The following is a 144179-nucleotide window of genomic DNA, read 5'->3' on the forward strand; positions in this document are numbered from 1 at the left end:
CTCTTGCACAAGCAATTAGCAGTTGGGCCTAGAGCTACAGTTGTCTGCTTCTTAATAAGCCCAAAGCACTTGCAACTCCCAAGTTTTCTTTGAAGGCTGTTAATATCTGGAGAACAGGATCCATGTTGACTTTCCAAAAAAGAACTAAGCAGCCAGTTCAAAGCCTCCCGCTGTTCTTACAGAAACATTTAAACATGCTAAAGTTAGAGGACTGCACAGTCAATAGATCCAAGATGAGACTTCAGGAAGAAAAACCCATGATCAGCCTAAGAGCTGCACTGTATTTGTGAGCACATCCATGTTTATATTCCGAGGATCACTAATGCTAACAGCTGGGCAGTCAGACATGCTCAATACTCACATTCATTTACTTCTCACAAGACCGGCTCTTTCCAGATCCTGGAGGAGCAAACCAAAGTGTCCTTTGATGCTTGGTGTGGATGGTTGTGGGGCTACGTCACCATAAACTCAGCACCGCAGACAAGCACAAGACCCAAATGAAAGTATCATTTTCCTCCTCTAAATTATGAGCGTTTCTTCACATGCTGATTTCAACACATCATTTATAAGAGCACATTTTGTTTTCTAATGTCCTGTGAGTATCGGTCAGGAAAGGAAATACAGTACTCATTTTCTCTTTCTGACCCTTATCCCTAAACCAAAACTCAGACATGTGACTGACATTTGTTGACCTGTGAGGTACACAGGGTAGCTATTTAGAGTGGCTGGATTCAAGGGCATGCAGAATGTTTTATTACTATCCCTAAGGAGAGAAAAATGACTTCAAATCACTTGCTTTAATGAAGTAGACAACAACGTACAACTTCAGAAAAGGAGCCTGTCTTACTGAGGAGTAAAAGGGGGCCTCTGATGACGGCAGATGTAGATGACAGGCCAAGATGAGCTGCGTGGAGATGGCAGCAGCCACTGCTTCTCCAAACATTAAGAAATACTAAAGTGGCTGCAGTTCATTAAGTTATCGGCATTCATACCTCCCCCAGATTTTCTGTATATTTTCTTTGTGATTAAGTTGTAAACTCCATGACTCTTTGTAAGGAAAAGCACATACAGAATACTTTTGATACAACGCTGGTAGAAAAGCATCGTATGATACTGAAGCTCCCCCTGGTGGAGGGTAAGACGATGCACTTGTTTTTACTGTTCATTCTAAAACTAGACTGGAGGCATCAAGTCATTAAAGTTGCTTGTGGTCTAGTTGGGGAATGGAAAAAAAGAAACAAAAACCCTATAAATTGTAGCATCAAGCTTCCTTTAAATTAAATTGTTCTTCACAAAACTAAAGCTATTATGCTTGAAACAGCCATAAACACTACTCTGTAACTGTTCATGGATATGCATCATGAGATTCAAACTAATACCCTAGAGATCTCCATGTCTTGGCTATAAAAATACATCTTGCCTTCAGTGACCCTTCCCAAGATGAAGAAGTTCACATAAAGACACTATAAAAAGATAACCCTATCTCTTAACAGGATACTTTTCCATGTTGCTCAGCAAGGACAGATTTCCTTTAAATAACTGCATCCCTCTGGCTTGAATATCCCTGGATACCAAAAAGATGTTTTTCTTTAATCCAAGGGGAGGGTATAAGATGTGTCAAAGGAACCTGATAAAATCAGTCTGTGCTACTTGTGAGACTGGTTAATTTAACAAATACCTATATAATCCATTTGACATCGTATTTAGACATTTTAACTGGTTTGTGAGGGGTCTGTGTGTCCATGACTTTAAGTCCAAAGAAATGTGAGAAGTATTTCAAAGCATAATGATGTCAGAGGTCCTTGAAATACAATACACCTCTAATTGGTCACACAGTGGTATGGTCCTGTAGTCCTAGCTACTTGAGATGCTGAGGCAGGAGGATAATCTGATCCCAGAAGTTTGAAGCCAGCCTGGGTAGTATAGCAAAACCTCACTTAAAAGACATCACAAACAAACAGAGCCCAGCTTCTCTCCCTGGGACAAACGGACCCTATCCTTCCACTTGTGTTTTAGTTTAAGGTTTGGTCCCTCAGTCAAAGACATGCATAACTGGATAAAGAGAAGGGAAATGTTAAGTAGCTAAGTTTATTAGAATATCAAAAGAATACAATTTTCAATTTTTCAAACAGTACTTTTTGACACTTCTTCAGGTTGATTGAGTCTTACATTTGAAAGCTGACTTAGTAACTTCAGGGCTGTCCACACACCTAGCAAATCTGTGCAAGACATGAACACCTTCACACCTAGTTGCAATGAGACCATATCTAGATCCCTGAGCAAAAATTTACTTTCTAGGACTGGTCTCCTTGATTTTCAGGGACAAGGCACAGGGTTTCCTAAGCTTGCAATCTGCTTTCTTTGCCTGTATGCACCGGGCCAACTGGCCATTTGCTTTCTCTTTCTTCATGGAGAACATATGGCAGTATCACCCTGGGCCCACGTCCTACATAAGTCCCACCTTTGTAAAATGCAACTGGGAAGGAAAAGCACCTGTCTGTGTAGAGCCAGCGAACTGTGATGTAACTGTCTCCATACCATTCCTGCTACACTGTTCGTACAGTCACGTTACACATCACTTGTGTCCTGACTTGAAACCACTTCCCCCAAGTTCTTCCCATCTATTAGAGAGCAAATTTGAAAATTTTCATTTAACACTTCATTGGTGGACTCACATCAACAAATTAACAATGGCAAGGATTCCCTGGATGAAGTTACAAACTGTGCAGGATTTGCAATAGTCAGAGTCAAACCCTGATATAGTATTAAACTTATCTTTTTACATATAAAAATTATACAGAGTGGGGTACTTTACTCAGTAAGATACAATCGTTAAGGTCAAGAGAAAATATATAAAAACTATTCTATGTCTCATGGTGCATTTTACTGTATAGTAGGAACAAATCTATCTAGAGCAAGTGCGAGGTCTGTTCTTAGAAAAACCACCAGTCAGTGTAGTTTAAAGCCAAGTGTTCTGCTGAATCCAGGCAGAAAGGAAGAGCTACCGCAGCGCTTTAAAAAATGTGGTCATTAGAAAATAAAGGACTTAAGCCTATAAACAATAATAAAAAGACACAAACCAAATGAAAATGTACTAAAATTTAATCATTCATAAAAGCTGTAATTTAATCTGACAGTAAAACACAAGAAGCAATATTAGAGTTGGTTTAGTATATTATATATTTTAGCTTTGAAAGCCATAGAAATCAGTTATCCCAGTTTTTCCCTATAAAAGACCCATTTTTCCAAAGCATTATGCACAAACAATTTTAATTAGAATATAATGACAGATGATATTTTCATAATTTTTAAATATAAAATGAAGTCAATGACTCAAAAAAGTTATCTGTTGCAATGAGTTTGAGGGGAGATTTCATAATCTATATCATTACAGATATAAAGTGTGATGGTTCAGCTTTTTAGTGCTTGACAGGGAGGAGTCATGATAAAAACGTCAATATGAAATCATTTGATTATAGTAGTAACATCTAACATTTGAAATGCATCCATGCTCTTCTGAATAATTGTATTAGAGTCAAGTATTTTATTTCACATCTGTTATAACTGCTATTGCAAAGGAGAAATACTATGTCTTATTTCCAGGAGATATACACAGAGCAACTTCTTCTCCAGGGAACTTGTGCAAACCAATATAAGATCTAAATTCTTCACATAATATATAAAACAGGAGAAGCCTCTTCAGATTGAATTTTGAAGTCTGGAATGCTGGCACTTTCCAATTAGGCAACAGTTCTTCATTTCTGTAAATCTGGAACATTGAAGAGACACAGACACACACAGTTCTCTCAGTATCAAAAGGTGGCAGTCAATAAACAGACATCTAATAACAACTCGAGTGATTACAGCACTCAACATTCCTAAGCTACTTCAGTAGAAGAGCTATTTCACCTTCCCATCAAACACGCTCAGAAACAAGCTGGGTATGGTGGCATGAGGGCCAGCAGTTTAAGTCTGCCCTTGATCACAGCTTGAGGTACAAAGACTGTTTCAAAAGTTCAAAATCAAATATAAATGACTGACTTCACCAACAACAATTACTGATCAATTTTTGTCTGTCTCTGCTTTTATTACACTCCTATTTCATATCTTATCTAATGTCCTGTATAAAGAGGCAGACAGAAGTATTTTGCGTGTATCCTATTACCTTATTTTAAAAGTTCAACACTTGCCTACATGCACTCTCTGAGTAAGGGACTATCACTTCTAACAGAGGTGCAGGAGACGTGCAGAATGAACCACTCTGAAAGGCAGAACAATCAGCAGGTCCTACTACTCAGCAAAAGCCAATTATTTTAGAGGACAAACTCCTGATGATAAATTTCTCTGAGGTCCTTAAAATTAGGTTATTTAAGAGATGTACATGTTTTGACAACAATTCTACTTAAAGGCTATAGATATATAAGCTGCCTTCAACATTCAGATACTCTTAAGTAAAATATTGTAATTGTTATTTAAATCTAGCCCGTTATAGCACTAGTCATGTTGGCCAGGATATTCTCAAATTCCTGGGCTCAAGTAATCCTTCTGCCTCACCCTAACGCGCTGGGACTACAGGCATGTTCCACCACACTAAGCTTTTGCACTTCAATTACAAATCACACCAAATGTAACACAAAGTATTTTGGTTGCCAAGTCCTCTATTATTGGGAATTAATCATACACCTGTAAGAATCTCAGGAAACTACACTTTAAATTGAATTATGTATAAGTCTAAAGATTAATGTGACAAATATGAATGGCTTATTTTCAGACCTAGGTTAAAATTTCTTTTCTCTAAGGTAAACTTCATGCATGAATAAAATTTAAAATCACAATAAGCCAAGTGGTATGTTTTCCTTTCATATAAACTATGAGAACATTTTCTGAGAATGCAATGTTAAAATTCATGTTTGCCAAGGTAATGTTGTCAATAAGCCACTCAACTCTAAAAGAGTAAAACAATACATTACCAACTCAAGCCCTCATTTTTGTCTTTGTACCCTCCCTTAACACACACGCATACACACACACACACACACACACACACACACACACACACACACACACACACAAGAATCCTTAACAAGAATTATTTCCAGGAAGCTAACAACTTAAAATATTTTAATCAATCTGTTCAGTAAAAACAGTAACAGCAGCCATTTAGGCAGGAGTTGACCTTCCAAATTTGACCACCTAAGACAATCTATGCTTTTCCTCCTTTCTAGTTTTCCTATAAAAAGGTTTGTGGTTACTCAATTGTTTTCTCTAAGAGAAATAACTCCCTATCTCTAAGGAGTACAATTGCTCATCGGGAGCTCAGAAAGCAGCAATCTACTAAATAGGCCCCAGAGGTCGACAGTAGTTAGTGTCATCGACTCTTACGTTAGGATAGTTTGTGTTCTTTTAACTCCATCAAGTTTAGTTATATTCACATAATTAGCCTCAAACCACACCATACATCTGACCTAGGAAAGCATTTTGTTTAGGTTTAATAGCTGACAAAGAAGGAATCAAGGGATTTAATTATGTAATTAAAGGAAAACAAGTAACTGGCTCACAGGGCCTGGCTGGCAGTACAAATGCTGACATGAATTTCTTAATGAAAGTTGAAATGAATGCTACCTGAAGTCAAGTACTACTCGGTGCCGACTGGCAGAGTGTTTGCTGGAGAAGTCACTTACTCTTGAGAAGAACTGACATAAACTACAATGATATGCCATCACACATCAGACAGAATGGCTCAGGTTTAAAAACCCTGAAAATACCAATCTTGGGGAGGATGTGGAACTCATGAATTGCTGGTGCATGTACCCTGTACGAAACACATAAAGAACCCATGTGTAGTGCATATGAGCTGGCCATTGTTTCTAGACACATACATGTGCATAAATTATGTACATAGCTGCAAATTATCCATATATTTTTCTTGTTTTAAGTCAAGGTCTCATATAGCCCTGACTGGTCTGACTCTGCTATGTAAGGGAGGATGGTTTTGAACTTCTAATCTTCCCACTTCATTCTCTGTCTGGGCTAGCAGATGTGAGTTGCTAGGCTAGGTTCAGTATTACTCATGCTAATTTTTCAAAAGTATCTTTACAGCAAAATACCTTAGTCAGATAATTAGCTATTGTCATAAAATAAGCTGGGGCTGGAGAGATGGCTCAGCTGTTAAGAACATTGGCTGTTCTTCCAGAGGACCTGGGTTCAATCTCCAGCAACCACATGGCAGCTCACAGCTACCTGTAACTCCAGTTCCAGAGGACCTGATACCCTCACACAGACATACATGCTCATAAAATAAAAATAAATAAATTAAAAAATAAAACGACAGCACTGGGTGAAAGATGGCAGACATAGCACAGTATATGTCTTTGCTTATGCTGAGTTCACACAGGAGCAAACAGACACAGTAATACTGGTTAAATGTTCTTCCCAGCCTCTAGCACTTTCTCAAATACCAACTCTGGCAGGTGTTGGCAACATGGGGGTGAGCAAATCACACATGGTCCTCACTCTGAGCTTAGAGTCTCCTGGGGAGGAAACAAATTACCCAACAGTCCCAGGGATCTCTGCAAGTACACATGCATAAGCTACAGAAGCTCAGAAACACAGAGAATAAGTACAGGGTAGATGAGGAGGATGTCTGCTCTGCTTAAGCATCTTACCTGGCTCAGAGCTGCTGCTGACTTCAGGTCTAGAGCAGCAGACATGATTTCTTTTTAGGCTTCTTCTTTTCCACTGGTGTTTTTCTATTTATCTGTCTGACCAGGTCATAAAATATCTAGGTAAAAATAATAAAACATACTGATTTCTCCACAGACTGATTTGAAAGTACTAAGCATTATTCTGCCATTCCATCTACGCTTTAATGCTATCTTCTGAAGTTCTTAGCTCCCCACGCTAACTCAGAGTAAAGCAGGACTTACCTATTCATGACTAAGGACATGTATCTACTCTTAGACAGTCAGTAGTCAATTAAAAAGATCAAGTAGTGAGCACTTAAAATTATAATTAAGGTTATAGCACCAAAATCACAGCAATACTAGCAAAGCGCTCTCACCCCTCATTTTTCCTAGATCCAAATAATAGCACTTTGCTGCCTTTTCTTTTCCTCTCCCAACACAGTTCCGTTTGAACCATGTGATAGTGACAAGGATCCTTAAAGCACTAAATATGTATCTCCCAGAACAAGAATATACTCATGTGGTAACCTAAATACAATTCTGGTCATAGGGCTGGAGAAATGGCTCCGTGGTTAAGAGCACTGGCTGCTTGCTTTTCCAGAGGTTCTGAGTTCAGTTCCCAGCAACCACATGGTGGCTCACAACCATCTGTAATAGGATCTGATGTCCTCTTCTGGTGTGTCTGAAGACAGCTACAGTGTACTCATATACAGAATGAATAAATAAATAAAAAGGTGATCATAGTAAGATATTTAAGCACCAATACATTTTTTGTATTATCTTGTGCATAAATTCCAATGTTGTCAGTTATCATAATGAGACCCTAAAATGGAAGAACCTATCAGGATCCACACACTGTGTTCTATTTCTTGATACTATAGCATCTATTTATCTGTCTCTTATTTGCTTTTCTGTTTGAGTTGTAACCTCATTCCAAGCCCAGCCTGCTACAAACTTGCTATTAGATAAGGCTGGCCTTGAACTCCTGATTCTCTTCCCTCCATCTCCCAAGTGTTGGGATTATAGATTCAAACTACCTCATCAACTAATTTTAGCCTTGCAAACTGGAAACAGTTCTTTGGTTTTTGTCTTTCAGGGTTTTCATTTTTTGCCTTATTATTTCTGAAAATAAAGTTTAATAACTATATATAGAATTTTCCTTAATCTTTGACAATGATGTACATTCTAGGCTGAGACAGGTAAAAGTGTGTCTCTCCTCAGGTAACACAAGATCAAGTCCATAATGTCTACCCACTATGGATTTTGTTTGTTTGTTTTTTAAGGCAGGTTCTCACTATGCAGCCTTGGCTGGCCTGAAACTCACTTTGTAGACAAGGCTGATCTTGATCTTAAGAGGTCCACTTGCTCTACCTCTTTAGTGCATGGTCAAAGCAAACAATACAACAACAGACAGGAATAATCCACTAATCCTTGATCTGAAGTGACAAAGAGTACAGTAATAACCATGGAGATTCATCTCTGGCAAGACAGAAATATAATACTTCCTATTTTACGAAAGCGGATTACTTTAACTCTGTTGTGTTTATATGTAGTTTTACTGTGTTAAATATCCCTGTGTGTTAAAAACAAAAACAAAAACAAAAAACCTGGTTCTTTGCTAAGAATGCAGGTACTGGTTTACTACTGGCTTGGGATGAAAGCAGAGGTCCTCAGCATCCACATCTCAATACCTACCTGTTCTGCAGAACTGCTTTAGGGAGTACAACTGGGATGAACTGGCAACACTGTCAACACACGCCAAACAAATTGTGTGAAGGCAAATTTCCTTATTTTGCAGTATTGGGGACCAAACTCAGGCCTTGCCCATGTAGGTAAACACTCAAAAGCTGAGCTATATCTTTAGCTGAATGACTTTTCTATCTGTGTGGGTACCTATGGAGTCCACAGTGCTGGGTCAGCTGCAGCTGGACTTACAGAAGGTTGTGAGCCATGGTCTGGACCTGAACTCAGGGCCTTTCATAAGCCTTATGAGCTCCTAACCACAAAGCCATCTCTCTAGCCTAACCATGCCTTTGACCCAAGAATATACCTACTCACTAAACTATATTGGAGCAAAGAAATATGGCTTCCAAAGTACGTGGCAAAATGTTAACAAGTAGTAAATTTAAATAAAGAATAAGCAATATTTTCTTGTTCTTTTAAGTAAATTTCAAAAGCAAGACATTTTAACATCATTGATTTACATTCATTTCTTTTATTGTTGTTTGCAGTAGTGGGAAATTAAACCCACAGCCTGTGCATGCTTGGAGCATCCTCCACCACTGAACTATATTCTAATCTGAGTATTTTTTTTAAAGAGGAGAAACAAACTATACATTTCTTTAAGATAAAAATCATCTGTTACTTTTTTAAATGGCTTGGAGATTATAAGCCTAAATTGTTGAAAATGAAAAAAAGAACAGATTCCTTACAAAGTTATAAATATATAAATATATTTTTTGTTCCATCCAATTCCCATTTTCTAAAACCATTCCACTTTCTACAACTTTATTTCTAAATGTTAAAACTACAACATTTATAAACAAATTGGTAGCTCTTTTCATAACTCTGAAGCCTTTGACAACTTAAGTATATATGAGTCATGAAAAAGTTTTCATTGCTGCATAAAACTTAACATGCAAGTTATAATACAAAGCAACAAAAAGATAAACCAGAACAGTAAATTAATGAAACACACACTCAGTTCCTATTTCAGTTTCTTCCTACCAGCCAACTTCCATGTTCTGGCACACACAGAGACAGGTAACTGATTGTTTGCAGTATTACGTCTTTGGAAAACATTGCCTACCTCACAGCAGCAGGTGGTTCAGTGATGAGGGCAAGTTCGAGCTATAATATGTTAGAAATGCTGAAAGTTCCCAGCCTAGGTTCGTCCTCATCTCTCTGAACTATAGAAAAATCTAGAGGGAACACAGAATAGAGTTTCTCAACCCCTCTCCCATTCCTAATTGGGATGTCTTCATCCCAATCATTACTCCAGCCTCAGCAAAGAACAAGAAATCTGGGACTAAGACTGAGGTATTTCCGGTGCACTGATTGATACTTGTGGAATAGAGAGAATTAGAGGGCTCTGGCCAGGCTTGTGTCCTTGTCTATTTTCAAATTTAAAGTCAAGAGCTGAATCTTGTGAAATTATTATTCCCCTATCTTCATCTATTCAAAAACCATACAAGCATTTATACAGCAGCTTAAGCTTCCTGAAAAACCATGAACAATCCAAAGAATTCTGCAGCTGAATTAAAGAGTGAGATCTTAAAAAAAAAGAAAAGAAAAGAAAGAAACACCCTGCAATTATATTCTCATTTCTAGCATGTAGTCTATGTAGCTTCTCAAAGAAGTAGAGACCATTGTGATGACTATGGCATTTTATATTGTTTTGTTAACCCTGCAGGGTGAGGTCATGTGTGATGGACTCTGGTCCAATTCAGCCCTGCAAACTTGATGAACTTAGGTGGACAGCAGTGAGGGTGACAGACACCATGAGGAACCAGATTCCAAAGGCCAACCATCTTTCATAAGGTGACACTGCACTACAACTTCGAGACTCAAGGGCATTCATCAACTGTAATGTATTCTTCATTAAAATACTGTTAGTTCACTTTAGTTAGGATCTTGTTATATATAGCCCAGTCTGGCCTGGAACTCATTGTCCTGCCTTGGCCTCCAGACTGCTGGGACTACAAATGTGTGCCACGATGTCCAGGTCCTTTTCTTGCTCACTCATTTTTTTTTTTCAAAATTAAACATCAAAATTTTATTACAACCATATTAAAAACAAAAAACAAACAAACAAACAAAAAAAACCTCTAAGAACTTTTAAGTCTATAGCAAAGGAGGATGAGAGACAGCTGTCAGTTCCTTCTCAGTGAATAACAGTAACAAATGGCAGCGCTCAGTAGAACTGGTTCTCAACTGGGATGTAAATCTCTTAAGGGCTAACATAGTTCTTCTGTCTGGATGATGGCTACTTGGGTGTAGAATAAAGTGCTAGGCATACAACGGGTACTCAATGTGTTTGCCAGATAAGTGAAATTAAAAGATTTTTGTATTTGTTAAAGGTGGCTTCACCTAAAAAAACAAGCTTTAGTATTCTTGATTATATATAAAAACCAGAATGTGTAGTAAGCTGATTTTCTCCCTTACCAGTGTTTAAAATAATATTCTACAAGCACAGTCCTGAAAAGTGACTCACAAAACCAGAGGTCAGAGAGGTACAGAGGGCATAAGAGCCCTCTCTTATTCTCATCCGTGTCTGGGTACCTGGGATGCTACAACGGCAAGTGTGTCCGCCAGAGAAGGGGACAAGAGGCTTACTCTGCCCCATTTATTTCAAATGCTTTTGATAAAGTTCCAAAAGCAAAAGAACTCTCATGGGTTTACCTGATGGGTGGTAGCAATTTGGAAAATGAACTCATTTTTTAGGGGCCCAGTCAACTACTGTCTCTTTAAAATGAGGCAAATAGCCTATTTGCAAAGCCTTCTGGACCATAGTTAAGATCTTAAGATAGTGAAGTAATTACATTAGCTATGTGCATTCAGACTACCAGGCTGAAAGGATGGCGTGGTTTGATTTCCATTGATGTCCATTTTCACACAGACCCCACACTTAGGCTGCATCAAAAGTGAACAAGAACCAAAAATCAAATTCTATGATGGCATAACAAAGGCTCATTATAATGGCAACTTTTAATTTTTTTTACTTTTCTATTAGACTTTACTACCTGTTTATATTCATCTGGATAGGTAACTGTTATAATAAATGTGTCAAGTTTCACATGATAGCTCTGGAATATCACTTAAAAGTCTTAGAATTTTATTTACAGCCTGTGGCAATAAGGTAACATTAGGTGTTTGCATCGCAACTCTAAGAGAATGATGTCATGGAAGCCAAGAAACACAGTGTCTAGAAATTACTAATTTTTACAAGGTGATAAAATGAGATTGCTATCAGTTTTTTCCTGAAACATTCTGGCTATGAAAATAAAAAGGCTCTTTTTTGTATTGTCAAATAGTTGCAGGTTACCTCATTAACGTTGATCTTTGACTTTGCAGAAGATTCTAAAAAGGCACAGTTACACCACTGTCTTGCTAAATTCTGGCCTTGTTCTTTGCCAACTACCCGCTCATCTTCCAGGTCACATTTATTGCCAACCAAAATCATTGGAACCTGCAGGAAGAAAAAACATCAAGTGAAAGACATATTCATGACTTACCCTCTAGTGACAAATGAGCAGCTGCCTGCTCCTAACTGAAGCACAGCCGTTTTCAACTGTGTGCACCACTAAGTGACTACGAGGTGCTGTGGATGGTTGCTCAGGATTGAAGGAGAATAGTGAAGAACTCCTACTAGACTCACACACCAAATTATTCTAATTCTTAATGTAGTGTAAGAATGTTATGCACTACGTTCATGTGATGTGCCTGGGGAGGCCAAAGGAGCTACAGTGGGTTGTGAGCTATATGTGGGTGCTGAGGATTGAGCCCTGATCCTTTGGGAGAGCAGCAAGTGCTAACTACTGAGCCATCTCTCCATCCCCTAAGGATCCTAAAATTCTCATGTGATCACTACAAACCACTTAATTTCAAGTAGAAAACTAAAGGAAATAGGACTCCCTGCTGTATAGCAAACAGTATACTCATCTGCCTTACGTTGTTTAAACACTTCGTCTCACGGGTCTAACAAATGCCAAAAAATGGTGACAAGACAAAAAGGTTATTAGCAGCTTCTACTTCTATGTTTAGCATTAGACTTGAAGGCTAGTTAAGTGAGATACTAAGGAGAAGTAAGAATAAAAATAGGAGCTGTAGCGATGGCTCAGTGGTCAAGAAAAGCTGCTCTTTTAGAAGACCTGAGTTCAGTTCCAACACTCACATCAGATGGCTCACAATCACCTGTAACTCCAGCTCCAGGGAATCTAACATCCTCTTTAGCCTCCCTGGGCACTCCTCAACACATGAAATACACAGATACACACACGCTTGTTTAAAAAAATAATGCCGTCAAGCAGCTGTGTCTTTCCTTTTACTCCATACCACAGATGTTAGACCATCTTAAACACAACATCCCACTTCCAATAAAACATACAGCTAACAAACTCTGTTAGGTTCCTCAGCTAAAAGTTCAGAGGACATGACTCCAGCCCCATGTGTAGCAGAGGGTGGCTCAATAGGAGATCCTGTGAAGGCTCGATTCCCCAGGGAAAGGGACCAGGGTGTTGAGATGGGAGTGGGTGGGTGGGAGAGGGAGCATCCTCACAGAAGCAGGGAAGATGGAAGATGGGAGAGAGTGGAACCAGGAAAGGGGATAACATTTGAAATGCAAATACATAAAATATTAAAGAAGAGAAAAGTTCAGAGAACCAAGCCAGGAGGTTTTAAGGCAATGGCAATACACAAAAGAAAGAATGTTAGGGATGTGGTGAAACTTTTACTCAAAACAGGTTATATTAAACAGTCTAAGCATCTTCAACTCCATCTCTTTTACGGATGGAATAAAGGGGAATAACATTATCTGAACTCACTTATCTATGAAAACAGAACTCTTAGGATAAATCAATCATAGAAAGGAAGACAACTATTCACTAAAGACAGTTAGGAAGTTATCGGGCACAAATTCCTCTTACCAACAATGTCATCAAGGTTAAGGTCCTGAGCAGCTGAATATGCTCCCATTAGGAAAAAGACACACAAAACCAGGAAGGTATAACTAAAAAAACTCTATCTTAATTTATATAATAAAAAAGGAATTTTCCTTTAACCTCAAGTTGATATAAGCATGTAAAGCATATTTTATTTTACTTTTTACAAAAGATAAGAAAAAAAAAACTTATGCTACCAACAAAGGTAGCATATGCCTATAACTGCAATATTCAGATGGTGGGGAAAGAAAGGTTAAATACTAGGCTAGCCTAGGCTATATAGCAAGATACTGTATTAAAACAGCAAAGCAACCCAAAGAACATGTATGAAAAGAATTTTAGAAAGAGTGACACTCATCTTACGGCTCTTTGAATGCCTCACATTCACAGCATGAGTCCCACACCTTCCCTCTTCCATGAAGTACTGACTTCTTGTCTCTACTGTACCTTTTACCCACATATCGAAACAAGTGCCACGTTGCCATATACATGCTCATTTTCAAAACATCTCAGCATGTAATTAATAGTTAATCTTGAAAGCTGTTGTATTTTCAGGGGCTCTTTCTGTCGTATGCTAGATACCTTCCAAGCCTTCTACTGATGAAAAAGCACTTTTATTTGGCTATAGAGAGATAGCAATATGTATTATAAAGAGAAAAATACTTACATCTTCTGTGTCTTTAACCCGTAAAATCTGTTCTCTCAAGTCTTGTAAGTCATTAAATGTAGACTGAGCTGTAATTGAATAAACTAGTGCAAACCCTTGGCCATTCTTCATATACAAATCCCTCATTGCTGTAAATTGCTCCTATAATAAAAAAATACAACTATAAACATAAGTGCATTCTGAATGTATGCATCTTAAATAAGGATCTACATTTAAACTACATACTGTCTGAAGACTTCATGCTAGTTTCTAGAAACTGAGGTTAATGTCTATGTTTACTGACACAATTCCTTTAACATACAAACCTGAGTTTATTTTGTTTGGAAGACTTATATAGGATCACTACTCAAATAGAAACGATCCAAGATGCAAATCTAGTACTGAGTTATAGTTACCCTAGATTAGACTCTTTTGCAAAGAGCTTTTTCGTAATTTTTCCTGCTCCCTGAATTTCAAATTCTTATAAAGAATCTGAGAACAGCACAGTGACTGTTCTCTTCAGAGTCACTGACTGTTAACATCAGTCACAGTCGCACTAGATACAGTGACTGGATTTTTAGGGGTCACTAGCCATTAACTTGGTCACAATCGTACCAGATTAAATGTTTTCTGTTTGCTTGAAACTCACTTTCTCCTCTTTGGAGAAATCATTTTTGTATGTTATACCCATAGATAACAATACAGAAGGTCTAAAAAGTCCTTGAACCTGATATATAGTATTAAAAAAGCACACATAGCAGAATATTAAAAATGCATTCTTTTTGTGACCTCTTTGTTTCTTTGACTTGTTCCCACTGTCCAAACCTCCACCCTGTTTACTGTATCTTAAACAGTTCTAGATGAGCTAGCTTGGCTGCTGCACTCGATCTGTTACTGCAAATGTCAGCTGAGCTAGCATTCATCCACAGCCCAAACCTTCAAGTTTAGTCTTTCGTGCATTCTTCAATTACAAATGTAATTAAAAATTCTAGCACTAGTATGCCTTCCATGTTCTCAGGTTTGTACTACCTACTAATCAACAGTGTAAATAAACACTGTCCTACTAGAGTCAGTTATGGCTCCCACTGAGAACCTCAACCTCCTTCCTAAGGACACTCAGCAGGACGAATATGTTGGTCAACACAAGAGGCAAAAGTCTCTGAAGGGTGTACACAGAGATAAAAGTAAAGTACAACATTACAGAGAAAAAGAATTTTCCTTTTTCTGTTTTTTTGGGGTTGTGAGCTGGGGTATGGGATAGAAGTTTACATTTTAAAGGGGTAGGCACTTATAGGTAACAGGAGAGCAAGGAGGAGGAGAAGGTTACTGTGTGCTGTTATAAATGTGTCCCAGGCAGAAATCAACAAATACACAGGGCCCAAGGAGAATCACAGTGTTTGAGAGGCTGCAGCAATCAGTTAACTCGAGGGATAAGGGGAGAGGGACTAGGCAGGAGATACCTATCTTAACTAAAATTCTGAACTTAAATACCTTAAAAAAATTACATATAGCATATATCTTACTTCAATATAAGACTGTCATCCTCTCCACTCCCCAAACTCTTTAGATTCTTCAGGTGAATAAAACACACAATTTAATTATAGTATGTAGGCATCAAGCATATCACAAAACTATTTCATAAAGAAAATTTATAAAGGATTATACTTAGAGAATTTTAAAAAAATCAGAGTAATCACTTTACACAGAAAATTATTTAAATAAGAAATCATACTTGGGCTGGAGAGATGGTTCAGTGGTTAAGTGCACTGACTGCTCTTCCAGAGGATCTGAGTTCAGTTCCCAGCAGCCATATGGTGGCTCACAACCATCTGTAATGAGATCTGGTGCCCTCTTCTGGTGTGTCTACAGACAGTGACAGTGTACTCATATACATAAAGTAAATAAATAAATCTAAGAAAGAAAGAAAGAAAAAGAGAGAGAAAAAGGAAAGAGAGAGGGGGGGGGTCATCCTCACTGACTAAAATTTGTTAAAAGAACAGAAAGGAATTCTTACTGTTCCTGCAGTGTCCAGGATTTCCAGCATACACTGTTGGCAATCTACTTCAACTTGCTGTGAGAGAGCACAGAAGAAAAAAATGAAAAACCAGTACAAACATGTTTTTCCTTTACACCTTCAAAGCACTTATTGACCACTACTCAGTGTTTTTCTACTTGGTACTCAATAAAGAACAGGGGTCTTCAAGCACACTAGCAGTATTCCAAAGGCCAAGATGGTGAAACTTGGGTGGATATTCTCTGCTGTTATTGGAAGGCAAAAAACCAGGTTTTGTAATTTAAGAAAAAATGGTACAAACAGTTCTAACAAAAAAAAAAAACCTAACATAAAAACATGAAAATCATATTTTTGATGAACATAAGATCTCTCTCTCTCTCTCTCTCTCTCTCTCTCTCTCTCTCTCTCTCACACACACACACACACACACACACACACACACACGCTCTTCATGGAAAACAAAGAATTAAAGAGCCCAAGCTGCATGTAGGTTTACTTATAATCTCAGCACTGGGGCGGCTGAGGCAGGAAAAGTTCTTTATGGCCCTATTGACATTGAAAGATACTATTTCCAGGCTTCACTCTACCACCTTAAATGGGTCAAATTGTATGCAAAAAGATTTCAAGGAATAGAAATGTTTGCAATTTACTATATACAAGCTGTTAAATTTTTACTAAAATATTCATAAAATTTGCAACAAGAACTCAGAAATGTTAAACAGCAATGAGCTATTTATTCCTTAAGAATATACAAACACATTCCTTAAGACTTTAAGGGGCTCTTCAGGAAAAAAAAAACTGTGTAGAAGGTGAAATATAAATATACCAATTCTAGTTCCCCAGTCTTTAAAAGAAGACTGGCCTAAAGAAAGTATCAATTATCAACTCTGTGGAAATTTTTTTATAGAAGGGATTGAGAAAATTAGTCCTTCAGTATACTTAGGGACAGCTCTTGCTTTATAGTTAGTGACTTAACTAGCAATTTATTTGGAAGAAATTTTAGTAGAGCAACAGTCTCCTAAAAATAAATACATCACCCTGCAGCCTCTTTTGACCCTTGCCTCCCTGCTAGTGTTGAGAGGGAGTGCCTCCAGAGGGGCCACAAATTCATCACCCCACCCAGAGTGGGGCAAACAGTTAACAGGCCTATAGTTTTATAGGTATTTAGAGCTCAATTGTGTTAATTTGGAAAAGAATGAGATCATTCTGCCAGTACATTCTATAAAGCTTAATTCAGCGAAAATTACAGTGCTATCAAAGAAACGATTCTCAAAACAGATACTCAACAAAGCAATCCTTTCCTCTCTGTAGTGACAATTCTAGAATTGTGTTTCTTTTAAAAACACAGAAATATTATAAGAATGGGTGTTCAGTGTTAATCCCAGGTGCAGGAACACGGGGCTGCATTTGGACTGTCCACAGCAGCTGACCATGACTTGCCTCACACTCTAACAGAGACATGGCTTTGCCAGCTGCAGTTAGTGTCTGCAATTGTGTGATGTTTGGAATTCTGGGAACTTTTTAGAGGATCTATAAATGCTAGGGCCTCAATAAGTAGTGTTGGTGGTTGGTGGTTGTTTAGGGAGGCTGGTTGCAGTTTGTTAGTACCTGTGGTCAAAGAAGAAACAAAAGGAAAGAAATTAAAATCAGGGATATCTCCTCTCCTTCTCTTCTTTCTCATCTATCCTTGTTTCTCTCCTCTCCAGTGTTAAGGGGTAAAAGTGGGGTGATAAAATAAAGGTTGGGAGAAAGAAGAGCCCACAAAGTAGTAAAGACCAGGTATACCTCTCTGGTGACACATAGGTTTAATCTTTGGAAGGAGGGGTGACTGTGGCTCTTTGATGGTATTTTGTTATACTACCCTAACCCTGGACACTTAAGAAAATAAAATCATGAAAGCTTTTCATAGTTCTACCTAGTCTGACAATAGAACATATTTTTGTCAAAACCAACTATTTTGCTTCTTTAAAAATACATTTTAGTCTTTCCCTAAATCCATTCACTCTTTCTTTCCTTCCTTCCTTTCTTTCTCCCTTCCCACCCCCTAATAAAGACAGCGTCTCTGTACATTAGGTTGCCCCTGAACTTGTAGAGCTCTCTCTGCCTCTTTTCCCTAGATGTTTAGATTAAATGTTATGTACCACCATGCCTGATCCAACCTCACTTCTTTTTCGAGAATTTTGGGTTCACCACAAAATTAGAGAAAAATAGAGATTTCCCACCTTATCCACACCTATAATTTATACATCTTCCCTCTCTCCTATCAATACCCTGCAGCAGAGTGGAAATTTGTCACGGCACAGTTTGTATTACAGTTGCTTTTAATATTGTATGTTCCACAGATTCTGAGAAACATGGCAGGCACTTCCATACACCATTATACAGTTTTTGAATACTACTTTTGATAATCTAAAAGTAAATATCTTTACATTTTCTGTAAGCCAAGTAAAAAAGTTAATGAATAACTTCATTCATAATAGATTTTGTTAACAAGCAGTAGTTAAAAATATGCCTATTATTCACCTGTAATATTTTTCTACTTAAACTTCCCACTGGGTTTATATAAAGCAGAGTGAACTGTGCAGCAGCAGCAGCAGCTCACTGGAGTGCTCTCTCAGCTCACTGGAGTGCTCTCTCGAGCAGTATCCAGTGAGGTATGTTTCATCCAGGTGAAACTTCTAAACATAGCACAGGCATGTCTATTATTTCTCAAAACTATTTAAAAAGCAATTCCATGACCAAGTTTGAGAGTTGTAAGGATTACTCTCACATGCACACACTGTTTTGCATTTTACCTTTCTGTAGGAATCTTCTATCGTTGGGTCATATTTTTCAACAAAAATTCCCTGAACAAACTGAACTGTCTGAGAGGAGAAAACAAACAAACCAGAGTCAGAGACTTGAAAGAAAAACCAAATGCTCCTAAGTGTCATTTAACATTAAAAATTGTAAAGAATAAATGGAATTGTGTTGAAATTCTGGATAAACACAAATGTAAACCATCAGTGTCATATGCAGTAGGAATGCATACACAGACTAAAAACACACACTCATTACAGAAAGATACAGTCACGTTAAAACTTGTCAATAGTGTCACCGCACTGCTTACCTGATCATGTCACATCTTAACAGACAAAGATATGACAAGATTATACAGCTCATAAAAATATATGTAACTTCCTGCTCACAGGAAAGAAACAAAGGCTCTAAATGTTTCTTTTAAACTGTAAGAAAGAATTAAGGCAATTTAAAGTTGCTGAATATATTTGCTTCAATTTTAGATTATAATCATATATACGTTTCACTTAGACCCCAGAAACACTTCCAACGTGCCAGCTAAACTCTCATTACATCATCTTTCTGATTCTGCTTTAAAGATTTATTATTTTATGTATGTAAGTGCTTTACCTGCATGTGTACCTGCATGCCAGGAACTGAACTCACTATCTCTGGAACACAGCCAGTGCTCTTAACCGCGGAGCCATCTTTCCAGCCCCATCTTTCTGATTCTTAAGTCTTACTCTTTCCAGTGGAAAGTACTACCCAGTCACAGAAAACAAGGGCTATCTAATTAACACCAGGGGAAAAAATGAGTAGGTAGAGTATATATTTGAACATACACAAAATCTAGAATATGAATTCAGTACAACTCATGGTTTCAGGAATCAACTGCCCCTTGGGACATTCAGATTAGGGAGAATGATACACTTTTGTCTGCAGTCTACTGAATGAACAGATCTGAATGTATATTAGAAAGAACAATTATCATTCACTAAATGGCAAGTACAGAGAGTAATTCTGAGATTTATCCTAGGCAGTTTTAAAACAGTATCTGGTACATACCTGCCTTATAAAGGCGAATGTGCAGATTAAGGTAATTTACAACTTATTTAAAGAAACTTCAGTATATAATCACTGTAAAAATTTTATCCCCTCTTTCATTCTTCTGTTTTGAGGCTACAACCCAGGACCCCAGACATGTTAGGCAAACATTGTACCATGGTACTGTGTCTTAACTGTGTGTGTTCATGCATGTGTGCAGAGACTAGAGGACACTGGATGTCCTACTCTATCACTCCTAGCTTTATTTCTTCAACATACAGCTAACACGCACGCTCGCACGCGTACACACGTACATGCTCATCACTGGGGTTACAGATGAGTGTGTGCTCACACTCAGGTATGAGTGCTGGGGGATTCATTTAAACACAGGTCTTCATATGTACCCAGCAAGAGCTCTTCCTCACTAAGCCATCTCCTCAGGTGGAGTCTTTCAATCCTCATTTTTATCAATGGTTTAGTCACTTTATTATGACATAACTTAGATAGGAAAAAGTCTAATAAAGCTTTCAAACAAGTGTGGCCTAGAGAAGAGGTTCTTAAAATATGGTACAGAATATGAAGTTCTTATGGTGCATGAGGTTCCAATGCTAAGGTCCTGCTCTTGTATTTGTTTTCCACTGGGCTAGCACTGAGACCCTTTTCTCCCCTGCCCCACATGTATATGAACACTCATTTCCACAGAGGTGTTACTTTATATTTCTAAAAGGCTAACAGTAATGGAATTCTCATGAAATTAAATACGATCAATATTTTGTGGCAATTAATATCATATCACAAGCCCCCTTTTAACTCTTAAAGATTCATTTGTGTCTTTGATGTGTCAGACTTTGCATTCCTTCACTCTTACACCCGCTCCCCAGTCCAGCAGTGAGTTTCAGGTCTACTTCCTCCTGTTTAATCTTCAAGCATCCGCATGTCTCTTCTTCACTATCATGCCCCTAATCAAGCTCCTAAACAATCCAGTGTACTTAACTAGTTCCCATCTTTCTCCCACTCTTCTAAATGACAGTTTAAAGTCCACTTGTTAAGTAAAACATTTGGCTAACTCACCTGCTTAGCAGTTTAAGTCCCGTAAGCTCCCCCATCCCTGTCACCTCACTCTCTCCCACTTTCTCATGCCTAGCTATTCTGGCCTTTCCTGCAGCTGTCAAAGCTAAGGGCCACTTGCCAGTCTCTCCCTTAAAAGTCTAAATTTTTCTTTCAGAGCATCAAGTGGTTCTTTAATTGTGTATTATTTACATCTCCTTTTCTGCTATATTGTGAGTTCTCTCAGAGACTTTTATCTGCTGTTATGACCCCAGAGGCTGGCATGGTACCTCATATATGCAAAAAGTATATGCAAAGCTTGAAGGCTGGTAAATGAGAATCTACTCCGAGACAATCAATAACACTTTTCCCCAATGGAATATAAATTTTCCTGACAATAAAAATTATGTTACACTTTGAATCACAAATACTGGTGGCCAATAAGTAGCTGGCATACAAAAGTGATTTGCCAGTCAAAAGTTATATGTCTTGGCTACAAATAGCAGTTTATAAAGAACAATGCCTCTTTCTTCCTTACTGACTAGAAGCATGAAAACAAGCTAATGTCCATATCCTGTGCATTAGTTAGTACTGATTAGTTATAGCTGGGTGGCTAACTTACCAGAGCAGACTTCCCCACGCCTCCTGAACCAAGGACCACTAGCTTGTACTCACGCATGATGTGCTCTGTTTAAATATTGACAACCTGAAAAATAAAAAATAAAAATTCACAAACTTACAAAACAACTTAAGAATGTAGCATAAAATACAGGGTTTTGCTTTTTAATTTTTCCATTGTTATTATCTAGCCAAAACAGAGGCAACAGAGCAAAAATCATACAGTTTTCAATAATAGCTTTATAGGACCAGTCCCAGACTCTTGAATTTACTGAAGCTGATCACTGACTATATATCAGTTGTTAAGCCTGTATGTGTTACTCTGAAGAGTGATCAGAAAACTGGGCATTAAAATCAACTGTAACCATGATTCTAATTATTTGCAAAGCTATAATTTGGAAATGCACATGAGCTTTAATATAATCGAAATGCTACTTTACTTGCCTAAAACATATATTTCTGTAATATTTTATTCATTGTTATTTTATAGCTGAATGGGGTAAGATGTCAGCTTGAAAATTCTTAGGATATAAATAGTAGATGAAAAGACACTGTTAATATGTACCAGCAGGGATTAGTAAGCACCACCTAAGATCTAAAGAGCTACATAAAATAAACGGATTATAAGCTTACCACAAAGTAAAAGCCAGAAAATAATTTCCAATGGTCAATAGGAGCAACAAAGGTAAGACTTTCTACCCTATAGAAAACTGCTAGAACATTGGGGGGAATGAGATCATTATTTTAGACAGTAGAAAATAGTGAGGACAGAAATGTGTGGCTAGGAAAGACATATCATACTCACAGCTCCTTGGCTTTCTATCTGAAGATACTTTTCAGGCTGTGTGGCAGGGAGAAAGAACTGAGGCAGCTCTGGAAATATACTAAAGGAAGGGAGCTAGGCTCTGACAACCCCAGGAATCTTCAGAGGGATCACTTAGGTTTGGGACCAATAGTAAGCCAAGCTCAGTGAGGAGCCAGAGAGTGGATGGGCAACTGTCAGTATGCCCAGTGTTCAAGCCTAGGTGCATGCTGGTTTTTCTCAGCATGACTAAACTCCATGTACTATCAAGAGCAATTCACTTGAAAATATACTTCTTAGAAATGTATCAAAAGGACTACTAAGCATGGAGACGGAACTACATGAGATAAAGCAAAGAATGTAATATGAGAGAAAGGAAAGTATGTTGCTGCAGTCTCAGGGCTGCCTCTTGGTGAAAAGCAGGCATCCTCAACACATCTCAAAAACTTTACATGTTGGCAGAAAAATTTAACAACCAAAAACAAAAGCAAAACAAATCTTCCCTCAAAACCAAAAATTATACTATGGTTGGTGAGGTTGGTGAGGTAGTTCACACCTTTAATCCCAACACTCAAGTGACAAATCTCTGAGTTTTGAGGCCAGCCTGATCTACACAATGAACTTGATGTCAGCCAGGGTTACATAGTGAAATCCTGCCACACGCACACAAAAGAAGTTATGGAATGTGAAGCTGAGCATAGACTTGTGCTTGCAAAGGCATCTGTCCTATTATAATTTACATTTTACTTAGTTAACAGTTGTTTGTTTTAAACTCATGGGTGTTCTGCTAGCTTGCATGTTGATGCACCAAATGTGTGCCTGGTACCCATAGGACCAGAAGAAGAGCGGCAGATCCCCTGAAACTGGAGTTACAGATATTTGAATCAAATCTGGATCTTCTGCAAGAGCAGCCAGTGCTTTTAACTTCTGAGCATCTCTCCAGCCCTGACACAGTGACTTTTCTTCATGTTATGGTTACATATGTATCTGTATAGCATGGACTGACAAAAGGACAGCTCCACAGTAAAGGGGTTAGAAAGCCACATCAGTAATTCAGTGAGACCTGATGGAGACCTCTACAGTGGCGTTAGACTGAGAAGGGGACTGTGCTCTTCTGAAGGTTCAGGACTCTGACGAGAGATGATTGTTAAAGAGAAAGAAGAAAGGCAAACGTAACTTCTAGGTATCTAGTTTGAGCAAAAAAGTGGCTGATAGGGCACCTGCAAATGAAGCAGGTTTATTGCTTGAAGAACTTTGAATGTGGGAAAAGCACATAACAGAATTTGATGGCCATTTTTAAAACTCAAGTTTAAAAAGGCCTAGAAAATGGTAGCAATTAAAACTACAGCAGCATATAAAATTGACTGAGGAACATTCAGTGAAAAGAGAGGAAAGCTAAGAAGAGGACTTGGAAGTAACTACATGTTATCATAGACATAAGAAACAGGTGAGATTTGGTAAGTTTTTGCTTGACAAACTTGTGTGGGTATCTATCCTACATATGCATTAGGTGGTTCTCTCATTTACATGAGAACAATGCTGATACAAGAGCACAGTGCTTCCTGCACACTATTCTGTCCTTATCCAGGCTTCTCAGGGGACTGAGACCATTATGTGAGCTCAGCAGTGCTATAATTCAAGTATCTATCTCTCATGAAGTAGTTACAATACAGCAGTGAGCTTGTTTATATTTCTCAAATGCCTCCAAATTTTCTAGGGGAACAGGAATTAGGTAAAGAATTTAGAGATGATCAATTTACCTAGGGGAAATTTTCCAACAACAGAATTTAGCCTCTGTTCCTTAATGATATGGTTAATATATCTAACTTTCAAAGTCATATGTACATAACATGGGTTGTGAATATACATACACAGATGCACATCTATGAAAACAATAAAATAGCTTGTATAACAAGCACATATAAATTATCAGTAAGAGTAACTGGAGTTAATACTTTGCTCCTTAAGGGAGTTACTTCTAACACATTACTGCCAAGTAGGGAAACACTACCTTCCAAGCAAACTGTCTTTATGAAGACCTCCTGTGTCCTGTGCTCCCAACAAGTAGCAGAAAGGATCTGACTTTGGCTGAGACTGCTGACAAATGACAGATACAGCACTCTAGTTCAGTTTAAGTCAACCTTGACTTCTTTTTTTTTTTTTTTAATTGAACAACTTTATTTCAAGAAACAAAAATAAATGTACAGATTATAAACACTTTTGCATAAAAGTATACAAATACATTTTTGTCACTACTTGATTTTTTAAAAGGTTTGATAGTAAACCGGAAATGGTAAAAGTATTCTTTTTTTTTTGTTTTAACATTCTGTTTATTTTTCTTTTTTTTCTTTTTTTTTTAAACAACTTTATTTTACAAAACAAAGATAAATGCACAGATTTTAAACATTTTTTGCTTAAAATTATACATTTTTTGTCAGTACTTTTTTTTCAGATTTTAACATAATTTTTATATAAAACTATATGAATATATTTTTTAGTCAGTACTTAATTTTTTTCAAGGTTTGGTTGTATGCCTTGAAAACTTAATAGTTACAATGAGCTAAAGTACATGTAAAACAAAATGTAACATGGAAATAGTTAAAGTTTTCTTGTTTTGTAAATATTTTTTTGTTTTGTTTTGTTTTCTTTATTTCTTGGACTTCATACAGTCTGTGAGTTGTTTCTGGGGGAGTGCAAGCCTGACTTCTTAATGTTATGATTCAAGTTCCAAACTTCCTTCTTCACTCTTCCTCCCACAAAATTAGTTTTTACAAATTAACATAATTTGCTTATCTCTACAAAGCAAATGAATCCTAAATTAGTTTTTTGTGTTTTAAAAAATACATAAACTAAAAAACTAGACAAATGTTGTCCCTAAAAATTGAACTTAAATATACAGTTCACTAAAGGAAACCAAGTATTTGATTAGGATGAGAAATTTTAGAGAGTTGAGCTAAACTCTAACAGTAGGAACCTCAAAGGTGCTCTGCTAGCAACCTCTGTCATAACCTTATTCACTCTCACTATGCAACCCTGGCAGACATGGTCCAAGCTATGTAGACAAGGCTAAGGCCTTCCTTCAACACAGAGATATGCCTTCCTCTGCCTCTGAATTTCTGAGATTAAAAATGTGCGTCGCCATATTCCACAACACGCTTACGTATTTGCTGATAGCAACAATATCATTTATTTACTTATTTTTGAGACAGGGTCTCTCTATTATGTAGCCTTGGCTGTACTGAAACTCATGTAGACCATCTGTTCTCACACGCAGAGATCTACCTGCCTCTGTGCTGTGATTAAAGGTATGCACCACCACATCCAAGCCACTGTTTAAAGTAGAGGCTGGAGCTTACTGGCTGAAGGCTTCACGTGCAGCTCTCTATTGGCTTCTCAGCACTGTAAAACAGGAAGAACACAACTCTGGCAAGTGGCCACAAGTTTTAGGGAGGAGGAAACGGAACCAGAAACCATGACAAAATTTAACTTTCTAAGAACAAACAACCATCTTAATACTATAACAAAATGAAAACTGCAGGTTTCTGACTTGAAACTGTATAATTATCAACTCTCTGAAAGAATTCATCTTGAAGCCCTCCTCTCCTATAGTTTCTAATACTCTCCAGACTAGGACACCTGGGGCAGGGAGTGTATATACAGAGCAGTGTGGTGTAAGTGGAGGAGTGGGTCTCAGAACTCTTCTCATTCTTACCATGTACCAAAATCCAGATGCTTAAGTCCCATATATAACATAGCACCTGCATGTAAACTATATATATCCTCCCATATACTTTAAATCATTTCTAGATTACTTGTAACACATAAAACATTAATGTTATGACCAGTTTTAAGAAAATATAAATATTATACAAATTACCGTTACATGTTATTTAAGGTATGATATAGTAAGAAAAAAAGCACATGCTCAGTACAGAAATACTCTTTTATTCATGGCTGATTGAAGCCCCGAGTACAGAACCTAAGGGTATAGCATGGCAAATGTATTCCACCAGACTATATATCCTAAAAAGACAAAAAACAAACCAACAGAAAACCCTGTTCCAGTTTATCAGAAGGAATACTAATACATCTGGAGGACTAAACAAGAAAAGGGTAGAAATGTTAGAACAGAACATAAAATTCCTGCAACTGATTCCTGTTGAACACTTTATATGTGTTAAGATTTTTAATCCACAACATTTTTAGTATCCCCAGTTTTATCTTAATTAACTTTATCTTTTAAAAAAAAGATTTAATTTTATGTTATGTGTAAGAGTGTTTTGCCTGCATGTGTGTCTGTGCACTATATGCATGCAGTATCCAAGGAAACCAGAAGAGGGTAGCAGATCCCTGGAACAGGGGTTATAGATAAGTGTATTATCTTTAGTTTTACAAATGAGTCAGAGAAGCTAACATTAAGGAAGCTCATAAAAGGTGAAGGAGTGATTTCATTTAGATGAGAAAAGATAACCACAAATCTGAGAAAACTATTTGAGAGACAAAAACATTTAAGAGAATAACAAAACCTAAGAAACAGTTGATAGATCCTGTGAGAAACTGCCAAATAAATGTTTGAAGACTTTTTGGGGTTATACTGTTTATAAAAAAAGATCTATTAGAGATTTATAAAAAACATGATTATCTATAATAAAAAGGTGGTATAAGCTTTGAGAAGTGGCTGTATCGTAGCCAATGAGGTTTATCTGAGGTGTAATTATTGCTAATTAAAAAAAAAAGGTAGTATATAGGATAAAGAAAAAAACATGGTTTAATATAAGAGTAAGTTTATTCTATATAGAGACCACAGTTTAGAAGAAAAGCAGAGTTAGGAACATACATTAAGAGAGTGCTGTGTCTGAGTGTCTGCCAATCTCATGTGTTAGAAACTTAATCCTCAAAGTTGTATCTCAAGACTATAATATCTGAGAAGTGGGACTGAATCATAAAGGCTTTGATCATTAACAAGGAATTACTGATTGTCTGAGGACTGGCTTCGTTATATAAAAGTCTTCCTTTTGCTTGGGAAAAAAAGGTAACAAGTATTCTCTCTATACATGGAAAAATTTCAAGTTTAAACAACTATGGAAAATATAATGTCAACAAACTAGATGAATATACTTTTGAAATCATGAGGAAAGGTGCTAAGGAATGGCTCAGTATAAAGCGGGTGCTACACAAACAAAAGGACCTGAGCTTAGATTCCCAGAGCACACAAATAAAAAGCCAAATACGATGGTGTGGGTCCAGTTGTACACACCTGTAATGCCATGACTGGTAAGGTGGGGGCAGGCAGAAGAGGAGTTGTGGTGGGGGATAAGAGGCAAACTCTAAAGGCTACTTGGCCAACCAGTTCTACAAAAACAGTGAATTCTATGTGCCCTCTATATAAGGTGAAGAACAATAAACAGACATCTGACATCAACTTCTAACTTTAATATATATAAGCATACCTGCACCCTACACACATCCACATCCACCCAAAAATTAATGTTAGGTCCAAATCAGGCTCCCAAAATGGCAATGCTAGTCACAATGTCCTAAACAGGATTGTGAAAGGTAAAGAGGAGTGTTATACTGGGTAAACAGAAGCTTAGAGTAAGCATTCCTCAGAAATCTCTGTAAAGCAGGTTTCTATTTACCAGAAAAACCATGACGTCTTTTATCTGCCTGCAATGGTCAACTTCTTCAGATGAGCATATCCTTCAACGATTTCCCCACCCTGCTAACTACCACATAAAATCCACTTGCTTTCCAGCAAACCACTATTCTTGGAGGCAGACTGGCAGTTTGCTCCCCTATTAAACCTTTCTACCCAGAGTGGTCCTGTTTGGTGATTTCATTGCACCCTCACTTACAAACAATGAGTGATAAACAAAGATATTAGGAACAGTGCAAAAGGTGCCTGTCATTACAACACATTGAGAAGAAACCCTGACCCCAGTCAATGCTGACAAACACAAAACCTAGAAAATAATATACATGTGGTAAACAGCTGTTTGGGATTGGGGTTTTCTAGGGTTTTCTGTCCCCCCCCCCCATTTTCCTGCTCAAATATTAAAACATAAGAACTTCTTTAATCACAAGCCACCATAACTATATGGTGTCATGAAATTCCCTTCAGACACTACTGCACTTAAAACTCACTCCACTTCTGGGCAGCTGAGCTGTTGAAGTTCTTTCTCCATTGCTCTGGGTTCTATAGTGGCCACAAGCTGGCTTCCGTTCTGTCCACTGCTATAAATACAACAAAGAGAATTCCTCCTCCATTTCTAGACTTCAAGCATTTGAACAGGGATTTTTTTTTTCTTTCTCAGCCTCTATATGTATTTCTCTGCGCTAAGCAGTGCTCTTTTAAAAACATGTTTCTGTTACTGCTCTACTCTGTAAAGGCTTCAGTCTCTTCTGTCTCTCTTACTCTTTTTATAGATACTTTGTGCTTAGGATGCAGCTTGATGACAAGGTAGTTTGCATGCTATTCACAAAATACTGGGCTCAATACCCAGCACTATACAAACAAACAAAAGCCAAAGCACCTCAAAAGTATCCCAAGGTTGCTTAACACTATTAGAAGTTACTAGCTTTACCAAAAAAACAAACAAACAAAAAAAAAAAAGTGGTCACTGTTACCTTAATGTATAGTTAGCTACCTTATATAATGTAAGTTAATGTATATATTTCCCCCTATATTGGAGGCTGCTTCTTCATTTTTGGTTTTAGTGCTACAGGTTAAGAACCCCTTTAAAAAAAAAAATAAATAAATAAAAATAAAATAAAAAAAGAACCGCTCCTCCAAAGTGCCTGGGTCCACTGGTGCTTCAGACTCTGGCCTGTGGACTTGCACCCGTGAACTAACAAAACTGGTGAGGGAAGGACATCTACATCTTCTGCAAGCTGTTCAGTTCAGAGTAAAGCAGATGCTGTACTATAAGGATAGTGACTTTGTCTGGCATTTTGTTTTGTTGTTGCTATTGGCTTTTGTTGTTGTTTTTAAGGGAAAAGCACTAAGTCACAACTCATTCCCAGTGTCAACACTTTTTTTTTAAACAAGTCAGTTTTACTTAAATCAGGACTGTCCAACAAACACACTGTTAGCCATTCATGATCTGAATTTGGTGTATGAATTAAATTATGGTACACATAAAAAGCCATGACACATTTGTTTTGTAATAAATAAGGCAGTGAAATTATTCATTAGTAGCCTTTTTAAGATAAGCTATTAGGTCTGCCCTTTCTCCCTTCTTAATTCCAGCGAAGATCATTTTTGTTCCAGGGATGTACTTTTTGGGATTCTCCAAATACTCCCTCAGGGTATCCTCTCCCCAGGTGATGCCTTTGTTCTTGTTGGCATCTGTGTAAGAGAATCCAGCAGGCTGACCTGTCTTCCGCCCAAACAGACCATGGAGATTTGGTCCAGTCTCATGCTTGCCTCCCTTTTCCACAGTGTGGCACTGGGCACATTCTAAACAAAAATCTTCCTGCCTTTTTCAACATCACCCATTTTAAAGTCGATCTGGGCTGGTCAGCACCACAACCGTTCAGACTCTTAGCCAGACGTGACACTCTCTCCAGTGTCAACACTTTTTGGTGCAGGTATAGAACTTTTAGTTTCCAATGATCCTTGGGTTCACAGCTTTCCTCTGCATTTTCTTTATATATATAGTAACTAGAAACACAAATTATACTGTTTTAAAGAAATTTATCCATCTATATCATCTAAATAAATCTTTATCAAAAACTTTAATAAGAGGCTGGGTGTGATGGCATTACATCTTTAGTTCCAGCAATTAGAAGGCAGAGGAAGGTGGGTTAGAAGCCACTTGGTCTACATAGCCAGTTGCTGGCCAGCCAAGGTAAGATCCGCTTTATGATAGTTAATTCATTGTTTAAATCCTTAGAATTTTCTAAATATTCAAGCCAAAGATTTCCAAAGGTAAATTTTCTGTTGAGTTTGACAAATGGTCTTGAAAGCTTTAATATATTATTGTGACAATAGTATAATTTAACACTGAATTTATTCACTAACCAAAAAATGGTATTGTGATAGTTAATCTTGGTTCTCAACTTGATTGGGTCTGTAAATCAACTAAGAAACACACTGGGTAGGTTAAGGGTAATTTCCTAGATGGATTAAGTAAGGGAGAAATCCTCCCTCCCTTGGAGTGGGAGTACCACTAGCAGGGGCTCAAATGTAAGGAGGTTCAGAACCTTGGCTTTTTATCTGCTTGCCTTTGCCCCTTGCTGGTGGGTACACAGACTCTGCCACTGCCATCTCTCAGTGGCATTAGAACTAGGGCTATTGGATGTCTACATGGACCAGGGGCTCTCCAGGAACCTTCTAGGCCTTCTGTGACAAGTTGGGTCAACCCTTGTAGATTGATCAGCTAGCTATAAGGCCCTCACCCTCTCTAGCACTTAAACAGACATAGCTGGACTACACAACATGTATCCTATAAATCAATCTAGTGAGTCTCTTTTGTAATATATATTCATTCTATTAGTTTTATTCCTCTAGAGAATCCTAATACAATTTTAATCTATTTTTCTCATTTTTTGTCCACCCCCCTTTTATTTATTTTATTTTTTGCAACCCACTGAGTGTAGTTAGGATTGGCTACAGGGGCACAGGAGTGGGCTACACCACTGAAGATAGTCTCCCCCTTCCTCAGCAAGCACGAACTGCTACGGTGTTCATGATTGTTTTGGTTTTTGAGACTAGATTTATTCTGTAGTGTAGGCTGACCTACTCATAGCTATTCTGCTCCAGTACCCAAATGCTGGGGTTATAGGCATATGCCACCATGTTTGGCTCCTTCTCTAATAATGTACACTTCATCAATCACCAAAGATTATTTATCTCTAAACTTTACCTTCTGTAAGCTTTCTTTAGGATATCCAATAAGTGATAGACAGTCGCGGTTTTAGTTTTAAAAGTTATGTTGCTCTTCATTACCATTACTTCTGAAAGCTATTTTAGCTTTAGTAGATGTTCCTTTCAGTGCACTGTCTACTGTCTTGGTTTCTATTTTCCTTTCACTAACTCAGCTGTTGTAAAGGCTGATCTTTTCAGTCCTCCCCCCCCCCCCCCCGGCTATTCTAACTGTGGTTTAACTGAATGTTTAGGCTTAGATTTCTATTTAGCTTGCTTAGGACCTAATGTCTTCAACTGGTGTCTTTCTAGTGCTTTGGAAATATGCAATCTTAATCTCTTTAAATATTATCTCTATTTGACTTTTCTTCATATCTGGAATTCTGATCAGAGAACTGCTAACCTTTTCCTGTATTAGGATGTAGACTAAGGTGCTCTAATGAAAAGATAGCATCTTAGGGACTATTCAAACCTCCCCACACCCACTCAGATAGTCCAGGCTTCTTAAGTAGTTTAGACACACACACACACAAGCTCACCAAACATGTTACATTCTTGTCAGTCCATGGGATGGAATACAAGAAAGGCCATACTTTCCCTCCTTATTCATGATCTAGAAGTTGCAAAATTTCCCACTTAAATCCCAAATTACTCAGAGCTTATCACAAGGATAGGATCCACTTGTTAGAAGGCAGTGGCATAGAAGTCTAGGTAGCAAAGCATTCAGTCAGCACATCCATTCATTACTAGAGGGAAAAGCATCAGGAAAATAGCATTTTTCTGCCATAATTTTCAAAAACTGTTTTTACATATTTCCATCCTTGACTCTTGTAGTTAACCTATTTTTCAGATCTTCTTGCTCACTAGTCTTCTAGTATAACTTGTCCATTTAAACTTATTTTTACTTATACAAATGTTTTATACAATAAATGTACACATCTATAAACAAATACATTTACTTTCTAAATTGTTTTCCCTTCAACGCTAATAGAAGTACTTCATCATCTCATTTTCTTGTCCTTAAGTAGTGCAGTAAAACAGTTGAAAACATGAACACAAGACTCACACTAGCTCACCTACTAACCCTGACCATGTTACTTCCTCATTTTGTGCTTGAGTTATTCAACTATAAGTGGTCCCTGCTTCACAGTTGTGAGAACTGACTGAATTAATATGTATCAAGGATTAGAATATCATAAAGTATCATAAAGCTATCATTCTGATATTAATTTAAAATTTCCTAAACATGCTATCCTATATATAATAATGATAACATATAAAGTCAGTGGGGACCCAAATCAGCCATCTATTGTACTTGGTCCTTGTTTTCGGTATCTTTTTTCTTTTTGAACTGAGGAATTTTTTTTTAAAACTATGTCATGCATTTGCTTCTGTCAAGGGGCTATCTCTGGCTGGAATTACTGTAAACCATATTTCATTTTTATCTTAGAACTAGATACAAATCTCACAGAGATTAGGTTATAACTATAAAATTTCAGGGAGTAACTGTTCCCCTTCCAACCTCCATCACCACCTCAACCCATTTCATTTTCCTTTTAGATGTCTAGGGCTGGGGCTTCATAGACACACACAGTGGGCTATTTCCTAATAGGCTGAGTTAGTGTCCTACCTATATGTCTCCAAGACAATGTAACCAACCTCAAGAGTTCAGTGAATGACCTCATGACAAAAGTAGGATGTGGTAGTTGTTCTAGCTTTCACTTCCTAAGCCTGTACAGAGCATGCCCTCTAAAACACCCACCCTGAGGCTGGAGCTTTGGCTCAACGGTGGAATGCATCTTAGGTAGCATGTGCCTAGATCCAGAATCAATCCATAGCACCACAAAAACAAAGAAAGTAAAAATAAAATTTAAAAGTTTCAGCTTTTAGATACATGAAAAATACTGTATTTTCTGCCTTTTAAAGTTATTTTCATCTGGGGGATAAAGGATCATAGCTTATCATTTAAAGAACATGAGTTCCCTAAGTTTTCCTCTCAGAACCTCTTTATGTATTTCTAGGTCATAGCCAATTAAAAGTATGCACACTTGCTTTTTGTTGCCAAATGTTATAGCAAAAGCCTATGGTACTTCTCAAACCTTAAGTGATAATGGTAAATTTTCCTGGTGAGAAATATACAAAGTAATAGAAGAATCACACCCTTTGCAAAGAAGAATGTGTCATAGATGTATAACTTCAGCTCTAAGTGTTTCTTAGGGTTATAGTTATAAAAATGTGTCTTTGCTTACAAATTCTATATGCTCAACATCTATGTCTTCCCAAGAAAGCAGTCAAGAATCTACATTTAATGAAGATTCCTTTGTAATATTCTGGAGGTGAAACTGTACATAGTTGATGCTACGAAGATACCACCCTAAAGTGATCATTTCATCACGAAGCACTGCTTTTGTATTTTGTGTTACTTTAAAAAAATCTTTTGCAAAGTCACACATAACACGGTGAAATTTGGAGCATTTCCATCCTGTCACCTTCTCTCCTGTTGAAACCCTTCTTCCCAATGCTCTTCTTCCTATGTTAATGCCTTTACTGTGGGGTAGCCAGAGTTTAACTAAAGTTGCTTACATGCGCAGTGGTTATTTACTGAAACATGAGCAGCTATCCATTGCTACTGAGGAAGGACAGCACCTCCTTCAGTACTATCAACCACCCATGGCCCCTCCGCCAGCCCGTTCTGCACACATGGGAAGTGGTGACGAGCCCGCCCTTGTACAGTCTTGTCCGGGTGACAGTGCTGCAGCTAGGCAATGGGTACAATGGCTGAGTCATGTCCAGAAAAACTGGCTCTTACATTCTTCCGCTCACTCTTCTGCTGTGTCACTTACCACCTTTTTAAAGACAGCAATTCTTGATCAGGAACTGGTTACCCTCCAGCTATAGAACCTATCTATTTAACTTTTGCTTCTAAGACGTAGTCTTAAACAGCTATTATTGTTCTTTTAAGACCTCTGAAACTGCCTCATAACTAGATCATTATTACTTAATCTCCATAGTGTATAGGCTCTACACTGCAACCAGAATGACCTTTCCAGGACATGTATGTGTATATGTGTATGTATCTTACCATGGTCATTGTTTTAGGGTTAGTGTCAACTTGACACAGCCTAGAGGCCTTTCAGAGGAAAGCCTCCACTGAGCAATGACCTATGCTGTCTGGCTGTGGCCATGCCTGTGCTGTAGTGTTTTATTAATCGATGCCCAATCCACTGTGAGTAGTACCATCCCTGGACAAGTAGTCCTGGGTTTTTGAACAAAGTTAGCTGAGCATGAGCCTGTGAGCAATCCAGCAGCCCTTCTCTGTGGTAAATCACGGCTTGTGAGTTCTTTGGTTGAAGGCAATAGTGCAATGAGTAGTAAGATGTCCTGCCTCCAGGCTCCTACCTTAAGCTCCTGCCATGGTCTCCCTCAATGCTGGACTGTGACCTGAAGGTGTAAAACAAAACAAACCCTTTCCTCCCATGCTGCTTTTGGTCATTGCTTTATCACACAGGAAGAGAAGAAATTATGAAAACTACCATCGTTCTTAGGGAATCAAATGGCTTCTTTTTGTTCTTGGGTAAGATTAAACCCAAGAACAAATCTTCAAGGCTCTTAATAACTGGCCGTTTGTATTCTATCTTGCTTGGCACTCTTACTTGTTGCCAGGCACCCCGGGTCTCTCTTAAGTCCTATAATCTGACATGCTTGTCTTTACCAAGGGATTTTACAAAAGAACAACTGTTTGTTTTCCCTGAAATGCTTTTCATCTAACTATTATCTTATCCTTAGATTCCAGCACACCACTTTTATAAGACACATTCTAGGGCTGAGGGAATGGCTTAGTGGGCAAAGTGCTTGCTGTGTGTTTCAATTCCCAGGGTCCATAGAAAGCTGAATATAGAAGTGTATCCATCTACAGTACCAGCATTTCTACAGTAGGACGAAGGACAGCAAGAGGAGGATGCTGGAAGACTGTGTAGCCTGCTCAGAGACAAACAATGAGATTCTGTTTTGAGCAAAGGACAAGGTGAGAGCTAATACCTGAGACTGCCGTCTGGACTCCACCTGTGTCCCAAAGTAAGACCCCATCTCAGAGAGGAAAGCAAAACTTTTAGGCTGAATGTTGTACCACATCGTATCAATAGTCCTAAAATTATAGTTTTTATTTTAAATCAAGTAATATAAATTTTAATCTAGGGAGAAATTCGTCATTCTGGTTTTTTTTATCCCTGAAAGACAACTAAGAAAACATTTTTATGAAACAACTTTAAACAAGCATGTTTTTCCTAGTATGAATTTTCATGCTATGAAGCAAGTGAGTTGGCAAGACTGGATTTTATCACTGTTGGTTTGTTTATGTGTCTAAAATGGCTTGCAACATATCCCTTGCTGGCTTCAACCTCCAGCTCCTACTTTAGCCTCCTCCTAGATGATGGGGTTTACCAGTGTGCATCATTAAACCTGCAGACAAGCTGGCAACCTCAAATAACACTGAGATGGATTTAATAACTTGAAAAAAAGAAAAAGAAGAAGGAGGGCTGGGGGCACAGCTGCATACCAAAGAACAGATTTGAACTCCAGCAGAACAGAAAGAAACTATTATTATTTCTCTTATGTCTTGTTTTCGAATGCTAAAAAGTATCACCTATTAATGCAGTAGTTCACATTGCAGTAGGTGATCAAAGTTATGTATTGCATAATTAAATCACTAAACTGGGTTGTTTTCTAGAAACAAAATACTGTTAAAGTGAAAAATGTCAAATGTACTTTTTATATTAAATCAAAATACTACTCTGAAGTAAAACTTACTTCTCATATTTAAATGATTTAACATTCATCCTGAAGGGATGATCTTTGCCAAAGTGTCTATGACTGTAACTTTTCCTTCTAAATGTCTAGTACTAGGAATGCCTCTAATTAACAGAAGGGAGAACAGTACCATATCCAAAAATATCCTGTACTCTGCCTTTGGGAACAACATGTGCTCTTGGATCCACGAGTTATCAAAGCCCAGTGAATGCCTTGTATCCTGTTTAGCAACATAGGAAATCATCACAAAGTGTATGGCTGAGTGATGGGCATGGACATTTATAAACCAGGCTGAAAACTCCTTGTGTGTTTAGCACATGCATATGTAAACAACAGGTTAATGCTGGGTGTCTTCTCCCACTTCTACCACACGTTCTGAGACAGGCACTCTGAATCTGGAACTTACTGGTTAGGCAGGACTAGCTGGCCAATGAACTCTTGGGATCCTACTTCTGATTCCCCAGTTGGACTACAGGTGTACTATACTGGCCTAGCTTTTTACATGGGTGCTGGGAATCCAGTTCAGGCCCTCAAGTAGGCACTTTACTGAGTCACCTCTCCAGTCCTCAGTCTAAAACATTTTTAACATTAATACTTTCAAGGTTTACCAAAACAGTTTTAATTTTAAATGATACACTTGACCAGGTTAACTAAATTTTGCTAAGCACAGCTAAATGTGTCCAACTTTGGAATCCACTGGCAGATATACTTCCATAAATGGGAGTTTATTTACTCTAATTCTGTCCCTTAGCAGGACTGCCAAATAAACTACATATTTATAATCTTAAATAAAAAAGCTTGGGTTTAGAGTAATTTGGGGGAGAAGAAAATCACTATTACAAAGTTTCTGAGAGATTTGTCTATTTACTATTTTTTGATGCAGGTACAGCTTGATCCTAATCTGAGCTCTGACCTCTGGAGTGCTAGAGACACAGGCATGAACTATTACACCTAGAAATATATTTTTAATAGACTTCATTTCTTCTATTTAGCCAAAATATTTTGACCTTAAAAAGTGAAACCATGTGACCAGCGGTAACTGAACCTTATAAAGCATTCTGTCATTTATAAAGCTTTTAAGTAATCAAAATTTTAAAACATATCATTGTCCCCATTATAAAGAGGAACCCCAAAAGGGTTTTACTTGGATTACATGCCTTTGACATAAAATAACTAGGAAGCCATAACCCCGCCTGTCTCTAGTGTTTAAATCACATTAGTTTTTCAATATATTTTGTTTCGTTACATAATAACAACATTAATACCAGCCTACATTTCCTCAATGTTTAGTATAGATAGCTCATACTAAGAGGGCTGAGAGCATAGCTTAGTGGCAATAGTCTGTTTGGTGTAGGCAGGGCCTCTGGTTCAACCCCCAGTGTCAGCAGGGAAGAAGGAAGTCATACTAATAAGCTTAGGAGGTAGGAGCTAATTAATACATAATATATATATATATACTAAAGAGTCCTTATCTAAAAAGAAAAGGCATGATTCAAACTTAAGCAATTTGATTTCAGAGTTCACTGGCTAACATGTCAACTTTCCTCTACCCATATATGCACATAAACTTGTATTTATGCACAGGTTCACCTTTGGAAGGAGATGGTAGTAAAGAATATTCATCATGTGTTTTCTATGTATTACTTGAAGGCCAGGAGAGGAACAAAGTAGGAGTAGAGTGTAATAAATGTGGAATTCCAAGGAGGGAAAAAGCAGATTCAAGAGACTTGGAGTAAGCTAGTGAGCTTTTACTATGACAAGTGAGGGGAGGAACAACCGCATAGTATTTATGTGTCTGTATGAGTGTATGGCATGTGTGTACTGATACCCACAGAAACCAGAAGAGAGTGCTGACTCTCCGGAGTTAGAATTACAGGTAGTTATAAGTCACCTGACGTAGGTGTTAGACACTGAACTCTGGTTCTCTACAAGTGCAGCAAACATGACTGGTAACTTAGCTATTTCTCCAGCCTCACAAAGGACGGTTTTAACAGCCGGCTATCAGGTTATTGTGGTCACCTATAATATCCTAAGAACCTAGAACATTTTTGTATCACAAGGGCACAGTTTACAGCAGTAACCCAAGAAAGAACTGCATAAGCACCATTTAGAATGGAACTGGGAAATAAACTGGAGGAGGGAGACCACAGGAAGTTAAGGAAACAATTTTTTTCAAGCTGCCCACTAATAATATATTTAAGTTTTTAACAGCTTCGAGGATAATATCTACTCTCTCGAAATACAGACGCCATCCAAGCACCCCAAACAATATTTGGGAACGGTAGGTATTCAATAAACCTTTACTGCATTAAATAATAAAAATGAATTCAAAGTTAGATTTTATTGAACACTACTAATGCCTATGACCTTCCTACTGAGCTCCTAGTTCAATAACCTAGAAAGCCTTTAGAACTGAATGAAAATGGGGCTATAAAATGAGATAATGTTTAATCTTTACCAGTTCAACAATATTGGTGTCAACAACAAATAAGATAATAAACACATAATATTCAGCAACATGATCAATGTAGGAACCCTAAATTACAAGGCAGCTCTAGGATACATACTGATTCTTAACCTTAAATTGAAAGGTACTGGAACTGGTACCGAATTGAAGTGGCCCTGGCCTGAAATGGTGTTGGAAGTTGAAGACACTTTGCTGCCACAGCATGAAGCATGGCAAAGGAAGTGTCAACAAAACCAGGGGACATAGTTAGTTGGATTTTTTGAAGCTGGAAAAATAAAACAAACAAACAGCCCCAGATTGCTTGCGGGCTGATTTGACTAGCATTCAGCTAACTGACATGATGATTCCCTGTCTCTGCATGTGAATGTGGATCCAAAATATCTTCAGGATATGAAAAGGTTTATTTTGCCAATGGAAGTTAATAAAACCCAAGGCAGATTTGGATTCTTTTCCATTGAAGGATGTTGAATAGCAAGGGCTACACTGGAGAAAATAAATGGTCTGTATTTTGGATGCAAAGAAACCCCAAACAGGCCTGGTTTATGCAAAATGAATATGACAACTAGGTAAGAATCACTTTAGGGTATACTCTAAATTCTGATTATCCTCCACTGTACATTTGGTGTTGCTGAGAAAACATGTAGTACAAAAGATGACCTCAACACAGCAGCAATTAGACACCGTGCAGACTTGTACAAAAGTAAGGTAGGCTTCTAGAGGTAGCACAAGGTAGTGTGGTAAGAACACTACTTCCCAGTCTCAGTATACTGTGTAACAATAAGGAACACATGAAATGTTCCCCACACCAACAGTCACTCTGAAGATCACAAGTGGGGCACTTCAGTAGTTATCTAGATTAATTAATAAGTCAGCTGGAAGCTGCTTTCTGTCTTGTACCTACAAGTACTCTGAATAACTTGAGATTCTGGTTTCCTAGCTGAAGATCATGGTGGTTGGACAGGTGGTTGCAGCCAATGAGTATGTGCTCTCTTCTGCTTTGGAGATGACCTCACACCTGTTCTCTCTCCTACACACTCAATTGGAGAACAGCCACTCTTCCAGAACTAAGGTCATACTTCCTGTCAACACTTTATTACACATGGTTTTATTCAATAATCTGAAACTGTAATGTTGACTTGTACTCCAAAATAAAGGGTGAACCCAAAACCAAGGTCTAGTTCCAATGTAAATCAAAGTTAAATAAGAATAATTAGAGATGCTTGATTTTGTGCTACATGTTAAGAAACATAAAAAAGGACACAGGATTTTCTAAGATGTATATTAAAGATCTACATTATATCAGACATTCTATTTTCTCAAAGTAGAACCAAAAGATTGTATAAAATTAGAAAGCTCATTCTGATAATTAGGAGATAAAAATTACTAATTAAGGAAGTTTATAAATACATTTCATTGAAGGTTTACTGCACCAGCCTTCTTTTTACATGGTCATCAACAACCTGCCAAAAACTGACACCTAAATCTGGAGCCAACTGTCACCTGATTGCAGCTACTATATATATTCTCTGCAAGTAAAGTGCTTCAGTGAGGACATGGGGCACGCATTGCTCAGGGCCCTGGTTTGAATCCTCAGTAATATAAACCAACACTTTGGAGAAAAATGAAGCAGCAAAATGGGGAGAGGAGTTCATGGAGTATGTGGTTTAAGCTTTCAAAAGCAGTATTTGATGGTGTAAGGGCTAGGGGATATTAAAGAACAGAGGTGTACAAAACAGCAGGGTGACAAAGCCTCCAGAAGACTGGCAACTTCCATAAGAAAAAGAGGGCCCTAAAACTGGAGAGCAATAGGACTAATTACTAGGAGATTCTAAACAGAGCTAAATCCAGCCTTTCAGGCCATGGCAAGGACTTTGGCTGTTAGCTTGGCATGAGACAAGAAGCCACTGGATGATTGAGCAAAGAGGATGACAAGCTTCCTCTAGCTGAGGAACAGATAAAGGGCAAGGGCAGGAAGAAGAATGAAGGCAACCACAAGCACCCAAGACAACAGGGACCAAAGCAGCTGCAGTGGAGTTGGTAAGAATTAGTTTCCAAATACAGTTGAAGATGAAGCCAAGCAGAGGATCTGGAAAGAGGGGGAGACTGCTAAAATAAATAAATAAGCAAACAGGATAAACACTAAACCACAAACTCAGAGAATGCAGAGAACACCAAGTAGGGTGAACATAAAAACATTTACTTGGGTAGATACTCAAACTGTTAAGAAAATGAAACAGAAAAAAACAGCCAAATAAGTCAGAGGGAGGAGGAGCCAAGAAAAGAATTATATCAGGATTCTCTTCCACCCTCATAAAAAGAATATAAAGTGAAATGTTTAAATCACTTAAGACAAAATTTGCCAAGCAACAATTGTGCATCTAGGTCAATTATCCTTCAAAATGAAGGAGAAAAGACTTCTACAAACAAAAACTGAAGGGATTTGTCATCATCAACAAGCCTACCTTGTAAGAACTGTGAAATTCTTTAGAAATGACAATGGTTTAAATCATTAACTTCACTTTTACTTCTGTTGATCTAACAAACAGCGTTTGCTGAAAATAAATACACAACATACCAAAATGTATAGAACAAGGAGACTGGAAACACATCTCTCACATTTGCTTATAATAATAGTACTGTACCGACAGATGACAGCACCTGTCAGTAACTGACAGATCTAGTAGGCAAAGCCAGTAAGGATAGAGTTGAATCACACTTAAAGAATATTCCACCCAACAACAATAGAATATACATTGTTTTTCAGGGAATATAAAACATTTACCAACATAGTAAGTATATTATAAATACAAGTTTCAATAATTGTAAAAGAATTTAAACCATACAAAATGCCTTTTGTTCCCCACCAAACTGCTGTGTTCTGCTGTGGGGAGCCTGCTCCTCTTCCCCATCACTTTTCATCCCTTTTAAATTCATTTCATGGTTTCCTGGCCTTGTCTTTGTAACTGATCCCAGTCTGGGACAGTTAACATTCTCATTCCTAATAAATGGTAATCTATGTAAGAAATAAAAGCTGTAACAATCCAGTCCTGGTTCCTTTTACAGCCTGGCTATCTCAATGCTAAAAGTTTAACTTCTGAAGCTGTATTTAATAGTTCATAAACTGCATTAGAATAGATTGGGGGAAGGAGTGTATATTGAATGTTTATGCAGCATTTCTAAAATGATCAATACTTAAACTTGTTTTCTTTTCCATAATATAAAACTGTCACCATTGAATTGTGTCACTAAGACATGATAGTCACATGAGTCGTCTTCTTCTCTCATCACATAAGCAGCACTAATAAAACTGTTTTTTTAAGGCAGTGAAGCAACAGTTAATGCTACATCCTGTACCAATTCTATACTTTCAAATAAGTGAACTGTAAAAAAAGTCAGTTTACTGAATATATAAGAAGTCTTTATGTTTGTTATTTTATATAACTTTATTTATTATTTTCTCAGTATTAGATAGATGGTATGATCTTTATTCTTTTAAGAAACTGTGTACCTCATATGTATACAATAAAAATATAACAGCATGAAGCAAAATATATTCTAACTGATAGAATTAAATTTAAAATTAGTAGTAAAGATATCACAAGGATCTCCAAATATCTGGAAACAATATATATTTAATATCCTAAGTTTTAAAAAATAAACCAAAAGAGAAGTCAGTATTTTGTTGTTGTATGAATATATGAGGCAGGGTCTTTTATGTAGCTCTGGCTGAAATGGAACTCACTGTAAATTAGAAGCCATCTTTCTGTCTCAGTACCTCCCAAGTGCTGAGACTGGAGGCAGGCACCACCACATCTATCACAGAACATTATGCTCTTAACACTGTAGAAATGAAATGTAAATACACAATACAAATCTTCACAAACACAGCCAAATTGTGTTTTACAGGAGACAGTCAGGAAAGGACAATCCTTTGAATAAATAGTTCTAGGAAACTGGATGTCCACATAAAAAAGAATGATCCCATTCTGTGTATTAAAACTGACCAAATGGGGATCACACTCTAAACAAGACAGTAAAACTAAAGTTCCATGTAGAAAACACAGACAGAAACTGTAAGACTCGGGTTAGCAATAACTTTGAGGCATGGCACTTGAAACACAACCACTAAAAGGAAAGAAATGGACATCAAAATTCAAAATTTTGATGTATCAAACACACCAACAGGGCTTCTGAGATGGCTCAGAGGGTAAAGGTTCTCTTGCCACCAAGACAGAGTTCAGTCCTTAGACCTCGTTCCCATTTTTGTTTCCTGTTTCATATGAATTGAATCCTGATATTCTCCTGCCACAAACCCCCACCACGTCTCTCTCTACTTTCCTGGTTTCTGTGGTTACTCCATGTTCTATATTTGGATTTGGAGCTAAGAACTACAGATGAGAGAGAGTATGTAATATTTCCTTTCAGGTCTGGATTACTTCACTCAATGGAGTTTTTCCTAGGTCCATCCACTTACCTTCAAATTTCATAATTCCATTTTTCTTTACAGCTAAATAGTATTCCATTGTTTAGACGTACCACATTTTCAGTATAAATCTACTAAGGGACATTTATGTTGTTTCTATTTCTAGCTATTCTGAGCAGAGCAGCAATGGACACTGCTGAGCAGGTAGCTGTGAAGTAGGATGTCCAGTTCTTTGGGCATCTGCCAAAGAGTGGTATAGCTGGGCCATATGGTAGGTTTATTTTTAGCTTTTTAAGGATTTTCCACACTGATTTCCAGAGAGGCTATACCAATTTGCATACCCACCAACTGTGAATGAGGTTTTCCTTTTCCCTACAACCTCAGCAGCATTTGCTGTCAGTTGTTTTGTTGATCTAACTAGTCATTCTGAGTGGGTAAGACGAAACTTCAAATCTGTTTTGAATTGCATTTCTCTAACGGCTAAAGATAATGAAGTATTTATTTTTGTGGCATTTCTTAACTAGCATTATTTCTTCTATTGAGTAACTCTGTTTAGATTCCTAGTCATTTTTTAAAGTATGTTTTTTTAACTCTTTTTTTAAACATTTATTTATTTTATGTATGTAAATACACTGTCACTGTCTTCAAACACACCAGAAGAGGCATCAGACCCCATTACAGATGGCTGTGAGCCACCATGTGGTTGCTGGGAATTGAACTCAGGACCTCTCTCTGGAAGAGCAGTCAGTGCTCTTAACCGCTGAGCCATTGATTGCTCCAGCCCCCTAGCCATTTTTAATTGGGTCATTTATTTCCTTAGATTCTTTGGGTTTTTTTTTTTTGTTGTTGTTGTTGTTGTTGTTGTTGCTAGGTTTTGTTTTGTTTTGTTTTGTTTTTTGAATTTTTCACATATTCTGGATAAGACACTGAATACTTTGGACACAGAACTTGGATTCTTTAAGCTGGATCTAACTTGAAAGCCTCCTTCCTACAGTCTAGCTTCCAGACCTGAAAACACTATATGCAAGCTGCCAAGGAAGGAAAGTAATTAATACTCCTGCTCAGCTGTGGTGCCTAAGAACCACTACAACAACTAAGGCAAGAGACCCACTAAAGGTGCAATAACTGGGACACACATCTTGGTGGTAACCAACTGCTAAGTGGACTTAAGGTCAGTTCAACAGGAAGAAAATAATGCCACGTACTAGTAACCTAGCCAACTTCCCAGAGCGTTAAGTCATCTGTTCTTCCAAAGGACCCCCAGGTTCAATTCCAAGCACCAACATGGCAGTTCACAACTGTCTGTAACACACGTTCCAAGGGATCTGCCATTCTTACACAGACATACACACACTGGCAAAATGCTAATCCTCTAATACTGTGAGCAAACCTCTAGTTAAACACTTTCTTTTTTAAAAGTTGCCTTGGTTCTCCTTTTTCACAACAGTAGAATAGTAACTAAGACAGCCTCCTATCTGGGTTATCTAAATACACAAACACCAAAAACTCAGCAGGTTTTGTGTGTGTGTGTGTGTGTGTGTGTGTGCATACACACACTCACATATATGTGTATAAGAATATTTGTATAACAATAACAATAAAAGAAAAGAAAAGGAGGCTATCAGTTTGGGAGTAGGGGCATGGAAAGAGGAAACGACTTGGGATAGGCTGGAGGGAGGAACAGGAAGAAAGTAATGTAATTATATTTTAAGAAATGTGTGAAAATACAGGCAGCTCACTACAAAAATCATATGACACAATGCATGGTAATTTTAAAGCTTACTTCTGGAAATACAAAGTCATTTTTGTTTTTCCAAACTTGACAGTTCACCAGGGCACAATTGAATATACCTATAATATTAATAAAATCCCATCCCAAAATAACAGAGAAGAGATGGGGGAAGACAGAAAGCAACTAGCTTGAGTTATCTGTCTAAGAGTGTTCTAAGACACAGCTGAGGAGATGGCTGAGGACCTGAGACTGGATCCTTAGGACCATGTAGGTCATGGTGGAGAACACCTATAATTCTTGTGACAGCAAGTTTCGAAGTGGGCATAGCTGAGCCTTAAAAGCTGGAGGGCCAACTAGTCTAGCGTAGCTGGAGAGACCATGTCTTTAAAAAAAAAAAAAAAATAAGGAAGAAGATGCCCAAGGATGCCTCTGCCCTTCACATCTGTGTGTATATACATAGACAAACACACGCATGCATACACACACACACACACACACACACACACACACACACACACACACACAGCATCTTTTGTGGCTCAAAATTTTATTTAGAATCAATTAACTGTTAAACAACATAAAATTTGAAAACCTACTTAAATAAAATATTTTTGATTTTTAAAGACATAAGGTGAAAATTACAGTAATACAATGTGACAGAACTTACTTTTTTTTCCTTACTTGATATATAGTCAAAACAAATAAAAAGGAGAGTCTGGCACATTTTAAGGCAGTGACATTACTCAATATAATACTATCATGTACACAACACTGCCATTTACACATCTGTTCAAACTCATGGAAAGAAGATGATCTTCGTGTAGCAGGTCACTCAGTGATAAATCATCCACCGGACTAGTGACTCTCCTGGGCACTGTTGAGAATGGAGGAAGAGGTGCAGCCAGCATCTTTGTACTATACGCTCAGTTTTGCCGTGAACCTCTAAACTGTTCTACAAAGATGAAATCTTTGTAGGAAGTGAGTACCGCAGAAGCTGTGATACAGCAGAGTGGAAACTAAGAAATGGCAGTGAGCTTTCTCCGCTAAAGAAGCTCCCTCTCACTGCCGCTATCTGGTCCGCCTTCCACAGAACTCAAGCTCAAGTGAGATGCACTATCACCCAGACAATGCAGGAAGAACTGTAAACCAAGGCCAAGTTTTTATAATTAAAGTAAATATAAAATAAGTATAAAGTAAAATTTTTATAATTAAAGTATAAATAAAGCAAGTATAATTAAAGTACAAAATAAGTATAAACAAGAGTCCTCTGTCTTCATAGTCATAACAATTATTTTCCCTGAGTCCTAATGACATCAAAGAAAATTACAACAAAATTTTAAAGCCCTTCTAATAGAGGAATAAAAATCAGCAAGTTGGTTTCGGATTCTGAATGGCATAAAGAATAAACAAGTGCACCAAATCATCCAAACCAACGCCCCAGCACATAGGAATCTAAGACAATAACCACTCTTTAAATATTTAGTTCATTCTAGAAAAAGAGAATACTGTTTTCTCTTTAAACTGCTTACTAAAACTGTTATTTAAAATCCTTACTAAAACTTTGAGAAGCAATCAATTACTTCATATACAAAATCAGAATCAGTAGTAAAGTATTGATCACCACTTGCAAAATAAAGGAACTTTACATAAACCATGATAATTTATCTGCATGGCCTTAATTTACATCAAGTTTCTAACTGGCTCATAAATTGTTTGTATTTAAGAGATGCCATGTGATGTTTTGATGTGTACTATCTCTTGAAATATTTGTTATGTCTGTGATAAGAACATTTAAATCTCCATCTTTAGCTTTTAAAAACACGTCGTCCTTATCTACAGTCTGGAATACCAAGACTTCCTGTTTGACTGTAATGTTGTACCATTAATTTGCCACACTCTGTCCGTCTCTATGCTCCACTCCTCCAGTCTCTGGGAAACCACTGCTATAATCTTAGCCTCTAATAAACTACCTTGATCATATTCACATGTGGGTAAAAAATGCAGTACTTGTATCCCCAAGAAAGACTTATAACGTAAGAAATGCTAGCCCAGAGACTTGAGTCTATAGCCCAGTTAATAAAATGGTTTATCTTCAAGCACAAGGACCAGAGTTTAAACTTCAAAACTCATAAAAACAAAATCTGTCACAACACACCAGTGTGTGCTGTAGTGTTAGTGTGCTCATGCAAGATAGCTCACATGTACAGATCCAGGGTAGGGAAGTGGAGACAGATTCCTAAATGGTGAGCTCCAGGCAATAAACAACCCTGACCAAGGCCCAAGAAAACCACTAGAGGTAGTCCTCTGGTCTCCACAGGCAGGTACACACAAAAGAATCTCCAGTTCTATACAATTCACAAATAATAAGACTGCACCTTTTCTTGATATTTTAAAGATTTATTCACTTTTTTTCATAAAAGATTTATTTATTTATTATATATAGGTATACTGTAGCTGTCTTCAGACACACCAGAAGAGGGCATCAGATCTTATTACAGATGGCTGTGAGCCACCATGTGGTTGCTGGGATTTGAACTCAGGGCCTCTGGAAGAGCAATCAGTGCTCTTAACCACTGAGCCATCTCTCCAGTCTCTTTTTTTCCCTCTTATTAGATATTTTCTTTATTTACATTTCAAATGTTATCCCTTTTCCTGGTTTCCCCTCCATAAATTCCCTATCCCATTGTCCCTCCCCTGCTTCTATGAAGGTGCTCCCCGCCCTTGCATTCCCCTAAAATGGGGCATCGAGCCTTCATGGAACCAATGGCCTCTCCTAACATTGACAAGACCATCCTCTGCTATTATGTGGCTGAGGCCATGGATCACCACATGTGTATTCTTTGGTTGGTGGTTTAGTCCTTGGGAGTTCTGAGGGAACTGGTTAGTTGATGTTGTGGTTCCTATGGGGTTGCAAACCCCTTCAGCTCCTTCAGTCCTTTCTCCATTGGGGACCCCATTCTCAGTCCAATGGTTGGTTGCAAGCATTCGCCTCTATATTTGTCAGGCTATGACAGAGCCTCTCAGCTATATCAGGCACCTGTCACTGTATATGGGATGGATGCATATGTATGTGGGGCAGTCTCTGCTCCATATTTCCTCCTGTATTTTGTTCCCCCTTCTAATAAGAACTGAAGCACCCACACTTTGGTCTTCCTTCTTGAGCTTCATGTGGTCTGTGAATTGTATTTTGGGAATTCTGAGCTTTTGGAGTAATATTCACTTATCAGTGAGTGCATACTATGTGTGCTCTTTTGTGATTGGGTTGCCTCACTCAGGATATTTTCTAGTACCATTCATTTGCTTAAGAATTTCATGAAGTCACTGCTTTTAATAGGTGAGTAGTAAGTACTCCATTGTGTAAATGTACCACATTTTCTGTATCCATTCCTGTTGAAAGAAATCTGGGTTCTTTCCAGCTTCTGTCTATTATAAATAAGGCTGTATTGAATTCTCATTTATTCTAAGTGTCTTACTCTCATTTTTATTTTTATCATCCAATACAGAATATATAATTACTACCTGACACTGAATCACCCTAAACTCCATTAAATGTACAATAAGCTTTAAAATAGGCAATTTCTCAATTCTAACATAGTGGAGTATGTGTCCTTGTTATATGTTGGAGCATCTTTTGAGTATATGCCCAGGAGTGGTATAGTTGAATCCTCAGGTAGTACTATGTCCAATTTTGTAAGCAACCACCAGACTGATTTCCAGAGTGGTTGTACCAGCTTGTAATCCTACCAACAATCCTCACCAGCATTTGCTGTCACCTGAGTTTTAATCTTAGCCATTTTGACTTGTGTGAGGTGTAATCTCAGTGTCATTTTGATTTGCATTTTCCTGATGACTAAGGTTGTTGAACATTTCTTTAGGTGCTTCTTGGCCACTTAATATTCCTCAGTCGAAGTATCTTTGTTTAGCTTTGCACCTCATTTTTAATAGGGCTATTTGATTCTCTGTACTCTAACCTCTTGAGTTCTTTGTACATATCGGATATTAGCCCTCTATTGGATGTAGGATTGGTAAAGATCTTTTCCCAGTTTGTTGGTTGCTGTTTTGTCCTATTGACAGTGTCTTCTGCCTTACAGAAGCTTTGCAATCTTATGATGTCCCTTTTGTCTGTTCTTGATCTTAAAGCATAAGCCACTGGTGTTCTATTCAGAAAAAAATTCCCCTATGCCCAAATATTCAAAGTTTTTTTTTTCTCACTTTCTCTTTTATTAGCTTAAGTGTATCTGGTTTTATGTGGAGGTCCTTGATCCACTTGGGCTTAAACTTTGTACAAGACGGTAAGAATGGATTGATTTGCATTTTTCTACACGGTGACCACCAGCACCATTTGTTGAAAATGCTGTCTTTTTAATGACATTTAATCTCATATATTATAGCTAAGAAGTGTGAAGCTAGGAAGCAGTGTGAAGTGCTTAGAGTCCCAGAGGAGCCTCATGTAATTCCAGCAACTGAGATACTGAGGCAAGAGAATTGCCAGTTTGAGACCAGTCTGAGTTACAGCTTTAGCTACAGAGTAAAACCTTAGTAAAAAGTCAATTCAAAAAGAAAGGAAGGAGGGAGGGAGTGAGAAGAGAGGGAGAGGGAGAGGGAGAGAGAGAGAGAGAGAGAGAGAGAGAGAGAGAAAGAGAGAGAGAGAGAGAGAGAGAGAGAGAGAGAGAAGACAGCAGGGCTAGCAGGAAGGGAAAGTATTTTACCAAAGACCACCCACACAATAATCTATGGAACCAAGACCAGAAGCCAGCAACAAGACTGGTACTCGCAGACTTACCTTAGATTCTATCTAAAATGCCACCTTTCCTATGGACTAGTTTAGTTAAATAGTATGTTTATTATAGCACCATTTTCTACAGTATGAGCAAAACAGAAGCATAAAGCAAGAAAAAGGTATGTATGCTTTCACTTTCATTCTTTATCCAATGACAGAAGCTAATAAAACAGTACTTAATAAGCAGAACCCCACATAAGAGAACAGGTTGATCTATGAGGTAACACTTCCTACACATACTCACTCTCATTACTCATCACTTCTAGCTGATATCTTAATGTTCAAAATTGGGCCTTTTTTCAGTAGGTTTTTTGTTCACGATGGCTGAATTCTTTAAATAAAGCCTAAACCAATACTTCAGATCTCTTTTCGGTGTGCTTGAAAATACGCTACCACTCTTGCTAAGCAGAATACATTAAATATTTGAGATTCTGTTTATTGGTAGAAATAGCACCAAGAAATAATTTGTAATTCTTCAGCTCTATTTATTTTCATCAACAGAACCCCTACCTCCACTTTCATTATCCCTGATTGTTTATGTTTACATCAAGTCTAGAAAATAAGAGACTGTTTGCAAGCATCAATAACAGCCTCTTAGAAAATTTGATTCTGAGTAAAATTTTTCAAGACATTTAACCATGAAAATTACTGAGTAGAATATTTTGGTTAGACATGCTTATGACTAGAAATAAAATATGAACCCTAGAAAACATCACCACATCTAATTCTAGTTCTTAAGAAAATGTTTTTATTTTTATATTAAGTACACTGAGTTAGCCTGTTAAGACTGTGCACTCTGTGAGGTGAATGCAGAGGCTACAAGTGGGCATCAGAACCCCTAGGGATAAAGATAAGGGTGACTGTGAGCTGTTATATGGGTGTGTGAACAGAACTGGGTCCTCTGGAAGAGCAGCCAATATACTCTTAACCACTGAACCATCTTTCCACCTCTGAATTCTAAAAAGTTCCATCTTAATGAACTGTACCTCCATTTTGACTGAAAAAAAGTATTACATAGTAGTCTTGGACTTTAGCTTGGTTACAGAATGCTTGCCTAGCATGTGTGAGGCCCTACAGTCAATTTCCAGAATGGGTAGGTTGGAGAAAATTAGATTAAGGAAATAGAACACCTGTATTTGATACCAGTATGCTGAAAAGCAGTGGTCAAAGGTCATGGATATGCAAACATTGGGGCAGTGAGATGGCACAGTGGGTGAAGAAACATTTGTCATATAGCCTAACTGAATTCTATCCTGGGACCATAGAGTAGAAGAGAACTGACTCCAGAGAGTTGTCCTGATAGTCACACAGCATTTACATACATATATCCAATAGATAAACATAATAAATACTTTTTAAAAACATTCAAACAATGACAGACACCAAAAGGGAAAAATATCTCATAAAAAGTTATAGTCATAATTATAAAAAAGCAACTATTTATACTTAGAAGAAATACTTAAGATATATTTCAAACATTTAAAAATAAAATGTAGCGTATGAGAACAAACCCTAAATTACCAAGATTATTTTCATACTAAATGACAAAGTTTAAGCATACAAACATAAGCTCTATTGAATGGAGACTCTCATCAATGAGTAGTAACACTATTTTATATACATTTTAAAGAATAAGGATTACAAAGGAGTTTATATATAAACTTAGTCCTGGACACTAAATAGAGCAGCTATTTTCACTGAACAGCAAATTTTCAACACAGTATGAATTAGAGAGACTAATACTGTTATGTACAACATACACATTCACAACTGATAAGGAAAATTCCTCAGTATCCAAATGTATCTCCAGAGAGAATATGGAATATTTGTCTTTCTGGCTCTGAGTTACTTGATATATTGCCAAATCCAGTCAATATCATCTTTTGTCCTAATGTCTCATGAACCTGTCCTATTTCTGAAAGTCCTGAAAGCTAGAAGACCTACAATCTGTGAGATGTAGCTAAGCTACTTCTACAGATTTCATTTTCTAAAACTATTTTCAACTGCTTACTCTTTTTTGTCTCTATTTCCACTGAGTTCATAAAGGCCTTTGTCATTACTTAACAAAATTCCCTAAAGAAAACCCAGAGAGGAGAACTAAGAGTACACAGGGAAGGAAGCTGGCAAACAGAAGGAAGAGGTAAGGTGTGTGATTTTCTTCGGTGTACAGACTTACAGCATACAGTGTATCATGTTCAATACAAGCCACAGTCATGTGTTCAAATGTAGCTGGCAACTGTGAATCCTCGGCTGCACTGCTCACGTGCTAGCTTTATCCTCTTCTCTCAGTCTGTAGTCAAATATACACTTTAGGAAATGTAAGAACCACTTACAACTTAAATGAATAGAGAACAAAACTCTTTGTTCTTAAAGCACAGAAATAAGTTCTGGAAAGATTAGAGGACCCAAAAGTTACAAATTTCAATAATGTCTGTGAAGACCTCAGCTCATAATTTTACATGTTCTAGACCTGGCTTGGGTCTTTATCAGCTGTCCCTCTGTAGAAAAAAAGAGCCAGTGAATTTAGTTTCATTATTTTTGCATGTCTATTGTCCCTCATGCCCCTTTTCTTGACAACAACAGTACTGTCATTTTCTATTGGAAAGCAACCCTTATCTCCATACATACAGCTTTGATGTGAATGTCAATCAAGGTGTCCTTCTCTGGACTGAACTATGGAAATGTGGTCTAAACTCAAAGTAAGGCCATTACAATGAGTTTCCCAGGAAGCTTAATCTTAAGAAAAATTAGAGCTTAAAAATGGCTACAGTCCATTAATTTTGACTATGGCACACCTTAAAAAATAAGAAAACCACTTGCACAGTGCAGACAAGGACCCACACCTACCTGTTCTAGTTCTTCTTGGGGATTCTTCCTACTTATTTCAACTTAAGTTCTGTTACTCTGGTATCCTTTAAGCCAACATATTTTTCTGCTTACATTATTCATTATTTCCAATACTTGTTCATCTTTGTGATGAATAAGTATTTACTAAACTGTTGGACAGTTGTACCTACTTGGCTAGGATACAGTACTCAGTTATTCAAACAGGAATCTCATCTTAGTATTGCTATAAAGTAATTATGTAAATGTGGTTAACATTTATAGGCAGTTCACTTTAAGATTTTATTTAAAAAAAAAAAAAAACTTCCTTTAATCAAGGTTTGTAACATGGAAGAGTCAGATAAATTGGAAAGTTTCCAATACTCTGAAACATAAATCCATCAAGTCATCATAAATACAATACCCAAGAGTAAAAACCACAACAGTAAATTTACACCACCCCTGTCACAGCCATGAACAGATTTCACACACTTCTGACAGATGGCAAACATGACCTGCTGGATGTCGAGCACACTACGACTTTGAGATCACACTCTTCTGACAGGGCTGTGGCATTGGTGGCTGAACTCCAGAAGCAAAGCAGATACCAGCACATTCAAACAGTGCACCCTTTACATATCAAAGTGAGAAGCAAGAAAGCAACATTGTCACACTATCAGAAAGATGGTAGGGAGTAAGGACAGCTGTGTAAAGCTCGAGGCTGAGAGGCGGTCCGCTGGCTTCATTTCTTTGGTTCCTTGGGCAGTGGCTGCCAGAACTGTAAGATATGAGGTTCTGGTTCATGGATCATATACTGGACCCATCCCTGACTCTGAACGCTGAAATTTCTTTATTCAGATTCAGACATCAAATGAGTTTTAGGGACCAATTTGGCTATGTCCTTGGGCAACATGACATGCCGGTACTCCTTGTCGTCCTATTTGTCCAAATAGTAGATTTGTTTGTGAGACAGGACCGAGGGCACTCAGCCCCGCACTGCTGGCCTCCAGACAACTAGTCATTTTAACATGTAATCCTCAATAATGTTGGTAAGTAACATCTAAACTATACAAAGGCCTAAAGAAGTAAAACTGAGGTTTCTCAGAAGATACAACTTACTCAAAGTTACTGACCTACTGTTGGTTGGATCCACAGTTGGTAAAACTCCAGATATGGAAAGTCAACTATACTAAAGAGACCCCATGGCCCTAAAGTCTAAAATATGTAGTACCTGCTACCTTGCAGGGAGAAAAATAGCTAATTCCTGGTATATGATTTAAATAGAAGAAAAGGGAATATGAACAAAGAGTGATTGCTATGGTACAGAGTCTCAGTATGAGGAAGGCTGCGAAGCTGGAAAATCACAAGCTGAAGGCCAGAGGAGCTGTACAATAAGCCCTTGCCAAGAAATAAATTAACTGTAATCATTATTTATTGCCAATTTACCATGTACAAAAGAGTGTTTTGAACACTGTGTATTATGTTTTCAATCCTTGTAACATTCTTATGAGGTAGAGATTATTATCCTCATCTTATATTAGGTAGTTAAAATTAACTAACTTGTCCAAGGTGAACAGACATAAATCATAGAATCGTGATTATAGTCCAAGCAGTTTGGCTCTAGGATCTGTGTGGTTAACCTCAATATCATACTATCTTATCAGCCATCTTGTGTATCTAATTTGCACTACACAAATGATGTTGACTTTCCTTGGAAATAAAGTGTAGTCATATATCACTTATGGGCAGAGATATGAGAAATTAAGTCACTAGGAGACTTCCCTGTGAAACATCACAGTGCACTTGCACATGCCCTAGATGGTATAACCTACTGCACATTTTAGCTAAATGGTAGTGGTAGGTGTGTGTGTGTGTGTGTGTGTGTGTGTGTTTGTGTGTGTGTGTGTGTGTGTGTGTGTGTGTGAGAGAGAGAGAGAGAGAGAGAGAGAGAGAGAGAGAGAGAGAGAGAGAGAGAGAGATTATTTATTGTTTCTGGGACTAAGATGAATGAAATAAAAGATTAAACAAATCAAAAAATAAATGATTAATCAAGAATTAAGGTGAGCATGAGATATATGGGGCAGTTGCCAGCATAACATGGCATCATCTTTTATAGTAAACACAGATAATTTAAGTAGGAAGAACACAGAGTCTGGAAACTTGACAACTTGTCTTTGAATGGAAGGATAACTAGAATGCTAATTGTAGAATATTTCTACTCCTTACATGTAATCTCTAAGTTTAGTGTAAAAAACATGCAGGGAATGTGAACAGAGTTCATGACAGAGTTGCAGAAGGCAACCACTACTGGGACCAGAGAGGTGCTGGGTGTAGCATGGATGGTGTCCTCAAAGTCACTTGCTTTTTTAATATTTGCCACAACAGGTGGCACCCAATTTAAGATTATCAGCCTGAGAGTTAGAGTTATATTTTCTAAGTGAGAGAGGGCTGGTGCCATGATGGATCACGTGGTGGCTCAAGCACAGGAGCCTTAAACAAAAGAAACTCGGGAGGAGTCTGCTTGCAGGCTCTAGGACAGGCTGCTCAGAGCCACAGAGAGCTGGAGAATGGAAGCTGCCTGCTTCTTTACCAGATGTTGATTGGAGTGTGAATTAATTAAAAGGCTGGTTTATTTGCTTTTAGGATAAATTTATATACAAAGTTTGTCTGAATCACGTGGGGGCATTTCCACTGTTCAGAACTAGGATAGAAAAAGTTAGTCACTGACTCCAAGTAGAGAGCAGTGATATTTGCCTGCTATAAAAATTATTAAAAAATAGAAGTCTGTAGCACCAGGCAGAGTACATAAGAGATGTATATTATAGAAGTTATTAATGAGTGGAGGTCTGACATTCCAAGCAGAGAGCATAATAGATAAAAGCTGTCTACTTCCTATAGGCAGGTATTAATGAAAGTTTACTTTAAAGATGGCATATTAAAGTCTGCAGAATAACTCATATTCTTTGTTCATGGGTTCCATAGGAATTTTGGGTTGATCTCCTGGCATGACAGATTACAGAGGCTTAAGAAATAGGCTCATACAGTGTTTTAGTTTACTTCATTTGTTTTGGATTGTTTTAATTTTCAAAATGAATGTGATTTTGAGTTTTGTGATTATATTATTTCTCTGGGAGAGAATGCAAGATACAAGGTTTTCTGGTTGGCAACTAAAGGACACGATACTTTGGGAGAAAGGTTTTGTCTTTGTGTTTTTAAAAAGGGTGATTAGGCTCTGAACACCTTCCAGAGTTATATGGATAAGATTTGATAGAGGTAGACTTCCTGAAGAACTAGATTCAAGAAAGAAAGAAAGAAAGAAAGAAAGAAAAAAAAAGAACAAAATTCCATGCTAACTAGTCTGCATACCCTATATAGACTAATACAGTCCATACAGATATCTTGGTAATACTAAAATTTTGTTTTGAGATTTATATTACAGAATGTACAGTTCTGGTAAATTTCTTCAGCAGACGTGCTGAACTGGCCTATTTGAATTCCTGATCTTCAGGATCCAGTCAAAACAGACACCAGAGACTACAACAATCGTTGGTGTGGTCTTCTTAAGGCCTAGCCAGTTCCTTCATTTTCCTTACCAAATCTCTCCTTAAAGATATTTGAACATCGATGTACAGCTTGAAGAAGTTACTGAGTCATTGCCCCAGTTCCCTAAACTTTAGGAGGTTGAAGGTGGTAATTTTAAGGTCATCTTTCTGGAAAATTTAGAAATGCTCATAATTTAACAGGGAGAAATTAGCTGAAATTGTACAGTCATAATCTCATTTGGTAGAAATCCTTATATTGTTACTAAGCTGAAGTTATAATCTTTTACATTGGTACAAAATTTATTTGATTTCATTGGTATGAATTTCTTATTGATATAAAATTGAGATTGACATTGTTACTCTTATATAGGCATTGTGCCTATACAACACATTTCTTACAATACAAGGCTTAGACCCAGTCCTATAACTGCTATTATAAACTGATCTGAGATGATTAAGCATAGGAGTTAAGGACCAGATAGTAAATTCATGTTCATGGCTCTGAGTTTACTGTTAGGATGTTTTCAAGATAATTTATTAAGAGTAGTTAACGGACAACAGTCCAGATTACTTTACATAGATAGATGTTTTTTTTTTTAATGTCAGAAATCCACAAAATGTGACATTTAATGTTATTTATCATTTGTTGAGACATATCTGCTCCTAACAGCTCCCCTTTGGTGGATTCAAAGAAGAAACTGGGCATCTCTACTTCCAGGTGAGGTAATACATTGTGGCTAGGTAGCCAACTGGGCAGAAACTGCCAATTTCATCTACAGACAAAATACTGTTCAAAAAAAGACAAACTATGCAGAACAGTCAAATGATAATTCTGCCAAGTCATAATAACCAGTCCTTCAAAATTCTGCATTACAAAAGTCTGTCAGATTCCTGGGCCGAAAGACTGAAGACTGATGCTCTTACATGTTGCTAACAGAGGACTGTGCAGGTAGGCAGTTATCTCTAAAACCTGTCTCAGTTCTGGAAGCCATGTTAAGCTTCCTATATTTACAGATAGTATTAGTTGTTCTCAGATTTCTGATGGGGTTGAAGACTAATTAATTATAGTCTCATAGCTTACCCAGACAGTTTCACTTTGAGAGAACATATTTAACTAGATAATTATCAAACTGTATACAAACTAGCCATGACACAACATAGATTTTAAGCCTTTCTTAAGATAGAATAGATAACAAAATTTTCTATTTAATTGACAAAAATGATAGACTGGATGTTAGGTGTATTTTATACTTTATAAATTGCAAAATGATAATAGTTGTGCTCAGCTTATATTTCAGAGAAAAGCTAGACAGTAAAGGTGAGTTGTGGTTGATATACAAGTGAGGGCAGGCACAAGATAAGGCAAGGCTTGTGATTGGGCAGTGAAAAAAAGTAAGGAGGGGACAGAGTTTTGGAAAGGGGAAAGAAGCTAAGAGAAAAAGAAGTCGTGATGGAGAAGGATGAAGAGGCTCAATCTCTGTGTGGCTTTAAATAGCCACAGGTAGCTATGAATATCTTATAAAGGATGGATTAGTATAGTACAATTTGTCTTATCTAGGTGGGCAGATTATATTATACCAATTGGATTTGAGTTTATTATGTAGATGTTTTATGGAGTAAGAATTTACTGATATAAATCTGTCTGATGAATTACAAGCCTCAAGAGTTTTGATTTTGTCAGGCTATTAGGAATTGTGACAATAACTACAGGGGGCAGTTGCAGGGAATGTGAGTAGAGTTCATGACAGAATTGCAGGAGGGCAGCTGCAGCTGGGAACAGAGAATAGCTGGGGGTAGTGTGGCATGGTGTCCTGGAACAGTCACTCCCTTTATAAATATTTAATGCAACACACCAGTAGCAATCAGTGTCATAATCAAGTCTTATATAGTAAGAGTTCAGAGATACCAGTCCTCCTGTCTCTTGCTGAATTGCGGTGTGCACACCCACTCTCTTTTTCTCTCTCCAGCCCTGATGTTCAGAAAGATGAAATGTTAACCCATAAGTTTCTTTTTTCCTTTTCTTCCATGTCCCCCCACCTGTGTGTGTGTGTATGCCACAAACATATGAGCAAACAGTCACAATGTTATAGATACATTACTTGTTAATATGAATCTCTCCACTCTATAAATGATCTAAGGAGACTGTTAAATATAAAGTCACTGTATAATGCCTGACTAAATTACAAACTGTAGATGAGCCAATACTGGAACAAATAATCAAGTTTGCAATGGTACATTTTTAAAGAGAATTGCAAACATTATAAAAACATCTGTCTATCTATGTATCTTCACACAACTTGCTAAAGAAAACCATGGTACCATGGACTTAATCACTGTCTTACCTCAGGTTTTATCTAATTATTTATTTATTTTTGGTGTTTTACTATATCTGTATTTTTGTTTTGTTTTTAAACATAAGATCGCACTATATATCCCATAATTCAATCCTGCCTCTCATAATTTTCCCTGCCTCCTAAATACTGGGGTCATGGGCATGTGCCATGTACTATTACACCAGATTCCCAGCTCATACTTGAATTTAGAAGCTCATGAACATACAAGACTAAAATAAAGGCTGTTAGTTGAGATAATGACACATGCTTGTATCCTCAGTACTTTGGAGGCTAAGAAAGGATCTTGGGTTTAAGATCAATTTGAGCTACCTAAGGGACCCCTCTCTCAAAAGGCCATGGTCTTACCTAGGATGCACAAGACCCTGATTTGCTGTCCTATACTTTTAAAAAATAAAGTAAAATTATAACGTATTTAAATGCATATGTTTGGAAGCCAGAGATGTTTCAGTAGTTAAAAGCATTGTCTGTTCTTTCTGAGTAATCAGGTTTGATTCTCAGACCCCACGTGGTGGCTCATAACCATCTGTAACTCCAGTCCCAGGAGATTAGATGTCCTCTTTTGTGTACAGCACACATATAGTGAATGGACATACACGCAGGCAAAATAATAATAATAATAATAATAATAAATAATTAAAATTTTTAAATGTATGTTTTAATAGATGTTTCTCTAAGATCCAGGGACACAGGCCTGGTGAGATGGCGCTCCAAGTAGCCGGGGAACAGAGAGGTCTGTGCTGAGCACAAAGTGGCTGGATATAAAATTAACTCAAACAAATCAGTAGCCTTCCTCTACTCAAAAAGACAAACATGTGGAGAAAGAAATTAGGAAAAGATGCCCTTCACAATAGTCACAAACAATATGAAATACCTTGGTGTGACTCTCACTAAGCAAGTGAAGGACCTGTATGACAAGAACTTCAAATCTCAAGAAGGAAATCGAGGAAGATCTCAGAAAATGGAAAGATCTCCCATGCTCATGGATTAGAAAAATCAACATTGTAACAATGGCCATCTTACCAAAAGCAATCTACAGATTCAATGCAATCCCCATCAAAATTCCAACCCAATTCTTCATAGAGTTGGAAAGAGCAATGTGCAATTTCATCTGGAATAACAAAAGACCCAGAATAACGAAATCCATCCTCAACAACAAGGAAACATCTCCGGGAATTACTATCCCTGACCTCAAGCTATATTACAAGGCAACTGTGCTAAAAACTGCATGGTACTGGTACAGAAATAGGCACGTGGATCAATGGAATAGAATAGAAGATCCAGAAATGAGCCCTCACATATATGGTCACCTGATTTTTGACACAGGAGCTGTAAACATTCAATGGAAAAAGGACAGCCTCTTCAACAAATGGTGTTGGTCCAACTGGCACTCAGCATGCAGAAGAATGAAAATAGACCCTTTCTTATCTCCTTGTACAAAGCTCAAGTACAAGTGGATCAAAGATCTCCACATTAAACCAGGTACACTGAAACTATTAGAAGAGAAGTAGGGAAAACCTTAGATCACATAGGCACAGGAGAAAATTTCCTGAACAAAACACCAATGGCTCAAGCTCTAAGTCCATTAACAAATGGGACTTAATGAGATTGCAAAGTTTCTGTAAGGCTAAGGACACTGTCAAGAAAACAAAACGGCAGCCAACAGATTGGGAAAACATCTTAACCAACCCCACATCAGATAGAGGCCTAATATCCAAGGTATACAAAGAACTCAAGAAGCTAGACACCAGAGAATCAAACAACCCTATTAAAATATGGGGTACAGAGCTAAACAAAAAGTTCTCAATTGAGGAATATCGAATGGCTGAGGAGCATCTAAGGAAGTGCTTGATATCATCAGCCATCAGGGAAATGCAAATCAAAATAACCCTGAGATTCCACCTCACACCAGTCAGATTGGCCAAGATCCAAACCTCAGAAGACAACAGGTGCTGGCGAGGATGTGGAGAAAGAAGAACACTTCTCCACTGTTGGTGGAGTTGTAAACTGATACAACCACTCTGGAAATCAATCTGGCGATTCCTCAGAAAATTGGACATAGTACTACCTGAAGACCCAGTTATTCCACTTCTGGGCATATACCCCAGAGAAGCTCCAACATACAACAAAGACACATGCACCACAATGTTCATAGCAGCCCTGTTTATAATAGCCAGAAGCTGGAAAGAACCCAAATGTCCTTCAGTAGAGGAATGTATACAAAAATTGTGGTATATTTATACAATGGAGTACTAGTCAGCTATCAGAAACAATGACTTTATGAAATTCTTAAGAAAAAGGATGCATCTAGAGAATATCATCCTGAGTGAGATAACCCAGTCACAAAAGAACAGACATAATATGCAGTCACTGATATTGGATACTAACCCCCAGAAAGCTCTGAACACCTCAGACCAACTCACAGACTATATGAAGTTCAAGAAAAGAAAAAAAAAAGAAAAGAAAAAAAAGAAAATGAAAAACCATTATGCCAAATCTTTACACACCAAAAAAACTTTGACTCTTTCCAGGTAACATCTTGTTTTACATGTACTTTATGTTCATTGTAACCAGTAAGATCTTAATGCCACTATCAAATCTTTAAAAAAAACCAAGTACTGACAAAAACGTATTCGTATATTTTTATGCAAAAGTGCTTAAAATCTGTACATTTATCTTTGTTTTTTAAAATAAAGTTGTTCAGTTAAAAAAGAAGTTTCTTTAAGAACATAGAACAAATTGATAACCACTTACTTTACTTGTAACCTATACTTTTTGATTATCTGTATTTACTGCTTCTGCAATTTATTATTTCATAAATATTAACCTTTGATTTCTAAATTGATTTAAAATTTTTCATAGTCCTTTAGTGCTTAAACGAAGAAATTATTATTAAAAGAGCAAACAAAAATGAGAGTAAAAATGGACTTCTACATATTATTATTACTTGATACTATTCCTGAAAGACAACCTATTTTTAGTTAAGAGTACAAAACATTAAAAAAAAATCTAAAAAAATGTAATCTCCCAATTTCTCCATGCAGTGGAGATATATATGCTGAAATCTTCATCAAATAATCCTTATCATGTTATCATGTGGCCATTACTAAAGTCCTATTGGTACTGACTTATCACAATCCTTAGTAAGGCAAAAATAAATGGAAGAAGAATAAGAAAATACAAATATTTTAAGTTTTATAAAATACAAAAGTCCATTATACATTCTAATTTTGTAATTATTTATAAAATAATTTCACATATTTTAGCTCAAAATTAAGCCAAAATTGTGTATCTTCTTTGTATGCACTATCTATTTAAATTAATTTGCAATCTTACTAAACCTTCCAACTTTAGGAAACAAAGTAGGCAGTCAGCAGGATACGAGCTATAGTGAAGCTACCCATGGTTGGGTGGAAGGTCTGAAGTTATAAGGAATGAATTCTCAGTTGAAAGCTGTCATTTGTGACTGTGACGCTAATATAAAAAAGCAGTTTGTGAAAACAAAATTCTTGAAAGCTATATCTTGTGCCAAAACATAAAATCTTCACCGTGGTTTAATGGTAAACCTCAGCCCATAAATTCACAATTAAGATGTTAATTTTTTATAACCATTCCATTAAAAAAATACCACTGGCTGAGCAGAGTAGCAAGTCCCCAGTGACTTGGTGGGGCACAGTAGAAGATCAGAGCTGAAGGCAACACAGGAGACTCTTGTCTGAAAAAGCAAAACAAGCCAGACAAAACAAAACAAAAGTTTACTATCAGGGAAATGGCTAGTTTCACATTGGTAAACTGCACTAACACAAATCAAGATGCATTGTTTTAAAAAGAATTTGCTTTTATTAGTTATATCTACATGTATGTATGTATGTATGTATGTATGTATGTATGTATGTATGTATGTATGTATGTATGTATGTGGTTATGTGTACCTGACACTGGTACCCACTAGAGCCAGAGGTGTCAGGTACCCAATGTGAATGCTGGGAACCAAACCTAGGTCCTCTAGAAGAGCATCGCTTGCTCTTAACCAACACTCTAGCTCCAAGATCAGTTTTTTTCTTTTATTGGATTCTGTTTTTAAATTATATTTCAAATGTTATTCCCTTTCCCGGTTTCCCCTCCAAAAACACCCTATCCCATTTCCCCTCCCCCTGCTTCTATGAAGGTGCTCTCCCAAATACCCTCCTGCTTCCCCGTCCTGACATTCCCCTATACTGGGGCATCCAGCCTTGACAGGATCAAGGGCCTCTCCTCCTATTGATGCCTGACATAACCATCCTCTGTTACATATACAGCTGGAGCCATGTGTATTCTGTGGATGGTGGTTTAGACCCTGGGAGCTTTGAGGGAATATTAGCCCCAAAGCTCACAATACTCAAGATCCACAGACCATATGAAGCTCAAGAAGGAAGACTAAAGTGTGGGTGCTTCAGTTCTTATTAGAAGGGGAAACAAAATACAGGAGGAAATACGGAGTATGGAGGAAAGGCCATCCAGAGACTGCCCCACCTGGGGATCCATCCCATATACAGTCACCAAACCCAAACAGTATATAGATATCAGGAAGTGCATGCTGGTAGGAGCCTGATATAGCTGAGAGGCTCTGTCATAGCCTGACAAATACAGTAACGGATGCTCACAGCCAACCATTGGACTGAGGACTGGATCCCCAATGGAGGAGTTGGAGAAAGGACTGATGGAGCTGAAGGGGTTTACAACTCCATAAGAACAACAATATCAACCAACAAGATCATCTTTTCTATAATGAACCTAATTGACCTACTAACCACTCAATTCCACAAAGTCTAGTGGTACTGGGAACAATCCTGTATGAACTGTGGAAGGGAGTATGTGTACATTATAAATTGCAGCCTTTATTCTAGGTGTGAACTTTTATTTTTAAAAAGTGAGATGCTATAGGGAATCATTTAAATAACAGTTATACATCTATGTTATCTGTCCATTAAATAGGAAATTAAAGTATATTCATCTGTCATAAAAAGGGGAACATGAAATATTATATATCTGATTTGGCTCTGTTGACAGAAGAACTACATTAAATAATTTGGAGAATGTTGTACACCAAAATATTAACAGACTAAAAGGTAAAGTTTAAGGTTTTTTCCTTGTTTAATTTTAGCTCTTTGAACCCATTTTTGATGGCAGAAGATTTAGCTCTGGGGCAAAAAGTAAGTCCTACCTTTCCTATATGAACCATAGATACAGAGAAAGCAAATGCTCACTGTACCTAGGCCTCACTGGTATGCTATGTTTTCTTTCTTTTGTGTTTTTCCTAATGACATAGGGATGGATCAAACCCAGGACTTAGTGCATGCTCCACAAGTATTCTACACTAAGATACATCTCCAGCAGCACTTCATTTCTCAAAATAAATCTAGTAAAACCTGAGTTTGAGCCACAAAATCTATGTACATTTAATGAATTTACAAGGTCAAAATGAATATACAATAAGTTGACATAATTAATTTTTATTAGCGAATATAAAATGTCCACTTTTATTTGTACAGCTTTAAAAATAAACAACCTTTTGTGATATGGTGGTTTTATGTCTACAATAATGATGACTTGGGAAGCTGAGGCAGAAAAATCCCAAGATACAGACCATCAAAGCAACACAATGGATACCTCTCTCCCCCCAGCATTAACACATACATCTAATTCTAAAATGAAAACCATAAAAAGAAAGTGGAAGAATGTCACATCACTACCACCTGAGAAGACCGGAAGGCATAAAGTACAGCTGGTTTCCTGCCTCTACCCCAGATCATCTTCAGAGAAGCAGTACTTAAACACACAGGTCCAGCATTCTGCCTACACTGCGTCACAGATTTTCCATGTTAAATACTTCAGTTTAAAATGTTAAGCTACGAATGTCAAAGATATATTTTATACATTAACTTTAAAAACTTAACCTGCCTAAATGTAACTGCTAACTGCCCCCACCCAACCAATGGGGAGTGCCTGAGGATTCAGCTAAGCTGGAAAAGTGTTTGGGCTGCCAGCATGGAGAACTAAGCTCAGTCCAAACTGTGCAGCAGTCAGCATGGAGAGTAGACGAGAAGGGTAGATCCCGGAAACTCACTGGCTTGAAAGACTAATTCATCAGTGAGCTCTGGGCTGAACATCAATGAGGGAGGCACCTGATACTGACCTCTGGCTTCATGTATGTGCACACGCACATACAACCCTAGTCTCTGGAGATCTTCTACTCTAGTGTCTTAGGGGCATTAATATGCCAACTTTTGGTAATAAGAATAGCAGTAGTTAAGTTTTATGTGCTTTCGAATGTCAGGCATACTTACTTAACTTTCAGACATGCCTAAAGTTTAGGTACCATTCATTTTTCCATTTTGCAGATGAGAAAACTGAAAATGAAGGTTTAAAACATCTACCAAGTATTACATGCAAATATTTGTCCAATATTCTTTCTGTTGGTCACAAATACATTATGAACTGACACATAGACTTAGCATACCACTTAAGGGAACAATATTAAGTTCTGTTATTAACAGTTATCCATAAAGTGGTGAAAATCAATGTAACTGGTGTCAATCACAGTGATAAAAGTTTCTGAGGCATGCTATTGTAAGCACTTCAGACCTTTTCCAGATCTCTCATCCCACATTCAGAAATTAGAAAGCCAAATTTGCTCCTGTTTAGTTTTACCACAAATTGTAATCATATAAAAATTCTCATAATTCTACTTCGAATGCTGTATTTATTAAATTATGCAATATTTAACTAATTTTATCAGAAAATTTTCATCTTTAAAATTAATTTCATACTCTAATAAAATTCATCTTAGAGCTTTTGTTTTCTGAATATAAAATAAACAGTGTAGTGTGTAAAACTCCTAAAATAAAAGGTTAAAGGAATGTTGAACAAGGAATGGTGGAGTGCATGACTGGACTGTCAGCAGATTGAAGGATAAAGTCTAAGGACTTCCAATTCAGTCCACTGCGGGCTTCACTCTAAGACCCTGTATTAAAATAACTGTCCATAAGCCCATGATTTGGAGGTAACTACTTAAGACCTTTTCTTATTTGTCTGCTGTATGCTACACTAATACATACTTTACACATGGCCATGAAAACCCCATCAGCATTGCTCATCCACTCTCCAGCAACAACAGAGACTTTTATAGTTTGCTGTACAAAACACTGTGGCTTACAGGACTAGAAACATGATTTAATACACTGTGAAAAACCACAGGATGGAAGGAAGGGATGATGGTTTATCATGTAAAGACAACTCTTTTACAAATATTTGATTTTTTTTTCTAAATAACTTTTCCAGCTTAGGCACTTTTAAAAAAAGTATTCACATTCCCATCTTCTGTATGTCAGCACACAGGGGATACTAACCGATCCTCATGAAGTATTATGACTAAAGGTATAAGGAGTGAAAACTCACCCCAGCAGACATGAAACAAAACAGAGCCAGCTAAGAAGACAATAAAGCAATGACTCTTTGTAGCCATTATCTGAGGCCTAGTATTCCTTACACACACACACACACACACACACACACACACAAGCAGATGGTACTGAGTGGTGACAGGACTCAAGCCTGCACTATTGGTGACAGCAGTCCAAGTCTAAAGCACAATGGGAACAATGGGACAACACATCTTCTAAAACTGCTCCAAATGCAGGCTGGAGTTACAATACTGAATTATAATGCTGATACTCTGTTAAAAAGTGTAACATTCGACTAAAAGACTAATCAGAGGTTACTAAACATTTACTTAAAAGTCAAGGTATGTTTTACTACTGAAGTGGATTATAAGTTTTGGAACTATCAAAAGGCACAGGAACGTTTGAGAAGAATAATCTGAGAGGCCTTAGCACAGTCTCACCATGCTTGCCTGGCAATAGATAGGGCAAGAGGATCTGTCCTCAGCACTGACCAATTTTGAGCTTCTCAAGTCCCAGACTTCTTATCCTAGGAATGTAAAAGAACACACAGATAAAAGCAGATCTAATTACTTTAAGATTCTTCTTCCTACATCACTTATCCACAATTTTCCATAAATTAATGACATTCTTACATTAAACTATGAAAGTTGCATCATTAAAATTCAGACAAACAGCTATATAAAAATGATACTTGAATTTACATGTGAAATACTTCCTGAAGAATGAAAACTTCATATCAAAAAGCTATATACCATTATTAAACCATAGGAGTAAAGTGAAAAAAAATTAGAATACAATAGCCTACACTAACAAAGTTGGCTTCTTAAAAAAAATTACAAGCAAATATAAGGTTTTTTGTTTTGCTTTCTGAGACAGACCTGTGTACTGTGTACCCAGCACTCGCTATGTGGACTAGACTCGTCTCCAACTCACAGAAATCCATCTCTACAGCCACCCTATGCAAAACCGCTGGGATTGAAGGCATGCACCACCACATGTCTAGGAAGATGATTTTTTTAACTACAAATACTAGGATCTAAAGGGCAGATTAGAAATAAACTCACTAATTACTTCATTAACATCCATTAAACATTAGTTTAGCAAAAAAAATTGACAACATCAAGCAAACTATTATATAAACTTATCTTTTAAAAACCTATCAAATTATGTTTGTTAGTCTTGGGCAAAATAAATAAATAAATTTAAATATTTTATTTCTTTTAAAAACAAACTTTCCCATTCTGTGTAGGCTTACTGTATTCCCCGGGTGATGGTACACCCAGAAGGTTTGAACATTAGCATTGCTACAGACGATGGCAGATGCACCATCATCTCTCTGAAGGTGAGCTATACCAGCACGTACAGCACACGTACCACCCTCAACACTCACCTACCTCCTCATGGCCAGCATTTCATCATTCTCATTTCTGCCTTGTGAAAATCAGTGATTTACCTCCATTTAGAAAAGCAGCTCTCTCACATGCTAAGTATTCTCCTGCAGTAAATCCTCCATTGATATCCCTTCACTGCTCCACTTTCCTCTAGCAACTTACATTCATTTCTAGATGGGCATCCATTCCTTAAGATTGAAAATCATGACAAACTTCATTTTTTTATGCAATGTTGGGTTGATGTCCTTCCCTGGGAGGCCTGCTCTTTTCTGAATGAGCAGTGGATCTGAAGGTAGGTGAGAGGCGAGGATGTGGAGAAGAAGAAAGAGAAACTTCGGTAGAGATGCATTATATGAGAGAAGAATATATAAAAAAATAAAAAGATATCTGATCTTCACTGCCCTGAGTTTTAAAGAGCATTTTATTATACGTAATTTAAGTCTCAGCGAACGGGGAGGGGTGGTAACAGGGAAAAAAAAAGCTGAAGCATCTTTCTTCTTCTTTCATATATTTTATAATATGTATGAGTGTTTAGTCTGAATGTACCACATGCATGCAGTTCACTCAAAGGTCAGAAGAGGGCATCAGATCTCTTGAAACTGAAATAACAGCTGGTTGAGAGGCACATATACATGCTGGGAATAGAACCCAGGTCTTCTGGAAGAGCAGCAATGCTTTTAATAGCTGAGCCACCTCTCCGGTCTGATTTAGACATTTCTGAAGAAGCTTTCTATACTTACCTAAGAGAAAAATGGTATAGTTTAGTAAAGAACAAACAATTGGTACAGAGACAGTTCCTTGTAACTTAGTCCTTCATTCATGTTTTTAAGCAGAACATATGCAATTGTTGAGCATCTATTTTTCTGCCTTATGCTACTCTTCTGGGAAGCTTGGTATTTTAGCATAGTAATACTTAGAGCTGTGTAAATTTTCATAAACCACACAATTACCTTTATTTTAATCATTTACAAGAACTGGACAATAACAGTGCCCTGACTGGTTGATTTGTTTTGTTTTGTTTTTTGACTTGACACTCGCTAGTTATCTGTAAAGAGAAACCTTAACTGAGAACACAGCTCCATCCAGACTCCCTATAGACAATTCTGTAGGACAGTTTCTTAATTAATGATGGATGTAGGTGGGTCCAGCCTACAGGGGGGCTGTGCTATCCAGGAGCAAGTCAGTAAGCAGTGCTCCTCAGTGACTTCAGTTCTGGCTTCAGGTCCTACCCTGACTTCCCTCGGTGATGAAGTGTGAGCTGAGAGATGTAAGCTGAAATAAACACTTTCCTCTCCAAATCAATGTTGGTCATGGACTCTCTCACAGTAATACGAAGCTAAGACAGAAATTGCTATCAGATCACTGAGTACTGCTGTGGTAGACATAATCATGTATTTTTGGGAGGACTGCAAAAAGAATTCAGAACTTTTGAGTTAGAAAAGCCAATGAGTGTTCAAAACTTGGTGAACTGTTCATCTGGAGGATAATGCTAAGAGCAAAGCAGATGATGGAAGCCTGACTTGACATTTCAAAGGGAAGAAATATGCTACTGGGGCCATGTGTATGGTATTGTACGTTAAAAATGTAAATGGGACTGGTCCTCACTTGGGCCTTCCTTCTTATTTAACTTCTTAGGGTGTGTGAGATGCATCCTGGCTATTTTGTACTTTTTGGCTAATATCCACTTATTAGTGAATACATAACCATGCACGTCATTTTGGGCCTGGGTTAACTCACTCAGGATATTTTCTAGTACCATTTATCCTGCAAATTTCATGATGTCCTTGTTTATAAAAAGCTGAATAGTATTCCATTGTATAAATGAACCACATTTTCTTATTCTTCAGTTGGGAGACATCTGGGTTGCTTCCAGATTCTGGCCATTATGAATAAGGCTGCTATGAGCACATGTCCTTGTGGTACGGTGGAACATCTTTTGGGTATATGCCCAGGAACGGTATAGCTGGGTGTTTAGGTAGAAACCATTTTCTGAGGAACTGTCAGGAACCACTGATACAACAGTGGTTGTACCAGTTTGCAATCCAACCAGCCATGAAGGAGTGTTTGTTCTCCTTTCTCCACGTCCATGTGTTGTCTGTCCCTTGAGGTTTTGTTTGTTTGTTTGCTTGTTTGTTTTGTTTTGACATTTATCTATGTTATATTTGTGAGAACACTGTCACTGTCTTCAGACACACCAGAAGAGGGCATCAGATCACATTACAGATGGTTGTGACCCGCCATGTGGTTGCTGGGAATTGAATTCAGGACCTCTGGAAGAGCAGTCAGTACTCTTACTCATTCTGATTGGTGTAAGGTAGAATCTCAGGGTCATTTTGATTTGCATTTCCCTGATGACTAAGGATGCTGAATTTCTTTAAGTACTTCTCAGCCATTCAAAATTCCTCTGTTGAGAATCCTCTGTTTAGCTCTGTATCCCATTTTTTTAGTTGGGTTATTTGGGTTTTTTTTTTTTTTTGGACTCTAACTTCTTGAGTTCTTTATTTATTTTGAGTACTTAGCTGAAATGCCCAACAGTGGAGATATATGGAACCTGAAGAAACCACCTCCAGTAGTTAGACACAGCCCCCAGTGGAGGGATGGGGACACCAAACCACCTTCAAATTTTCTGACCCAAAATTGTTTCTAAAAGAAATTCAGGGACAAAAATGGAACAGAGACTGAACAAATGGCTAAGCAGTGACCAGTCCAAGTTAAGATCCATCCCATGGGCAAGCTCCAAATCCTGACAGTATTACTGATGCTACATTGTGCTTGCAGACAGGAGCCTAGCATGGCTGTCTTCTGAGAGTCTCTACCAAGCAGCTGACTGAGACAGATGTAGCTACTCCCACCCAAGCATTGGACTGAGGTCGGAGATCCTTATGGAAGAGTTAGGGAAAAGATTAAAGGAACTGAACAGGAAGACCAACACTGTCAACTAACCTGGACCCCTGGGAGCTCCCAGAGACTAAACCTAATAATAGTCTGAACCAACTCCATCCCCCACTACCCATATATAGCCTTTTCTGGCTTCAGTGGGAGAGAATGTACTGAATTCTGTAGAGACCTGATGCCTCAGGGAGGGGGTAGGTAATCTGGGGCGGGACCCTCTCTGAGGTGAGGGGAATGGGGAAAGACCTCTGCAAAGGGGGCTGGGAGGGGGACAGATTTTGAAATGTAAATAAATAAAAGAATTAAAAAAAAAAAAGAATCTTTAATCTCATAGAGTAGTAATGGTGTTCACCTTTAATGCCAGGCAGAGGCAGGTGGATCTCTGTGAGTATGGAGTGCATGCCTGGCCATGTGCAGTCCAGGGTTTTAACTCCCAGCATCTTTAAGGTTTCATTTCTGAATTTAGACATTATTTGGAGAAAAAACATTAAGAAAGAAAGGAAAACTGTTTTAAAATATAAACATCTTAAAACTAAAAAGAATTGTTTGGTTTTCAACTGTATAATACTTAGCATTTAATTCACAGTTCATATGAATTTATATTCAGATAGATTGATATCAAAAGTCAGATCAACCTTGCATACTGATTTTTCAGTCAAGTGGAAGTACTAGAGTCAAGTACTCAAATGACTAAAACGAGATCCAAAATAAAGAGACAGAGAAAAACTGAAAAAAGAAGGCTGATAATACTTAAATACTTCTAAAGATCTATTTCCCTGTGCTGGAGTTGCTCTCTCTCTCACTGCCTTCCACTTCTGAGCTGTTGTATCCCTCCTCTGCTCATTTGACTGATGCTTCCCAAGTCTAGTAGCATTAACAAGGAATTAAAAATGGAGTGGGTTGAGTTGAGAGAGGTCTCAGCAGTTAAGAGCCCAGACTGTTCTTCCATAGATGTGCGTTCGAGTCCCAGGACCCACATGGCAACTTAAAACTATATATAATTCCAGTTCTAAAGGATCTCATTCCCTCTTCTGACACAGACACAAAGACTAAACACCCATACATATAAAATAATAATTAAAAAAATTAACCCATGAAAAATAATTTTACCTTATAGTGAACACTTTTACAATATCTCCAGAATACAAAGTATAAAACTGAAATTCTCTATTAACTAAGTAAACTAAACACTTCACAACACTAAAGAAAATTAAATTTCTGCACAAGTTGAACATTTTAGAAAAACAAAAATATTACTATCTGGCTGGCCTAGAACTAGCTATTTAGACCAAGCTAGCCTTAAATTCATAGAGATCAGCCTGCCTCTACCTCCCATGTGCCTGGCTTAAAAGTGTGAGCCACTACACCCAGGGAAGTTTTTTTTATGGGTATGAGTGTTCTGCCCACAAAATATAAGTGTACTACATGCTGCAGTACCTACAGAAACCAGAACAGGGTACTGTGTCCCTTGCAACTAGAGCATCTCTGCAGCTTCCATTTCAGTGTGTTTATCAAGTAATAGTCCTCACATTAAAACTTCTTCTATCCAGAATCAGGTCTTCCCTTCATAGCCTTACTTCTTCCACATTTCCAACTACCATACTAAAGTCTATACCTCTGTTAAATTAATATCCCTCCTCCATCTTCTGAACTTCCTGACTTCACATGCCATTCCTGACACAGAGTGTGTACCATTCTCTCTCTCTCTCTCTCTCTCTCTCTCTCTCTCTCTCTCTCTCTCTCTCTCTCTCTCTCTCTCTCTCTCTCTCTCTCCTTAAGTACTGTATACTATAGTCCATCTGTATCTCTATTAGTTCATGTAAACAACGTCACAAAAGTGAGGTACCTTCCCCTTCTGAAACTGGCCAAAAATAATCAACAAATTAGCTGTTTTTTTAATTAAATGCCTATTATAAGACAAGCAGTCTTACCCATTATTTCAAACCTTTTCAACAAACGTATGAAACGTAGGTAGTACTATTAATACGATCCTTTAAAAATAAAAAGCCAAGGTTTAGAAATAACAAATCATCAAGTTAGTAGCACAGACTCCAAAAGTGGTGAACCAAGGTTCTAGACCAGGCTTGCCTAATTCCAGAGCCATTAGTAAACAGTTTATGAAGTCAGAACAATATGTCTGTCTGTCTGTCTATCTGTCCCTCCCTCGATCTCTCCCACCATCCCTCTCTGCCCCCACAGAGAAATTTTCTTTCTTTTTGGAAGAAAAAAAATGTTCTCATATTCATCATTTTAGAAAAACTCTCAAAAACAAAAACAAAACAAAAAAAGTGAACAGTACTCAGATTGCTTCTCCATTGCCTATTTTGTCACAGATCACTTTCATCTTCAAAAAAGAAACTGTAAATTTCCACTCTTACAAATTCATAGTGTTTCACATTCTTAATAATATGAAGTCGGAGGTATAACCATGAAGACTTTAACATGGATCTACCCCACTGGCAAAAACTGTAAAAACTAACCTGCTCAATGCCACCAAAGGTGCAGCAAGGGCAACTACCCTTTGAGCCTGAGACCCATTTCTGGGAATCTAGCCTAAAGCAATGGGAGGAAAGAAGGAAAAGACAAAAACAAATGCAATCAATGATAAATGTACAAAAATGTCTCTCCATTGTTTAAAATAGTATAATAAATAGTCAACCTTAAAACCCTAAACCAAGGGACCAACAACATCCCATAAAGACAGGGAAAGTAATAATTAAATAGTATAAGGCACAAATCTAACATACGTACATACATTCATTCATACATACATACATATATACATACATACATACATACATCTGTACATACAAAGGAAAAACTGGAAAAATCCATACTGAAAGATTGCTGTGGTTTGCTCTGTGTAATGGGACCATCAAAAATGTTATATTTCTCCTTTACCCTCATGTTCTTTTTAAGACTTACCACAATGTAATATTGATCTCTCTGCCTCTCTGTCTTGTGGTGGGAGAGTGTGGGGGGAGTGTGAGAGGAGGTGTCAGATTAGTTGGAATAGGAACAACATTTCTCAAGGCAAAAAAAACAAAAACAAAACCCATCAGTCTTGTTTTGTTGCCAGGTTCTATTATGCCCCTGGTTACTTTTAGATTGTATGAAGAATGTTATGTGAAACCCCATAGTACTTCTGATGCTACACAAGGCCTGTCATTAATGTCATACGTAGTCCAATGACTGAACAGGTTTGTTAATGAAAATATACAATAACTTTTACATTTGAACAAAAGAACAGTTTCAAACACATCCAATACATTTGTGCTAGATTATAAACTTCATAAAATTTCAAAATTAGTACTAAACGTAAAGTTCTACAGGACTTAACATAGAATCTGCTGACTTAATATTGCATTATAGCACCAACCTATCTGGAACAGAACGATTTTATTTATAAGTGAATTGGAATGTATCACTGAAAGTACAGTGAATGAATGTGCTCTCCAGTCAAGAGGTCTGGCAGTCTACAATAAGAGATCCCCTATACTCACTTGTGGCTGCATCAACACCATCAGGGTTGTGTGTCCAACAGCTGTACCTAGTTCTTTATATCTCTGTAGTTCTGCCTCTAAAAGCTAAACCACAATCTTATCCTGAGCAAAAAAAAATTTCACATGCACAGTGAGTGGGTATAAAACAGCACTAGGGAAAAAAAAAAAAAACATGAATAAGGGGCTGGAGAATAGTTCAGTGTTTAACAATGTTACGCTTCCAGAGGACCCAGGTTCAATGCCTAGTACCCACATGGTAGCTCACAACCAGGTATAACTCCAGTCCTGTGGATCAGACATGTTCTTCTGGCCTCCTTTGAAACCAGGCATACATGTGATGTACAAACATACACTAAGGCAAAGTACACATATACATTTAAAAAATTAAAGGCCATAAGTAAGCAGCACGCTTGATATATACTTTTGAGTTCAAAGTGAGGCCCTTTAAGTTGTTAATTAATTCAAAGGGATTTTTTTATTAATTATTTGTACTTTAATATTCTTAGGAAATATAACTAAATTGCATTATGTCCCAAAACCAAACATATGATTTATATGCTTCATTTTAAGCTTTGTTCACCCTATCAATATGAACTAAATACACTTAAAAAACTTGCAAAAATTATAGTGACTTCCAAAAAGATTCTTTCAGATTAATCTACAGAAAATCGATATGGCCTAAGTAAGTTAAATACTCTTTTAAAAAGTTATTCACTTATATAATAACTACAATTTATTTCATAAAACAGTTAATTTCCCAAGTGTACATCAGGTACTTCTGAAAATAATACTAAAAGGACTATTTTTATTCCTCTTATGAAAGTGCAGTTTCTTATTTCAGTTTTACTTTAATAATCACACAACTTCCCTTTTTATATTGGTGCATGTGTGAGCGCACATTGCATCCCTCACTCTGAAAGGCCTATTTTCAAAAAGAAATGAGAGCATGGCACAGTTCTCTGCTGAACTGCTTTGCTGATCAGAACATAATAATTAATAAAGTTAACTTTATATGTTACTTATCAAGATCATTTAACTTTGAAACAAATTAACCAGTCATCTCAAAACCAAGATCACTCACTGAATAATCATAGCCACTAACACAAAAACTCAAAATGTAAATTAAGTATACAAAATACTAAAAGGCACATAAAATTATTGCCTATGATATGTATACACACAGGCATACACAAAATTCTTCCACTTCCTCTCATCAACATATAAAAGCTTAACTATTACAAGATAGAAATCTACATTAAATAATATAGTAATTTTTATTACAACATTGAAATGAGCATGAAATTCTTGAACTATGCTGTAACTTTTCGTAAGTAATTAGCATAATTTGAAAAAGAACATTAAGGGAAAATAAGTTTATGTTCACAATTTAAAATATGCCAAAATAATAAGATATAAATGCTTTGTAAAAGTTATCGCTATTGACTGTCTGAAATGAGAGCTGTTTGAAGCCAAGACCCTTGAATGCTGAGCTCTGTGAACACTCCCTGGACCTCTAGCAAATGCTATACAGGTGCTTTCTGGGAATTCAGCTGTCCTCTCTCCCTTTAGAGATGGCACAGTTTTGGCTCAGACCAAGTCAAGCCATCTAGATCCCAGAACCAGAAATGCTGAACAAAGCCTTAGTGGTATAATTTTCTATGAAAACAAACTTGTATCATTCTCCTCTGAAAACTAAATAAAATATCAAAGATTCAAAGCTGACCTTGCATAATACAATTAACAGTCTATTTTCTGAATAGCAGGCACTACAACAATTTAAAATTCAACTGTTCTTAACTAAGGACTACTTGATGTAATTTACTGTCAAACATATAAGATTCTAAAAACATCATACAAAACATAAACAAATTATAAAGGCCAATAAAAAAAAAAACTCCTTAAAGAAAAAGTAACTGCCAGAATGAACAACTAGAAACTTATTTTATATAAGACCATCAACCACCCACAAAATTCACAGTAACAGAAAACACTGGCAAGACTCAGTTATTTCACTATTAGATTATAAAACACAGAAAACTGTAAAAGTTCCCTGAGAGCAAAGGTCCTCTAATTCATCCCTATATTCCCAACAATTAGCACTCTGTGGTTAAATGCTGAAAAGCAGAGGTGAGATAAATTTAACCTGTCTAAAAAAATCTCATTTGATGACCAAAACAACTGTTGATAACACCCAATGAAAACTAAATTTCCAGGAAACCTGTGCTCAAAAAAACAAACAAACAAAAAAAAGGGCTGTTAAAACAAGACGACCAATTATTTAAGTCTATTCATATAGTGATCCACAGGAAATATTTCAAAAGAAAAATATGTTGCCTAGACTACTGTGAAATGTCACTGTTATTTTAATGGGGAGGCAAAGATACCTACATGCCCACCAGAAAGAAGATGGACTATTTTAGCATGGCTGAAAGGTTAGAAAAGACAGGGCAGGATGTAACTTGGTTATGGGCATTTGCCTAGTAAGTACAAGGACCTGAGTCCAATCCCAAGAACATTAAAAAAAGAAAACAAACAAAATTCCTACATTCTATTCTTGAGTTGACTTCCATTCAATAGTCAGAAAGATGTTAATAAACTTAGGTCAAATAAGGCCTCTCCTCTCCTCTAAGGGTTTGCCCATCGCATTCAAAGTAAAACCCAAACGTCCTATTATTGTTGAGTATAAGGGCTCCAGTTACTTTCTCTCCCTGCTTACAGTTCTTACACCACACTGCCCTCCTAGCTGGTTTCAAAAGGGTCACATATACTCTAGGGTCTTTGCCCTAGAAGGCCGCTCTTCCTGTGATCTTTCTGCACGCCAGGAAGCACACATCTCACTTCCTTCATGCCTCCGCTCCAGTCTCAGGTCTTCCCTGCCAGTGTTTTTCTCTAACCCCTCAGCAGTCCTCACTCTTCCACACAGCTCTACACCTTGACACCCGACATTTACTTGGTTATGGTCTGTCCATCCTGATGAAGGGATGACAGCACAAACTTTTTTCTTATCCACACAGTAATTTTCAATTAAGTACTTACTGAATATTGAATATTTTCACAATTAACTACATGAAGACCACATATATGAACAAGCTTGAAAGAGAAAAAAAGAAATTATTTGATTTTTCAAATGCTCATATGCTAAAACATAGAATACCTAAATAAAAGCCTGACTAGTCAAGATTATGTGTTTAGGGGGCCAAAAGTTACTAGGGAGTACTGGTTTTAAAATGGCTACTGTTAGAGCTGGGGAGACAGCTAAGTGGCAAAGTACTTGCCAACCACACTTGAGGCTCTGGGTAAGATCCCAAACACTACAAACAAGACTGCTAAAAGTTACCTACCATGCATGAAGCTGGGTTTCATCCCCAGTACCACATAAACCAGGCAGGGAAGCATACACTTACCCAAGCACCCTGGAGGTAGAGGCAGAGAATTAGTAGTTCAAGGACCTCCTCAGTTACACCACTGAGCTACATGAGATTTTGGGGGTAGGGGGTGGAGATCCCCATAAAACTGCAATCAATTTTAAACTTTGTCCCAAAATCCCCTGAATTTAAGGTGAAGACACAATTACACACCTGAGGCCACAAAAAATGTTCTCTTTTGAAAAGTTTTAATATGAAACTGAATCCTATCGGGACCTCAGTTCACTTTTAAGATGAGTGTTTATGGGTGGCTTTAGAGGAGTCCAGAAGCCGAATACAAAATTCTGTGCATAAATGCCCGTTTTGTTTCTCTTGGGCAAAGGAAGAGTCCATACATTTCACCATATTCTAGAAATAGTTAAGAATGACATTTTTATAATGGAAGTGAAATGCAACATTTAATTAACATGAAGGTTCCTCTCAAAAAGATATGAGCTGTGTAAACAGACCACTCGACTCATTCAACAAATGCTGGGACAGGTATAAGCCTTGCTAATGAACACAATCATAACAGAACCTGAAGTAGCAAGGAACTAAACTAAACAAGATTCACTGAAGCATCATACTAAGAAAAAATATCTGAAAACGTAAATTTTGAAACAAAGTGTTACAGGAAAGCATAAAGACAGGAAGGAGTCTGGGACCTAATCTAGTACTTATTATATCAAAGTGTTACAGAAATCAATTACATCAAAAGAAAAAGAAAGTACTCATGGGCATATATCTACCTCCACACACTCTGACAGGAAACTCAAAGAAAGTTTCCAAATCCTGTTTCCAGCACCTTCTCTTACAACCGCCTTCTTTTGAATGCTACCTACCCCGGTTAATTCTGCGAGTAGACACTTTGACTCTAATAAAAAACAGTATCTTCAGCCACCCAAGACGCAGAAAACAGTAGCAGGTACCTGTAAGCTTGGCCCAATAACCTCCAGCCCTTTTATTCCATTTCTCACACAGTACTTCCTTCAAACCCAGCGACAAAATGATTTTCCCTTCCCAACGGCAATATACTCACAGTTTCTGAACGGTTAGCTCTTTTCCCAATGGATGAGAGGTCCTAAACTCTAGTTTTCTATCCTGTGAGGAAATCTCAGATGGCGGGGGGGGGGGGGGGGGGGGGCGGGCGCGGGGGACACAACTGTCCTTCCTTGCTCCTCTCCTTACAACAGCAAATTACACAACTCGGCAGAAGACACTTGTCCTTAACTTTCTGAGTAAGGAGACAAGCCACAAGCCCACCACCCCGACACTCCTCACACGCCCTCCGTGGAAGGAAGACAAGAGTCATACCGTGGCCTCTCCCCTGACAAAATTCAGGGGAAGCAGCAGAGATCAGAGTCGAGAGCAACGCAGCAAAGGCGAACACATGGCAAGCCGCAGAAGACAGAGGGCAGGGAGGGCGGGAACCGGGCTGGCGGCGGAGTGGGACGCCAAGGTGTCAGTGCTCCGCGGCCAGGGCAAAGGCCGCGCGGAGGGCACCGCACCTCCCTGCCTACCGGGAGGACAGCGGAGCGGGCGCGGACACGCGTCCCATCTCGCGGCCCGCCCCTTGCGGCCGGTCCCGCAGGCCCTGCCGGGCGGCCTCGGTCCGCGGGCGTGGCTGGCTCCGGCCTCCAGCCGCGGCCCCTCCCGCCCGCCAGGCCCCCGGCCGCCGCCCGGGACTCACGGACCGCTAAGAAGCAGCCACCGAGGTGCGGCCAGCCCGCGCCCCTCACTCGCACCCCGTACTCACCCCGCGGCCCGGCGCCTCCTCCACCTCCTCCTCCTCCCTCCTCTCGGCCGCGGCTCGGGCTCGGGCTCAGCACGGCGGCGGCAGTAGCAGCGGCCTCGGGAGCGGCGGCGGCGGCGCCTCCGGAACGCGCACGCACGCAGCACGCAGGCCCCGCCCCCGCCCCGGGCTCCGCCTTCCCGGCCGTGTCCGGAACGTTTAAGGGAGCAGTGCTTCAAAGGGTCAGGAGGAATAGTGTGCAGGCAGGAACTGGGGCTTTGCCTTAGAGAAGGTGGCTAAGGCCAACATTGAAATGAGGAAGGACAAAAAATATATATATTAAGAAAGAATTTTAAGGAGATGCAATCATGGGACAGTTATTAGTTGAGTATCTAATAGGTGTTCGATGCTGTTCTAGGCATATATAGGGAAAGTCACTTTCTAGAGTTTTCATCCTAGCAACCTAGGAGAGGAACGCAAACAATAAATAAGTAACAAAACTCGCAGGTCACCAGGAAGGGCTTTGCACGCCTTTGTTCAGGCTATGAAAAAACAAGCCTAGCCAACAGAGGCTGAATGAGAAGAACAATCCTGGGCTGAGAGAAAAATCAGCCACAAAGCCAGGGGTGGGATATGTCTGCCATATCTCAGGAATGGCAAAAGGAAGAGAAAGGATAGATGAGCAGGGTCTATGGCCATAGAGCAGAGTAGTGAGGCGCCAAGATCTGGACAAATGGCCAGACCCTGCGGAGCCTGTGGGCCATTGTATGGCAAACAGGAAGCCCTAAGGAGAGGGCGGGCCCAGAAATAACCATATCTAGTTCATGCTTTTAAAGGTTAACATCAGGCAGGGTGTGGTGGCTTACTCCTGTAATCCCAGCATTTTGAAAACAACAGCAGGAGAATTGCCACACAAGTTTGGGGTTAGCCTGGACTACACAATGAGTTTCAGGCCCATCAGAAGCTGGAGTGAGTCTTGCTGTGTGTGAAAAATATCCAATTGAAGCATGAATGTCCCAGGGCAAGTCTGGTAGGCGGCTGGCTGTTCATGTCCAGTTGGCCAAGAGTGGCAGCAGCATGCCAGATAAGAAATGGTTGTTTTATTTTAAGTTCTGTTTATTTTAGCTTTATTACATATGTTTTAATAGAGTTGCACTTGAGAAGGCAGAGGGTAGAACAAAACAATTAGGAATGTTCTTAGGTTGGGGGACTGCTGGCTGGTATTATTTAATGAGAGGGTAGATAGAGCAAGGGCAAAGCTGGGAGCGAAGAAATGGTGAATTCTAGTTTAGGGGGATGCTGGAGAAAGCTCCGTGGAGATTGGGCATTTGTTTCCCTTGCAGAAGATCCTGGCTGGGTTCCCTACACCTATATAGCAGCTAACAACAGGCTGTAACTCTAATTCTCGGGGATCTGAGGCTCTCTTCTGGCCTCCACGAGTACTGCATGCGTGTGTTACACACACATACACACACACACACATTCATTCAGTCAAAACACCCCCTATACATAGAATAAAAGTAAATCTTTTCAAAACAAAACTTCTATTTGCCTGTTTTCCAGTCAAGTAGAGGTATTGAATAAACAGTACGAGGTATGAGTCTGGAGATAGAAATTTGAGATTCATAAGGATGTAGATGATTTAACCCCGGGTCAACATAAACTTTTAGGGGTGGGGAGTAGCTGGAAAGAGGACCAAGAGAAGTGGAGGTTAAAGATAAGCAGTGTTGGGTATCAGGTTAGAGAGACACCTTGGAAGGAAGTTGTTAGGGAGTTGCTTTCGGAAAGGGAGTGACAGTCCCCCTGCCTACTGATGAAATAGCTAAGCCAATTGAGTCTCAAGCTCTGCCTCACCCCCACCCCACAGTCCCTTCCCCGCCACCCTGATTGGGTCATGCTAGACAAACTCTGCCACTGATTGGTTCATGCTAGACAAACTCTGCCACTGATTGGTTCATGCTAGACAAACTCTGCCACTGATTGGGTCATGCTAGACAAACTCTGCCACTGATTGGGTCATGCTAGACAAACTCTGCCACTGATTGGTTCATGCTAGACAAACTCTTCCACTGATGCCACTGATTGGTTCATGCTAGACAAACTCTGCCGCTGAGATGCTTCCCCAGTCAAGACTTGGGAACTTAACCATTGATAAAGATTGCTGAGAAGCTTAATGAAAAACCCTTTCAGTCATCATATGGAGAAGGGTCTGGTTAGGGGGTGTTGAGGTAATGAGGGCAGGTGAGGAAGGTAGAGTAAGGAGCTGGCTGAGCCTAGCAACAGAGAAACGGGTAGTAGTGGGAAGGCTGTGGGGATCCAGGGACAGTGTTTTAAAGCCGGGTTATTTCCTTGTGGCATTAGAGTGAAAAATAAAGTTACCAAGCAGAGACAAGAGGAGACACCTAGAGAAACTACAGGAACTAAGAAGCAATGAGTCCCAGCTGAAGCAGCTGGTCTTGAATAGGAGCAAGGGACAGAGCAGTCACAGACTGTTTTGTAGCAAAGGCACAGACCCAAGAGCTGGGAGGTGTGTGTTTGAGGTGGGCATAGTCCCCTGCAGAGCAGAGGAGATGAGTGAAAGCTGAAGTCTAGTCTTTATTTTGGTCACCAGGCTGAGTACCCAGTAAGACAATCTCAGCCTTGAGGACAGGGCACTTTTCTAACTGTTCTCTCTTGAAGTGGTGCCTTTTGTCAGTTTTCCATCTCCCCAACCCCTGCCTCCGCACCACACACACATGCACGCACCCATGTGCCCATGCGTCCACGCCTTGCTTTTTCCTTGTGTATATCTTTTTCCAGTTTATACTAAGTGTTGTTGGTGTTGCCTGTGGACGGACGGATGAGATCAGATCTGTGTGCTTTCTTTTTAGCCTCTAAACATGGCGGTCATATATCTACACTGAGATCACCCAGCAAGGTGCCCTCCATTGCTTCGTGTTTTGCTGATGAAAGTTAATTCGAGAGAGGTGAGGGGTGGGTTATGGAGTGGCTGATAGGCTCTGGAACTTGACTTGTGAAAGAAAGGAGGCCAACTAAAAAGCACTGGCACCCGTGGGAAGGGATATTTTCAGAGGAAGCAATCAAATGACAGAGGTCGAGGGGACTTTCCAAGGATCAAGCAGATGCAAGTGAGGCAATCAGAGGAAAGGAAGTGTGTGGCATCTGTGAAGACACGAGGGTTCAGACTGGCCCAGAGGAGCTCCAGAAAGAGTACACAGTCCTTGGGGCGCTAGCCTTGTCAGAGTGTGTGTAAGACACTGATCGGGTAGGGCTGAGGAGTGGATGTCACACTCAAACCATCTGGAGCGCCACAGTCTGGGAAGAAAGTGAGCAGAGGCAGGAATAAGCCAGTTAGATGCCACTGGGCCCCTGTGCAAAGCTTTGGGAGACCCCTGGACACTTTGCCTTCCTTACACTATGAATTCATAATCATTCACGGAAGCACCTGTGTCCCTAGAGTTTGATAGATGTGAAGTGTCTGTTAGGTCCTCTTGTTTTCCCATCTGCAACGCACACCATCACCTTTCTCTTGGTGTCCTTTAGTCCCTTGTCCCTATCTCTCTGCTGGCTGCCCTCAGTGCAATCTGCACTGTCCAACAGAATATTCTGCTGAAATGAAAATATCGCTACTATTTTCACTTATTGTTGGCTGTTTTGTTTTGTTTAGAGACAAGGACTTGTCTTACAGCTCTGGCGGGCTTGGTAGTCATTGTAGCCCCAAATTTAGGGTAGACCACCTGCCTCACCGTCCCAAACTCCAGGGTTACTCCCAAGGCTTGGGTCTTCACTCCCCAAGAACTCCATTGGTCTCTCTCTCTGCATAACCCACAGGTGGCTATTAAATACATAAAATGTGACCATGTACTGAGGGGCTGTATTTTAAATCTGATTTAAATTTAATTAGATTTCTATTTAGATAGTTGCATATGGCTAGAGACTTCTATATTGCTCAGCACAGGAATAGATACTTCCTATCCTGTAGCTCTCCCATCTGCCAGCTCTCTCTAGCTCTGTCACCCTCACCCGTGATGGGTTATTGATCACCTCTAGTCTAGACTCTTGCTATACGAACTTTCCTCTTGGTCTCATGCTCAATTATTTTTCTTTCAATCTGTCTTGTTTTCTGGCAGAAATATCTTCCTAAGCAATGATTAAATCCTGACCCCCCCCCCCAACCTATTTTAGAATTTTCATTAGCTCAACACCAAATTAAGCATGAACTGCTCAGTCTAATACTTGGCCAGTCACATATCTCCAGCCCCCCACCCACCCAAACACACACACCTTACTAGTACATGTGTTGTGAACTGTTTGCTACAATTCCTCCTAGCCTTTCATCCCTGCTGGTTACAGGTGCCTTTCATCCCTTATCCCAGCTCCAAATCAGTCTCATTCTGCAGTTCCTACCCGGAGACCTTTTCTTTCCTTAGAAGTCCCACATTTCTTGTTTGTGTCTCACCTATGGCCTATGTAGCTGCCTTGGAATATATTTTACATTTTCTTTTTCTTTTTTTTTTTTGCTTGCTACTAAATAGCACACCTTTCAGTGAAGTAGTACTCACTGCAGTGTGAGCTTTGCACCTTGTAGAATTTGGCAGTGTGAAATTATTTCTTTTCATGTCATGGCTGGCTAAGAAGGTCTTCCAAATGCTCCCCAAACTTAGCATATATTCACAGTGCAGTTACAGTTTGGAATCCTAGAGAGCATGATTGTGCTGAGACCTGACTGGACAAACAAAGCTGTGTCTAGGACCAATTTATGGAAAAGGTCTTTGAGAAGTATTGAGGCGGTGCTACAGATCAATAGGAAGAGCTTTCATCTGTTCAGTGTTTACAGGATGTATTTTTATAGCTTGAACTCTCAGAAACACATAACTCAAGAGGAACATTGCATATGTTCAGCACTATCTCATGAACTTTTTCTGGTACTGTGTTAGAGTTTAAACAGTTGAAAAGTAGTACTAGTACTTGACTAAATAAATTGTTCTGGGCTTGATCAACTAATGGCTAGGCATATAGTGGGGAAGTACTATACCACTGATTTACCCCCAGCCCCAGGTTAATATTTTATATGCAAAATGTTCTTTACACATATAGGACATCATACACATTCATTCAACAAACCTAGACTGAGGCATGTTGCTTGCTAGGGACTAATACAAAGATATGATCCCTGTGCTAAAAATGTTTGGTCTGACATCAGTTCAGTGTCTATAACTAATTTAATCCTACCAATAACAATATTAAAAGGTGATAGTAGGTTCACTTTGCAGAGGAGAATTTTTGTTTAGAGGGATTGAGTGAATTGCCAAAATATGCTGAATTAGTTTTTAACAAGGCCCAAAACTTAAGCCATCAAAACCTTGGTTGAGTAAAATTCTAAGTTTCTGAAAGGTGGTAACTTGATCTATTTTGTTCATTTCTATTTTCAACAAATATTCAAGGGGTGAGAGGGATACCTCCTCTGTTTTATGACATTCGTTGCTCTGGACAGAAGCTGGGTTTGATTCTCAGCACCCAAATGGCAGTTCCCAACCATCTGTAACTCCAGCTCTAAGGGATCTGACAGCTTCCTCTGTTCTCCATGGGCACACATGGTATGCATACACACATGCAGGCAAAGCACTCACTCATATAAAATACAATAATCTAATTTTAAAGATTCGAGATCATATATTCATATGTGGAAAAAAAGGAGGCGACTGTAAAGCAGCTAATTCACTGGTCATGAGTCTGTTTTGACTGTGTGATACGGTAATAATCTTACCCATATTAATGTACCTAATGTGTGCTCCGTAGGTTGCTATTCATCCACAAACTGTTTATTATTAGTGAACCTTGATTCATCGTTGTGCAAAAGAACCAGCAAGCGTTTGGAATCTTTCCCAGCCGCGACGCTGCTGTGGTAGTCAAGCAAGTGATCTGTGGGCTTCTGTGGTTGAGCCCGGGCACAAGTCGGTTCAATGCAGCTCAGGTGTTGTCCAACTCATGTGGTGAGTCACAAGTGGTGTGTGCTGTGTACTAGTCACAGCATCTAATTTAATCCTACCCAGGCCATTTGCCACCCACCTGCTCCTCCCCTGGGAGATCGGTTCATGCCTTTGAAGTAAAAGTCAGCAGCAGATTGGATTTTAAGAACTGCTTCTTCACTGCAGACGCTGTAGCTACCGACCTTATGCTATAGAAGCACCGTTGAGCAGTAATTAAGTGTGTGGTTCCTAGAGTGAGTTGGCACAGGTTTCATTGCAGTGCGGGGCCCGTCAGTTACCAGCTGTGTGGCCTTGGGCAAATTGCTTAACCTCACGAGACCTCAGCATTCTTACCTATAATACATACAAGAAAAGTGCAAAATTTCGTAGGGTTTTAGAAAGAACTGAGATGTGCAAAGCACTCTTTTGATTAAAAAAAAAGCTAAGAGAAATAGGTAAATGTTTTGAGACAATGTCTTTCGTGCAGTTCTGGTTGTCCTAGAACTTGCTATGTAGGCCAGGCTGGCCTCGGATACCTGAGTGCTGGAGTTAGTATGTGTTGTCACATTCAACTTAAAACACTGAAGGAAAGATATGAAGTACTGATCACACAAAGTGATACAATGACAAAATGCTACTTTTATCTCATAATATCCATTACCATCGCTATTTTACTTAGATGTCATAAAAACTCATGCTATTTGAAAAAAATAAAAGGATTCTAAAATCTGTACAATCAAGGTAATTTTATAACTCTCCAGGCTTGTATCTAGACAGACTCTTCTCACTTAACCACACTACATTTCACAGAAGTTTTACTGTAAAAACAAAAACAAAACAAAACAAAAAACCCCTGGTAAATAAAAAAAAAAAATCACACACGAAAACTAACCAGACCCAAAGTGTTACAATGAGATGTACAGACTTTGTATCTATATTATTTAAAGATCAGTTACTTCTACAGTCCTCTGTATTTGTTTTAAGTATATATATATATATATATATATATATATATATATATATATATATATTGTGTGTGTATGTGTGTGTGTGTGTGTGTGTGTACATGTGTGTGTATGTGTGTGTGTGATATCTAAGGGCAATGCACTTGGCTTCTAGGTGGCTATTATGAGCAGGTTCTGAAGTGGTGACGTACACCTTTAATCTCAGGCCTGGAGATTAGACAAGAGAAGACGCAGTTCTAAATCATACTCAGCTACAAATGAATCTGCACTTAGTCTGCACAGCATGAAACTCTGTCCCAAAATAGTACAACATACAATGAGCCCTTCAGACGAGCAGCCAGAAGCTTTGTCATGCACACGTTTATGTGAAATAGTTCTAACTAAAACAATCACAGTCTCTGTTTCTCCAGCTGTGTTATCTGGGTGATGTGAAAAGACAGGCAGGTACACCGTGTGTGTTGTATGACAGGTACACACAGGCAAGTCAGAGTCCTTTGTTGGACCGGGGTATAGCTCAATGGTTGTACAAAATTTGTGTTCAGTCCGAAGCACTGAAACATAAATGTTGCTTATTTGGTGGCATATATTTGCCTATTGGTATGTTTTCTACACCAGAGTTTTATATACGTGATCCCTTTCTGCTGAGCTCCAGCCTATCAGGTCATTTGTCTTTCCTCCAGTGAACCTGGTTACCTGCTAGGAGCAGCTACATGAGTTCCAAAAAGGAGTCAAGGACTCTTGCAACAAGCAGGTTAGACAGGGATGTGCACCAGCAGGCAGGATGCAGCTGGCCTCTGCAGAAATAGTCCAGTGTAGGGAGGGGACAGAGTGTGCCAGGAGGAAGCAAAACCTTCCTTATCAGGAGAGACAAGCTTGCACTATCAGGGAACAGTCCGTCACCAGGCCAACCCATCCCCCCATAAATGGAGGGAAAGGGAATCCAGAAGAGTTTGCCTAGCTTCATAGAGACACCTAACATTATTTATTCGGTAGCAGAATTCAAGTACATGAAAACCACAAACAGTCACTCCCAATCTGAGCGGCTTGCTGTAGGTAGAAGGCTGTGGGTAAGGTTCCTAGATTAACAACGGAAAATGTAAGATGCCTGGTTAAATTTCCATTTCTAAGAAACAAATACACTTTAATACAAATGTGTTTCATGCACTATTTAAGATCTTAGAATCCGAAATTCAGTTGTAACTGGATATTTTGTCTGGTAATCTGAAGAGTAGCTAACCATATGGCATCTGGACTATGAGTTCAAATTCTAGGACTTATTAGCTGTGTGACCTTGAACAAATCAGCTAAGTTTTCTGGGCTTCAGTATGTATAAGTTGTGGATAAAATTATCTTACAACATTGCTAATAAGATTAAATAGCAACCATATTAGAAGGGGAACAGATACAGATAAACACCAATGACATCAGTTTCTTTTATAGAAAATATAAATGTTTCAGGAATCAAACCTCGGTTTGTACCCCACATACCTTTACATAACATTTTCAACAAGATGATGTTTTTAAGTTCACTATCAATATCTAGAAGAAATACGCAACCGACATCTGTTAGTACCACCAGGCTTCCTAGTCCTCCCCTTGATATTTAGTGACTGAACTCAGTTTTAAAGGTGTTCTAAGTTTCCAATTTTTCAATGAGAGAATTGGTTAAATATTTGTAAAATATTCCTTAAGTGTTTACTAGATGAAAATCTGAAGCCAGAGGGCTGGGAACATAACTCAGGAGCACAATGCTTGCTTATGAGACCCTAGGTTCCATCCCTAGAAAAGAGAGAGAGGGAAAGAAAGAGAGAGAGGGAGAGAGAAAGACGACAGAGAAAGGTGGGGGGATATTAAAACTCAGGGAAGTACCAGTGACGGCTCTTGGGTGAGATTTATTGCAGTAGGATTTGTACTTTTCAAATAAATAAGAAATACCAACTCAAATAGAATCTTCCAATTCTTGCATATAGAATTCTGTTAACACACACACTCATACTCACACACACACTCACACACACACACTCACACACACTCACTCACATACTCACTCACATACATACACACTCACACACACACACACACTCACACACTCACATACACACTCACACACTCACACACACACACTCACTCACACACATACACACTCACACACACACACGCACACACTCACACACTCATACTCACACATACACTCACACACACACATTCACACATACATATACACACTCACACACACACACACACAATACTGAAATAGCAATAGGTTTAGGCTCTAAAAACCTGTTTTCCTCACTCAGGGTAAGTCACTTGTATGCTTCTGAGTATCTGTTCCAGAGCATATAAGAATAGTTTACCTCAAATGAAATGAAGAGTCTGTCATTTCAGACACTATAGTATTAGCTTTAGAATAGGCACTCAATAAATGCTTGTTACAATCAACCCATTGATTCATTAAAAAGATGATTATATATTGGACCAGCTTTAGAGAAACATTCAAGGAGTTTAGAAGATGGCCTAGTGAGTGACATGCTTACTGTGCAAACATGAGACTCAGAATTTGGTTCACAGCATGCATGGAAAAAGCTTGTCTCAGTGGCCTACACTGGTAATCTAAGGGCTGGGGTTGTGAAGACAGGTAGTTTCCTGGGGCTAGTCAGCTTGGTCTAATCAAGGAGCTCCAGGTCCCAGTTCAAAACCCTATTTCAAGAAAACAAGGTAGATGGTTCCTAAGGAAGAACACCCAAGGTTGACTTTTGGCATCCACATGAACAAGTGTACCTGTGTACTTGCAGAAATAGACAGGCACACACACAAGTCAAGCCTGAGGCTTGCTGCTTTATATGGCTAAGTTGAAACTTCTGTTCATGTCTGATTCTGGATGAGAACCAGTAACTTCTAAACAATGATACAACCTCAGGGGAATGCAGAGAACAACTTCATATGCTTTCTCATCAGTGCTTTCTCTCTCTCTCTCTCTCTCTCTCTCTCTCTCTCTCTCTCTCTCTCTCTGTGTGTGTGTGTGTGTGTGTGTGTGTGTGAGAGAGAGAGAGAGAGAGAGAGAGAGAGAGAGAGAGCTCACATGTGTGTATAAACACATGTGTGTCGGGTCAGAAGTTGGGGAGGTAGTAGAATAAAGTTAAGATCAGAAAATGAGTGGAATCTTGTTCATTCCTTTTTTATTATTATTACTTTTAAAACCAGACATCAAACTTGCAAACAAGATCTGGAAAGTAGAAAACACAAGCCAGTAAACTCATAGTGTTAATTTTGAAGCAGAAAAAAAAAATCCCAAATTCAAACCAGATTCAGAAATTATGACCTCAGTTATTATTTTTTTGTTCACAGTTTGCATTGATAATACTTGTTTAAATATACTTGTAAGATATACTAGAAAGAGAAATAGGGAAAATACAGAATTTATGAGAATACTTAAACTCAAAGGACGAAGAGCTCTGTGTATTTGCTGCTAACAAGTGAGACTCGCACAACAGAGTATGTTATTTCCTAAGAATGAGGAGTTAGCTTGCCAAGGCATTTGGTCATGTTGAATTGGGAAGTCTAAGGACTGCTTGGAATTTCTGGGCAGTGCAAGGAAGATGGAGAACTGGAGGGACAGAGTGGTGGCTGTGGAATGAACCGGAAGACAGTTGTGAAAGTTGATGGTTATTTACTGTGTACCTACCAGCTGTGCATGCAAGTCCTGGAATGCTGTACTGCACGGAACGTAATGCCAGCACCCTAGAGGGAACGGGACCTGTGAATCAGGAGAAAGATGAAAGGAAAAGAAAAGGGGGCTCGACGACTAGAAGTTTAAGAAATATTGAGAGTAACTAACTTTAAAAAAGAATTTGTGTGTGCACACTAGAGCGTGCAGAGGTTAACCTCGGGTGTGAGTCCTCCATGTCTGAATTGTCTGAGGCCGAGTCTCTGCTGTTCGTATTTGCCGATGCCAGGCTAGCTGGGCACAGCTTCTGGGGATTCTTCTACCTCCATCTCTCAGCGCTTCGGTTACAGATGTGTGCTGCCACATGTTTTTGAATGGAAACACATCCGTCCATAGCTGTACATAGCAGGGAGTCACGCAGGTTCTTGCCTGTGTCACCCAGACATTTTACCCACTGTGCCATCCCCCCAGCCTGTGATTAGTAGTTGAATTAAAATAAAAAAGAATAAAGGATGTTTTTTTCAAATAGAGACTAGAACTTGAATTTACTATTAAATAGAAAGATGTTTTGATGGTGGTGGTGGTGGTGACGGTGTAATAATAATAATAATAATAATAATAATAATAATAATAATAATAATAATGTTCCAGGTACACATAGGATGCAATTAAAGTTCTGGTTGTGGCTTTGAATACAGTCAGAAGCAGAGGTGAGGCGTGTCCCAAATCCTTCCCTTGCCTCCTGAATCCTGGTGTGAAGGGGGAAAAAAAGCAAGGATGTGCATGTCTCTCACAGACATCTGAAACAAATCATGTTCTCCCTCTGGTTTCAGGGCTTCTCAGTTCCCTACTTTCACCCCCAGAGCTGTAATTGCCAAAGCAGACAGATTAGCACAATTTCAGCCTGTGTGAGTATGTCACTAATGCTCAGTTGCTGACTTTAATGATTTCCAGAACCCCTTCCTGATCTTACTGTCCTCTCAGGGTCATCACAGAAAGTTTGTAAGCCAGCGTGGTGTGGGAGGTCAGCTCCTCCTCGAGACACTGATAGGAAAATGAATTCAAAAGGATTCTCCCCGTTAAAGTAAACCTTTTGTTCTCTACCGCCCTTAAGCGCAAAAGAGCTAGTGTGGGATGTGCCAATGAGCTGGCTCAGGCAAATATCAGGATTGTAAATGATACCTGGAGTAGTCTTTCCCTAAGTTTCACAGCTTCCTCCAATCTGCCTAAGAGGGAAACTCACAGCTCTGAGCTGTTACAATAAAACTATTGGCAGTCCGGAAAGTGAAAACAGGGCCTGGTCTTAATTCATCACACCACACAGAGTTTTAACACATCAGGGTAATAATAACAACACAATGTTGTCACCTGATAATCCCCTCCTGTGCCCTGGATGAGTGTTATGGATGGAGCAGGGCTGGCCCTGAAGCTCTGTGCATGGTGGGAGGCACGTTCTTTGCATGGGATCTGGAGCTGGGGTGGTACAAGTCGGCTGTGCAGTGCCAAGATGCAAAGCAAAGCAGTTGGGAAGATGTAATTCTCCGATAGAAGCCAATTGCCAGGTCTGTGAGTGAAGCGTTTCTATCGCCGCTTATTGGCAGGGGGAAATTAAGCATTTTGAAAGGTTCCTTGGCTTGGAATATGATAAGAGTCCAGCCTTGTCATAGAGGCAGAGAGAAGTTTGTTCTTGGTTGGTTGTTGTGTTTTGGTTTTGACAGTTTTCACTACAGCCTTAGCTTCCTCAGCCTCTCAAGTGCTGGGATTCGAGGCATAAGCCAATGAGTCAGGACTGGACAAGTCTTGAGGGGTAGTTCCTGTCTTCAGACAGCACCATCCTCAAAAGAATCTGAGTCTGAGCCTGGGTTTGTAGTTCAGTTGCTAGAGTGCTTGCCTAGAATGTGTCAAGCTCTTGATTTAATGCCCAGCACTGCATAAACCACTGTGGTGTCCTGCGCCTGTAATCCCAGAGAATCCGAAATTCAAGGTCATTTTACCTACAAAGTGAATTCCAGGCCAGCTTGGGCTACACAAAACTTTATCTTTTAAAAAAACAAACATGGGCTAGAGAGATGGCTCATCAGTTAAGAGCACTTACTGCTCTTCCAGAGGTTCTGAGTTCAATTCCCAGCAACCACATGGTGGCTTATAACCATCTGTAATGGAATCCAATGTCCTTTCCTGGAGTGTCTGAAGACAGCTACAGCTACTCATATAAATAAAAATAAATAAATCTTTAAAAAATGAAACAAAAAATACCTAAAGCCATAGAAATTAAATGTATTAGAAATAATATTAAAGAATGACTAACAAAGAGTCTTGGCTAAAAACAAGGATACAGGGTCTTCTTTCATGGCAGCCTGCTTTCCCAGCTGCTCTCCTGCCTTTTCATCATAGCTACCAAGTCCTGGAGTGTAGGATCAATCGTGGCTGCTTCCAGGGCAAATGCTTGGTGGCACTAAGCCCTCAGCTTGCCCGTGGTGATGACAGTGACATCTTCACAGAGGGCAGCATCCATCAGATGTGCCCTCCTGCTGCTCAGCTCACTCTAGAAGCCTTTCATTTGAGTTTCTCATTTTTAAGATAATGACAGGGTAATGGCGATTATTTTTGATTTCCTCTCACTAACCAAAGCTTTTGTATCTGGATCCTGCTGCCCCAGCTGGGTTGCCTAAACAAACACATCCAGAGCAAGCAGATGCTGGGCCAACATACATCAACTTCACCTTAGAAAGTACCATCTAATTCAATTATAGGCCAAGATGTTGGCCTTCAATGTGTTGATATTGCTGGCCATTTTAAGAACTACTTTGGATCCTTCTTTCTTCATACAATAAACATTCATAAGAGGGCTGCAGATGTAGGCCAGTGGTAGACTGCATGCCTGGCACACACAAGGGCCTGAAGTTTAATCACCAGAATCATAAAGCTTCCTGTCTGAGACAAACATGAGGTTCATTCTGCATTTCCAGAATTAGCAGTCTGTGAGCTAAATTGGCTTTGGGGACTTTTAACTCATCCAAATGATTGACAAAACATGAAACTGAGAAAAGCCACCATCCTTAGGGGACTGTGTTCTCTCAGAATGGGCCAGACTTGGACCCTTTTCTTGGCTTCTAGCAATTAAGACCATTTGGAGAAACCTTAGATCCCGTTAAGCTCTTCACCTCTGTGCTAGATAATCACTTCGGGGCTTATCACAATGTCAGTTTTCCGTGTGAGTCAGGGAGGAGTTGTGGGGCTAAGGGGAACTTTGGGCAACAGGTCTGCACCGCACGCCTGTACGGAGAGCAGTCAAGCAGTAGGGCAGGCAGAGGGGTAGAGTGGAGCCACCAAAATGGAGATGAACACCATCAAAGAGTCAACAGGCCCAGATGCCTTTGAAATACCTTGAAAGCCGCATTAGATAAAATCCTAAGACTTTTTCTTGCCCCTGTTTGGTTTTTTGAGATAGGGTCTTCTGAAACCCAGATTTGGTCTCAAATGTGGGATAAATTCCTAATCTTCCTGCTTCTGATTCTCTAACTCTCGGTGGGTGCACCACCACACCCAGGCTGAAACTGCCTTAATTCATAACGATGAGGATAAATTCATAAGATGGAGAAGTTGCCTTTAAATTCTTGGTGGCATAGCTGTCAGTAGTTAGAAGAATAAGGAGAATGGCTACCAAGGAAGGCCGCAGTTGGTGTAAGCGGGTAAAGCATTGTCAAAGATTCCCATAGGTCAAGAGATTCAAACTCATTTGTGTCGAGTGGTTTGGATGATGATAATGTTTTGAATTTGTTTTCTGAGAAAGCTAATTTCCAGTAGAACCAGAGCATGGTGAGGCCCACCCCCATAAGAATTCGGATAGGACAGCAGCAAGTGTGGGTCAGGGGAGCTCTGAGCAGTGACAAGGCGTGAAGAAGGCAGAGGCTTTGGGCTGACAAGAGACAGTCAACAGACTTCAAAGCTTGTGATGAGACTGACAGCAGCAAGGGTCTGTCAGCCCTCCCGATGATAGTCACAGATAGGGCTGAGACAGGGCTGTCAGCCCTCCCGATAGTCACAGATAGGGCAGCTTTCTTGCAGAGTGCTGCACACATCCTGAGCTGCCGTCACAGCTGCGTGGATGTGGGCAGAGTCACCCAGCAGCCCCAGGCCCCTCCTGCTATGCCCACTTCCTTGTTTTCAAACAGCTTCACTTCTGAGAGGCCTGGGCTCCTTCCAGTGGCTTTAGGCTGCGAGTGATTCTTGTTTTCACATCCAACCAGAGAGATAAAGAATAGGGGCCTGGAGCAAGCAGGTGTCTGTGTTATGGTCACTTTAAGGGAGTCTGAAGGGACGCTCACATGAATAGGAACTGGAGGAAAGGCAACTTCCAGGGTTCGAGTTCAGTAGGATTCTATATGGAATCATGCTGTTCTGTTTCTTTTGTTTAAAATAAGCAAGCAAACAGATAATGCCTCTTATTTGGCATTGTTCGCTGTGATTGTTAAATCCTGAACATTTCAACTGTTTGTGTTCCAGTGCAGATGCCCACGACCCAAACTTGGAGGAGGACAAGTGAATGTATTTTATAAAGGAAAAGGTAATATAATCAATCACTCCATCTAACATTTCTACCTGGATGACAGTATATCTAACGTTTCTACATGGATGAAGGTATATCTACTCCATTGACACTTTATCACACGGTAGAATGCTCTACTGATCTCCTCAGCCCTGAGTTAATTTGGGACCTTTTCTCTCAGCATAACAGTAAACAGTAATTAATTTTCATGACATTGTCAAGTTGGTAATGTCACTCAAGCATGATGGCAGCTGGTCAGTAGGTCACAATTTCCCCTGTTGTCATTCCACTTCCCACATGCTGGGAAGCCAAGGCGGAGAAGGACAGATGAGACTGGCCAGGCTTCAGGGTTCTGAACCAACTCCAGCCCAGCTGTCATCTGTGGGAAGTGGCTTTTGGTTGACCAGTGGTACTTCCCAGTGTCAGCACATGTGTTGTGTCAGCAGCTCAGACTCTGCACGGTGGGGCTCTTGCCTTCAGTCATCCTTCATCTTGGGAAAACTCTCTGGTGTGAAAAGCAGGGCCTCTGTGGGGAGGTAGGATGCGGCCTCAGTGAAGCAGATGGTTGGGTACTTGAAGAGCAGTTTAGTACAGGAAGGAGAAGACTGTCTGAAAGTTGAGAAATGGGGGGGGGGGGTAATTGGATTGGAACCTCATCTTTGTTCGCATAACTTTAACAGAGACCTGACAGGGCCTTGTACCACAGTCTCCCTTAATAAAGGGCGTAACCATGCCATGACCCAACTCCTGTGTCCTGCTCCATACATATTGAAATTGAGAGGAGAGACAGAGACAGAGAGGCAGAGAGGCAGAGGGGGGGGATGAGAGAGAGAGAGAAAGAGAGAGAGAGAGAGAGAGAGAGAGAGAGAGAGAGAGAGAGAGAGAGAGAGACGGAGAGAACACTCATTCCAGGTTGACACGATAGCCAAATAATTCCAAGGCAGCTGGACTTGCGTTTTCTGAAATAGAAGAATGAATATTTGCTAGGTAGAAAGGTAAGGCCCATAGATTCCCCGTTTCTCCCCATTCTTATCATGATCTCTTGCCCCAGAAAAAGAGGAAAACAAACTAAGAATGAGTGACCCTCAGCACGTTCTAACTTGGTGTATCACCATGGTATTGGGGAAGAGGAATTGGCAACTGACATTTTCCTAGTGCTAACTTAATTTCTTTAAACTGGTATATTTTATCTAAACAATTGCCCTGAATTCTTTGATACAGAGGCACACTGTGTTCCTGTTGTCATCACTGTTTTAAAAGAGAATTCCATTGGGTTAATGTAGTTAGGAAGCTATGAAGTTAAACTTTAAAACCCAAGGCTTCCTGACTGCAAAGTCCACTTCTTTTCCATTTGCCTTGCTGAAGGGCCTGCTGTGGATGAAGATGAACTGACTCTGTCCACAGGAAGAAGACTGAGTCTTTTCTAACTGACTATCACTCTTGAGTCTTTCACCACATATTGTTATCTCTCTCCTTCTCAGCATGTCTCAAGCATCCTCCTCTACCCTTGGGAGTGAGGGGTGACTATAGACTAAGATCTCTTTCTCCAGAGGTACAATAGTCAGTGCCTGAACACCCACGGGCACAGGCACTGGACACAGAAGACCCCACTGTCACTGTAGGCCTCACTGGGAAGAGAAAAGTCATTTATCCACACTGAACACTGGAAGTGAGTTCTCCTTCTCCTCCTCCTCCTCTTTCTCCTCTTTTTTCCCCCCTGAGATGGGGTTTCTGTATGCAGCCCTGGCTGTCCTGGAATTTGTTCTGTAGAACAAGCTGAACTTGAACTGAAAATATTCTGCATGCCTTTGCCTCCTGAGTGCTGGGATTCAAGTCAGGTGCCACCCCTGTCTGGCTCAAGTGGGTTCTTGTGTTGTCTAAAAGTAAGTGTGTGGACCTCACTGGAGAGGGACTGAGCTGTCACCTGCACCCCATCATGAAGCTGGATAGGGACAAACGTAGTGGCTTGGTTTGATCTTAGCAGCTGAAACTTGCATCTGCTCTACTTTTGTCAGTAGAGGAGACTTGCAGAATTACTCATTCTGCCCAGATGTAAAGGAACGGTTTGCTCTTCTTCTAAACCACTATGGTGTTCTTTATAAGCCCTCACCTGATGAGTAGCAAGAGGAAAAAGGCTAATTTTAGCTCCGTAAAGTTTCAAACCTAGTCTGATTCAGCTATTTGAACAATGTTTTTGACCTGTGTGTCTTGGAAATTAGGTGAAGTCCTTCTGATTCTGCTATCCTGCCTGCTTCTTCCTAAATGGCCCCACAGTTCTGAGGCCAAGTCTACCAGGACACCTCCTCCACAAGTCTGCCCTTGTAGACATGGCAGTGTGTGGTCAGAGACACAGTGGTCTCCCAACAAAGGAATCAAGGCAGTGGGGCAAGACCTCGAGTGAGCTGGGTGGATTTACTTCATCCTATGGGTAGAAACCTGAAGGGGATAGCATCAGAGGACACCGAGACTTCCTGCCTGGCATGTGGCTGTCCCAATACATCCTTTCACAGCAGCAGCAGGAGAGGAGATCTGCTGGCTTCTATCGCAGATAGGGGTGCTCTTTTGATACCAGAGAAACAGAGACTCCGTTTTTTAAGTTGAGTGTGGAGGATCCTTTTTTATTTCAGCAGTAGTTGACCAACCCATTAGGTTGCTACGCTTCCAGATGAGGCTTTCATGGGGGAAGGGGCTACTAAAAGGACTCAGAGAGGAATGAAAACACCGTGTTTGTTAAATATTGTCCCCCGTATGTCAAGGTAGACTTGGGATGATTAAATGGCTCCCTTACATGTGCAAGCTTGTGTGTGTGTGTGTGTGTGTGTGTGTGTGTGTAAAACATAGTAAAAAATGCTTCCAATTTCTCCTCATAGGGAAGTGTAGAGCACAAAGACATGGCCTCTGCTACTTTTTGTGTTTTACACAACTTTCGTACAAACCCAACTTTTTAATCCTTAAAATGGTATAGTTGTGGTATATACTTACATACACTGTGCAGTTAACAAACTTTAAGTCTGTTAACATACATCCAGAATCTAAGACTTTTACCTGTGTTCAACACATTAACTATATAGATCTTACATACGAATGCCATATATTTCAAGCCTCAGAAATGTGTTGTGTGTGATGCAGAAAAGTGTGGGTTTTTCAAATCAACCCAAGTTACATAAACTCAAGCAAATTGCATGTCCACTGTGAGCCTTTCTGAGAAAGACAGAACATCATCATAGGGTAGGTGTATGGGTGTGATGGTAACTTTTCCTTGTCAACTAAATTGGATTTAGAATCACCCAGGAAACACACATCTAGGACTTCCTGTAGGGGGCTTAGGAGAGGCTTAACTGAATAAAGGCAGTGCCATCTCACAGACTAGTATCCTGGGCTGACTAAAAAGGGAAGTAAGAAGAGAGCAATCTGAGCATCAGCTTGTGTCTCCCTCTGCTCCTTGACAGTGGATGCAACATAACTGGCTCTCATCACCAGGCCTTCTCCCCCACGATGGACTGACCATTCCCTTCAAATGGTGAAGCAACATTCCTTCCTTCCTCGAGTTGCTTCCAATAGGTAGTTTGTCACAACAGCTTATTTGCCATAAGAATTAAATTATGCACTGCATATAAACCATGTAGCAAAGAGTGACACCTAACTGAGGCTCTGGGCTCTTCTTTCTCCTTATGTCAGCAGGATGCTGTCTCAGAACTAATGACTGCTGGGTCATCAGCCAAAGATCTTAAGTTTTTATGACCTGCACAATATCGCATGGCAGAAACTCAGTAAAGGTTGTGTAACTGATTCAAATGAACTTCCAAAGCGTGGGCTCAAAGCTATAACGTTTTCACCATTAAATGCTGCTGGTTTGAGGACAGATGTTTCATGCCCCTCCACCAACAACTTCAGCCATGTTAGGCACATCTCCCCTACAACCTTGTTTCTTCATTAAAATTCCCCTGGGGAATGTGTGTGTGTGCTTCAGTCACGTTGTACAACCCACACTTGGAGAGAAAAGTGTTTGCATAAATACTAGCAGATGAATTTTTTAAACATAACTTTTTCTCTCCTGGCACTCTGTGAGGGAAATGAATAAATATAAACAGACAAGTATTGCACTAGGAAGATAGCAGATGGGCTTCTGCGGGGCCCTGGACCTGCCTAGGGTTCCCACATTTGGGAGCTGTAGGATTATGACAAAATCTACTTGTGATATTCTCGCTTTTGATTTCTCAGCCACAATATTAATTGCTTAAAGACTTGGCTTACTCCACACTCTCAGCCTAGCTTTCCCCCTGGAGAAACCAGCAGGATGCTGGAAGCACCCTGTCTAGGAGGGGATTGCCTGCCTATGTCTAGCATGAACTCAGTTTGACTCAGGAGTCATGGAGAAGAGTTGATTGTAACTCCATGCACAGGCAAGTGAGGAAGAACCTTCTGTTTCCTGTTTCAGATGGCTTGATGCTTGTAACCCAGACTTTATAATGGATATTAAACATGGGGACTGATTCCATATACTCCCTCACTTTTCTTGATTTGGGTCATTTTGGTTTAAATCACATACCCTAGAAGATGCCTCTATCCATGAAGCCATCCTTAACGCCAACCTATGCCTTGGACCAGATAATATTTTCCGCCATATGTACAACAATTTTTCTGGAGCATCTAAGCTATATACTAACTAGTAATAGCCACCCCTCCCCTAACTCATATTTTGATACCCAGTTCCCATGGTTGATGATGTTTGGAGGCAGGGCCTTTCTGAGGTAATTAGCCCTTGAAGGAGAATCCTATCAAATGGGTTTAATGTCTTTACAACATAGCCAACATGATGTTTTAGAGCCGTCAAATCTGACAACCTGAATTTCATCCTGGGACTCACATGGCTGAAGGAGAGAAACAACTCTCACAAGTTGTCTTTCTGCAAATGCACACCGTGGCACATGCATGCATGATGCTTACAAGCACACAAAATCAGTTAAATATATTAATAGTGATCTAGCAGAGAACTTCTCTGTTCTTTCTACCATAAGAGAACAGTGAAAATTCTGCTATCCATAAACCAGGACACATGCTGGTGGGAGACAGAGTTTCTTGGGACCTTAATCTTGGACTTCCAGAATTATGAGAAATTTATGAGAAATTAATTTCTGTTAGAGATATCTAGCCTATATTATAGCAATCCAAATAGACTAAGACAATCTACTAGGGATCACATACTGTCAAAACATAACAGAGAAGTCCCTAATGTTTTAAAACTGAAGTCCAGTGGGAAAATAGCCAGTCATGTTATGATCTGATGATTCATTTAAAAACTGCATCAGAAGCAAAGTTTCCGTTACCATCATCAATCATAATATGTTCCAAAGACTGATTCTGAAGTAAATGAGTGAGAGACTCTGCCCTGTTTATTTTTCAGTTGTGTGGCACTGGAGGAACCCAGGCAAGCAAGTGCTCCAGGAAAGTCCCAGCCCCACCTTGTGGCATCTTTATTGTCAGAACCTCCCCAGGACAAAGGTTGTCTATCATTCATAGTTGACTTGCTTGTTATCTTCTTCATGAGGGATCTTCTAAGTCATCCCAAGAGCCTACAATTTGTATTCATTATGGAAATGCCCAGGTCTTGGAGAAAGCTTCACCTTGGTGGACAAGTATCAATACGTTTTTAAAAGTTAGGATGACACTTATCTATAAGGTATCATGAGTGAGGTCGCACTATGTCATAGAAAACCGTAAGCTTTGAGGCCTGCCCTGGAATCTAATCCCAACTCTAATGTTTCTTAGCCGCGTGCTTTCTGGTTGTATTTTACTTTTCTGCTTTTTAATCGGCTCACATGGAAAACAGAGAAGAATGCTCCCTGTTTCAGTGAGTCTTACGTGAAATAACCCTGAGAAGTATTTAGTCCTGAGCAACATGAGAGTTATATTGATTGTCAGCTCGACTGGATCTAGAATTACCTAAGAGACAAACCTTTGGGCACATCTGTGAGGAAGCCTCTGGATAGGGTCAATTGAGGCAGGAAGCTGAGTCCCTGCTGGTGGTGGCCCTGTTCTATGGACTGGAATCCTTGGCTGAATAAAAAAGGATGAAGTGATCTTAGCGCCAGGGACAGTCTTTCTCTGTTTCTGACTATATTTATAATAGCCAGAAGCTGGAAAGAACCCAGATGTTCTTCAGTAGATGAATGGATACAAAAATTGTGGTATATTTAAACAATGGAGTACTACTCAGCTATCAGAAACAATGACTTTATGAAATTCTTAAGAAAATGGATGTATCTAGAGAATATCATCCTGAGTGAGGTAAACCAGTCACAAAAGAACAAACATAATATGCCATCACTGATAGTGTGATGCTAACCCTAGAAAGCTCTGAACACCCCAGAAACAACTCACAGACTATATGAAGTTCAAGAAAAAACAAAGGCCAAAAAAAAAAAAAAAACCAAAGAAAAAGGAAAAGAAAATGAAAAATCATTATGCTTAATCTTTACACACCAAGAAAACTTTGACTATTTTCAGGTTACATCTTGTTTTACATGTACTTTACGCTCATTGTAACTAGTAAGATTTTAATGCACACTATCAAACCTTTAAAAAAATCAAGTACTGACAAAAATGTATTCGTATACTTTTATGCAAAAATGCTTAAAATCTGTACATTTATCTTTGTTTTTTAAAATAAAGTTGTTCGATTTATTTAAAAAAAAAAACTCACCGTCTCAGGCTCCTGTCACCCTCCCTCTCCACTTTGACGGACTGTACCCTCAAACTGTGAGCCCAAATATACCCCTCCTTCCTAAAGTTGTTTGGACCAGGCCCTTGAGAAGGAGAAAAGTAACGAACACACACTCCAGAACGGTACTCGGCATGGCACAGGGTTCCATCTTTGAACAAAAACATTTGCACGGAATGATTTATGACAGCCATATAACGTGGAGTTAATGAGAAGCTGTATCCGTAGCCAACTCTGCCTCATCCTTCTGAAGAGGTTCCATCTGCTTCAATCTACTTTAACTAGGATTCAAAAGCATTAACTCGCCTGCAAATGTCTCAACCAGGAAACCCAAATCAGAATAAGTGATAATCTGGCCCTTTAGACTCAAAAGATAAGATCCTCAGCTCTGTCTTATGTGGCCTTTTACCTCTGCTTTATTATGTTTTGCATAGAGTGAAGATGGTTTATTTTTTCTTTAGGGACCTTGAAAATATCACTCTAGAGATAAGATCTGTGGTCACAAATACAAGGGAAGTACAAACTGGGTGACTGGGGCTGTTGTTGTAGGTGATTGCTGTATTCTCATGAGTTGTTAGGTTACCCCCATGAGTCTATCCTGAAGAGTCATCTGCAGCTTTTGGGTTTTTGAAACAAATGATAATGGAATTTACCAAATTGTGAAGCTGATGTTAAAAAATGTTTTAGGTCTCCAAAGTTTGAACATCAATGAAGTAGCATACTTTAAGAAAATATGGAGGAGAATCAAGATGGAGATGGAGAAAGATGACCCAGATCTGGGTGGTCTTAATTGGCCCTAGCCTAGCACCTCACAATACTTTGCAGGATTCATTACTAACTTCATTATGTGGAGAGAAGAAGGGGAGTCTGGAAAAATGTGTGATATTTTGTCAGTACTACATATCTGGCTACTGACTTGAGTAAACCAATAGATAAAAGGATATACAAAGGAACACAGGATGGTTGTCATGACTTCAGCCACCTAACAACCACAGGAGAGAGGGTCTATCTTCTAGAGGGCTTTTCTGCAGACCAAGTCTAGCTTATAGACCCAATCAAGTAAGTAACCAGTAAGCTATTTAACCAGGAAAGACTAATAGACAAGTCGCATGTAACCTGTGTCAAATGGGTTCCTTGTTTGGAAAACCTTTTCCTAGTAGCCAATTTAAGTGGGAACATGTACTTAGATAATGTGGAGCACATTTGTGGCACCACAGCTCCCCCACTCCCAGCTCCTGAAGCAGGGAGAGAGATTTTTGGTGCACACTTACAGGAGCAAATCCACAAGGAACCCTCTCTTTAAGTGGACGGTGGGCAAGGGGGCCCTCACCAAGTTTGCTTTCTCCCAGATGGCAAGTTCTTAGCATGTGTGAGCCAGGACAGGTTTCTGCACAAGCTCAACGTTGACTCAGTGGAGCTGCAAGATGTAGTGAAATGCTACTTTGTGTGTGCTGGAGCCCAGATGGCAAGTGCATTGTGATGATCTGGTCCTTTCTAGACTGCTAAGCAAGAGCTAGAGGCCATGGGCACAAATCCTGGGTCAGTGTCGTAGCATTTGATCCTTATACTACTAGTGTAGAAGACAGTGGTTCTATGGAGTTTAGTGGCAGTGATGAGGACTTCCAGGACCTTCTTCATTTTGGCAGAGATTGAGTGAACAGTACACAGTCTAGGCTATACAAAGGAAACTATAGTCAGCCGCCCTACTAGTATTACATATTGGTTGGTTCAGTGGGCCAGGATACACAGCTGTGCTTATGGGACCATATAGAAGATACCCTTTTCCCTCACCAGCCCCTCTCAAGAGCAAGGACACAAACAAATGTTATGAATGCTACAAGTCTACCTGCCAGAAGCAATGGGAACAGTGTCACTACACCTGGGGACTTTGGGTCCCCTCCATTGCCACAGTCCAATAGCCTTCCACATTCAGCAATCTTCAATGCTGGTAGCAAAAGCAGTGTCATGGACGGGGCCATTGCCTCTGCGGTCAGCAAGTTTGCAACTCTGTTGCTACATGACCAGAAGGAGAGACACTACAAGAAAGACCATTAAAAAAAATCATAGTATGGGACACATTTTCAGCAAGAGCAGTGACAAACTGAACTTAGTTACTAAAGTCAAAACTTTAAAGCTATAACTCTGGGGACATCCCTGTGTCCTTGGATGGAAGATGTTCCCTTGTTAGAGCCACTGATCTGTAAAACGATAGCTCGAGAAAGACTGGGGTATTAGTTTTTCTTGAAGACTGTATAGTTACTGGTTGTCAGGAGGAATTTATTTGCACATGGGCAAGGCTCAGTAAAGTGGTAGGTTTTAATCCTTAATGCTGCACCAGATTTAGAACTTGACTAGGTAGTGATTTTTATTTCCTGTGGGAGGGGTGGGATATACAATGAATATGAATGACACTCCTTAATGTAAATTTAAATGTATCAGAGCCATAATTTTGTATACTACATGCCACATAATTCTGAATCATTTAATAATTCACCTCAGGGTGTTTTAAAAAATATATAATCAGACTAATTGCCACCCGAATCAGTCATCCCTTGGGGTATACAAAGTCCCAAAGTTAGAATTCCTGTGCCAGACTATTTCAGTTTTAGGGAAATCATGACAGTGTGGAGAAATAATGACACTAAAATGCTAAAGTTAAAATTTATGCTTTAACTGGGATATATTTTGTGTATATACTAGATTGTTGTATACCTGGTCAGTGTACGTCAGTACAGATGGATGTTAATTGTCATTTATAGTCCAACTTTTTATCTTAAATTATAAAATATTTGGAATTTATGAAATTTAACTTAGGAATGAAGTGATCATCAAGGTTGATTGATTCTATTTTTACATTGTCTGGTAATCCACAAAAAGAGAAGAGCCTTAATTTTTAAAACCCATTTTAGTCATTTTATGACAATTAAATTGTTTAATAAACATCCTTTTTTTCAAAAAAAAAAAGAAAAAATTGAAACAAATTTAGTGTCTAAAACACAAAAGCTGATTAAGTTAAATGTTAATTATTAGGCAACCATCGATAACCAAGTTGACGGGCCAGCAAAGTGGCTCAACAGTTAAAGATGCTTGCAACAGAAGCCTGGAGTGTTTGGTTTGATCCTCAGAACCCATGTAAAGGTAGCAGGAGAGATCTGAGTCCACAAAATCATTCTATAACCTCCACACACAATAGCAGTAAGTAAAAACAAGAAAACAATCATGATTGGATATGTTTCCACATAACAGAGAAAATGGTATATAATTCTATGCATTCAGAATGAGCTTAATTTAACTGTGTTAAATAGCTAAGTCTGTACCCATAGAAAGACTGAAAGGAAATATTCATAAAATGTTAGTGTGTGACCAGGTATGAAGTGTGTGGCCAGCTATGATGGCAAACGTCTTTAGTCTCGGCAGAGGCAGGTCAAGGCCAGACTTATGTAGGCAAGTTCAGGACACCCAGGGATATGTAGTAAAACCTGGTCTCAAAAAAGAAAAAGAGAAGAGAGAGAGAGAAAGGTCACTAGGTGAGGCTTGAAAGTATAGTTAATTTTGGGAAGGGTCCTATTGTATTTTCTTTACAAGTGTGTATTGTTTAGTTTGGAAAAGCATTTTTAGACAAAGATCACCAATAGGAAAAATAGACTTCTCCAAGATGATTCAAATGAACTGTTCATTTCCAAGGGGAATTTTCAGCTGCTCTCTGATTGGTGAGCAAAAGAGAGCAATTTTCAGAAACAATAGGAACCAGAACTTCTGCCTCAGTTGAGTCGGGCTGGTGGGTTCTTTTGTTTGTTTGTTTTTGTGAGGAGCTGTTTTTATTTTAGTTGCCAAGTCATGTGGACTTAGGCCTTCACGCTCTCCGGTGAGACCAAGGTTCCTCCTTCCAAGTTGTGGCATCTGGTTTTCCACTTATGCGGGATTGGAGCGCTACAGAAGATAAGACTGACTCCAGCCCCCACTGCAGGAGCAAGCCAAGCAGAGCAGCACTGAATCAACTAACTTTGTCTGTTTCAACGTTAGCCCCTGAAGTTCCTGGTTTTGAGCTTAAGGAGAAAGCAAACAGCTGGTTATCAGGTCCTGTCTTCCCCATGATCTAATATCACCTTTCTCAGAGGACATTTTAGTGTTTCTTTTTGTTTTCAAAATTCTTCTTGTAGACAGTCATATCACATTAAGAGTCCTGGATGCTTCTTAGTCCTAGTTCCTTGCACAGGTACCTTTTTGTCCTCTCTCTCTACCCTTTCCTCTTTTCTCTCCTTCCATCTCCCTCCCTCCCTCCCTTCCTCCCTTCCCTCCTCCCTCCCTCCCTCCCTCCCTCCCTTCTTCCCTTCCCTCCTCCCTCCCTCTCTCCCTTTCCTCTTGTGACAGTTTAGGTCTTATATAAGCAGAGTGGCTGACTATGCTGGTCTTCATGAAAGTGACCATTAGACAAGAACTCATTCTTTACATTTAGAAACACAGGAAGTAGGAATCATCTCCTAAGCCACCAGGACAGACACAGTCAGTTCTCAGAGGCAAAGGCGGCCCTGATGAGGCAGCACCCAGAGATGTCTCAGTAGCTTCTTAGTTATTCATCTCGATGCCAAAGTGGGCATCTCAGCTGCACATTTACACTGCAAGTTCAAGTTTTAGGCAAAAGGTACATTCTAGAAAGCTTGTGAGATGGCTCAGCGGTAAAGGCATTTTCTGCTTACCTTGTCCATCTGACTTCAATCCCTAGAACCCACGTGGTAGAAGGCCCACCTTACGGAAGTTTTCCTCTGACCTTCACATATGTGCAGTAGCAAGTACACACGTGAGCACACACACATGGGGGGGGAGAAGGGGGGGAGAGAGGAGATAGTCATTTTTTAAAACTCAGCAAACAAAACAATACAAAAGAAAATTAAATTTGGTCCTAATCTTGATACTGAGAAATCATAAATCTAAAAATGGGCTGGCCCAGAGAAATACCATTTTGGCTTAGCAGCCTTGTAGCAACTTAGAAAATTCCAAACTCCAAGACTCAGAACTTGGACTCAGAAGAGGGTTATCAGGGGAGTGCCTTGTCCAGCTGAGATTTACTAGACAGCCCGGTATTAGCAGTTCCCAAGGGGGCCTGACTTAGCTTGAGTCAGTCAGGGTGTGATGGCCACAGTGCTGATCTCACCTATGCAGGCTAACCAAGTTCTCTCACCCTCCACCCCCTCAGCCTGCTGTCAGCCACCCCTACCCCCCCACCCCTGCAGTTACCCCCTCTCTGCTATTTACCCACAACACAGCCAGCTGTGGAAGTATGGTGAGTCATTTGCTACTTAGGTATTTTGGGTTCATTACTCTTCAGCCACTTTACTGAGAAGAGCCACTCCCAATGGTGCCAAAATAGAGAAGAGAGGAAGTAGGGCCCGTAGATGGGAGGGAGCGGGGCAGAAATTCAAGGACTGCTGTGGAAAAGGTCAGCGGAGGTGCTGTTGTCAATGCCAGCACTCCTGAGCAAGGCCACTCCAAAAGCAACAATGGAAAGGAAGCATGGCTTTGATTAAAACTTCATTGGGAGTCCTGGACATACGGCCCCACGTTCTCAACAACAGAGATGATGTGTTCAGGAATCCAGAGGAAGCGTCATTGCTCCTTGGGAATATTTTTAAGCAACCACACCCAAGCCATGTTGACTTGGCCAAGAACAGGGTGGTAGGCACAATTACAGGACAGTTAAGCACTGCCTACAGCACGTAATCTGATCATTCACCCTTTTCTCTGACCCATGCTTCCAAACTGAGCATGTGCGTTTAGCTCATCCATTTAGCTTTGTTCTGTGGACTGGCTTTGGTATGGAGTGACTGCTGTTTAGAATAGGCAGACATTAATTATGTCATGAGCAGTAGAGGCATGTGTGTGACTGGGGTTACTGCTCAATATTAGAGAGCTTGCCTAGTTTGCTTTAGGTCTAATTCCCAACAAACAAAACCTAGACACTACACATCAGGTCCTCCAAAAGAATTTGCAGTATACAGTTGAAAGGGTTTAGAATACAGTTACAAATCATTCTCCTTAAGAATGCGCCATTCCTGGTGCTTCTGCTGCAAACCTGCCTTGTTCTAGCTCCAGTTTCTTTGGAACAGATATTGAATTACTATTTGTGATATTTGTCATCTGATTGTAGTTTAAGGCTTGCAAAATGAATGGGAGCCACTGGGGATATCCATTCCTTTCTAATTATGCATTCTTCTATCTGACAAATATCCTCCCAAATACTGAATGCTAGAGCCAGTTGCTCATGTGCTAGAGGTTCGGAGAAGTGATTCCAGAATTCAGCCGAACTCTTGAATTCTGACACCTATTGAAGGCAACTCATGTTGAATTTTGAGGTTATTGACTTTGGACTTTTGTTTCCTTCTTATGAGACTGGGATGTTCACGTTGTAGAGAGTACATATAGCTGCTAAGAGCAACCACTGTAATGGAAACTGAAACACACAACAGTATGCAAGTGAGGCTGAGTATTTGATGGACTAGAAGAAATATCCAGGTTTTAGATGGTTCATGCCATCACAGTCCAGGCAACAAGACATTAGCACCATGGAGATTGCATCCTTTTAATTAATAAAAATAATGATATCACACATTTATAAATTTAAAAATATCATGTTCAAATAGTCTTAGGAGTAAGTCATGGGCTAGAGATGAAGCACAGTGGTAGACGATGTGCTTAGCATCACAAAGGCCTAGGTTCAAAACTCAGGGGAAAATAAAGAACTTCAACACACAACCAAAATACCTAGACTTATTTTATTTTATTTCATTTTAGAGACAGGACCTCATTCTGTAGCCCTGGCCAGTCAGGAATCCCTTCTATAGGCCAGACTGGCCTTGAACTCACAGAGATCCACCTACCATTACCAACAAAGCACATTTCTAAGTAGCTTTAGGTATGAACATAATTGACAAATGAAAGAACAAATCATAGCTAAAATTAGAAAATGTAGACGGTGGCAAGTAGCAAATAAAAATATGTCTCCAGGTCCCACTGGAGGAGCTTCTTTAGAAAATAGAAATTAGAAATTAAAGAGACAGGTGTTGGATTTGAGAAAAGGGGACGGCAGCAAGCACAGAGGAAGGCAGAGAGAGGCAAATAATAAATCATAGGAGTCCAAGTTAAAATAAGTTATAACAGAAGCTGTCAAAAAAACAAAAGTTGGCACATTGTAAGGGCCAATAAAATTGAGATGAATTAAAGGGGGAAATCATTTAAAAGGGGGAAATAATTTTATATATATATATATATATATATATATATATATATATATATATATATATAATTTATAAACTAAGAAGGATGTTATAAACTTCATACAAGTAAATTTGAACAATTATATGACATACCCAGTTCCTTAGAAAGCTGAAACTTACCAAAATGGACTCAAGAAGAAGTAGAAAATCTAATTTAAGAACTACGGCTATTTTTAAGCAGTTGTACTGGTAACTTAACATTTAACTACAAAATAAAATAAAGCATGCAAGGGCCCAAGAGACTTGTAAGTAAATGCAGCCAAGTGCCTAAGAAAGAATTCCCCACAGTCTCATAACTCCACTCCTGCACACAGAGAAAGAAGCAGAGAAGAGGTCTGACCACAATGGTTTGTATGATGCTGGTAGAATCTTGGTACCAAAGGAAAAAGAAGAAAATTTATAGACCTATCACTCATTGGATACAGGTCTTAAAGTCCTAAACAAAACAATGGAAAATTAAATTCAGCAGTGAATAAGAATTAACATTTGTTCAAACTTATCTCAGAACACAATTAGAACGTTAGAAAACATTAATTTGCTGCTTTATACCTTGAAGAAGAAAAACATATAGAAGAAACATCCTTAGCTTTTGTGGTGGTATCCACCACACATTTGCAGTGTGTACAATAGAACTCAATGTGTACTCAATAATGAAATATTATGAGATATCTCTGATGTCTATAAGCTTAGCCCTGGAGGTCCTAGCAAGAAAAAAGGAATTAAGTACATAAGGATTTAAAAGGAATGAACAAATAATTCTATTCACTGTCAATATGGCTATCTACCTAGAAAATTCAAGACAAACTACAAATTATTATAATAAGAGCATATCAAAATCCAAAAAAATACAAGATTAAAATGTAAATATCAGTTGTGGTCGCAAATAGGAGACATCAATAATTGGAAACTGTAATGATAGTGTGTGTGTGTGTGTGTGTGTGTGTGTGTGTGGATGTGTGTGTTTCACTAGCTATAGTGGCATACACCTTGATCCCAGCACTTGGGAGGCAGAATCGGGCAGATCTCTTGTTGATTTTCAGGCCAGCCTGATTGCATAGTGAGTCCCAGGCCAACATACTTGGACCCTTTCTCAACCCTTCACTCCTGAAAACAATGACAAAAATATTTCTAGGATCTGCAGAAACGGCTCAATGGTTAAGAACATTTGCTTCTCTTTCAGAGGATCCAAGTTTGATTCTCAGCATCCATATCAGGTAGCTCACAATGACCTTTGATGCCATCTCTAGGAAATCTGATGCTCTGGCTTCCTTGGGCTCTTGTACATACTTATACATACCCACTACACACACACACACACACACACACACACACACACACACACACTCACACACAACTAAAAGTAATCTATTTATTGTTAAAAAGGGGGTTGGCCAAGTATAGCATCATAAACTCATATCCTAGCACAAGAGAAACTGAGGCGTGAAAATCACAAGCTTGAGGTTACCCTGGGTAAAATACTGAGTCCCTATCTCAAAACTCTCCTAACCGAAAACAAACAACAAACCAAAAGGCCATGCTAATCTAAATCACCTGTCAAGTGTATTAATAATTGGAGATAAGCCAAATTAAAATAGCTATCTATCATTTTATATGCCGGATAAGTAAAGTTGGAGAAAACAAAAGGTCTAGATATTGGGAAAGATGTGGGAACTTACAGTTCTAAGGGTTATTATTTGCATCACAGTCCACTTGCTCTAGAATGCACTTGCACAAGACCAGGAACCTCCTTTTATCTACAAGCCTAATCTCCCAGCATAGATTAGTACTTGATACCTGAGTGCAGTATGGACAGGAACTAGTAAAGCTGAAGATGCAGCTAGAACACTCCATTAGTAAGAGTACAGTCCCCAGGAAAGCCCTGGAAGGCTTCTTTCACATCTACATCAGAGCTCATGCCTAAATAAATATATTGCACCCCAATAGCAGCAAAGGAAATTATGAACTACTCATATGATAGAGATACTCATATGTATAGCACCTGAAGTGAGAGATATGGAACTACGGGTGTTCGGTGAATAAAAGATACTTTTCACCGTGCTTCAGATATTTTCACTTGAGAACTGTATATTGTCTTTAAGAACTAAAGTAGAGGCTGGGCGGTGGTGCTCTACACCTTTAATCCGAGCACTTGGAAGCAGAGGCAGGCAGAAGTCTGAGTTCAAGGTCAGCCTGGTCCAAAGAGCCAGTTCCAGGACAGTCAGGGCTACACAGAGAACCCCTGTCTTGAAAAACAAACAAACCAAGGAACTAAAATAGTTAGAAAAACAGCCCCAGTATAACATTAAAACTAATAATTTTAAATAGCATTTGGTTTGTTTGGTTTGGTTTTGGAGGACTGGGATTGTACCCAAGGAATGGTTGTGCATGCAAGGCAAAGCTGCAGTGTGCTACTAGGTTGCAGTCCCAGCCCAATTTGTAGTAATTTTTGCTCCTGACAAGTTAAAAAGCAAAACCAGATATATGAGAAGAGGTCTGAAATGACATGTAGGTCTACAGAGAGGAAAAAATTAATCTGTCCAGAAGGAATCAGAGAAGTATTAGAAGTATTAACACTTGAAGTGGTGCTCAGTCGTTAAACAAGCAGGAACAGGGAGGGAAAAGACACTCCCAGTGGAGTGAAGCCAGGCCCAGGCAGAGGACCTAGTGTGTTGTAAGAAATAGAGCAGCTCTGGGTGTGCTTAGAAGCTCAGCTTCACTGGAATATGACCCAGCACAGAGTAATGGCGAAAGGTAGGTTGGGATAAAACCTCAGAGAAATTCAAATACACAATAAAGGTGAGAAAATATGAGCTAGCTAAAGTCTGCCTGCCATAGTGTCTTCATATATGCAAGCTCCACGGGAATTTACATACATTCAGATTAAGGTGTTTTCCTAATAAATTAGGTTTTGTTTTACACTTAAAAGTTAATTCATTAAGAAAACAAGCCAAGTGTAGTGGCTCACAGCTGCAAACGCAAAACCTAGAACTCTAAGGCAGGAGGATGTCTGTGAGTTTGAGACCATCACAGATTGAGAGACTCTGTCTCAAAAAAAAAAAACCCTAAAACAAACAGTAAGTAAATAAGCAAGAAAAAGATAAAACATTACTAATAATTGCATTGATACTTAAAAGGATGCTACAACTCAAAATCATAAACAATATACATGGCTAGTTACAATAAGTTTTTTTACAATCCTTTCATGATTATCTCAACTTAACTTACCTAGAAATTTTACCTTATCTTGATATAAAACAGCCTTTTCCTTGCTTGACTTTATTTTTAGTCTAGAAAAGTCAAAAATTTATTTTGGGTGAGACCAGAGCGCTCAAGTTCAGCTCTCAGTATGGGGCGAGGAGGAAAGAACTAAGTGATATATTTTATTCCACTAAAATTCATAACATTGTGAGCAAACGAATTCACAGCCTCTGCTGTCACCTCTATGTAGTCTAGAGTACAGAGCTATGAACTAATCAGCGATGGTAAGAGAGGTCTGGCTCTGTGTACGCCTTGTTCTCACAGTCAGGCACTCATCCTCCGTAAGAAGGCTTTTTAGGGCTGGCGATGGGCAGTGGTGGAGTCTGCTTTGTATACAGAAGGCGGGTGGGCTATGAATACTCTCGTCAGCTTGAGGGAAGTGTGGGAGGACTCTCCCTAGAGGAAGAGATGCTAAGGAAGGGCCTTCAACAGTTGCTGAACTGCATCGGACAGGAGAGGCTTGGAGAGTGTGTCAGGAGGTGCAGGAGTAGACAGCATGTGTACATAGTCCAGTATGAGAGGAAGGGAGTATACTGGGAACTGGGGGAAGGCTTTCACGCTGCAGGCAGGGGCACATAAAGGATCTCATGAGGATCAATTCTATGCTGCAAGTTACTGGGAAACAGCAAAGTACCTTCCTTAAGCACGAAACAGCATGCGCTGGTTTCATATACATTCTAGAAATTACTCTAGAAACCACCTGGCCACTGGCAGAGTGTGGCAGGTGGGGTAGAGAAGAAGAAATTAGCAGAGCACTTTGATGCAAGTGGCAGTGCACAAAGTCCTCAGTTTAAGCAGAAGCAATGAGCATGGACCCAGAGATCTAAGGTCACAGAGCCTGACCTGAGTATCTGATAATGCTTGTCAGGGAGAGGGGAAAATCCAAGGGAAATGGATGCATTTCCAACTTGCCGCTTGTGTGGATAGTGATGCTGAGTACCTGCATGAAGAATAGCAGGGTGATGGACAAAGATGATCTTTAACCTGATACTTGTTATCATCATTGGAGAAAGAGTTCTTGGTTGGACATGACGACCTGAAGTTATAGGTGATATGTGGAATTCGTTTCTTTAATAGAATATCACCAAAGAAAGCCCATAAATAAGAAAGGTGGCACCAAAAGCTGAAAGCACAGAATCTTGTCTAGCCAAGGAATAAAGCAAGCTCAACAAGTTGGCTCAGTTGGTAAACTGTCTACCTCTCAAGCACGAGGACCTGAGTTTGGATCTTCAGAATACATGCAAAGAGCTGGTGTTGGGGTGTGGAGCCTGTCACCCCAGCATTGTTTGGTAGGGACAGGAAAAACCCCAAAGATCATTTGTGAGCAAACATAGCTTAATAAACGAGCTTCAGGCTAAGTGATAGATCTTTTCCCAAAAATTACAGGAGACAATAACCAAGGAAAGACACCTGGGGTTAGCCTCTGACCTCCACATGCATCTGTGTCTGAGCATGTGCACACAGTCACACATAAGAAGACTAGATACCATATATACACACATCAAAACACACACACACATGCATGTATGCACATACACGAACATGCACACAGATAAATATATGAAAAGTGGGAAAAGAGCCAGAAGGAAAGAAATGTCAAGGAGGAAGGTTGTAAAGTTCTAACTAAAATGAAAATGAAAGATTGGTCAAGAAAAGTAAAGTCAGGCTGAGTTGATTAGTGAACTGTTGGACTGTGAAAGGTAACCTGGTTCCTGGTTGAGTTAAAGCTAGAAACCCCGGTGACCCTGAAGGGATGATTGGCCTTTTGTCTGACTCCTGGGAAACCAGGCTCCTGTCACTAGCCACAGTCCTCCATAGATTTGTGGTCATCAGTCACGTAAGGGTAACACCTCAAGCCCTGCCACAGGTAGAGGACATGACCACAGGTCACATAGGCTCAAGACAGATCTCCATTATAATGAGGAACCTAAAGGCCTGGAGGCTTATCCAATAACCTTTCCTTCCCAGACACTCCTCCCTGCAAAAGTTATTTGATCTCAGACCCACCCTGAGAAGGGGGATATGGTTTTACTCATCCACTTTTCACCATGACAATAACTGCCTTAAACCATGAACTGTCTCTTTTTATCAGGATTCGCTGTGGGGAAGCCATGGAGAAGGCCTTTGCCTACAGAGCTGCTTAATCGCCCATAGAAGGCCTCTCTATACTTGCAGATGCAATGGCCACCAACCAAGCCAAGCCCAAGCATCAAGCTGCCAAGCTAAGGACACCTCCCCGAGGGATCAGCCAGAGCCTCCCTTCTTCTCCCCCTCAGCCCCGGGCTAGATCCAGCCTGCAGGCCCCCACTCCGTTCCAAAGCATCTTGTGGTGCCTGGATGCCCAAGAGCCTGAGAACCAGATGACCTCTGGCCTCGTTGCAGGCCTTGGGACCTTGGAGCCAGCTCCTGTGTCCCTGGGACCTCAGACTTCGCTTCACCACCCCCAGAGCGATGCCCCGGGGCTGCCCTATAGCCTGGCACCTGCCCAGTGACCACATGTAAGCATGGTCAATTTCCCACATCCTGCCTCCCCAAGCAGACCTGTCCTGAGGCAGAGCAAACTCAGGACCCCATAACCCTGCAGTGAACAACTTTATCAGCAAAAGGGGAACATTTTCCAGATTGTTGCAAACTTTCCTGTGAGTTGTGGGGAGTGAAGGGGGGGTGGAGGGGAGCGGGGGGGGGGGAAGAGGCAGGGGGCGGGGTGAACACGAAGACAGGCAGAAAAATGGAAGGAGAAGCAGCTAGAGCTAGAAGAGTGGAGGTCTGCGATTTATTTTTATTTTAATTTATTTTCTTATTTCTTGAGACAGGATTTTCACCTGTCCTGGAACTCTCTATGTAGACCAGACTGAGTTAGAACTCACAGAGATCCACTGCCTCTGCCTCCTGAGTGCTGGGCTCAAAGACATGAACCATTATGCCTAACTGGATTTTAATGAGACTAGAGATCAGAATGTTTACTGCCAGGAAACACCAAGCAATGGGAAAAGTTGGAGGAAAAGTTCATAGAATGAGACCTTCTTAGACATAGGCATAGTCCAAGAGAGAAAGAGAGAAGGACAGAATTCTACAGCATGTTTAGGAGCTGGCTAGGTAGTTCAGGGAGCCAACTGAATGGCAGTAATTTTCTTATCAAACAGGAAGTAAGTTGCTTTGCTGAACTTGATGGTGACCATGTTGAGGGCTTGAGGCAAGAGAAGAGACAGATAATCGAGCACCTGGAAAGAGAGGCAGGAAACGCAGATTAGCAGCAGCTCAAGGGTTACCTGAAGACTGAGCTTGTGAATCCACGGCTGGTGGCTGCGTAGTGCAGATGCATGCAGACAGTAAGCAAGGGTGGGACACTGTAAAAAGCTGAGAAGGTCAAGAACAAAGAGGTCTGAGAGCAGGATAAAGCAAGGCTGCTTGTGTAAGCATGTGTTCTTGGATAACATCTGTGTGACCTTGTAGTTTCACAGTATGTTAAAGAAGAGGAGGGAGAGAGAAGTGAAGCTAAACCAGATGGGAGCAGAGAGGCTCCAGGTTGACCTGGTGACTTAAGGTTGGATGGCAATTTCCCATTGAAAACGAAGCTCTTTCTTTGGGTATCTACAACCCCAGCACTCAGGAGGCTGATGAAGGAGGACCAACTTGAATCCAGGCCAAGTCTGGCTACAGATTGAGACTTGGAGAGCCAGGTGTGGAGGCACATACCTTTGATCCCAGCACTCAGAAGACAGAGGTAGACCTCTGTGAGTTCCAGGCCAGCCTGTTCTACCTAGCAAGTTACAGACCAACCTTAAGACTGCTTAAAAGTGGGGTAGAGGTTAGCTGGAGAAATGGCTCAGCAATAAAGAGTAATTGTTGCTCTTTCAGAAGAAATGCGTTTGGTTCTCATGTTTCAATGGCTTCCAACTGTATGTAAATCCAGCTTCAGGGGATCTATAATATTCTTCTGGCCTTGTGGGCACTGCCTTCACATGCACATATAAACATACACATTGTCTTAAACAGGGTTTTATTGTTGAGAAGAAACACCATGACCATGTCAATTACTATAAAGGAAGTTGGGGCTGGCTTGCAGTTCAGAGGTTTAATCCATTATCATCATGGTGGAAAGCATGGTGGCATGCCGGCAGACACGGTCCTGGAGACGGAGCTGAGAACTCTACATCTAGATCTGTAGACAGCAGGAAGGGACTGTGAGAACATCTGAGACCTCAGAGCCCACCCTCAGTGACACATTTCCTCTAACACCATACCTCTCCAACAAGGACACACCTTCTAATAGTGTCACTCCCTATAATTCTTTAGGAGCCATTTTGATTCAAGCCTCCCCAGAAACACACATACACATAATTTTAAAACACAAATGAAATCTTAAATAACATAGTAGAGAGGTGCTTTGCAGAATTCCACTACTCATTTGTGTGTTTATCTAATCTTTCATTCTGCCCTTCAACAACGTAAAAAAAAAAATGTTTGCCGAAGACTCACTGTTTTCCAAAATGCCATGACTGGTAGTTAATAAGACTTCCCTTTCATCAGTTTGTAAAGACACTTCCATCCCTCCTCCCACATCTCTCCCCCATATGCATAGCAGCTCTGAAGTCAGACTGCTTACACCAGGGTCAGTCAGATTGTAGCCATGATGTCACTGTCATGTTCTGTCCAGGCCTTTATCATAGCTATTCATGCGATCATGACTTCAGTTGAGTTAAGTACACTGTTGGTAATAATATGTTGGGCTGAGTTGCTGTTTAAATTACAAAAAAAAAAAAAAAAAATCGCACTGTGAGTTGGCATTAAGAAGCACAGTCACTATATTTGCAGAAGGCACAGAAATAAAGGCATGTGGATTTTCTGTTAATAGAGCAGATAGTCATTACTGAAGAAGTGATTAAAATTGCTATTGTTCCCTTTTTTAAAAACAAGAGCTAAATGTCTAAAAGGAACTGAAAAAGAAAGACACCCGCAAGTAAAATTGTGCTGTGTTTTGTTTCTGAGATACATATATATATACAATAATCTTCTAAAATACACAAAGCAATTCCAAAGGAAGTGAGTGGGAAGAATCAACTTCTATTTCAAAGCATAGAGGTGGTGGGTGTGACAGACTCCTGGGTCTTCGGGTTACACCTGAAGTATTTAGTTGGTGGGGATTTTTCTTTGTTAGTGGTGCATAAAATCATGAGTACTTTAGATTTAAAAACATCATTAGAACAAATGTGAAACACAATTCATGTCCTATAAGCATCTAAACATTTTCCTTTTAGGGAGACATAGATTATCAGAACTCCAAAATCCAGGTTCTCCTGTTAGACAACGAGGAAACTGAATGCCAAGAGGTGGGTGGCTGGCACATGATAACTCCCACAGCCTTTTAAAGGCAGTGGAGATTTATTTACTACAGAGAAAATTGTCTTGCCTGTGGCAAAAATAGATAAAAACTATATAATGTCTTGGTGGCCTATACCTCCATTTAAAACCCTGTGATTTCTTTGTCCCCATCACCAGGAAGATAAACAGCTTCCATGAGCATGTGTGACTACTAAGACTTAACAACATGCTTCTGATTTAAGCCTGTCATCTGTATCTAGTTAATCTCTATAATCACCAGCCCCACTGGCTTTATAGTTTAAATATTTCATAGAGCATACTCTCTCAGTGTCCCTTTTTATTTTCCCCACGACATTTTAAAATCACATGATGTGGTTTTAAAATATCTACAGATAGCAATTTCTTTATTTGATGAGCTTTTCCCCCCCAATATCTAAAAAATTTCCTCAATTTCAATCCCACTGTTGTCGTCGTCCCGTAGAGCTCAGATAGGTAAAGAAAGCAGGTGTCCAAACTTGAAATCGGAGGATTAAACCAAGACCAGAAATGACATCCATCCCCCACAACTGATGTGGCCAGCATGGAACAGCCAGGGACGTGCTTATCTCTTCCTACCCATTCTCTGGTCCTGGCCAGCGCAGAAGCAATCTCAATTCACCACCTGCTGCTTCCAATATTAGGAAGGAAATACAGTGATGATGTGGAAGAGCTACTCGTTACCCAGTTTTCTAGTCCCCCCCCCCAGTGAGAAGTTGCAGAATGTTGCAGGGAGAAGTGTCAGAGTCCCTGGAACTAGAGTTAGAGATGGTTGTGGGTGCCATCTGGATGTTGAGAACTGAGGGTGGATCCTCTGATCCAGCAAGCACTCCTAACCACTGAGCCATCCTCCAAGCCCCTTATAAGGGGATTTTTTATAATAAACAATTGTATAGCTCATCCTTTCAGGTTCAGTATCTGAACTGAATGAGACTCAAATTTGGTATTAACACCCTCAGTTATGAGATTCTACTGTTCTTAGCTTTATGACAGGATGGCTTTCTGGTGACACCTCATACATTCACACTCACACCAAGCAATGAGTTGTAAATGCTTCCCTATCCTTATATGTATTATCCTAAAGTCTTTAAAGAATATGAAAAGCACCATGGGAGACCATATTTTATCCTTCTAAAATCAGTTGAACATCCACCTAATTGTTTGTTGATACTATTTTGAGACTAGGTCTTTTGTAGCCTAGGCTGGCCTTATACCCACAGGACAGAGGATGATTTTGAGCCTCTCTTCCTCTTGCCTCCACCTCCTGAACACTGGGATTACAGGCATGTGCCACCATGCCTGTTTTATTAGGTTCTAGAGACAGAGCAAAGGGTTTTGTGCATTCTAGGCAAGTACCTACAGACTAGAAGTTATCGCCAGCCTATTGCTATCTTTATATCAAAAGACTGGGAGTGTAGCTCCTTGATAAAGCACTTGCCTAGCATGTGTGAGGTGACAATTCAACTCAAAGTACTGAAAAAAAAACTAATAAGACTTCTGTGTGATTATTATTATTATTTTAATTCTGTTGATTACATTCAGGACCCTGGGCACGTTTAGCAAGCACACTACTAGCTGCTCCTGTTAGCTTTCTCAGTCTCTATTCATGATTTCAGTTGGGTATTTTGTTTTACTTACTCCATATTATTATGTAAAAGTCTCTTTAAATTATTATTATTGTGTATATATGTGTATGACTGATATGTGTGGATGTGAATGTCACAGCTTGCATCAGAGGACAACTGTACAGATGGCTCTTTTCTTCCACCTTCACATAGATTCCAGGAATCAAATTCATGTCACCGGACTTTTGTGGTAAGCATCTTTACACACGGAGTCATCTCTCTCTCTCTCTGACCCTGATTGTTTTTTTCTGAATTAACACTCTCCTAAGCATAACCTATTAGAACCTGCGAAAGTTTCCACTCTGAACACAGCTCTCCGTTTGACCCACACACCTGTGATTATACATTTTTATTTATCTTTGCTTCCTTTTAAAATTCAAACATTGGGTTTTCCAAATTTAGCTGTGCATGTTTTGACATTATAAATAACACTGCGGGCGAGCGTCTTTCTACTCTAAATGAGATTCATACTTAGATTGTGAAAACACAATGGGATATGTTCAAATGTATATATGTGGGGATTAGTTGCCCAGAAGTGTTAAAACTGCTTAGAACAACTGTATTTAAAAAGACTGGGAATGTAGCTCATTGATAAAGCGCTTGCCTAATGTGTGAGGCCCTAATTCAATTCAAAGCACTAAAAAAAGGTCTAATAAGTTATTTGGTTTTTGGAGATAGTCTTGCTGTGTAGCTCAGATTGGCATCAAGATTGCCATTCTCTCCCTCAGCCTTCTGAATGCTGCAGTTATAGCTGTGTGCCACCATGCCTGGCTTATAAAAAAGGGTTCTTAAAATAAGCACAACCATTTACCCATGACTACCAACGGTGGACTCCTTGTCCCAGAGAGTAATTGGGCATAGCTCCAGCAGCCAGGGAAATACCCTGCCATTTTGTACTTTTCCAGGGCAGACTGAGGGTGGGAGAAAGCAAGGCTGTTGAGAGGGTTGAGTACTGGTCTGTGCCTGGTAACCTCTGCTCAGCTACCATGAAATTCTGGACTTCCTTAAAAATTACTACATGAAAGCCATTGTCTCCAGCCTTCCAAATTCAATGACATGCTCCACAGAGGCAGACTGACCTCTGGACCTTCATGTGCCTGCCCTCCTTGGAGTTATCTCGGGATGCTGTGGGTGTATCACAGGACAGCTGGAAGACCAGGTCTTAACCCCTGTGGGAGTAATCCTCCAGTTTGGCACCTAGAAACTTCAAAAGATAAATTGATCCCAAAGCTCTTAAGCCACATTTTTTTTAACACAGCTGTTAGTATGTACATCCCGTAAACAGGACGTGTCTTAGGAAATACAACCGAATAGTTGTTATTTTTAATTTTAAAGAACTATTAAAAAGTCTGAGCAGAGGATGACAGTTATCTGGTGTTACCATTAATATGCTGGAGCTTTTCCCTAGTGACCCTGCTTTTATGTTTTGGGGCCATTGTGGGCCCACTGAATCTCAATAGGAGCTTAAACAGCTCCAAATTAATCTAGAACTCATTTTACCTTACAATATGAATGGCTCAGACAAAGGAGCTGGTAAGTCATGGGGCTCCTTTTTTATTGTTGTTGTTGCTGTTTTGTTTTTGTTTTTGCTTGTTGTATTGTCACTGAACAAGAAAAGATTTACTAAGGCTCAAAGTGTTCTTTAGACACCTTGTTGTGGGATATTCAGCAGAGAAGACTGTGCAGACGTGTGTTTGAGTCAATAAATACAAAGTCTGTCTTGCCAGCCAGTGTCTACTCTGGGTAGTACTGAGCCTTTTTCATGGTGAACTTTCAAGCACAAATTCTTGTTCTGGGTTGACATACTTCATTCAGCAAAAACAGCCAGAAGCAGAACTACAGAAGTTAAAGAGTAAAGTTAGGGCCCTTCCAAGCTGGTGCTTCCAGAACCACTGTGGCTGCCTGCTTGACCCAGACAGTTAGGGACTTTCCCAGATCTATGGATTCTCATGGATTAGGTCTTTGTTTTCATTTTGGCAGGTGGTCTCAGTCCACATGCTGAGATTTATGGTCTGAATGGTACTTCCATCATGGACTCAGTTGTGCTAAGGTCTGGGGCCCTGTCACAACATTTGTGCTATGAAACAGGAATGCCATGTAAAACAGAACAGAGGAGGTTCCCACCACTAGAAGAGCATCAGCCAAGGTTAGAGATTTAGCCGTATGTGGTAATAGTACTTCTCCTCACCCAAGGGCCACCCTGCTCACTGTCTTGGAAGTGCCTGTACCATCTGTCAGTCACATACACTCCTCAGATTGTCATTTCTAGGTCTTTCTAGACTTCTACAGGCATCTGGTATGGCCCAGTTCCTCCCTTTCTTGCTCTTGGTTTGGCCAATTCCTGATCATATTTACTGTGCTGTCACTTGGGTGATGTCTGAAAACCTTACACAAAGGAAAGAACTTGGATGTTGGAGGAAGACACAACCTTGTTCAACTTTGTTCTGTTTCATACAAATGAGTCACCAAGGGATGGCCTAGACCCCAAGTCAGCTTGCTTTTCCGCTAAAGGAGTTAATGGCTCAGGAACTAGAATGCAGTGAGTACTAAATCACAGACGTGTATGAAAGTCTTCTGTGATTATAGACTCAGTAACTGTCTATGTCCTCCATGCGTACCTTCCAATCTCTCCCCAAATTCTCTAGCAGACTCATTTCATCCAAAATCTAGAGCGTGAGCTTGTGTCTTATCTATAGTTAAACATCTGTTATCTTTTACATAGAATTCAAAAATTTCACCCTCTGCTAAACTTATAGTTTCCAGGTGAAAAGACATAAGATGGAGGTTCTGGGGAGAAGCTCTATGTCTGGAGTGACCTATCAGATTTCTGCCCCTAGCTGGGTGAATTTCACTGGGTGGAGTCGGGACTAGGTAGTTCATAGGAGTAAAAGTTGGCTGTGTCTTGAAGCTAATGTTCTCATCTAGAAGTGACCTGGTTAGGGCCGTTGAGACGACTCAGCAGATGAAGCTACCTGCTGCCTAGCCTGATCTCCTGAGTTCCATCTCCTGGATCCACATAGTACAATGTTAGGAACTGACTTTCAAAAGTTGTCCTATTACCTGCTCACACATGCAAGCACTGAATGCATAAATAAATAAATGTCTGTGCCAGGCATGGCGATGTGTGCCTTTAATCCCAACACTCAGGAGGCAGAGGCAGGTGGATCTCTATGAGTTTAAGGCCAGCCTGATCTACATACAAATCAAATACCAGGACAGCCAGAACTTCACAGAGTAATCCTGTCTTGGAAAAGAAAAAAGTGTGTTCATTTGTTTTTAAAGTTACTGGATCAGTTTTAAAACTTCACTTGTCTAATACAGTAGCCACTTGTCACAGAGTCTCACTCATAAGCATTTGGCTGAGGGCCAGGACAACTGTAAAATGGAGATTCTGGTTTTACTTGATTCTAATTAAGCTAGTGGCAAAGAAGTAGAACTATTTTATTATACTTAGTTCTAATATGTCATGTTGAAGACATTAATGTTTTCATTTATTTAACTTTATGGAAGACCTATTAATATGTGGGGAACTACTAGAGAACATGAATAAACCTAAATCTGCATGTGTGTGTTTTGTATGTGTATGTGTGTGTGTGTGTATACTTATATGTGTATGAAGTAATTTTTTTCTCACAACAGCGTATATAAAGGTCCTTGGCTGCCATTAGTTTGTCCTCATCACCCCTTCTCCTCCTTACTTTTTGTAGATAGGGCCACTCCTCTCTCACTGAACTGGGAAGTTATGCTTTTTAGGTAGATTGATTGACCTTAAGTAAGCCCATGGCTGTTTTGGTACTCTCCTCACCCCTAGCCCAGGGTTTATGTGAATCTGAGGCCTCACTTAGCTTTCACATAAGTCCTGAGGATCCAAACTCACCTTTTCATGATCGTACCACACTTTGCCCACTTGAGCCATCTTTCTAGCTCAAATTTACATTTTAAACTGTAAATTTTATAAGACTTAAAAGATTGTATGAAATGCCTGGTGATGGAAATACTAGAAATGAGCAGCACACATCAGAGCTCAGAAATGCTCATGAGTAAAAGGGTATGTCTATTTCATCAGCTTCTTCAGACAGGTTCTCACATAGCTCAGGCTAGCCTTAAACTCACCCCTATATAGCACGAGATGACAGTAAACTCCTTGCCTCTACTTCCCAGATACTGGAACTGAAGGTGGGCACCACCCTAGGCTTCATTGCTTTGGTTTGTTTAGTAGCTGAGAAATTAGCATTTTAGTTATATTAGACTAAGTATGTTATCAAACTAATGTCACCTCTTCATCTTTCTCCTTTTTTAAAAAAGCTTTTCTATAGAGTGGAATGCAAGATATTTCATTAGTTTTTTTTTTTTTTTTTTTCATACTGGTTACCATAAGAAATTAGCATTTTGATTCTGTAAGAGTTAATGCATTATGAAAACTAATTGTATCTACCAGTGTTCTTATTTTTTAGCCTATGATTATTAAGAGTATGAAGATAATCACGTGGCAGCCTGTGGAAAGAGGTTCTGGCAGGAGACAGCTGTGGTCTCATTACCACAGGCACTCTGGCCATTTTATAAAGTATAAAAGTATGAATAAAGTATGCTGGTAAATTTCTAGTAGATAGAGAATCTTGCCTGAGAAACCGAGCTGCAGAAGCCAGACTCAAACACTGGTCCTTCCGAACTCCAGCTCCTACTGTCAGAGCTGCCCTCTTGAAATCTAAGGGGCCTTCAAGGAGGCCAGAGCAGCATCTGAACCAGGCTCCAGTACTGGATATGCTAAGTCATTGCTGTTCTGTCCCTTTGAGGTATGAGTCGAATCGTCACAGTAGACTCCCTGATGACCGGGCTGCACAAGCCTGGAGCCCCTCAGAGAGGCTTTCTGCAGTTCTCACCTGCTGAACGACGCCACCAAGGCTGCCAACATGTCTTCTGTCTCTGTTCACTCCACCTATTATGCCAGCATCCACAAGTTTCCTTCCTGTAGAATAAGGTGTCTTGGCCACAACATATAACACCTGGCGCACACTAACTCTTTCCTGGGAGGGGGAGATAGGGGTTGTCCTGTGGATCATGAGACGGTCATCAGAATCTCTGCTCAGTATGCACCAGATGCATGGTAGCTACTCCCCTGCCTCACGTGACAGCCAAAGGGCTTCTTGACACTGCCCCTACTTGAGAACGATCCTAAGATCTGCCTCTGTGCACACTCCCTCTGCAACCTCTGTGTTCAGCCTCTCTGTCTATATTCAGGCTCCCTTCGTGCTAAAAATAGGCTCTTTTCTCCAGTCTCTTAAAAATAAAACAAATCAATTAACCACAAAAACCCTTTTCTTCTTGGTCAAGTTTGCTAAGTAACTGCAGGCAGGGTTGACTGTCACTTTCCTCCGGCTCTGGAGGCAGGGTTCCTCGCTCCGTGGGAAGCTTGTGCCTTTACCCTTTCTGCCATGCTGCCCTGCTTGGTGAGCTCACCTGCCTTCCTAACACTTGGCGATGACTAGGATGTCTTGGCTCCATGGTTCTTCTAGGACTCTCCCTCACAGAGGGAGTCTCTAGTAATGTATCTTGCTTCTTAAATTCTGACATGTCTTATCCCCCAAGGGGATCATCTTTCTCTTCCTGGGACATGGCCACTTAGTCACTGTATTTTTGTTCCAGTGCAAACAATTTCAATTCCAAAGTTTCTGGTTCAAGCCCAGACCTTTCTCCTGACTATTCAACTTACACATCCCCATGTGTGTCTCACACACTCTTGAAGAGAACTTACTATCCACCCCCCCACTTTTGTTTGAAGGTCCACCTTTCCAGGCCTCATCTGCCCCATCTCAGCTATACAGTAGTCCCACAGACCAGTGTCAAAGCTCTGGTGCTTCAAATATGTGCTACTTTCCTAAAGACGTTCCTCTTAGGTTACCTAGAAATGCAACCCTGTAGCTGTAGGTATACATGAACCAGGCAACTTAGTGTTGTAGCACATACAAAAACACGATAATAAACCTTGCACACTGTAGATACTCAGTAATGCACGAAAGCTTCCTTCTCTGTGTAGTATAACATAACATAGATTTGGTCTCTGTCCCTGACTCTTAATCACAGGGCTCCTATAGCTCCTGGAATTTGCTAAGTGACAGACATATATAATACACTTATATAGACACATTGGTGTTCCTAATGCGCCCCTTTAATAGCACCTGATGGTATGTGAATGAGATGGTTTAAAGTGGATCTCTAGACGGATCCGGAGGGGGCTGCTCATAGAAAGAGTGAGTGAACGATTCGAGGTTTGGAAGTTTCAGCTCCATTTACTCCTCCATGAAATGATAGGGTGGGCCTGAAGCTTCCCAGCAGCTGGCAATAACCAGTGCTGTAAGGTGCCCAGAGAAGCTGTGCACCCCAACTGCACCTCATCCTGAATGCCCATCATTATACTTTTGATATCCTTTATAATAACTGTCAAGGAAGTGTGCCCGAGTAGTGCTTTGGTAGTGAGGTTATGAGCAGTTTTGTATGTGTTCTCTGCCTTTTTTCCATGGAAAAGAAACTATTTATCCTACTAGAGATAAATATCTTATTCAAATACTCTTACACATACACCTGACTACACCACTCCCCTTCTGCTGGCTGGCTGTTGACTTTCCTGGTCAAGTACAAACCTCTAAACATGTTTACAAGATCCTTCATGATTGGGCTTTAGTCTAGTTGTGAAATTTCTAAAAGTTTTGACTGTTTCTTACTTGTATGAGATACATTCTGATTGTATATTCTTGTGCCCCTCCCTACTTTCATGTCATATATGTATGAGAGTGTGCATGTGTAAGAGTATGTAAGTGTATATGTGTATGTGAAAGTGTATGTGTGAGAATGTGTGTGTAAATGTGTGTATGTGTGTGAATATGTATGTATAAGAGAGTGTGTATAAGTGTATGTGTGAGAATAGATGTAAGTGTGTATGTGTGAATATGTGTATGAGTGTGTATATGTGTGTATGAGAGTATATGTGTGCATGTGTAAAAGAGCATGTGTGTGTATGTGTAAGTATATGTATTAGAATCTGTGTGTATAAATATGAGTGTGTTTATATGTGTATATGTATATGTGAGTGTATATGTGAGTCAGTCTGTGTAAGTGAGTGTGAAGGTGTGTATGTTTGTGTGAGTGTGTTGTGTGTGTGTGTGCAGGTGGTCACAGATGCTATGTTTTCATGATTGTAACTGAATTTTATATCTGGAAGAGAACATGTTATAGTATGCTGCCCATCCTCTGGTTCTTACAGTCTTTCCATCCTCTCTTCCATAGTATCCCTGGTTTTAAGTGGATGGTGTAGATATCCCTTTTAGTGCTGAGCACCCAGTGGTCCCTTATTCTCAGCATTTTGATGATGTACGTGTCTCTGCTTTGCCTGTCACACAATGCTAAAAGAGGCTGTAGCAGTCAGCAGGAATAAACATAAGCATTTAGAGGCACTTGTAAGTACGTGTTCACTCAGTGATAGGTTCTTCCCTATCCACCGGCAGCTGAGCCGGAGTCCAGCTTCAGTGGGGTTCAGGTCCCAGAGAGGAGGTGTGGAGTTGGTGAGGAAAGGAGACTGACTTGAATTGAGGGTGAATCAGGATAGCTCCTGTGTTTATTAAAAACAGGATATACCTTTTGTACTCTGTATTTTCATAGTAGCTTAATCATAGGCAATGTTAAAAGTAGGCTTTATGATTCCAAGAAATGTATGATCTTTTCATGGATTGCTTTTAACCTATTGTCTTAGTCAGGGTTTCTATTCCTGCACAAGCGCCATGACCAAGAAGCAAGTTGGGGAGGAAAGGGTTTATTCAGCTTACACTTCCCTATTCATCACCAAAGGAAGTCAGGACTGGAACCCGAGCAGGTTAGGAAGCAGGAGCTGATGCAGAGGCCAGGGAGGGATGTTTCTTACTGGCTTGCTTCCCCTGGCTTGCTCAGCCTGCTTTCTTATAAAACCCAGGACTACCAGCCCAGGGATGTCACCACCCACAATGGGCTGGGCCCTTCCTCTTGATATCACTAGTTGTGAAAATGCCTTACAGCTGGATCTCATGGAGGCATTTCCTCAGCTGAGGCTCCTTTCTCTGTGATAACTCCAGCTTGTGTCAAGTTGACAGTACACCTATTTTAGCCCCAGTTTTCAACATCCGGAATAAAAGAGGTCATCAGCTTTATTACAGTATTTTTCTTTAAAGCCAAAACAATAAGTTCAACAAGCGTCTAAGTGCCTATTGCTCTCTAGAGTTCAGCAACCCCACCGCGTGTTCCTTACAGTTTCTCCTGTGTGCTCTCAGCCTTTGAGGTCAGCAGGTGCCACACACTGAGTCCTGAGAAACAAACCCACAAGAACAGCTTTCATTCCTCAAGGGCCATGATACAGTGCTTGCATTGAGCTATTTCCTAATTGTTTTCCTATGTGCCTTAGTCTTACAATATGGACCTGCTGTCCTCACACACTCCCCAAAGGGAAAGGTCCCAATATCTTACTCTTTTTCCAATATGCTGTACCATCCTAATTCCTTCAGCGTAAGCTCCTGTATAAGGCAGAGGGGGAACAAGCCAGTCTAAATTCTTAACAGAATGTTGTTCGTGGGGCTTACCAGGTCTTGCCATTCATCCTGTAAGTCACGTACCCAGGGAATCAATTGTGGGCACTATTCTAACCGAACTCTTATTCTTACTATTATTGACTGGACTCGTGCCTTAACTGCCAAGGCCTCAGACTCTAGGTCTGGGCCACTGTTTCTCTAGATTGTGTATTTTCATCCCTGGACCCAGTTATAAGTGCCTGGGAGTTCCTAGAACCGTAAGTCTCTACTTCTCTTAGTGCAAACAGGAAGCACAGTGGAGATTCGTGCGCAGGCTTAGGTAGTGTTATCTCACAATGTGGTTCCATGGTGGCAGAGATTTTTTCCAAAGAATTATTTTGTTTAGAGACACTGCCATTGTATCCATTCACATCTTCTACCAAAGCTCATACAAAATCTCTCGAAGGAAAAAAGCATAAGAAAACTCATGTAACCAAATGAAAATCATCAAAAATGACAGTAAAAGGATGCTGGAGAATTGTGATCAGAGATGAGACACACTGGAACTTTGTCCACCAGCAGTCAAAGCCAGGGCAGGTAATACTTCCCTTGGAGTGGACCTCAGATCTGGTCAGGAAGTGGTTGGGTAGCCTAAGAACAGTCATGCCAGTATTATGCCAGTGCATATATCTTGGCTGGCAGATCAGAGTTGTAGCACCGAGGTCCACAGCTGGGTTACATTACTGATGACTTTTCTCCCGACAGTTTAATTAGCACCTTCCAGCACAATGAATGCTAACAGCCAGGAGAAAGCCTCCTCCTCAGTTCTAGCTTGGTTTTTCTGGGTCCTGTATTCAAAGCGAGTGTTGTCTTCAGCAGCAGGGGCTTACTGTCTAGTTCTGGAGGGCAACCAAGAGCAGTGGAAATATTCTATCTTCTTTTGGGAGTTCCTAGGGGATCTCCGTTTATCAAAAACTATCCTCCAGCTGGCACTGGGATTTTGGATTGAAAACACTCTGGGGTGAGAGGTTAGAATGTTTCTCTATGAAGTGCTCACATACCAGTTGGTATGTGAACGTACACTTCAGATTTCTAATCTCATTGTTATTTCAAAATTCCATTCAAAAATGTTTTCTCTAAACTCTGCTCTTATACAAAAGAGACACACTCTGTGTCGTCCCCATTGTACACTTCTGTATTTATCAGAGCACCCAGGACACCGGTATTCATTTCAATCGTTTGTCTCCCTCTAACAGATTATAACATCTTTAAGGACTTCGTTTTAATGCAGCTGATAGAAGATAATCAAATCTTCTCTGAACACTAAAGAGTGTAGGTCAGGGTAGTAAGGTTGCCTAACACACACAGGCCCTAGGTTCGATCCCTAGCACTGCAGAGGGGATGGAAATAGGATCATATCTCTCTCTCCTCTCTCTCTCTCTTTCTTCCCCCCTCCCCCCATCACCACCACCTTGTGGATAAGAAAGAAGAAATAACAGTAAGAGCCAAGTGCTGGCTACCGTGGGGGTAGAAGCCTGCAATTCTAGCACCTGGGAAGTAAAGGGAGGAAAATCAGTTCAAGGCCAGTCTAAACTGTCTGAGACTCTGTCTCAAAAAAAGAAAAGAAAAGAAAAAGAACAAAAGAAAGAAAGAGGCACTTCCTTCGGACGCAAGTTATTAGCGGACAACGTCTCGGCCTCACCAGGAAACTACTAAAGTTCCTCTGGGATCAAATAGAATTTTGTAAGAACAGAATGGATGGAGAAGAGAAAACCTATGGTGGCTGTGAAGGCCCTGATGCCATGTATGTGAAATTAATATCTTCTGATGGTCATGAATTTATTGTAAAAAGAGAACATGCATTAACATCAGGAACAATAAAGGCCATGTTGAGTGGTCCAGGTCAGTTTGCGGAGAATAAAACCGATGAGGTCAATTTTAGAGAGATCCCTTCACATGTGCTATCAAAAGTGTGCATGTATTTTACCTACAAGGTCCGCTATACTAACAGCTCCACTGAAATTCCAGAATTCCCAATTGCACCTGAAATTGCACTGGAACTGCTGATGGCCGCGAACTTCCTAGGTTGTTAAATAAAATAAATTATAATAAACTGTTAATTTTTTTCAGTATTTAATACCTGTAGTTCAGTTAGTAATTTTTTCACATATAGCATGTTGCCTGTATGAAATTGAACTCTAAAGATAATTGCTGAGCAGATTCCTTCTGTCATTTGCATAGCAGAGTTGAGATTTGTTTGCTATATCAACAAATTAAGGAAGTTTCATAAGCCAAAAAATAAACAGATTTATTGCCAGTTTAAAAAAAAAAGAAAGAAAGAAAGAAAAAGGAAAAAAGAAAGAAAAGGAAAGGAAACAGCCAACTAACAACAACAAAACAAAAAACCTCCAAGCACTTTTTTTTGTATTTAACCCATGATTTATTTGGAAGTAATTTTTGAATTATACTTTTATGTTAATTTTTTATTAGTTCTCTGAGAGTTTTATACAGTGGGTTTTCATCACATTTACCCCCTTCTTCCCAGATCCTCCTCCCCTTCCCTACCCACCCAACTCTGTGTCCTTAAAACACAAACAAGCAACATGCCCTCCCAACCCAACACCCTTTAAGAACAATTCATGCTGCACAAATATTCTTGGATGTACTTTCTTCCACTGGAGGAGCATGGTTGACTTACCAGAAGCTACGCACTTAGACAAAACCGATTTCCTGCTCCCAGCAGCTAACAGTTACAAACAGTTCCGCCCACAGGGTGGTGTGCTCAGTTCCTCTCTCCAAACTGGAATTTGGTCTGGCTTGTGCTTGCACGGGGCTTGTGAATGTTGTACAACTGCTCTTAGTTCATATGTGCAGTTGCCCTGTGTTTGGAAGACAGTGTTTCCTTGTGGTCTTTGACCACCTCGGGCTCCTACACTTTCTCAGCTCCCTCTTCTGCAGTTATCCCTAAGCCTAGGGAGACAAGATATAATAAATATGTTGGAAATAGTTTTTTATATGAGAAAGTGAGGCTCGGAAGTGGTGGGCAATTTGCCCAGGCTGAAGCAGGTTGTCAGCTTTCAAAGTTAATGTATTTGACCCTGTGCTTTGAACGAAGCCCTCGGTATTCTGGGGAAACTTTCCATCAGGGCTTTTTCTAACCACTCAGCACACAAGAAACCTCTGGGTCTCTGCAAAGTAGCCAGCAGGGAGCTAATGAATACTGGCATTCAGGACTGAGGTTTATGCTGTTTCTTCTGGATCCATCCTCCCATCTCCAGTTCCGGAAAGACACTCGAAATATAAGGTGCTCCCCACACCCCCCAGTTACTGGATCCATATCTGTTTGACCTATTGAAGGAACTTCCTGACTTTTGGAAAAATCTCACCACTTTATGGTCAGGTTCATAGAAGGGACTTTTTTTTTTTTTTTTTTCAGAGCACAGCAAGAGTTTCACTAGTGAAGATGTGGGACTTCTGGCAAAGATGCTAATACCAGGTAACTTGAGGTCAAGTGCCCTGTGATACTCTCTCTTCCCAAAGCCTGATTGCAGATCTACAGGAGGCCAGTAGCTTCCTTAAAGACTTTGGGTTCTGACTGAGATCAGGGGGCCTCCCAGCTGGCACCGGCAGTCAGTCTACTTTCCAAAGATAAGGAAACCAAATATTAGCTAGCAGGAGTGGATACAGCACCTTAAACACACCCATACCTTTCTCTTCTCTCCTCCCTCCCCCGCCCCTGGAGCCGCAGCAACAACCTGTTACACCTGTCCTTAGAGAGGAAAGTGGGGAACCGAATACAGCCTGGCTGAGAAACTTGTTTTGCCTAGATGGGTTCTCCTACAGAGAAAGGTTTCTTTATTCCCCACACAGAATGGGGATAGGTTCCTTGATTTCTTCGAGACTTCTCAAGTAACCTCACCTGTCTCAGCACCTTAATTTGGCCTTGAATTATAAACATACCACAATGGTCCTGCAATCTCTATTCGTTGTTTATATGGCTGGAGGATCCGGTTTGGCGAGTGTTTTCCAACCCCTTTGATGTTGGCTCTACGGTCTTGTGTATCAAACAATAGCTCCCCTTAGGACTTCACATCCTGTATCTTCAGTGTTGCCTGATATGGTCCTCTGCCTAGCATTCCAGAGTTCATTCACCAGAGCTTGTTAGAAATGTAACCTCCCTGATTCCACCCTAGGGTCACTGAGTCAGGTCACATTTTAACAGGGCATTAGGTGACTCATCCGCTATTTAAACTTTAGGGTGCCCAGGGCTGGAATGATGTTTACAGATACACAAATTCCGTCATCCTAAGTTTGCTAAATAATACATAAGACAGGCTTGTCATCTTCTGCCCATCAAGGTCTTTAGGTGTCACCAGTACTACCACAACCCTCTTTGTATGCCCTTGTATATATTACACATGTACATATTGTATATAATGCCATGTTCCAATATTTTTATCTTAATAATAGTAATAAATGTAAGAATGTGACGATAGCATCCAGCTGCCACTTGACCCACAATATCTGCAGCAGTCCTTTTTCCTTTACAGGAACCCTACTGAGACACTGGAGGTGAATCTCTGGCTAACAGACTTCCTGTGCTGGGGGTTTCTCACCTGGGGAAGTGGGTTGACATCAAAAGAGATACCAGTGGGTGTACATCCTGCTCTCCACCTCCTTCCCTGCCTCCTGCCAGAAAATCAGAAAGCCTGGCCAGAGGCCCTAACCTTGCCCACCCTCAGAAAGGCATAAGAAGAGACCTCTCTTTTGCCATGAGGCTCTCTTCAGAGCCTGTGCCATGCTGTCTGTTTCTGGTGCTGGGGCTGTGTTGTTTATATGTCTTCCTGCGGCATTAATAACTCTTCTATTAAACTTCAAAAGCCCCAAGTCCATTTCAGTAACCCCTTGATTCCCTGACCTTTCAATGATCTGAGACCTTTGTACAAAGTACTCATATGGTGAAGGATTTGTGTGTATTATTTTTAAATCTCCAGTGTATTGCTGATTCCTTAGATTATTTTTGCCATAACAAGAAACTACAGGCAGGGGGTTTTGAGTAACATACATTTCCCTCTGCTTTGGTGGTTAACTGGTCAAAGTCAGAGTGTGGAAAGGTTTACCTTTACTGCAGCTTCCCTCTCTGACTTCCCGGTGGCCCCATCCTCACCTATGTTCTTTGCTGTTTAGTTTTATTTCTGCTTGTTTTTGTTCTTTATTCAGTTCTAAGACACAGTCTCAAATATCCTAGGCTGGACTTGAACTCACTGTGTAGCTAAGAGTGACCTTATACTTCTAATCCTGCCTCTATATCCTTAGAGCTGGGATTACAGGCATGCGTAAGTACTCCTAGTGTATGTGGTATTGGGGATCTAACCCAAGGCCTCATTCGTGTTATGCAAGCATTCTACCAGCGGAGCTACAGACACCGTCCCCGTGCTGCGTGTTCGTGTGCTCTGTGTCCACGTATCTGGTACCCACATATCCAGATTTCCAATTCTCACAAGGAAAGAACTTCAGTCTATGATTGGAGGAAAGAGACCGGAGGCAGATTAAGATCGTCACCAGGTGGCAAATTCTTACCACGTTAAAACTGAAACAGGCTGAAAGACATTTATATAATTCATGTCATTGTATGGAGGTCATTATGCTGGAGCTGGGATTCCGTGTTTACCTGTGTATGTGCCTGATGTGCGCTGTGAGTTTGTGACAAGAATACAGAATCCATCTGTTTTCACAAAAGGCACACTTCTGTGGATATCTTTTCATTTTGGAGCTTGTTTGCCTTCCCTCTCTTGCTATACAGATCTATTTTTGTGTGCTTATACATTATTGATTGCTAAATTCAAGAGAACACTACGACAAAGTCATTTTACCTTCCACAAAAAAACCAGGCTCTGAGTGTGGCTTCAGGAAAACTTACCCGAGGCTGCACTGGTTTTCTGCCTGTGTCAGCTGCTTCCTATGAAATACACTGGAATTTGCCTGCATCTTTCTTGGTTTCCTTTTACAAATTGCCGTTTCATCAAGTCCCCCTATCGCAGGAGAGTCAACCATGCTATTTCTCCATGCCAGCCGTGACAGGATAGGAGATGAGGAGCATGTGGTGGAAGCTGTGGGAAGGTGCAGCCATTTGCCATGTCAAGAAAGATAGAGCCACAAGCTCCTGAAAACAAGAGCCATGGCCATGAGGTGAAGAAACTTCTGAAGCACTCAGTTCCTATCTCATAACCCAGCTCTGCCCCCATAGCCTGAGACCTCTGGTGTGTTCCTGGGGCCATGTATATTTCTATAGCTGCTGTCACTTCAGGGTACTCAGATGCAGTTTCAGGCAGATTCCAGCAAATGGGAATGGTGGGAGTTCTCTTGTGCTGAAGTGCCAAGCACCACTGGATTACAACCTTTGTTATTCCTCGGTTAGCTTCCAGGTGTTCATTGAAGGAGACGGGGGAAATGTGGGTTGATGTCTATATGCAGGTGAGGACAGGCATAAGGTAAGGCAAGGCCAGTGATTGGGCAGTGAAAAAAGAAAGGTAGGACAAGTTTTTGAAAGTCAGGAGAGAAGAAAGAGAAGAAAGAGGAACAAAGATGGAGGAAGAGAAGAAGGACCCAGATCCGTGCGGCTGGAAGTAGCCACAGGTAGCTATGAATATCTTATAAGGAATGGATTATTACAGGACAATTTGTTCTATCTGGGTGGGCAGTTTATATCAATATCAATTGACTCTGAGCTTATTGTGTGGATGTTTTGTGGTGTGAGAATTTAACGGTATAAATCTGATTGATAAATTACAAGCCTCCAGAGTTTTGATTTTACTGGGTTACTGGGAATTGTGACTGAGCAGAGTCAGCAGCAAGAGAGCCGTGAAATAGGTGGGACTTACATGGGACTGGCGTGGCAGCCACCTACCATGGGAATTAGATGGGAGTCACTGTTGGTGCAAGCCATGGTGGTGAGATTGCTGCTAGGGCCAGAGAGTAGCCGATGGTAAAACGTCATGGTGACTATACAGTTTTTAATATTTACCAGAACAGGGAAAGGTCTAGCTAGTCAGAGGACATCTTAATTGGACAATGCTGTAGATGCCACCAAACAAGAAATTTAGTTCTTAAGCTGGGTGGCAGTGGAGCATGACATTAATCCCAGCATTCAGGAGGCAGAGGCAGGTGCATCTCTGAGTTTGTAGCCAGCCTGCTCTACAGAGCAAGTTCCAGGACAGCCAGGGCATGAAGGGAAACTGTTTTGAAAAGTTGAAAACCAAAACCAAAAAAGAAGAAAGAAAAAAAGAAGAGACATTTAGCTCATTAATAGCAAAGACAACAAATAGTCAAAGCATAGGCTGTTTTATATAATCTATCACCAAGATGTAAGAGTGTGTGTGATATTGGGGCTGTGAATTGTTCAGGCAGAAGAAAAAGGAGGATGGTTGACTATGTTTACATTTCAGCATGCTTCATCTTACTATGTTTCTTCTTTTCTAGATACAGTCTTGCTCTGTGGCCCAGGCTAGCCTGAAACTTTACTTCATAACCTAGGCTGGCTGAAGTTATGGAGATTCTCCTGTTTGTGTGGCTTGCCATTCTTCTTTTGTTTGGAGTACCTTCTGGGGGGCAGGGCAGGTATCATGCGTTATGTGGGCAAGGCTGGCCTTGAACTCCAATTCTGCTTCCAACTCCTACCCACGAGGATTACACATGTGTGCCACAAATCCAGACTTACAGGTGGTTTTGTTTTCTTTTAATTTGCAGTACTGGGGACTGAACTCATAGATGCAAGACAAGCATTCTACCATTGCAACACAACCCAAGCCTTCATGTTTTTTGAGTTCCAAATTAGTCCACAAATTAGCTCTTATATGTTTAACTAAAAACTACCGTGAGCTGGACATAGAAGCACAAGCTTTATTCCCAGCACTTGGGAGGAAGAGTCAAGAGGATCATTCATGAGTTTGAGGCCAGTCTGAGCTATGCCATGAGACTTTATCTCGGAAAAGAAGAAAGGAGGAAGAGGATGAGAATAAGGATCAGGAGTATGATAACAGTGAACCTATTGTGTGTAGTTACAGTGCAATACAAATTCTGCAGTTGCCTGTGCCTGTAGTCTCTGTTTCTTAGGAGACTGAGTCAGAAGGACATGGGACGTCCTTGAACCCAGGGGTTTGAGGTCAGTTTGGACAATATAGTGAGACTTGGGCTCATACACACATATATACATACATCCATACATACACATACAGGGTAGGGGGCATAGGCCTATAATTCTAGCACTTAGGAGGTGAAAGGTAGAAAGATCAGAAGTTCAAGGTTGTCCTTTGCTACATAGGAAATTTAAATTAGGCCTTGCTCAAAACATAAAGCAATAAATAATAAATAAATGAACTCCAGCTCTCTGAGAATCATACAAAAATTTCCACAGACAGTTGGAGAATGTCTGGTAGGGAGAGTTTCTGAAAAGGCTGTACATGAGGATGAATGAATAGCTCCAGTGGAGACCTCCAGGAAGCTAAGGGATACTGGGAATATGAACCATCCATCAGCAGCTAATGGAGCCAGCCTCCTTTTTTAAGGATACATGCTCTACTGACAGGGTCCCTTCCTTTACAGCCTCATTTATCTTTAACCAACTACTTAGAGACTCTCTCTTTAAGGGATAGTTGCACTGGGTTAGAGCTTCAGATATGAATTTAGAATGAATGCAATTCAGTGAATGCTCAGCTGGCTTCTTCCTTTCCCCCCTTTTTTAGTGTGGAACAGGAGCCCATGGGAAGGAGTCATCCCCACGGAGACCCAGAGTGTGTCTCCTAAGGAATTTCAAATCCAGACAATGAAGATTAACCCTCACAACCACCTGCTGCCTAGTCAGAGGTCCCAAGTGCCCTTTCTCTCTGTACCCATAATTCTTTGCCTAGAACTCTTATTAGTGCATTCTTAATGTAATTTTACATTCTTCTCCTTATCTGTCTTCTAAATGGGCTCTTTTCTTTCTTTGTTTATTTCATTTTCTTTTTTCTTTTTTCCTTTTTCTCCTCTTTGGAGACAGAGTCTCCAAGAGAATCTCAAGATTCTCTGTCTTAGTACCCCTTAAGGAGCTGGAACTGTAGGTATGTGCCACACCTGGAAAAATGGCGCAGACTCCTTTCCTTTCAGCTATCTTGGAACTTGCTATGTAGACCAGGGTGGTTTCAAATTCACAGAGATTCTCTTGAGTCTTCTTCTGTAGCACTGTAAATAGATTTTAATTAATAAACTCTATTAACTATTAACATAACCTGGCCAGCACCCTCCCCAATAACCAAGGCAGAGTCCTCTGGATTATTTAATCAGCTCTTGCACAATTAATTACTGGGGAATTGCCCCTTATCTATATTTCTATTTGCTAAGACTGTTCATTCCCAGCTGTGCTCCCCAAATACTTGCTGTTTGAATCTTGCCAGGGTTAATTCTGCACCAGCAGTCTTTCTTGGTGCGTATGTGTGTGTAGCGGGGGTGATTTTATAGTTTGGTATTCTCATACATAAACAGCCACATATGTTCCATCACTTGTAACATAGAAATTGGAAGATCTGCAGACAGCCTGGGCTATGCATTGAGATCATGTGTGAAAAAAAAATCAGGGATACAGCAACAGACTGGGGGCAATACACACAGAGAGACAGAGAAATAAGAAAACACACATATAGATATATTTTGGTGTGCCCTTAATTAATAAGATATGATATGATATGTCTCTGTATGCTTATGTCTTAGGGTTTTACTGTGAACAGACACCATGACCAAGGCAAGTCTTTTTTTTTTTAATTGGGTATTTTCTGCATTTACATTTCAGATGTTATCCCTTTCCCCCAATCCCATTCCCCTCCTCCTCCCCCTCCCATTGCCTCCACAAAGATGTTCCCTCTCCCAACCACCCTCTCCCACCTCAGCACCTTGGCTTTCCCCTACACAGGGAAAAGAGCCTTTGCTGGATCAAATGCCTCTCCTCCCATTAATGCTAGAAAATACTATCTAAAGCAAGTCTTATAAGGACATTTAATTGGGGTTGGCTTACAGGTTCAAAGGTTCAGTTCATTGTCATCAAGGCAGAAACATGGCAACATCTAAGCAGGCATGGTACAGGAGGAGCTGAGAGTTCCACATCTTCACCTGAAGGCTGCTAGCAGAATACTGATTTCTGGGCAGCTAGGACTAGGGTCTTAAAGCCCATGTCCACAGTGACACACCTACTCCAACAGGGCCACATTTCCTGTTAGTGCCACTCCCTGGGTCAAGCATATACAAAACATCACAACTTAATATTCCTTCCTTATCACTGGAATCAGGAGAAAGAAGCACTTCAAACCTCTTTCTCATTCCCTGACCATTTTGCAGAGATATGACCTGCTGCTTAGCTGTCCTTTGATCACAGGATATGAAACTCTTGGAGCTGTGTACCGGGTAGCATGGACCATACTGACTTCCAAAAAAAAAATCACATTAAGTAATGACAGTGAGATGCCCAGTGTGATCCCAGGGAACTTTTCTTCCCATTTATTATCACTTCTCATCTTTATGGAGAAGGAAGGGATGGCCCCTGAGCACCCTGTGGTCCTGTAGGAGCTCAGTCATTTGCATGGATGTTTTGTTTGCAGCTTCATTTGTTCCTCAGAGCCTGGTGCATTAGGGTTGGGTCTTTAAGTTATTGTCCCCCTTCCTCCTTTAGTTTGTTCTTCGTTCCTATTTGGAAGCTAGCTCACCTTGCCTCATTAACATCTTCTGCTTGTCTACTTCTCCCTCCTCATCCATCACTGTCCTGGGCCTTCGCCTCATTTTTATGTGCAGCACTAACTGGTCCTTTTTCCTTCTAAACTCGCCTGTTTTCAGTTGAGGCTCCGTGTGACAGCCACAATGGCCTCTTTGAACAAGTCCACATGACTGGGTGGCTTCCAGTGCTCCTCAGGCCTTGGCGGTTCCCTGCTCATACCCAAGTCAAAGCTTAGATTCTGCCATATTTCAGGCAAAGCCCTGTGCAGGCTCGCCTTTTCTTCCTCAGCTACCTCTGCTTGCTGGTCCCCAGGGTGCTCTGAGCTGGTCCTTGTTCTTCAAAGGTGGCTCTTTCTGCTATCTGCATAGTAACCAGCAAAGCACACAGGCTGCCATGCACCCAGTTGTACTTTATACTTTCTGCTTGAATCAGTGCTGCCCAGTAGAAATATGATATGAGCCATGTGTTTATTTTACTAGAAATTGTCTGGTAGGGACATTTTAATAAGCCAAAAGAGGGTGAGCACTATAAAATAACAACAAAAATCTCATATGCTTCAAAATCAAAAGTAGATGAACCCCTCCTGACATTTTAGATTGTGGGGAAATCGTGTGGAATTTCCTTAGCCATAGTAATCACTTTTACACCCTTAAGAGGCCTATTGGACTATAGCCATGTTTTTCTTCATTTTTAAAAATTGTATTCATTTATTTGGGGGAGGTATAAGTGGAGGTCAGAAGACTACTTGCCAGAGTCAGTTTTTCCTTTCTGCCATCTGGGTCCTGGGATCAAACTAAGGCAGTCGGGCTTCATAGCCCTCTCTGTCAACCATCTTGATCATCAGATTTGGAAGTCACTTTCTCAGACACTCCCTGGCCTGTACTGAGCACCCTCCTCTTACACCCCAGTGTCCTGTGCTTAACCTGATCACTGGACTCATGGCGCTGTGGCGCAGCTGCCTGCTCACTTGTCTTTGTTTCTTGTTAGAGTCTGAGCTTCTTGACAATGAAGACTTTGTCTAATTCATTTCTGTATCATCAGCACCCAACAACTCAGGCCTAAAATATTTGCTTGGTTTGTTTGTGCGAAGGAGTCTGAATGCCTAAACAACACTCCTCTGTGGAGCACCACAGTACTGCAAGATCAGGGCCCTCGCTCACTCTGACCTCATCTACCACCCGCCTGTTTGTTCTCTGCTCCCAACACATTGGCCTCCTTTCTAGTCCTTGAATAAAGTTAAGTCTGAGCTAACCCCAGGGTCTTTCAACTGTGTGCACTTTCTTGAAAGAGCCCTTCCAGTCAGGGTGTGTTGGTGTGCCGGCTTCTCTCACTGCTGCTGGTACCTCACTAAAACCTTCTTCCTTGAAGGTTTCCCAAAGAAAACACACAGAAGCCGTTCTTTCCTTACTCAGTCGCTCCTATTTAAAGCAGGGTTCCTGTCATCATCTGGAGTGTTGCTTTGTTGATCTGATCTCCCCCACTAGAATGAATACAAGCTTCCCAAGGGAAGGCTCTCCTGTTGAGTTTGGTAATGTATTCTCCTAATGTAGTACCTGACACCTAATAAGTATATGTTCAATAAATACCGACTGACAGCAAGAACATTAATCTATCTAGGATGTGGGAGAGAAAAGAAAAAAGATGAGATTCTCAGACTCTGAACCTGGTTTCACTACTTCTCCCATTTAAAATTTTACGGCGTCTAAATGGCTTGGAAAGTCCTTGTGTGTCTGATCCTCTGTTCCTACAGCCAAGGCATCCCTGGTTCCTCAGAGAAGGGTTGGAGGGATGGAATGTGGCTGCTGCAAGCTTCCATGGCAGTTGGTAAAGATGACCAGATGGACATGCAGCACTTCAGCGGGACTCACTGGACAAGGAGGGCAGGTAGGAAAGCCCCCATTCAGAGTAGGCACACTGGAAGTTAGCTCCTTCTGAGTCTTGAGAGGTATTGAAATGGTACAGACAGTGCAGGAGCAGGAGACCAAACTCTGCGTTAGCTGCTCAGGACAAGGGCAAGCTCCTTCCTCAATGCGCAGTCCTTTCTGCTAAGTGGAGACAATTCTATTCACAAGACAGTGAAAACAACCTCACATGATGAGTGTGAAAGCAGCCTGTGAACCAGCCAGCACTTGGCAAACATAAGTTATAGGAAGCATTTCCACCAGTTGTCTTGTCTGCCCACCTTCTGCCTTTAATCGCTGGATTTATTGATTGCCTATAACCCAGGGCGCTGGTAAATGTTTATTTTGTTGTAGAACTCAGGCTCTTTCTTCCTGAATGTCCCTCGAGGTTCAGAAAATCAAATCTCGTCCTTTGGGAAACATTTTAATTTATGATTAATGGAGCCATATCTCAGTATCTCAATAAATACTATGTGCCAATTATTTCTTCTATGGATGTCTTTCCTTCCCAGGTTGAGACTGTAAGCTGTCTGCTAAATCATTTGGCACTGTGTTTACAGCTTTGCTCCTTACTAGTGCAGTTGGACTTGGGTTAGATTACTTAATCTCTCAGTGTTAATCCTCACATCTATAATATTGACATGATAACGCCCTTTGCAAAGTGTAGTGTAAGAATTCAAAGATGTATTCAGTACATCTAAAGCACTGACCTAGACCTAGCACATAATAAGACACGACATAATCAATGATCCCGTATTAACAAGAGCTACTAGCATACAGATGGGTACTGCTAGAATTGGGTTTTCCTCAAACTCTTGATTGGGAAATAGAGATAAAACTAAGAAAACAGAGTGACTCCAAGCCAAACCTGCATTAGTGTCAAGGCTGTCAAAGCAAAAAGGAAGGTTTATGGCTTCCCTAACCCAGGCAGAAACTTAAACAGCAGTAAAAGGGTACTTTATTCTCTTGGTTTGGCAAGTGATAAATCTTGTTAGAAATAGGCAGTGGGTTTCTGTGGAGAGGGGATATTGGCAGTATTAGTATCAAAATGTTGATGAGATGGTTTGGAGCCATAGGGACAGATGTATCAGTGTCATGCAGTTTCCAGGATGTTTTTGAAAAGTTCCCCGGACGTATTTCAAAACTGGCTAAATCCAATCTAGTAGAGGACAGGTGATCAAGGTGACAGCATTTATCTTACTTCTAGACTAGCCAGAGATGTGTATGGTCTTTGTAGGAGGTACATAGGTTGGAGCTAATTGGGTCATGTGCCCCAAGGCAGGAAGAAAGAACTTGACAAGGGTTTGAGAGGATGCAGGGAAGTTGGCTGGTAATAGTACATCCTCCTAGGTCTCCAAGGCAACCAACAGTGTCTCTCAGGTGAGTTGTACCTGTATCAGGGCCTTCTTTCATTTTCTTCAGGACGATTTATTCATTTTCAGGAATTGTTTAAAAACCCACTGCATACCTGCATTCATCCCCAGGGTCCAAGGGATATGAAGCAGGAAATGAAGTTAGCCGTCAACTTCCGCCTTCATTCTCGTTGCTAGTTCAGCTGTGAGGCTGTGAGGGAAAGGTGGGGCCTGCTAGGGTTGGGAGCATGTCTTTTGTGATTCCCACGTGATTAAGTGTGGTGAGAGAATTAAGTAATCCAACCCTAGGCACCTCCGTCAGCCTCATCCCTTAAACTGTAGTCTTCTCATTCCCAGTGCAAGAACTGTCTGTTACTAAGAAATGCTCAGCAAAGGGGTATTATGTGAAAATCTAGGCTGTTATGAGGGTTGATTTTTGTCTCCCTGTTTGATGTGACAACAAATCTTATCGTTGAAATGAGGACAGCTGACAGTATGCTTTAGCACTGTGGAAATACCACAGTTCAGAGTCATAAGACATACACAAGAGCCAATCCAATGATCACCCAGCCCCTTCCCGCTTTTCAGTTCTAAGGCTCTTTGTAAATAGACCTATACAGTTTGATAGGTGGTATTTATCCCTTGGAGGCCTTCTCATTCTTATAAGTTCTTTCTCACTTTTTCTTAATGAATCTATGTTCATCTTGAAAACAGCTGATGTGAAGCTTGTTTTGTGCTTAGATAACTTGATTAGTGGGAACTGCTCTGAGCACACTAGATCATAATGGATGATGTAGTATACGCTCAAACATGTTCCAGGTTTTGTTAAGAGTGAGCTACATGAGCGAAGACTATGTTTATATACAGTCAGTTTGAAACTTATGTTGTTTGTATTAATCCCTTATTGATATTTTGGACAGCTGTTACATCAATTAATGAAGTCTGTATGCTAGAAATTATTACTGCTATTTGGTTATATCATTCTATCTTTTTAAACTTTATATAGTTTATAGCTGTTATTGGTTATATAATAGTCTAGAAGTTTATGTATCTTTATGAATAGGAAATGATGGTTATGTAGTGTCTCAATTATTTCCATAAAGTTGTTCTTTCAGATATTAATATAGGTGCACCAATATATTGCCCACCACCTCTGCCTGCCTGCCTACCTTCTTTCCTTTCTTCTTTTCTTCCTTTCTTTCTTCCTTTCTTCCTTCCTTCCTTCCTTCCTCACTACCTTCCTTCCTTCATAAGCATAAACTTTTTGCAACCTACTTTTAATAAGGGTTCAACCTCTCCTCTAGCCCACCACCCAGCAGAGGCAGTGAAAGAGAAAAGTTATTAGGATCTGGGGGAAGTGGACCTGTTCAGCAATGGTTCTTTGGAATGAGCTTGATCTTCTTTGGCAGCAGTTCAGTCCTGTAGCAAACACCAAATAGGACTCAGAAGCTGCAAACTGGTCCTCTAGGCAGGCATACACCAGGCACAAACCAGCAGCTACAGTCCAATCCTTTCAGCAAGCAGACACTAGGCAGCGGTGGTTCATTCCTGAAGAAATCACCAGGCCCCCCAACCTGCCTAAGGTGAGGCCTCCGAAGTGGCAGGCTGCCACAGGAACCACACAAGCAGTTATTGGGTGAATTTCTGTCTATGGCAGCATTACCACAGTTGAGCTCAACAATGCTTGCTGTGTAAGGCAAACAAATACATGAATCTTTAGCAAAGAACAGTGAGGCAGAACAAACCAAGCCAGTGCTCAGTGCTGGTTCCCACTGTCTGTCAAGTGTCCTTTCATGTATTGTCTGTCAAGTGTCCTATTTATACTCTGTCAAGTGTCCTTTCATGTATTTGCCTTTTCCAAACACATGAAAAGATTTTCACCTGTGTCTGCTTCAGAAAAACACCCTTTTACGTGTTTGCTTTAGCAAGACATCCTTCATCTGTATGTCTTAGCAAAACATCATTTGACATAACTTCCCAAAGAAACTAAAAGTTTCCCCTTCCTTCCTTCTCTCCTTTCTTCCTTCCTTCACCCCACACACCTTCTGCCATTTTAGCTGTTTTTAAGTGGACAGTCCAGTAACATTTTGGATATCCACATTATATAAGTATCACCATCCCCACAATTTTTTTCCTTGCTAAAATAAAACCTGCTCCTTAAATAATTCCTTCTTCCTCCAGTCTCTAGTCCCTGGTGATAATCACTTGACTTCCTACCTTTGTGAACTTAATGACTCTATTAATGCTATTAAACGGTATTTGTCCATTGGGGAATAAATCATTTCACTTAGCATTCTTTCCTGAAAATCTGTAAAAAATTCCCTTAAATGTTTCATCATATTCCATTCTATATACACCATTTTGCCTATCTATTTATCTATCATTAAGCCCTGGGTTGATGGCATCTTTTAGCTGTTGTGAATAATGCAGCTACCTACTCAAGACTCTACTTGCATGATAGATACACAGAAGAAGATATATTAGTCACATGATAGTTTTGTTTTGAGAAAAACTGCCATACTGCTTTTCATAGTTCCTTTGCTTGGATTGTGCAAGGTCCAAATTCTCTAAATAATCACTAGTGTCTAATCTCCTCCGTGTATGTGTGTGTGTGTGTGTGTGTGTGTGTGTGTGTGTGTGTGTGTGTGTAAAAGCATGTGTGTGTACTTATGCCACAGAGTGCATGTATTGATCAAAGAACAATTGTGGAAATCAGTTTTCTTGCTCCACCATCTAAGTCCTGAGTTTGAACTCAGATCACCATGATAGCAGACACCTTAATGTACCGAATCATCTCACCAGCATCAAATTCTGTGTAATTTCTTCAGCTATGGTTTTCAATTTGTGGATTCATCTCCTGAGGCAGTCTACCATTTAACTTGCTTACTGAAGTTGTGGACTGAGCCCTGTGGCCTCTCACACCTAGGCAAGCGCTCTACCACCAGAGTGTATTCCCAGCAGTGTCTACTGAGTTTTAAATTCAAGTAAGGTATTTTTTTTTCCACTTGAGTTTTCTCTCACATATATTTTGCAATGTTTGAAAGTCTTGTTATTTTCTCATACTTTTAATTATTTTTCAACCTTACTTACCATTCTACATGTAAAGTCTTGGCAAGTCAAGTGTCTCCAGCCTATTGTTCTGTCTCTCTCTCTTCCATGCCCCAGAATATTTTCTTGTGGTTTTGTTTCATTTGTGAACTAACAGCCTCCAAGACTATGTGGACATTCTGAATTACCTGAGTAACAAATGGATTTGTGTTTACTTTTGCCAGGAGAGTGGGACCAACCCGGTGCCATTTTAACAGCATTCTTGGTTTGGGTGTTTGGGAGCATAAAGAAAATGTGGATACAGGTTCCTATTTTACATGTGTTACATGGATTTAAGATTCTCAGAGAAAGCTTGTGGATACAGTACCAAGTGCCATGACCAATGTATGATTTTTTCCCCAGTTTATTCTTTTAAAGTTATACGTGTTTTTCTTTTAACATCAGGTATATAATCCTCTGCAGGTCATGAATAAATGTTTGGGTCTCTAATATTTGTTCTGAAATTATGTATATCTGAAAATATTCTGTTTTTCAGTAAAGAAACAAAACAAAACCAAAAGTCCCTGTATCACTGTGGACCAGAAAATATTCTAGAATAGACATCAGTTTTAGCATTTTTTTCTACTCTTCCAGCTTGTGTTATGGGCTTTTTTTTTCTTTTCTTTTTTTTTTTTTACTTTTGAATATTTCCTTCATATTGTTTTTTTGCCAAAGAAAAGATGTGTATACAGGTTTGCCTCATAATTTTGGAGATTTATAAGAGAGGTATTTCTGACATGAAATTTTG

General features: G+C 39.9%; 2 protein-coding genes and 3 pseudogenes across 7 annotated transcripts; 2 read left to right on the top strand and 3 right to left on the bottom strand.

The window, feature by feature from the left end:
- Nucleotides 1-3084: 3084 nt before the first annotated feature.
- RAP1A (RAP1A, member of RAS oncogene family) lies at nt 3085-78587 on the bottom strand. Of its 3 annotated transcripts, none has more exons than XM_080915811.1 (8): nt 78470-78587; nt 21494-21577; nt 18798-18866; nt 16003-16059; nt 14010-14150; nt 11728-11871; nt 6666-6781; nt 3085-3769 (listed from the first exon to the last, which is right to left on the bottom strand). In XM_080915811.1, the coding sequence occupies exons 2-7, from the start codon at nt 21548-21550 to the stop codon at nt 6695-6697; spliced, it is 555 nt and encodes a 184-aa protein (XP_080771937.1). In that variant the 5' UTR covers nt 21551-21577; nt 78470-78587; the 3' UTR covers nt 3085-3769; nt 6666-6694. The 3 variants fall into 3 exon arrangements, with proteins under 3 accessions (XP_080771937.1, XP_080771938.1, XP_080771939.1); XM_080915812.1 differs by lacking the exon at nt 78470-78587 and adding an exon at nt 65964-65981; XM_080915813.1 differs by lacking the exon at nt 78470-78587 and adding an exon at nt 61710-61721.
- Nucleotides 29476-29789, bottom strand: LOC308420436 (cytochrome c, somatic-like; annotated as a pseudogene). The gene has a single exon. The product of its transcript is annotated as a cytochrome c, somatic-like (transcript).
- Nucleotides 52931-54027, bottom strand: LOC308420064 (cyclin-dependent kinases regulatory subunit 1-like; annotated as a pseudogene). The gene is made up of 2 exons: nt 54021-54027; nt 52931-53172 (listed from the first exon to the last, which is right to left on the bottom strand). The product of its transcript is annotated as a cyclin-dependent kinases regulatory subunit 1-like (transcript).
- Nucleotides 78588-101232: 22645 nt separating the features above from the next.
- Nucleotides 101233-102640, top strand: LOC308419734 (WD repeat-containing protein 20-like; annotated as a pseudogene). Its single transcript has one exon. The product of its transcript is annotated as a WD repeat-containing protein 20-like (transcript).
- A 25380-nt stretch (nt 102641-128020) lies between these two features.
- LOC308420530 (elongin-C-like) lies at nt 128021-128532 on the top strand. The gene has a single exon (XM_080916603.1). It carries the CDS (start codon nt 128108-128110, stop codon nt 128444-128446), a length of 339 nt encoding a protein of 112 aa, XP_080772729.1. The 5' UTR covers nt 128021-128107; the 3' UTR covers nt 128447-128532.
- Nucleotides 128533-144179: the final 15647 nt, after the last annotated feature.

This window comes from Micromys minutus (assembly GCF_963924665.1).
Source record: "Micromys minutus genome assembly, chromosome: 4".
Lineage (NCBI taxonomy): Eukaryota > Metazoa > Chordata > Mammalia > Rodentia > Muridae > Micromys > Micromys minutus.

What these genes read in the sequence shown, in the direction of transcription:
- RAP1A (XM_080915811.1), bottom strand. Translation starts at nt 21,550, where the DNA reads ATGCGTGAGTACAAGCTAGTGGTCCTTGGTTCAGGAGGCGTGGGGAAG. An exon ending in TAGAAGATTCCTACAGAAAG is followed by an intron (nt 16,060 to 18,797) that starts GTAAAATGCAAA and finishes GCTCTCTCACAG; the next exon opens with CAAGTTGAAGTAGATTGCCA. An exon ending in CAAAGATCAACGTTAATGAG is followed by an intron (nt 6,782 to 11,727) that starts GTAACCTGCAAC and finishes ATTTTTACCTAG; the next exon opens with ATATTTTATGACCTGGTCAG.
- LOC308420530 (XM_080916603.1), top strand. Translation starts at nt 128,108, where the DNA reads ATGGATGGAGAAGAGAAAACCTATGGTGGCTGTGAAGGCCCTGATGCC.